Here is a 125073-nt window from a genome sequence, read left to right on the forward strand (position 1 = left end):
CTACCTCAGCCTCCAGAGCCACTGGGACTATAGGCATGGACCACTCTTCCCGGCCCATGTATTGTTTTGATACATGTAAAAATTTTAAAAGTTTAAATCAAGGTAAACATATCCACCTCCTCAAAACATTTATTATTTCTTTATAGTGAAAATATCCAGAACCAAGGACGATTTTTTAAAAAACTTGCTCCATTCCAAAACGTCCACAGTTCCTTGAAGCACAGACTCCTTCCTAGTTGCAGACTGTGGCTGTCCTAGAGCTAGTTTCTCTCTGGGACTCTTCCCTAACAGTCCCCAAATCAGCACTGAGAGCCAGAGGAAGGGAAAGAGTGGGAAAAGGTGTCCCATCTAGTTTTTTTTTTTTTAATTTTTTAAAATTTATTTTTATTGTAAACAAATGGGATACATGTTGTTTCTCTGTTTGTACATGAAGTAGAGGCATACCATTTGTGTAATCATACATTTACATAGGGTAATGGTGTTTGATTCATTTTGTTATTTTTTCCTTCCCCCCCACTCCTCCCAACCCTCTTTTCCCTCTATACAGTCCCTCCTTCCTCCATTTTTGCCCCCTCCCACCCCCATTATGTGTCATCATCTGCTTATCAGCGAGATCATTTGTCCTTTGGTTTTTGAGATTGGCTTATCTCACTTAGCATGATATTCTCCAATTTCATCCATTTGCCTGCAAATGCCATAATTTAATTATTTTTTATGGCTTAAAATCAGCATACTATAGAGATGCAGCCACAACAATGTCCCATCTAGTTTTGCCTTACCTCTGGCTATGGCAAGGTTGGATTAAGGCACCATGCACCCCTCTTCCTGACATCTATGAGAAGGTGGGAGCTGCTATGGACCAAATGATTTTACCCCACAAATTTCATAGGTTGAAAGCCTAATCCCTGATGGAATGATTTCAACATGGAGCCTTTGGAAGTAATTAGGTCATAGGGGTGGGGCCCTCACCATGAGGTTGGTGCCTGTTTTAGTCAGCTCTTTCACTGCTGTGGACTAAAAGGATCTGACCAGCACAATTGTAGAGAAGGATGGTTTTAGTTGAGGGGTCACAGATTCAGAGGTCTTAGTCCATACAAGGCCAGCTTCATTCCTCAGGACTCTAGGTGAGGCTGAACATCATGGCAGGGGAGTGTGGCAGAGGGAAGCGGCTCACCTCATGGTGATCAGGAAGGACAGAGAGTCCACTCACCAGATACAAATATATACCCAAAGCCACAACCCCATACCAACCACCTCCAGTCACACCCTACCACTTCAGTTACCACTCAGTTAATCACTATCAGGGGATTAAATCACTGATTGGGTTAAGACGCTTACAACCCAATCATTTCTCCTCTGAAACTTCTTGCATTGTCTCACACATGAGCTTTTGGGGGACACCTCACATCACAACCATAACAGTGCCCTTTTAAGAAAATTAAGTACGCTTGCTTCCCCTTTCCTCTCTCTGTCCCCTTGCCATGGGAGCATACAACCAGAAGAGTGGTGTCTGCAAACCAAGAAGAGGGTCCTCTCACCAGACATTGGATCAGCCAGCACCTGGCTCTTGGACTTCCCAGCCTCCAGAACTGCAAGAAATGTTTGTCATTTAAGGCAGCCAGTCTGTGGCATATTTGTTACCAAAGCCAGAGCTGACTAAGACAGGAGCCAAGGAAGTCTCAACAGTCAGTAAATGATGATGTCCCTTCTCAGAATATCAGAGAGGAATCCGGAGACACAGGTTGAAATGAAGCCCATCTACAACATGGCTTCTGCCATTGCATACATCTATCCAAGAGAGGAATGATAGCAGAAATGAGCATCTGCCATGGGAGTCCCGTGATGGCTGAGGAGCCTGGGTGAAGAGCATAGTGAATACTGGGCAAAGGTAGCAGCCTTCAGAGTGGGAATGAAGAAGGAAGCGACTCCCCACCAACATGGAGACCCAGCAGCCAGCGCGTGATTTTTGTGCTTATTCCCAAGTAAAAGGCAACAAGCCTGAGGAGGCTTCCAGCACCTCCCAGCGGAGCCGCAGAGCCTGAGCAGAGAAAGAGTCAGAAGGTGGGGACAGCTGGGGTGGGAGTGGCCGCGGCAGCAGGGTGGCAGCAGTCAGGTTGCGGGAGAGGCACGGTGGCAGTCGCGCCCACGCACGCGCAGTGCCCTTTGTGTGGGGAGCAGTTCTGGGACCGAGATGATGCAGGGGGAGTTTTAGGCAGCATAATGATTTGTTGCTCCCGAACCACACAGTTGTCAGTGACGGCAGTGTTGTTGTTGTGGCTTAGCTCTTGGCAGTGCCGCGCCTTCTGCGCGGTGCTCACTGGCTCTGCGCAGAGGTTCCCAGTAGCTCTCCCACCAGCCCCTCTGCACAGCCTCCCCAGCTCCCGGCTCCGGCCTGCCTCCTGATGAATCTCCTCTCCCTCCTCCCTGTCCCAGGGAGTGCGCAGCTAGGGAGGGGGCAGGCGAGATGCTAAGGTACTAATTGTATTAATGAAAATGGCAAACACACATCCTTTCCATCTGGCTGCACAAAAGCAGAGGCTGTTGGGGATGCAATTACCCACTACAGGAGAGAGTCAAATATTTGTCAGGTTTAGCAATAAAATTAATATTCCCAATTACTAGAGCCTCGCTAATGAGATGAATACAAATTGCCTTTCCTAGTTGGAAGAGGAAGAACCTGTCGCATAAAACCCAAAGTGCCATTTTTCACTAAGCCCAGGAATCTCTGCCACTAAAACAGGCATTTCATGTGTTTGAGGATTCAGGGTAGTGAAGCTAGAGATGATATTTTGATTGTCAGTGACACACACCCCAACATAACAAATTGGGGGTGTGGGAGGGAGTACCTCCATCTGGAACCTGTGGCCCCTAGGACTCTAGGGAGCCCTGGACAAGGCACATAAGATGGCCAAGGACCCCACGCACCCTAGGCCACCAATCACTCTTTCCAGTCCATCTGTGCAGCCTTCCAGGTGTTCTACAGCCGGTGGTAGTAGCCCACTTACGGTCAGATATTTTTGCAATTTCCGACATTTTTTTCCTTTGTGAAATTTGTATATAGCAAAAACTGGGTTTGCTTTGGGCAGAGCATATGCTTCATATTTATTGGAATAAGTTTTCTAGTTCCTTAGCATTCTGTTCACTGATATTCCGTATGTTAAAAATATCTCTGCTTTTTTCCCCTGATACTCAGTAGTAGGCAGCCACAGTTTTCCTCTATAGTTTTTCTGGGTAGAAACCAGAACATACACTCCCCACATCCTGGGGGAGTTTTCTATACCTTTGCAGAGCTTGACCTGATTTCCCACCCATGAAGAGAAATACAATTTTCTTACTCTCCACCAGTTTCACAGATGATGATATCAGATAGCCTGATTCCAGGGAGCAAAAGACCCTTATTTTAGAAAGGAAATGGTAAGACCAAACACTTCATTTCTCATTAAGAAGTCTAGAATTTTGATTCCTCTTGTGCATCTATAATGTGTTCAGTGTAAGATGCAAAAAGAAAATGATCTAAACACTGGAGAGTCTGGGGCTCCAGGAGATGGCAAATGAGTTCTGCAGGTACACTCTTCCGAGGTGTGGGCTATAATTTCCTTGAGACCTCACACGCTGAGCCCACAGTTATGATGCCTTTGGGATTTTCCAGAGGTCCAATGTAGAGGCCATCTCTCCTGCGGAGCCCCCAAACACACAAGGACCTGCCATTTCAGCAGTGGAACGTTGATATTTACAACAATTCCAGCAAGAAGAAAACAACAATTAAACTGGCACAATCTACATTTGAGAAACAGAATTTGGAGTTGAAATAGTAGAATCAATTCCCAAACTCATGTGTGTGCCCACATGTGAAAGAGAGATAGACAGAGATTGGGGTGGATGTTCGCAACTAAGGAAAAAACAAATGCCTTGGAAGAGACTTCAACTGAACATGCTCTTCATCTGTGCTGCGGGAAGATTGGGATAGAGAGAGGAGTTGCCAAGGCCAACACTGATTACCCACTTCACTGGCCCCCACAGCCCTTCAGAGATCTTTTGGAAATAACACACACACACACACACACACACACACACACACACACACCAATCCATTCACAGGATTTCTTGCAGCCTTGTCTTGACTGAGTCGGGGCGCTGTCCAGGGTCTGAGCTACAGGTCATGCCTTTGTAGACTCACTAGCACATCAGGAACCTACCCTGGGCCTCCTGATCTATCTTCTTAGGCCTGCCCTCAAAGAGATCTTATATGTGAACCAGACTTAGGAATTCAATATGTATTTCAGATATTCTTTTATCAACTGGTTATCTATAATTTAAAATGCCTTTTCTCATATAAACAACACTCAACAAACATCTATTGACTTCTTACTATACCAGGTATTGGGGCTATGACAGTGAAAAATAGACACAGAGGTGACATTCCTAGATCAACCCATGAAATCCTATTAAATCAATAATAAAGGCAAATTTTTGTGTGTGGGAGAATTGCATTCTGAGCTCCATCTTGGGCTACCTGGAAAATAGCATTCCCTGACTTGGCAATAGCAGTGAAAATTCCCACCTGGTCCCTGAGCAACTGCAACCACAAGTAAAAAGTGTAGAAACCAATATTTGTTTAGTACCTACTATATGTCTGGCTGTGCTAGCATTTCACATACATCTAGGCAATAGACACAATTGCTCTCATTTTACAGATAAAGAATCCAATACTCAGCAGCAAAGCTGCCTAAAGTCATAAAGTTCCTAAGCTAGAAACTGAGCTCAGGCAGCAAATACCAAAGCCCTTATTCCTCTTGCTATCCATCAACTGACTGCCTCTGTTGGGACTTTGTCCAGAAAGGGTGGCACAGCATGGAAAGACTGGGACTGAGGACATTCTTAAGTGCTCTGGGGTACCATGGGGTCATGGGGAAGTGAAGCATGTAGATATATGTATATAGATCACACATAAGCCATTGGTTCTGAAATCAAACTCTGAGTACATCAGTTTTCCTGATGTGATGTGTTGCTGTCATCCACCCTGCTTACTACCCTGGAATCCTTAGGAGGAGCCATGTACTCAAGTCACCAATACTCGGCTGAAGCTAAGAACCCTTTTCTTCCCTGCGTTTTCTAGGGAGATGCTGTAGGAGTCTTGCCGGAGGAAGCCAGAGTGTGAGTAATGAAAGAGTTGCTTATGTAATAGAGATACACGCCGTCTAGGGCGCATGGACTTTTCTGGGATCCAGGGAGTTGGATCTTTTCCAGATTCTCTTCCAAGTTCAACCACATTTAGTTCTGTCATCTTGAGTAAGTCACTTTCTCCAATTCCCTGCTGTGTAAACTTGACACTGTGATATTCCTCCCCTTTCCCATGAAAAGACCCCCAAGGAGCGCCTGCGCATAACAACAAGCAGGGGCCACGTGACAATCGTTTCTACCCACAGCCAATGCCTCTGTCACTTTCAGGTGTTCAATTTTGCATGGCACCCTATGCGGGCTGTGGTTCCCATTTGTCTCTCAAATGTCTTCAGTTTTATTGGAAGTGCCTAAGATGACTGTTCTCTGCACCACCACCACCCCGCAAGGCCCAGCAAGGTTATCATGGCTTCTAATTATCTAGCTGTGAGCAGAGGAGGAATGTCAGCAGCTTCTACTTAAAATGAAGTGTCTCTGCCTGGATACCTGTTTTCCAATTCCACCTCCACCACTAATTAGGTTTGTGTCCTTGGAAATTCACTTACCTCTCTTGACCTCAGTTTCTTTGTAATAAGGGGATTGAACCAGAAGTCTCTGAGAGTCTTTGTAGCCTCCTGCTCTTGTTTCCCTCACCTAGGAATCTGAGCCATGGTCTACCATCTTTCATTTCATAACCTTAGGATGACAAAGCTTTAGTATTGAAATGGACACACAGAAACATTCATACAGATGCAGGCCCTACCCAGCCTTGCACCAAGTTAGTGCAAGACACCCTTTAGTGGTTCTCTGCAAGGTACCACCCAGCTTTTGTAGTCAGGTTATCTCAAACTGCTCTCTCCTCTCCCTCTCACTGCTGCACCTTCTCCTGGCAGGAGGTCCTCTGCCCAGTTCAACTCATAGAGGGTTTCTTCTGCACAGCAAAAGCTGTTCACTAGCCAGTCCCTCTCAGAAGCTGTAAAGGCCCACTGGAAAGGGAGACTGATTTCTCACCCCAGCCACCCATGTTCAGTCTCAGGACAGTTCTGCTCTGCTCCACACGCCCTGCGTGGGTTGGCTCCTGTTGCTAGGAGAACCTGACCATTTGCATTTCCTGCTGTTTTTATTTTAGATTAGCCGCCGCACTGCTGCAGGAACACAGAGTATTTTAAGAGAGACAGAAAGGGAAAGGGTGAAGGAAGAACCTAACATGAGTCCTCCTTCCCTGTGAGCCTTCTTAACCTCAGGCTGAAGTATCATTCTAGACCCTCTCCCCAGCCAGGCCTCTCACCTCTGCTTCCATGAGTAGCACATCTCCTGGTCCTGACACTCCTGACACATTCGCAAGCACTCCCAAGCCACACAGAGGCACAACAGCAATCTTCTTCCAGGAAAGTCAGACAAAGGTCAAGCTTGAAAATCAACCTAATGCATACACAGTACTAGTTTCCCCTGTTTTAAAAAAAAAAAATAGAAATACTTCTAGATCCCATGTGGATGATCTAACCCCAAAACACCTGATGTCCAAAGGTGACTCCTGCTTTCTTCTTTTTCTTTATTCAGTCTTTCCCAGGCACTGTCCTAAAGGTGAACGGGTGACATTTTTACAAGTCCTTATACAATAAGTGCTACCTTCCTAGATTCCCCTCTGTTGTATTAATCTCTCCCTCCCCTGCTCGAATGATCCCTGAACCTTCTCACATTTACCTTTTCGTCAGATCAGTAATCTAATCTTCTGTCTCCTGCACTAGACAGTGATCTCCTAGAAGCCAGTGTCTAAGTCACTTCTAGTGTTAACTCCCTATTTCTCTCTAGAGTATCTTGCCCAAAGTAGATGCTCATTAACACTTTAAATTTACCCATTCCCATCAAACACATATTGAGCCCAACTAAGAGTTGTAGGCCATAAGTGATCCTAAAACCTACTCTATCACTAGAGAACCCTCAACCCTGTGGAAGAAGACACAGATAGTTTTAAACAATATGGTAAGTATTGCAATGAAGATACATACAGAGGATCACAGAATCACAAGAAGGTTCCTGGGGTAGGCCAAGGAGTAGAAAAGATGGGCAAGAGAAATCAGTACTAGTTTCATGGAACAGACTCTTTAAGAAGGACTGAGAGTCCATCATGGGATGTCTATTCCAACCAGATAGAATAGTTTGAGCCAAGGCACAAAGACCTAAGAAAAACTGACTGAATTGAATGTTGCCCGCCCCCCCCCCCCCACAACACACACACTGGGGTCCTAACCAGATAAACTGACTAGTTCACCCCTCCATGCCTACACCCAGTGCCCTTCCTCATTTGCATTGTTCTTGAAGAAGGAAAAAAAATGTCTTCCCTCTTCTTGGCCACCTGTTCTAAGAGGCGGTAGAGAATAAAGTGCTGCCAGAAAGAAGATGATTATCAGAGACCAAAGCTGTTCCTAGATACATACTGCAAAGCCCCCTATAGGGCCTTGTTCCTCAATGCAACAAACAACCTGTCCCTAGTGAGAGGCTAACCCTGCCAGGCTCATTTAGGACCAACTTCTGAAGACCAACTATGAGCTTAGGAGTGACTAATGCAACCCAAACCCAAAGCTACTCTTCTTCCTTCTGTCAGCTTTATCTGGGAGGTGGGTATGGGAAGCCTCCCAATATCTCCCTCCCTCATATCAGAGGTTCTTTGTCTTGAGACAAAGACTACAACAGAAATTCCTAGTCTCTACCATTCTTTCCTCATTTTTCTAGTTGACAAAAACAGTGGTTTATATGGAACTACAACATGGCCAGCTAAAATAGCATATTTCCTAATCTCTCTTGCAAGTAAATAAGGACAAAAAGAAGGAAATTAATTTCTGGGGAAATTCATTATAGGGAGACTTATTTGCCTGCCCCCATCTTTTTCCTGCTTTTTGCCTAGAATGTATCTCAGTTAAGGCTCTAGCAGTCATCTTGAACCACAAAGTGACTTCAATAACGGGTACCATATGCTGAGGATGATCCTATGGCTCATACCAGCCCTGATAAAAACCCCCAACTCTCTTCCCCAAAACTAGTTATGTACACACAGTTTTACAAAAATTTCCAGGGTTTGATGAGTCCTAAAACTAGTTTTCAGACTCCAGTTTAAAAATCCTGCCTTATGCCAGGCACAGTAGCACAAGCCTGTAATCCCAGTGGCTCAGAAGGTTGAGGCAGGAGGGCTGCAAGTTCAAAGCCAGCCTCAGTAGTTTAGTGAAGCCCTAAGTAACTTAACAAACCCTATCTCAAAATAAAAAAACAAAAAGGGTTGGGGATGTGGCTCAGTGGTTAACATGCCCCTGGGTTTAATCCCTGATACCAAAAAATAAAAAATAATTTTTTAACTAAAAAAAAAAACCTTGTCTTACCCTGGAACACACAGGTAAACTGGGTATATTCTAGACTTTGTCAAGGCAGTCTCTGAGATGCAAAAAGACCTCATCAGCTGTTCCTGGGACTCTGGTGTACAGTGAGCGGAGACATGTTTTCAAATATTGGCCATCTATATTATTTATTTAATTTCTGTTGCTTTGTATGTTGTGTTTAAATCAAAAGAGCTTTCCAGCCAAATAAAACTAAAAAGAATCCTGCCTTAGGGAAGTGAGGGGAGCCGGCACAACTCCAATTTCTTACAGTGGAGGGGAACCTAGGATTGTGCTATGACCTTGTCCTCTGTGACCTGCCAAGCCCTGGCCTTCCCTTTTGAATGCCAGAACCCATACCCTCCCTATCTGGCTCCTCTTAATAGTTCTGATGTGGGGCTGCCACCACCTCCCATCTCTCTTCCATTTCTTCCCACTCCCCAGGTATTCTCCCTGGGCTGCCAATCCCACTCCAAAGTCACTTTATACCTGCAAGGAAATTAGCATTTATGTTGGGACAGAAAGTGACACTGCTCAGTTCTCACTGTCATTCTGCTCTTAATTAATATTTAACCTCAGAGAGATTGTGTAGCAGACGGAAGTGGCTGATGGGAGAACAAAGCCTGGCTGGCTCTCCTTTTCAACACTGCCTCCCCCACTTCCAGCTCCTTTCCCTGCACACAGGGACCCTGAAGGACCCAAAGGCCCTGGGGGTTCAGGGGATGGGGAGGAATGGCAGGGGGTGCCCCTGACGACCCTTGACTGTACATTATGGATTTGCTCCCTTCAACCTCTTGTCAAGAGAACCCTTCTGCCACAAAAAGAGACCAGTTGGGGCCTGGAACCTGATTCCCAGTGCCCAGAGCTAGACCTAGGCCTGGCATGCCAGGAAGGATGAAGAGACAGGCAAGGGGGGAAGACAAGCAATGCAAATGTGCCCCTCAACAGATTATATTTAATGCACTATTTTTAGTTGCCTTCAATCCCTCGGGGCTGTCAGGGCGGTTGCAGCCCCACTCCCCCGGGAGAGGAAATGACAGGCATTATTACCCAGCCCAGGAACACTGGTGCAGTGCGTGGTGGGTGGGGGAGGTGCTGCCTTGCCAGCTCCAAAATTTGGGAACTTAACTTCCAACGGGAAATCGAGGACACGGAGAGAGATACAGCCGCAGGACCTCCTCCTCCGTTCACAGCCAGCCAGCCAGATCAGCCCCACGTTTGTGTCCACTGGGTCCAGACCAGGAGTGTGGGAGTCTCCTCAGTCCCCAAGTTGTCTCGAAAAGTAGGTTATACAACATCCTTCACTGCCAAGTTCTTCCTGCTCTCTAATCTTAGCCCTGCCTCCGGTCTAAGCCCGTTTCCCCTTGCTCTGCATGCAGAGGCAAAGGAGGACAGCTGGCCATCATCCCCGGGCATGAGCCCTTCTTTGTCTTGAAGAAAATGATTCAGTTTCCTCTCAGCCCTCTCTTCTCCCTCCTGAGTCATCCCAGTGCCTTTAACCTTTCCACATACATCATGTTTTTTAGCTCCTCTCCTTGTCACTTTCCTAACCCAGCTCTGAATATATCCCCCAAGTTCCTCCAGGGAACCCTGAAAGGATGCCAGACTCTTCTCCAGGGAGCACCTGAGCATCAGTTTGAATAGAGAAACTTATTATCCACCGTCTTGTAGAGGTTTGCCAATTTTCTTGGTTAACTCACCTCTCCCTGAGAAGAAGCTCCTTCCGGGCTGCATTCTGCCTTCCACCCCTGTGATGACCTCCCTCATCCTCTGAATCCAACGAAGTACGAGGCTTGTTAGACGTGCCACATCACTTTTCATGGTCAAACTGAGGTGCATACAGGAAAGTTTTTTGGCAAGTACTTATAATTTACCTTGTAAATTATGCAATGGCATCCAAATTAGAATTTCTTATTATTTCAGTACATACCAGACCTTTGGAGAATGCTTTGTAAACCATATAAAACACAGCAATATATTACATTCATTCCTTCAATAAATATTTATCGAGCTTCTACCATATGTCAGGCACTATGCTAGATATTGGGATGTCAAAATGCAAGGCAAAATCCTGGTTCTGCAGACATTAACAGCCTGGTGAGGAAAATAAGATGTAACAATGACTAGGCAGTGTAATAACTGCTAATAAGGCCCACGCCAAGTACTAGGGTACACAGGAAAGGAGATAACAGGGCACAGTTCTATTCTCTAATGATTCCACCTTTTTAGAAGTTGTTGTGGAATGTTTTTGACTATCAGAATACCTTTCTAGGCTTGGCCCAACCCTCCCTGATTCTCTCCAGTCCTAGAGTGTTTGTCAGAACATGGGTGCTATCGTTCGGATCTTGCATGCCCTCCAAAAGCCCAAGTGTTAAAGGCTTGGTCCACAGCCTATGGTGCTATTGGGAAGTGGTGGAATCTTTTAAGAGGAGAGGCCTAGTGGAAGGAAGTTAAGTTACTGGAGCTGTGTCCTTGGAGGGGGTTTTAGAGTCCTGGCCCCTTCCTATCTCTCTACTACCTGGTCACCACAGGTGGAAAGACTTGCTCTATCACATGTTCCTGCCATGATTTATTGTGTCACCACAGGTCCAAAGCAATAGGGTCAAGTAAGCATGAACTAGAACCTTTGAAACTAAGCCAAAATGAACCTACTCTCCTTCTAAGTTGATTATTTCAGGTATTTTGTCATAGTGACGGAAAACTGACTAACACAATGGGCAAATGCTTAGAGCCCTTTTGTAACATTTGTATATGGATACATAAAGAAGGAAATGGTCTCTTTTTCTTTTGAGAGTTTGGGCTGTCAGACACCTTTTTTTTTTCATACCATGCAGAGGACCTATCTGAAGGTACATCTAGCACAGAGAGCCTCTGAAGAAAGCCCTGCTGAAAGATGGGGAGGAAAAAACATCATTCTAAGCACCAGGTCCAGGCACATCAGCCCAGTGAAGTGGCCTAAGAAATCCTCATTTTTGTTTAAGTTAGTTACCCTAGAAGGAAGCAGGATCCTAAAAGAGTCCTCAGTGTCAAAATGCCCTTTCCTAGAGGAGGGTAGAGGGGCTGAAGGTGCCTAATGTACAAACTTGGAGCATTCTGTCTTAATGGCTTTATGTCAGTAAGATACATATATGGAGAAATTCATCAAGGTAGAAGTAGCTGTATATGGAGCAGCTTTGGAATTAGGTTCAGTTGAGTGAAATTCCAGTTTTGCTGCCTACCAGTTATGTGACCTTGTTCAAGTATTTACCTCTCTGTTTCCCCACAAGTCCCTTCCTATAAATAGTATTTGTTCCATCGAATTACTGTGCACATGACTTGATGTGATGTACTAAGATGAACATAGCATTCTTTAGTAAGCCCAGTCCACAGTGTCCCCTTCTTTTGTGGACACGTTCTTCTCTCATTCCAACCATATGGTTTTGGAGGCCCCACCAGCCATAGAATCCAATTGGCCGTGTGGTTGTGCCACGTTAGGTCAATTATAATACTTCATCCCCCTAACCTGGAGGATGGGTGCAGGATGGACAAGAGGCCCAAGTGGGCCTCCCCTGGGAATGCTTAAATTGTTGGGGTTGAAGAACTATATTTTCTCTTTGGTACTAAGACTATACTGGTTTAAATTCAGAGCTTTCTGTAGCCATAGTCCCAACATTACAGAGATGGCAGCATTGCACAAAAGGAAGCAGAGACGAGACAAAAACAAGAGAGTCTGTAGACTTTGCATTCCTGGATCTGGTTGTTCCTGGAGCTCCACCTCTGCCCTCTCAGTGAATCAATGCCTATGCTAATGTGAGTTGGGCTTCTATCCCTTCCAACCAAAAGAGTCTTGATGAATGCAGCATGGAATCCACTTAGTATAAAACAGATGGCACATAATAAATGCTCATAATAAATATTTGGCACAGAAAGTGCTCCAAGGAAAATGGTTTGAGACCTTTCAGACTTATAGAATCTTCGCTTTAAGATACAAAAGTCTGTGTGTGTGTGTGTGTGTGTGTGTGTGTGTGTGTGTGTGTGTATGCACTCACTTTTTTTTTTTTTTTTTTTTTTTTTTGTGGTGCTGGGGATTTGAACCCAGGGCCTTGTGCTTGTGAGGCAAGCACTCTATCAACTGAGCTCTATCCCCAACCCTGTACTCACTTATAATAATAGTGTACAATAAAAAGAAGAGGAAGGGAAGTGCCCTCCCATTGCTCCAGAGGTTTCTGCATATTGCTGTAAGAAATTCCATCTAGTAGTGAAAAGTAATACCCATTTGAAAGGAGATAAGCCAAGATTACAGTCTAATGGGTAGAGTCTTTGTACTAATGGTACCTAGTTAATTCTTCAGAATATCAGAATAGCTAGATTGTTGAGTATACCAAGTACTGTCTGCAGGAATGGTGGAGGAGAAAGTTTAACCCTGAGGAGCTCTAAAAGTTGGACAAAAAAAGGGACTCTGAATGAACATCCATCAGACTCCTTCCAGTGCTAACTTTGGATGACTTTGACTAGGTTTATGTTAATGTCTTCTGCCTGTCAGGCCAAACCAGTGGCCAGCTGAGTACACGAAGCCCAGCTTGCCACTAACACTTCTAAGAAATTAAGATCCTACTGCCTTTTTTATTCTTGGCAGTGCTGCAAATTGAACCCAGGGCCTTGCCTATGCTAGGTAGGTACTCTACCACTGAGCTAAATCCCCAGCCTTCATCTATCACTTTTAAAAAACTAGTACAGATCATCCATTTGGTTAGAAATAAAATGCCTAAACCCATCCAATTCTCATCCTTCTCTTAAAGGAATTTCCCTTAATTGCCAGTAACTCTAACTACATCAAGTCCATACTCCAGGCATGGGACAAATGAGAAAGGTAGATATGATTGAAATGGAAAGAGAGATCAGGCTTAGAGTGTGGACTTTAGGAACTGAGTGGTCACTTCGAATCCTACAATACTTCCTCGATCAAGCAAAGCCAAACTAGAGGAACTAATTAGGAAATGAAGGTTACCTGGGATTACATAAACTCCTAGCTCAGTTACTAACTATCCCTACTTAGAATTTTCAGGGTCCGTCATCAGTCTCTAGAAACCACTTGCACACTTGATCTCCATCTTATCAAAATGATAGGTACATTGATCTGATACAGTCTAGCATCTCATATTATTACAACATATTAGGAATCCATTCAATGTAAATCTTACAGAAAGCCCAAATGGCAGTGGCTTAAATATATAGGGTTGGAGTTTTTTCCTCATGACTTCAGCATGTTGATGTTTTGTCTCATGGTCACAAGATTGCTGATGCAGTTCCAGACTTCTGATCTGTATTCAAAAAAAAAAAAAAAAAAAAAAAAAAGGAAGGTATCAGCTTCATCTGGCCCTTCCTATCTGGAAAGCAATAACTTCCCCAGAATATTTTTCAATAGAACTCTGTTTGCATGTCATCAGCCATATCTGGATCTTGTGATCAGCTCTAGCTGTGATAAAAGGTGAGAAAGTGGAAACAGGCTCACACCACGAAATAGTATCACTTAGGGCTCCATAACTGCCCCAACAAAATTATAGCTGAGTTAATCATCAAGAAAAGGGAACACATGGGTACTGACTAGGTAAGCAACTGTGTCTGCATGATGGTTTCCTTGAGGTCTACTAATACCTAGAAATTATCCCAAACGTGGGACTTTCCTGTTGGTCATGATCTGACATGTTAGACACATGCAAAGTGCAAGGTAGCACGGCTCCACCAGCCTGTTTCCAGCGGAACACGATGGGTTATCTGTTCTCTAAGGATGAATTTCTTTCTCTTTTGAGGTTCATTTACCATAATAGAGTTGCATCTACAACACAGACCTTTGACTCTCTGGAAATGTTTCACTAAGTTAAAGGAAGGAAATAAGAAAATGGGACTAGACAAAGAATAACATTAAACTAGGTAAACTGGTTCAGACATGGCTCCTTTATGGTTTCCAGGCCCTGTCATGTTCTCCCTGCTAGGCTGCTCCCATGAAGAAGCACCCCAGCATGGACCTATTCTAGGTCTAGGACCTGACCTATACCTAGGTCTCTAGATCTCACCTCCTCAGAATGGAAGCCTGAGACCAGATTTCAGACATAAAAAGTTGCCTCCCTAAGTAAGGTCTACAATCTGAAGTTTTCCTTGAAAAAATACCTGGGTCTCTAACAGAATAATGGCCCACTGCAAATGAGGTCATGCCTGATCACTGCAATATGCATTTTTCTTCACCCCTTGATTCTTCATGACATATTCATTCATTTTCCCCACTCATTCATAATTCAAAAAAATTGTTCTTTCAGTGATTCAAAAAAATTTATCCACTATGTCCCAGTGTACGAAGGCTATAGTGATTTAAAAAAAAAAAAAACAGTTCTTATCTCTTTCCTTAATTTTTCATACATTTTATCTTTTTCTAGCTCTATTATGGTATAATTAACAAAATTATATATATACAAGGTACACAATGTGGTGATTTGATATATGTATACACTGTGAAATCATTACCACAATTGAATTAACATGTTCATCTCCACACATAGTTACCTTTTTTTGGTGTCTATGTGGTAAGCCCATTTAAGATCTACTCTCTCGCAAAAATTACCACTCTGTATACTGGATCCCCAGAATCTCATCTCTTTACCAACAGAACTTACAGTCTAATAATCATATGCTTTAAAAAGAAGTATTAAGCAGTCATTCTAGCTCAGAGGTAGGTACTTAAATAATAATAGGGAAATCATAACAAATACAGATTAAATACCCTGAGTGATGACTTGAGAATTATTGATGTGGATGATGGACACAATGGAGTTAATTATCTAGTATTTTTATTTACGTTTGCATGTGTTTAAGTTTTTCTAAAATTAAAAAAATTATAAGTATTAATATAAGATGATAAATGGTAGATATCAAGTGAATGGTATAGCCATGGACCACTCTAAGCTTCAAGTATCAGTACAAAGCATGGGGCTGGGATACTAACCACATACACACACCCTAAGAGATGATCATTCTGGATGATTTTAAGACAGCTCTACCTCCTGGATAAGAAATTTCCCCCTCTATCCTGAGGTAGACAACAACGGGGAAAAAAGAGCTGAGAGTGTAGCTCAGTGGTAGAGCACTTTCCTAGAATGTGAGAAGTTCTGGGTTCTATTCCCAGCTTCGAAGATTACACACACACACACACACACACACACACACACACACACACCTCTACTTTTTTTCATCAGACTATAAGAACTAAGAGTAGAGATTATGTCTGTTTGCTGACCATGTGGCCCATGGAGTGGAGTACAAATGTTAGGAGTATTTTAAAGGGGAAAGAGAATTCCAAGTCAGAACTTCAGTGTTTCACTCCTCCTTCTGCAATGCATTAGAAATCTAACACCAGTCAATAACAGGTCACAGGACCTCTTTCAGTCTCAGTTTCCTCCTCAGAAAGAAAGGGTTACATCCCCACACTGTCTTTAAGACCACCACTTTAAATAACAGATGTTAAAACACTTTGGAAAGCACTATTCAAATGTCATGTAGTGACTGGGGATGTAGCTCAGTGGGAGGACACTTGCTGGGTTCAACTCCCAGCACTGGAAAGAAAAAATCCCCAATGTAACCTAATACTCACTCAATTCTGTTGGTTCTATCCTCCATCTTACCAAGAAAAGAACAGTCTTCCCTCTGTATTCCTGGGGGACTGGTTCCATGACCTCTACAGTTACCAAAATCTGCAGATGCAGGCTGGGGAGATAGCTCAGTTGGTAGAGTGCTTGCCTTGCAAGCACAAGACCCTGGGTTCGGTCCCCAGCACCGCAAAAAAAACAAACAAACAAAAAAAAAAAACCTGCAGATGCTCAAGTCCATTATATAAAATGGCATGACATTTGCCTATAACCTACGCACATCCTCCTGTATATTTTAATTCATCTCTAGCTTACTTTTAATATTTAATTCAATGTAAATTCCATGTAAATAGTTGTTATACTGTATTATGGAATAATGACAAGAAAAAACCTGTACCTGTTCAGTACAAATTTTTTTTCTCTGAATGTTCTTAACCTGCAGTTGGTTTAATCTACAAATGCAGAAGCCAAACTGTGACTATGTAGACCAATTGTCTATCAAGCCTTCTAGATCATGCCCCTAGCAGCACTCTCCTCCCAACAGAAGTTTGAGAAATATTCACTCTTTTTCATAATACTGCCAACATAGCAATGCTGATGATGATTGACAACACTATTGATGAAGATGATGTAATTGTTGCCTAATACTCAGCAAACCTGATTTTTAAGCTATGCCCTTTCTTCCTCTCTCCTTTCTGACAGTGGGGCGATGGTGCAAAGAGCCCTCCAGTCTGGCAGAGGCCTCTTTAAAAATGTACTCGGGCTCCTCCTCTGCCAACCAGGTTGCTAAAAATACTACTACAGCAAAAGCTGAAATATTTGCAGAGAAAACTGAATTTCCTGCTACCCCCACTCCCTCTACTAAATGGGTAAAATCCTGACCTAAGAAGCCCCCAGTCAGCTCCACCAAAGGCACAAGCCTCCTACATTCCCACCCCCTTCTTATTATGGAGTCCCTCTGTGGGCTTGAGCTGGGATGTTATGTTCGGAAAGTGCCCACTCCAAAGAAAGGAAACCACGAGTAAGTATTGGCAAATAGATTGTCACGTGCCTTGGCTTTTCTGTCTGCTTACTAGGACCAGCCCTCTCCAAATCCCCCTCCATCTGTCCCAAGGATCTGTATTGGACCACAGAAGCTTTGCAGTAATCCATCTTTTATTCTCTCTTTTGTCTGCATCTCCTCTTCTGCCTGCCTTGGCTTCTATTCTTTACCCTTCTACCTCCACACTCCCTACTGGTTCCAGCCCACGGCACTTACATGCCCCAGCTCCCTTCCTAACCCGGCCCTTCTGGAGCTTATCTCCTTTCCAGGCCTGCAACCCTTTTTCTTCAGTGATTGTGGGGGCTGGCAAATGTAGAGAAGAGTTTTCAAAATTGGAAGGGTCAAGAAGGACTAGAGTCCGTCCAAGTCCTGCTGGCTAATAGGTAATACTCTGAAGATGGTCTGTGACACTCAGGATCCAGGCCAGGTAGGCTAACCCACAGAACTTTAGCTGGCATCACTTTGCCAAAGAGAAGAACCCTGGAGAGCCAGACTCAGGGATCCCACACTGTATCCGTCTGGTCCCTCTTCCTAGCTCATCTATTTTTGAATCACAGCCTCTGAGACCCACAGCTCACCTTGCTGACAAAGTTCTGCCACCTAGTCCAAGAGAGGGACTTCTCACCAAGTTTAGTGTTCACTCTGGCTCTGAGGCAGTTAGTGGTCCAATCTGAGAAGTAAGTGGATGTCATTGTGTGCATCTCTGTGGATGCACGGATAGTGTGTGCATCTCCTCCTTTGGGTCTCTATCTCTGTCATTTGCTTCTGAGTATTTGAATTTTTTGAGTATATGTCTTCTTGTTCTGGTCTCTGCCTTCCTCTCTGTCTGTCTTCTCACCTCAGAGGTTGCCCATCCCCCAGGGCGAGCACTGTGGCCAGTTCTGCGTAGGCGCCTCAAGTAGGCTGTTGCTGAAATGGTCGTTTTGCGGATGGAACTAATAGTTGCCGTATCTGTTCTCCTATGGGTCCACCAGTGTTCAGACATTCTCGCCCCACACAAAGGTGTCTTTCTGGAAGACGGAAGGAATATGCTGCCTGTGTGGGAGTTTGGGGGGAGGGGAGTGTTGTAGAGATACCCCCTTTCAGCTCTGACCAGCAGGAAGAAGGGCCCAGAGGCAGCACAGCCTGCAGAGGGATGTTGCCTAGCAACTTGGGAGACTTTACTGCAAACTCACCAAATCCTGAATTCCTTGGCTCTAATTTGGGAAGGGAAAAGCACAGAGTCCAGGCCTCATATCCTCTCTGTTCCTCAACTTCCTCTTTCCCTCTCCCCTCTGGATTTTGGAACTGAAGTCCACGGGAAATTGGCATAACTTAAAGCTCCAGATGTGCTCATCATTTAGACAAATGTCTGCATTCCCAGGACATCCTGCCATTTGGTGGAGGTGGGGGATGAAGGATATGCCAGAGACAGATTGGGGAACAGATTTTCAGTTACAGGGGTGGGTGGGTCCCAAACATGCTGGGAGAGACACCCCTACACCCCAAGCCCTGGAATTCCAGCCAGCCTCCTGCTCAGCTTAGAGCCCCAAGCTGGTTAACTCTGTCCCCATCCTAAGTGGACACTCATTTTCCCTTTGGTAAAGAGAACATCCAGCCCAAACATTTGGGTGGGAAGGAAGCCTGTAAGAGTCATGCTGTGACTGGCCAATGACTATGGATTTATCAGAACATTGTTTCAGGGTCTCCTGCCCCACTCAGAGACACAGTGCATTTCCCCCTTCTCTGCTGAGCAGCAGTCATCCTTTTATCCTTCCCTCCTTTGGGACCTTAACTGAGAAAGACTTTCTAGTTTTCTCAGAGATGGTCCATCTTACCCACACAACATGTCACACTGCCAGCTCCAGTACCCTGACAAGCTTGGTAAGGTAGGTTACCATGTAAGCGGCAAGCTGTCCCTGGGAAATGCTGCTTCCATATCTCTCCTCAGCCTCACCAACTGCCCATAGCCTTCCTCATTATGGACCCAAAGGGTCAATAATTTCTGAAAATTCTGTATACTACTGGGTTTAGGGTATTTTTCTTCTTCCCAGAGCCAAGATGAGAGTAGTTAAGTTTTGTCTTATTTTGAGACTGTGGATCAAAAGGCAGAGTCTGGTATGAGGAGTAAAAAGGAAGTGAAATATGTTTCTTCCAATTCATACAAAATAGGTGCTGCATATAGATGATTTTGTTTGATGCAGAGCAGACAGATAACTGATGGTGAATGGATATAGAGATAATATATATTTAATCTGGACGTCTTGAGTAGGGTGATTGTTATGTGTGTGTATGCACAGTGCCAACATCCAAAACATAGGATGTCTGCATATACTTTACATCTGCACAGGTGTGTGTACAAGGTCTGTGTAGTTGTTTTTGCTGGTTGTGTTTATAGTCTGTCTGTTGGAAAAAAGGCATATTTTAGCGAGCCTGGGAGAATATCATATTTGGACATGTGGGGCTTGTGAACTTTTGTGTTGATGTTTGCTCATCACCAGGTTGTGCATCAACAACTTTTCATTCCATAGCAGGCGTGATGATGGGACTTTTTTGCCACACGTCTTTGGGATCTTTTCTTTGCGGACTGAGGAGGAGGGAAGTTAGAAGGAGCCATATTTGGGACTCTAGCTAGGTTGTGGAAGTGTAGGGTGGTGGGTGGGGGTTTGTGGTTTTCTATCTATGGACAGGAAGGCGTGATGTGCCCAGATGTGTGTCTGTGCTCTGAATGTCGGGAGCCTCCTTCTGCATATTCCGGCAAACATTTGCCTGGCAGTTCGAGGTTCAGCAAGCAAGGGGATTGCGTTTGGGAGGGTGGGGTGTGTAGGAGGAATGGATGGAAGTGAGTAGGCGGAGGGGTAGGGGAAGGAGCCGGTGCGAGGCGGAGACAACCAAGAGCGCACAGACAGAGGGAGTGGTCCTCCTTCCAGTTCTCCCCGCCCACCCTGCCGAAGGCGTCTCCTGATTGGCTTCCCGACCGCAGGGCTCAGGTTACATTCGCGAGCGGAGCTGAGCGCGGGAGACCGGACCTGAGAGGAGAGCTGCTGGTTCTGCGCGGGTCCGCCGGCCCCGGATAGCCCAAGAACTGCCACCCAACATCACACAGACCCCACCCACGCCCTGCGCCAGGCTCCACCCCAGCCAAGGACCCCCAACACTAGCATGGACTGCTGCACGGTAAGTCAGAGGGCCTGTGGAACCGACACTCGTCTTGGTCTGGGGCAAGGAGAGCTCAAGAACCCCCTGCAGGGTGAGTGAAGGCTGGGAGTGGGTGCGGAAGACCTAGGAGCAATAAAGGGTACCTGCTGAGACGTGGGTGATGGGTGGTGGAAGGCGCCCGCCTGTCTCGAAAGCCCTAGGAAAAAAATGCTCCCCAACTAGTGGGGGCGTCTGAGCGCCCATCCGCCAAGCAGTCTAGGTTGGACTAAGAGCTGGGCAGGGCTTTGCAGCAGGGAAACTGCAGGTTAGACGAGAGAAGGAACTTCCTCCAGTGAGATGCTGGAAACCGTCTCCTAGGTAAGCTGCCGCGACTCTTCTCCTCTGGCATTTGTCCCCTATACCATGTAATATCCCACTGCCACTGTCGTCGGTGGGCGGACAGGCTAATCTTCCTGACCCTCGGAAGATCATCTAAGCCCCGGTAAAATGTAGATGGAGGTAATCGATCCATACTGGTCTTAGTAGTGAGGATGGGCAGCAAAGAGCCTAGTCAGTGTTGTTCTGGAGAGGAGTTGGCCCGGCCCCCAACGCCTTCTCATTCTGGAGGGGGCTGGGTGAAGTGACCGAGAGAGAGCCCTGCTGGCTAGGGAAGGAAGCGTCTGCAATTTGTCAGCGCCCACACGGAGACCAGGATGCTGCAAGTGCCTAACATAAAAGTAGATTGCTGTTAAGGTGACCCTGTATGCAAGCTCCTGGCACAGGACCTGACTCCTGGCTCACTAGGGGAGTATAGTGATCATATCTATAAAAATTTTAGTCCCTACATATAGAGAAAGACTACTCCAAAGTCCTTGCATTCTCTCCATCAGTCGACTTTGCCCTCTCCCCATCCCATGGTGTACAAAAGGGGAGGGGAGTGAGCTTTGGAAAGAAAGGATACCCCAGTTCTGTAAGAGGTGAGACTTTGAAATGTCTGGATATCAACAGACTGAAAGAACTTAGAGGCAAGTCAATAGTTGTGATTTTAACTCTTATTAGTATCAATAATACCTGCCAGTTTGTGATTGCTCAACATACACCTTACATTTTATATTTAATCATCACAACTCTGTGAGGTAGGTATTATCTCACAGATGTGCAAATTGAGGCTTGAAGAAATTATTTTCCCAAGGAGGTAGCACTCCTGAGTGTAGAGGCAGGATTCAAGCAGAGGCTTGTTTCATTCAAATAGCTATACTTTAACCTCTTCTCCAAATATATTGTCTTTTTCTCATTATAAAAGCAATATGTGCATAATAGTAAATGTAAAGACCAGAGAAAGTATAAAAAGAAACATGTCAATCACATACAGTCCTGTCTTCTGGAGAACACTGATCACATCTTTTTCCCTTTGCTTGTTATTCTCCAGGGGCTTATTTATTTATGTATTTATGTATTTATTGTGCTGGGGTTTGAACCCAGGGCCTTGTTCATGCTAAGTATGCCTTTCCCACTGAACTCCCTCCCCAGATCAAGAAACAATTTTTGGTTGTGAAAGGAGAAATGGAGGTTTCTGGGACCCACTTAGAAAGAACCCCTCACCTGCAGTGTTTTATAAAGTAAATAAATGGTGGATTCAGAGATATGAATCAGTGGGGGAAGGGAATTGCTGAACACGAAGGAATAAGATGAGAAAATCCAAATGATGGGGAAAGGAAAGCAGGAGGCATGGTCAGTGGAAAGAACACAGAATCTCAGCAGTCAGAGAAGGAATGTAACCTGTCACCTCCTGTGTCTTCAGGAGTAATGAGGGAGGGGTATGGAGCCTACCTGAAGGCCCTGGTCAGCCCTGGATGGTGCTTGTGAGTGCCCAGGAAGCCATTTGTGCAGGGCAAATAGCTAGCTAGATTACAGATGATGGGTTTTGATAGATAACAGCTAAGGGACGAGGACACAGTGTTGCATTCAGTGTCTCCTTAAAAAGGAAAGGATACCCACCCAAAAAATATGGAGGTGGCAGATACACTGATCCCAGTGGCCCAGGCCCTAGGGCACCTCTTCCAATGCATCCTGTATACAGGAAACTTGCTTTTCTTTGTCTTAGGTTTTCAGGGCCAAAGGAATGAGCAAGAGCGGGCACCATTCTTGGACTGTGCAGGACAACAGGAAGAGGGAAAGGGGATGCTGAGGTGGACGGTTAGGGAAGGACAGGAGGTCTGGGCTCAATGCTAGGAGGGGCTGGGACATGTACAGAGAATAATGTGCCTCTTCATCTTTCATTCTGGGACTCCTCCATGAGCACTTTGCCTGGTCTTTAGGAAGCATCTAGACCAGTTTTGTTCCTTCTTTCTTCTTGGTCATGAGGCTTAGACAAAAAACAGGAAAAGGGAAACCAATCTGCTTTTTCTTTTTCTTTTTTTCTTTGAGACTTTTTTTTTTTTTTAACAGCTACTGATCCTAGTGTTCCAGTTGCTGACTAACATAGCCACACATATATGACTTTCCTGCATTCATTTACTATGAAAAGCAAAGGAACACGTTTTGGATCCTATTCCTTTCCGTTGCTTAGTCTAGTTAACCTGGTCCAGCAATTCTTAAAATGATTGCCTGCTCTGAAGCAACAGAGGCTACCAAATCAGATCATTACATTGTTTGTCAACTGTGCAACCTTAAGGAAGTTATAAAACATCTCTGAGACTGTTGCCAGACTTCCAAAATGGGGACTGAATAAGGTAAAATGTGCAGCGTTGAGCACAGGGCCTGACACATAATAAGTAGCAAGCAGAAATAATTCTTAAAGTTATTAGGATTTGGGAGCTGAAGGAGACTTTATTCATCCAGGCCAAGATTTAGTTGTGGCTGAAAAGAAAATGAGGTTCCTAGAGGGAAAATGATGTGCCCAGTGGGACTAGAATTTATGACTCCACCTTACCATCTCCTCCTAAGTATCACCCAGTTGATACAGAGCTGTCAGGCACACATCATCATTCTGGGCTTTGGAAGGCACCAGCTCACTGCGATCAGTGAGCCCTTTCCCCAATTCCTTCTACTCTCCCCGCAGATTTGTGAACAGATCTGGAACAGGCCACCAAGAAGCTGGCTCTATCCTGAGAATTCAGCTGGAGGGAGAGGGAGCTGATTCTGGGGAGGAGCTGTGCTGGGGGTGGCTTTGCCTGTTGTTCCAGGTTTCCATTCTGGATCCAGTTGAGGTGGGTGGTGACAGCAGGTGGGGGTCTTAGGAGTTTAGGGCCTAGACACCCTTCCTCCGCTCAACCCGCTGCACCTCCATGACTGCCAAGACCCAAGAGCAGAGTGGGCTGGAATTTTTTTTTTTTTTTGAACAGTTGTTGCCCCCTTTTGAAAAGAAATCTCACTGTTCCCTGAGAATATTCTAAGAAAGACTTGAACTCTGAGACTCAAAGAACCCAAGGGAGTTGTTTTAGATTTTATGTGAAGAAAAAAATAAAAGGTCAGGGAGAGATTGAGACTTGGGAAAGATAAAAAAAGTGTTTTAGGCCCCTCCACACCATACCAGCCTTCTGGTAACTCCTTGAAATTGTGTTTATATCAATCAATTGTAAACATCTTCAGCACAAATTGAAGAATCATGAAAGCCCAGAAAATGAGGACAACCTGGGAAAGCCTGGCAAGGGCATCTAGAATTTAAACCTGTACTCCTGGGCCAACAGGGTTGGGACAGTGATCACTCAAGCCTTGTTTACCCTACCCACTTCTAAGACTGGATAACCGATGGCCAGAAGAGGGCAGGAGTAGAACTGAATTACCCATTTCTGTGTGAGACCGTGGTCAGTTGTGTCTGAGAAGAAAAAAAAAACAGTAAAAGCAATGAACATCCTCAGACATATTCCTAGAAGCCACGGGGCCAAAACAAAGGAGCAATGCTCTTCTAACTTCATAGTAACCATTGCCATCCCAGTCCACACTGATGCTATAAGTCATGTTAAGTCAGAAAGGGGCTACATGCTGAGACCTTCTCTATTCCAGCCTGACCTCTGAAATCAATTCCCTAATTCTTTCTACTGTCAGCTAGGTCAGGCCATGAGAGAAATGGAAACCTACTTTGGGGATGGGATGGTCTGATTACAGTTATGCATTCCATAATGATGGTAACATGTTCTGAGAAATGTGTCACTGGACATTGCTCAAACAACACAGAGTATACTTACACCTTAAACCAATGAAGATAACTATGATGTGATTAAGTGATATAATCTTATGGTACCATAAGATTATAAATGAGATCTGTCATTGACTAAAACATTGTGTGTTGGGCTGGGGCTGTAGCTCAGTGGTAGAGCGCTTGCCTTGCATGTGTGAGGCACTGGGTTCGATCCTCAGCACCACATTAAAAAAAAAAAAAAAGAAAAAAACTAGTAAATAAACATTATGTGGCTCGTATTTGTATTAGTAGGGTGAACTTTGTGAAATTGTTATATGACTACTTTTGCCCTACAGAAGCAATTATTTTGCATCAGTGTAAGATTATATAAAACAATCATAATACATAGCCACCATTTCTTGAGCAACTAGTCTGTGCCAGTAACTTTATACATATCATGCTATTTATTCTTCCCCATAACCCATAGAGGTGGATATTATTATCCTGGTTTTTCAGTTGAGGGATCTAAGATAAGAAAAGATTAGATAATTTGCCCAAGATGACACAGTTACAGCAAGTGGTGGAGCTGTGGTTTGCTTTCCGGGCTGCATCTGATTATCCTACGAAGTAGGGATAAAAAATAACACTCTAGACCCTGATATACAAAGGTTTGAATTTTCAGTCCATTGATAACTCTCTGTACAACACCAGATAGGTTTGTTTGTTTGTTTTGCCGGGTAGGTTTTTAAACCAAACATCGGTTTTATCATAGTAAACTGGGGCAATAAGTCATAGCTTTATTTTTGAAGACTAAATAAAATAATGCCTGTATTATTGCACCTGGAACAAGGTAAATGCTTAAATGGTTGGTAGCTATTGTCCTAATTCCTTTCTTCCCATGAGCACATTAAGGAAAGGCCTTCTTGCTCCTGCTGATCTTTTCTTTGTCTTCTTTTGAAGTGATGCTTTTGTCTGTCCCTTCTTCTGAGCCTATCTTCTCCAGTGTTGTGAGGTCAACCTGGGGAACAGTGGGGAAGTGAAGAGTCCATGGGAAAACAGTTTCTGGGCCTCTAACCCCCTATGAGAGGTGCAGGGAGGCTGACTCACTGAGCGGTGACCCCATCCTCTCCCTAATTCCAGCTGAGCTCTGGTACAGTTCTACTCAGGCAAAGGCAGTCTTGCTGAATCTTCTACACCCAATCCCCAGAAAATCCTAGACTGGGAAGGGGCCCTTCCAAACTGGAAGCACCTGTTGAAAGCAGAGGGATTGGTGGCCACATCCAGGAATGCTTGGTGCTATTTACTTTGCTCCTCCAAACCCGCGATCCACTCAATTCTGCTAGCTCCCCTAAGTTGGCCAGAGGGAAATGGGCCCTTGGCTCCCTCCAGGCTTCTGGATTTCTTGTATCCCATCCCACCGTGTGCTTCTTTCCTGAGGTGAGTGCACAACTGTGTCCACATAGCCCTGAACCTTCCTCTTTGTGTTGCCCAGGAACACACACACACACACACACACCAGTGTGGCTTCCTTCTCTACATCTGGTACCCCAGTCGTCCTCGTCTCAATCCCCTGAGGCTCTAGTCCTAACCCACCCTCACTGGGTCTCCGCCCTGATCCACCGGTAAGAACCCCTTCCCCGTCCCTCCCCCAGGAGAGTGCCTGCTCCAAGCCGGACGATGACATTCTAGACATCCCACTGGACGATCCTGGTGCCAACGCGGCCGCTGCCAAAATCCAGGCGAGTTTCCGGGGCCACATGGCGCGGAAGAAGATAAAGAGTGGAGAGCACGGCCGGAAGGGCCCAGGCCCTGGGGGACCCGGCGGAGCTGGGGGCGCCCGGGGAGGCGCGGGCGGCGGTCCCAGCGGAGACTAGGCCAGGTGAGGCTGGCTGGAGGGGCGCTACGAGTTGGAGGTTCCTCTTTCCCAACGCTCCGGGGAAGGAGCGAGGGAAGACTAAGGGCGTGCTAAAGGTAGAGAAAGGTGTGGAAGGAGCTGGGGTGGGGGGTGGGCTAGAAATCCGAGAGGTGAGGTGGGTGGGAGGAAGCTGAAGGTGCTGAGATTTCCGAAAACTCACCTGTTCCTCCCTCTCCACCCTGCCTTCTGCCCCGCCCTGAACTGAAGAAGAACTGAACATTTTAGAAGGTAACAAATACGACCTGAAGCGGCGGGGGCTGGGGGACTGCTAAGTGGTAGAAAAGGACCAATTTCCCAACACTTCCTCTGTCCGCCTCACTCACTTCCAGCCGGGGAACATGCACCCTGCACCTGCAGGTTTTCCGACACACCGAGACGCCTGAGGCTGCGACAGGGTCACACCTGGATCTACACAGACACGCAGACACCCTTATGTGACTGTACAAGCCCGACCAAGGGCCATAAACACATCGAGGCTCACTCACGGGGCTCGTTTCAGTTCAGGGACTCAGGGTGGGGGGTTCTGGGTGACTAGAGCCCCCTGACACTCACGGTCCTGGTACCCTTGTTCAGAAAGGTATAAGGGACGGGGAAAGGAAATACCAAGAAATGGCAGGTTCTTCTCTTTCCCCAGTTCCCAAGAAGAGATGGATGCCGCGTCCCCTTCGCAGTGACGAGACTTCCCTACCGTGTTTGTGATCCCCTCCTCCCCACCAGCCTGCCAGCTTCTGGAGCCCCCCTGCGTCCCAGAGACTCTCTTCCAGGCAGGCTTCGTCGCGGAGTCGCCAAGTCCGTGCCCTTTTAGTTAGCCCTCCAGTCTAGCGTGGTCCTCATTCGCCCTTCCTTCCCGCCCTATCCCCAAACCCCGCACTCCCAAATTTTCCTCCTTTTGCTTCTCGCCCACCTCTCCCCGCACCCAGCATGCAGCTCTGCCTCCGCAGCCTCTGTGCGCTCCCCTGCGCGCACTGCGGAGGGCGCCCTAAGCGTCGCCCAAGTACACTCAATTTAAAAAAAAAGAAAGAAAGAAAGAAAAAAGTCCTTTGGTTCTGTGCGCAGCGACAGGGGGCGCCCTGCGACTCTGTGCTATTCCCGCCCCAGCCTAGCCTCAGAACTTTAAATCTGGGACAAGAGGAAAGGGGAAAAGTGTTTACATGGTTTCGGATGCCGCTTGCTCCGATCGGAAGGGAAGCCCCTATCCCGCACCTGCCTGTCATTTTACCTTCCTTCTCCCCAGCGCACCCGAGAGCAGTCTCTCCAGCTCTCCTGTTTATGCAAACGCCGAGCGCCTGGAGGCTCGGTAGGAGGAGTCTTCCGCGGCCCCGCCCCTGCCCCTTCCGGCTTCGGCCCCGCAGGGCTCCTGGGGCTATGGCCGCAAGGTTTTTAATCTCGGTGTGTGCATGTGACCGTTCTGGGTTGGAATGTGAACAATAAAGAGGAATGTCCAAGTGTTCAGAGGGTTCCGGGAGGGGAGGGAGTTTGGGGCACAAGGCCACCTCTTGGAGCCTGAACAAATCTCATTTGATCAAACTAAAAAGCAGACGGGGAGTGAGGTGGAGAAACACTTAAGATTGAAATCTGCCCTTTGACATAACCAAACTTCCTGCTTACAGCATCATCTCTGGGATTTAAAGCCCAGTTCTTCCCTTACTGGCAATACTCTTTGAGCCGCCTAGATAAATTCACCAGAAAGAGACAATATGGTACCCAAAGATTTTAATTATTGATATTCCTCCTCACCATCCTCAGGGATCAGAAGTCAGACAACCATAGGGAGCTTGGACTTCGTGGTCGTCATAGTACTGGTAGATGGGGACCTTTCCAGGAGCCCTTTGCTAGAATCCACCTTCATAGAAGATTGCTCAAAAATCCCAGGAGCCATGGCATCCTCCCTGGTGGATGTAGGTAAATTCTTACTGAAGCTAGAAGCAACCTCCAGATAAATGCAGTCTTCTAACTCAGGGACTTTTACCTTTTACTGTGCCTGAGACTCATCTGTGGAACTTTGGTTAAAATGAAAATTCCAGAGCCTGTCTCCTTGTCTCCCCCAACACACACACACACACACACACTGGGGGCGGGCGAATGAATTTTGCTATAAGGGGCGGAAAGTGGCCTGAAACTGAATGTTTAACAAGTTTCTGGTGATATCTGTTTTGGTAGCCTGAGGACCACTCTTAAAGAAATTTTGCTCTGATTCCTGTTCTGGTCCAGTAAAGTGGATGACAGAGGCAGCTTTGGCCTCCTTTCCTGATTGCCCCACCCAGAATTAAACTCAGCTGAGTGATCAGGATTTATTTATATATATATATATACACACACATAAACACACATGCATACACACACATATAAATGCCTTAAAAACAGAAGGGTAAACATTTTTTAAATTTGAGAAGGTTTCAGGCTGTCCTGCAACCTGAGTCATCCATGTCCCAACTTGTGAACTAACTCCTTCACCCTGTACACATTGTTCACACACACACACAGCTATGCATAGGTTATACTGCATCTGCCACCACCAAATACCAGGGATGAGCAGTAATCCGGCCTCCCCCCCAACCCCAGCCCTTCTAACAATATCAGAGTGTGAGGACTAAGGGTTCCACTTCCAACCCAAACCCTTTTCTCCCTCTCTGCACCACCTTCTGGCCCTCCTGCTCACCGAAGTTCACTACCCACATATGACTCCTTGGGCTTCTTCTTCCTCTCTTTCTGGAATCTGATCAAACAGAATGCAGCAACTGACAGAAGCAACACACCCAGGAGCACCCCAATCAGAGTTCCAGCCACTCGACCTTTGGAGGAGTCTAAGAAGACATAAGTCCCTCAGAGGTGCAGAACTTCCTTGGCCCATCCTCAGACCACTTCATGAAGCCTCCCCAATCCAAGCCTTTCAGTCTGGCCTTTGCTGAGCATCTCCTACCAGTCACAGAGAGGGTCAGCTCACAGGATGCACTGCCCATCTGGTTGGTGGCCACACAGCGGTAGGTGCCCGCGGAGGTCAGGGAGAGATTGCTGAGAATGAGCTGGCCAGATACCTCATCTAGAGGATGAAAAGGAAGTGCGCCACCTCATTCAACTTGGTGAGCATCTACTATAAGGAAAGCTCAGTTCATTTCATTCTTACAATAGTCCTGCAAGAGAGGAACTAACCTCATACTATTGGTGGGAAAACTGACTCAGAAAGTAAATGATTTGACATGCACTAGAGAGCAATTCCAAAGCCACTTCAACTATGGGCCCTTTCCACCTTTTTAGGTTTAGGAAAACTGCACAAACATGAAGGTGAAGAAATTGGGGTGGGGTGCTTACTGACTAAGGTCAAGTTCTCAGCTGGAGGTAAAAAGGATCGATTGCTAAAAACTGTATCCTCTGGAGTGGCTCTAAACTGACCCAAGTGTTTTTCTAAACTCTTGCTTTAGAAGGCAGAACAACACACATCAAAAGTGATCTGGGGGGAAGATCTGAATTGATAAAGGGGTCTGTAGGGGCTGGGGCAATTAGGAGAGCTCTGGCAACTAGAGGAAGCTGAGAAGCTAAGGCTTTTAAGTATATGGCTCCTCCAAAGAAACCAGCTAAAATGATTCAAGCCAATCCATTCCACTCTACTTCAGTTTTTTCTCTAGGAAGTTTGGAATGACTCATAACCCTTAAGAAAACCTCCCAAAAGTGGAAAAGTAGGAATCCTAAGAATGCCCCCTGCCCTCTACTCTCTTTCAGAACATCAGTAGGAAATTTAGGTTGAGAAATACTCCCAGGAATGCAACCACAGACTGCAGAAGACAGACAAAAAGAGAACAATAGAAGGACGAGACAGGGAAAAGGTATAGTGGTTTGTCTCACACCCAGTAGTCATAAAACTGCTAATGTGAGTACATAGGATCTAGAGACTATATTTGCCCAGCTCTCCAGTTCCCTCTTTCCGAGTCTCTGGGCCCTTACCTTGAACCATGCTGCCAGGAGAAGGTGGAGGAGAAGATCCAACGTGTACCCAGTTGTACACTGGCTTCGGAGCTCCCTCAGAAGAGCTGCATCTCAGCATAGTAGAGCCCCCCACAAAAGTTGGCCCACTCTGAGTGCATAAGGGGCTACTGGGGGGAACTGCAAAAATCACAGAAGTACCTCAGCAATCTTCTAACCTCACACCAACTAAGTGCTACATTTCCTGATTTAATACCCCTGCCAAATAGTGGTCCATTTCTCTCCACACGCCACTATATCCCCAGGAAGTGATTTCTACTATTGGAAATTGTGAGTATTTTAAAGGTCTTCCTCATGTTGAGCCAAAATCCCATGTTCATATAATATCCACCCTTTGATTCCAGTTCCTTTGTGCCCACAAAGAGAAATTAAAATCTCTGCTACACATGACAGTCCTTCAGTCATGAATTTATAGCAGGCACACAAAATATCTCCTAGGTCTTATCTTTTCCATTTAAACATCTCTTGCCTCTAGTAGTTTCTTCTGGTTGCTCACCTCTGAGCAGGCTGTGATTTGGGGTGAGATGGAAGCTCAGAACACAAAGTAGTGCTCAGTGATAGGGGCCTTCTTCCTTTCATGGCCACCCTCCTTCTCTGTCACTGACCATTGGGAGGGACAGAATCCAAATCTGAGCTACTAGTGGGAAGTTCCTGGCTAATGGAACTGGTAGGGCTATGACTCAGATCCCATATAAGGGAAGGGCTTTCTCTCTCAAACCCTTTGTTCTGAGGCCCTAAGGGAGGAGACATTGTGGAGTGTGGAGTTGAGTATAACTATATAGATTAGAAGTCTTCAGAAGGGGGATTTTTTTTTTTAAAGGTCCCCAGTGTAGTTGTGTCCTTCAACCAGAAATCAAGATATGGGGAGAGTTAACAGCGTCTATGCACACTTTCAGGGTACATGGGTGGTTCATGAGTCCCCAGTCAGTCTTACCCAGCACAGTAAGGTTGATTAATCCCAACCCATTGGTGTAGAAATCTGGTGGATTGTTAACGTGACAGAGATAGGTTCCAGTATCTGAGGGGCGAACATCAGTCAATCTCAGGGTGGCCACCCCTCCTGTGGGGGGGTTCTGAAGTAGGCTGGCCCGTTCCGCCTTAGAACCAGTGGGATACAGATGGCCATTGGTGAAGTATAGGATCTGAGAAGAGGCAGAAGACGTAGATATGTTCCCCTCTCTGCCTGGCACTCATTCTACAGTGCTTCCACATGGAAGGGGGAATAAGTCCCCTCACTTGCACTAATGGAAGAGGTTGATACTCTGTAGCCTGAACTATGAAGGGGCAGCATAGTATCTTATCAACCATCAACATCTCAGCATCAATGGGACTTCACTAACAGGGGGTTTTAATATAGGAACCATGGGAGAGGAAAGGATAATATAGGGTCATACAGACTGAGATCTACCAAGAGCCCACTCACCTTTTCATCCAAGCAATTCTGATCCCCTCTACACCCCCACCCCAGATCCGCATTCTTCCTGACCAACCCCAAGAGGTCACAGTGGCTTTCAGCTCACAGGATGGGCCGCAGAAATGGGTTTCCCAGCCTGCACAAAGCTCCACTCCAGGGCGAAGTTGACTCCCACAGATGTGCTGTAACTGCAGCTCAGCTCAGCAGTCTGGCCCACCGGCGTGCTCAGGGGCTCTGCAGGTACCTTCACCTCCACAGCTAGCCCCGGGGCTGAGGGCGTAGAGGGAGGGCAGAACCATCATCCCGGTGATCTGGAGGGTCTGGCCCCCATCTCAGTGTCTACATCAAGTGCTAGGAGCTCTCTCCCCACCGTGCAACCCATTCTTCTCAAGCCAATCTGTCCTTCCTTCTTGAAACCTGATGTTTCCGGGAGGCAAGGACCCACAGCCGCGTCGGATTTTTGTGGGTAAAAGGGCTGAGACTGGGCTAGGTATGAGGATGTGTTGGCGGAAGAAAGAAAACAACAACCCTGGGATGGTAAAGCCTTCTGTGGCGGTGAGGCTGAGCCGGGCCGCCAGCCCCAGCCGGCCCGCCCCTCTCCTCCGCCCTGGCCGCCCTCAATGCCCTTTCCCTGCCTAGAGCAACCAGCTCCGGCCTGTGCTGCCAGCAGCAGCCCCAGCCCACCCCGCGGGGACTGAGCAGTCCAGAAAAGCCAGGGAAGTTAGGCCCCCACCCCCATCTCTCCCTGTGGCTTCTCCTCACCACTCAGGCACACAAAGCCCAGCAGAGCCCTGTAGAGGAAAGGTCTTGCAGGGAGCCTGGTCACTTCCACCTCCAGCTGTCCTGCCATTTGTTGGTCTGTCGGGGTGTCTGGGTCTGAAGAAGGGAAGGGAGTGCCCAAAGGGTAGCCTCCTCGTGCGTGCTGGGCAGGAGCGGGACTGGCTATCTCAGAGCAAACAAGGGGAGAGGCCGGTACCTTCAGGTAAGGAAACGCTCCTCCCTCCTCCAGGCCCAACTCTGAAATCGCTGTAGCCCTGCTTCCTTTTTCCTTCTTCTTCCCCCCAGTTTCTGAAGCTGTCAGATCCTGGGAAAAGAGCTGGGCTTTGGGTAGGTACCCTGAGGGCCAGAGCTCAGAAATGGAGCTCTGCAGGGAAAGAGTGTCTTTGGAGGAAGAGGAGGCACTCTAACACAGGGACTTAGCAAACACTTCACCAACATGGGTTCTTCCAGTGAGCACGTACCTCTGGGTTTAGACCCTTTCTGGCCCCTTTGGAGTTTCTTGTTCCTCCAAAATCCTTCTGTTCACCACTTGCTGGAGTAGGAGTCTCCATAAAACCACACCCACCTCTCCATTCCCAGAGTCCCTCCATTGTACAGACAGAGAAACTGAGACCCAGAGGTCCTCACCCTTGTTAGGAAAGAACATGGCAGAATTTCAACATGTTTCTATACCACATTCTATACTCAGCTCTCCCTCAGTAACAAAAGGGAATGCTGCACCATAGGCAGGAAGGTGTGTTTGTTAAGGATCCAATTGTGTGGGAGAAGGAAGCACAAAGGAGGTTCCCCTCCCCTGCCCCAGAGAGGAAGAGGAGGGAAAGCAAATGTACACCCAAGCCAGGACCACCAAAACTCCAGCAGAAAGTGCACCCATCAGTTTCATTCCCTCGCTGCTCAGACTGGGTTAGAGAATTTGGGTGCTTTCTCTTTACATATGACAGCAAAAGACTGTTCTAAACACACTAGAAGGAATATCTGGAACCAGTAAACTCAGGTTGTGTGGAGACGCTTTCTGGTTACACGGCCTGGTTAGGGTCCACTTTGCTTTCTCTTGAAACTCAACTTCTGAGAATTCCCAATTGGAAAAAGGATATGTGATCCTTATTTCATACAAACACGGTGTATATTTATTGAAATTTGCAAAATAAAAACAAAAACACACATTTCAAGTTAGTTTTTAAAATGTCTTTCATATTCCCTGTCCCAAAAAATCCAACCAAGACAGCACAACAGGTTATAGCCATGTAGGGAGCTGGAGAGGCAGCAAGGGATGGCATTTGACAGGGGTGGGCTACAAATCATCAGACTAGGGCTTCTTTGACTGGCAGTCTCCTCCTCCAGGGCCCTTGGAGGGTAGCCAATCTCAGCAGCATTCAGCTTGCTTCATAGGAAGAAGTGGGGGTAGGGTGGAGTTTCCCCCAATCCCATTCCAGGTTCACTTCCTCTTTTTTTTTTTTTTTTTTTTTTTCCTTTGACCTCCTTGACATTTGGGTCTTCCTGAGACCCAGTTTTCCTATAGTTAAGAGAGGTAGGAGCAGAGGACTGGACATCTGAAGTGTGGCTACCTTCCCAAGACTCAGGCCTCTGTTAGTACTAAGGGTGACCCTTATAGGAAAGAGAGATACCAGATTGTTTAGTCTTGAGTGACTGGGCCATCACACCAGAGACCCAGCCTGATTCTGGGCAGGTGCCACCATGGGCATAGCACCCATGTGGCTCAGGGTAGAGGAAGAAACCCCACCAGGGGTGAGGGATACTGGCTGAGGGTGGGCCCCCTCTGTCCTGGGCAGTCTCGGTGAAGATAGGGCCTGGCTGGAGAGACTGGGCGTAGGGGTCATTGCACCAGGCCTGGGAGAGGCATGGGATGATCGGAGGGCTCGTGCTGAGGTAACAGAGGAAAGAGTCCCATTCTTAGAGATTGTGTCTGAGCTTTTGGGCCAGGGCAAAGTCCGGGGAGCAGTGGCATCCTCCCTAGTCATCAAAGAAATAATAAGATATCAGAAGCAGAAAGGAAAAGAAGGGGAGCGTTTCTGTTATGTTTTGTCTTTTTATCTCTACAAATGTAGACTTCAACCCTCTTTTCCCTCTCCCATAAAATCTGCCCCCCCCCCTTTTATACAAATAGACTCAAACTTTGTGAGGGAAGTTAGAAGAGCCCCCATCCCTGCAGAGATCAGGGACACTTACTTGATATCATTGGCCAGCTCCTCCGGGGCCTTGCCCCGGCGTTGGTACAAGAGGACCAGCCCAGCAAGCAGCACCAGTCCAACCAGGCTGCCCACAACCGCTCCAGCAATCACAGCAGCCCTGGGTCCTGGAAAAGCCTTGGTGTCAGAAGGAAACACTCATCTGTCCCCTACCCTTCAATTTTACTACCCCACTGCCACCACGCACATTCTTTTTTCCTCTTAGGAGAGAAGGCACTGTCAAGCAGAAAATGGCGGGCCAGTCACTGCACAAACATGTGCACAAACCTTTGATCAGGGTAAGCTTCCTGTCCTGGTCCAATGAAAGGCCTCAGCTAACAGACTTTCTCCCACTTGCAAACCCACTCCCACCATTGACTACTCTTCTTAACCACACTTACCCCTCACTGACCTGTGCTCACTTCCAGAGTAACATTGCACTGGGCGCTGCCCAAAAGATTGCGGGCTTTGCAGACATAGACTCCAGACATGGAAGTGGAAAGGTTGGTGAGGCTTAAAGACCCACGGATGTCATCTGTAGATACAATTTTGCTATCAGTTCAGGGACTTTTTTTTTTTTTCCCCATGTGAAAAAGAAACAAAAAGTCCTGCCCTTTCTCTGCAATGTCCTCTTTGACTCTGGGAGTCTTATCTGTTCCCTGATGGAGGGGAAAGGTGTGACAGCTCCCAGTTGCGGACCAGCTAGTTCAATATCCCTCTCAAATTCTGCTCCTCAGTGCCCCCAACTGATACCTGAAAGGAAGTGATTCACAGAAAAACCCAAACACCGTTTTTACTTTTATTTCTGAAAAGCAATGTGATGAAAGAAAAAGAAGGCTATAAACTAGAAAACCTAGGAACCAGAATAGGCCATGTGGCCTTAAGCAAGTTACTTGAAATCCCCGGGTCCCCATTTCTTCATCTGTAAAATGGGGGTAATATGACCTAGCTGGTGGTGTTGAAAGGATTGTATGAACTGGTTATTATACTAATATTTAGTGACTGCTTATTCTGTGACAAAACTTCTCTAAGTTTTTTACATATACTAACTTACGAAAGTTTCACAACAAACTTATGAGGCAAGCACTACTTAAAAAAAGAAAAAGGCCAGGTTCAGTGGCAAATACCTAGAATTCCAGTGGTTCCAGGGACTGAGGCAAGAGGATTACAAGTTCAAAGCCAGCCCCAGCAACTTAGCAAGACCCTGTCTTTAAATGAAATATTTAAAAAGGGGTTGGAGATATGGCTCTGGATTCAATCCCTGGTACAAAAAAAAAAAAAAAAAAAAAAAAAAGGTTTTTATTATAAAAATAGTCAAGTGAGACTGGAGGTATAGCTCTGTGGTAGAGTACATGCTTAGCATATGTAAAACTGTGGGTTTACTCTCCAGTGTTAAAAAAAAAAATACCCACATACACAATCAAGAAGGTCAAATGAAAAGTAGCAAGAGGGGTAAAATGAGCCAGGTTTAGAAATTAAGTGTGATTCTGTCTGAAAATTAAAAAATAAAAAAATAAGGGTTGCCAGTCTGGAGTTGTAGCTCAGTAGTAGAGTGCTTGCCTAACATACATGTAAGGCCCTGGGTTCTATCCTCCGCACTGAAGAAAGAAAGAGAGAAAAGAAAAGAAAAGCAGGGGCGTTATCAAAATCTACATATCTGTCACCCAGATCAAACAGTTGCTAATATACTACCATACTTATTTTATTCCTCTTTCTCTAAGAAGTTTCTTTTTTGCATTAACATACCTTTTATTTCAATTCAAGAAACAGGAGAGGATCCCAAATTCCAAGCAATTCCCAGTACACAAATTGAAATTTGGAAACATTAAACAAATTGAAGGATTTCCCAAGAGTCACTTGCCAAACCTAAAGAAGTCACTGTTCCTAAACTGTGAGGGAATTGCAGACTATGTTTCTCTAAGAAATTTTAAGTACTTCAGTACACACCTTCAAAAAAATAAGAACATTGTCCCACATAACCACAATACTATTGTCACACTTAAGCAATTAATAATAATTCTCTAAAACCATCTAATACTTCATATAAAAAATGTTACAATTGTCCCTAAAAGATTTTCTATAGCTGGTGTGTTCAAATCAGGGCTACTAATATCCCATTTTACAAGTGAAGAAATAGAAGCACAGAGTTGCATGTGAAAGCACTGGCAGGCCATGTTTTTTTTGTTTTGTTTTGTTTTTATTTTTTGTTTTTTTCCTTTTAACCACTGCACCACATCCCCAACCCTTTTTTGTATTTTATTTAGAGGGCCTTGCTGAATTGATGAGGCTGGCTTTGAACTTGTGATCCTTCTGCCTCAGTCTCTAGAGCTCCTGGGATTACAGGTCATCTTTCCCACCTCCTCTCCTCCTCCCCTTTCCCCTCCTTCTCCTCCTCCCCCTGCCCAGTCCTTTGCAGCATTGCCTCCCCTTTTCACACCAGTCCCCTCTCACCTTTTCCCTTCCCCAGTCATAGTCTCAGTTGTTAAGAAATTCCCTCACCTAAAGCTGGTGCAAAGAAAATCTGGGGGGAAGGGGGTAGCCGCTCCCACTGATATTCAGCAGCAGGCTTACTCCTTGGGGACTGGCAGCTCAGGGTCACATTGGTCCCCACATGGGGCACACCCAGGAGGCGGCAGGATGGAGGAGCTGGAGGAACTGGGGAAGGAGACACAGGTTAAAGCCCACAGCCAAGGGAGCCAGGGATCCTTCCCACCCCATGCCCTTCTGTCACTCCATTGGCCCTACCCCCAAACCTTATACTCAGCCACTTGGGAGAGAGACCCCCTCAACCTCCCTGTGGAGTGGGAGGGATCTGGAAGTGTGTGCTTCTCACTCACCCAGTACTTTGAGCTCTAAGGTCTTGCTGCTGTGGCCTTTGCTTTTGCCTTGGTTGTCTTGCACATTCACAGAACAGCGGTAGGAGCCAGAGTCTTTCTCCTGGAGGCCCTCCAGCCTCAGGGACACATTCCGGGAGGGCATGGAGTAGACCAGGGATGCTCTAGGTTTGCTTGACAAGACCCCATTGATGTAGGCCAACACCTAGGGGCAGTTCACTTCCCGTTGTTATTCCATGATGCATGTGCCCATGGGTCAGTCAGTTCCCCTTCCCCAAACTGGCCTTCACAGGCAGCTCCCCCGCACCCATCCTTCTGAGCTGTACCAACCCCTGTCCACCCATCTCTCTAGCCCCTCTCTCACTGCACCAGGGTCCTTGGGCAGAACAGACCTTATTCCCCCATGTGTTATGTCTTTATCTCCTACTTGGTGTGTTTAGAAAGGTGGCAGAAAGGGAGAAGGGGGGAATAATGTAATAGAGAGTTTGTATAAGGAAACTTAGATTACAGAGTAGATCCAGGTTTTGTAGGGCCTGAAACTTATACAGTTGGAGGGGGGCATCTTTAAGAAAAAAATTTTGTTGTTCTTGTTTTGGTACCAGGGATTGAACCCAAAGGCACTTAACCACTGATCCACATCACCAGTCATTTTAATTTTTTATTTTGAGACACAGTCTCACTAAGTTGATGAGGTTTGGCTTTGAACTTGCAGTACTATTGCCTCAAACTCTGAAACTGCTGGGATTATAGACATGTGCCACAAACCCCAGGCTAAAACTATCTTTAACAAAATAAAACAAGGTCAAATGATTTCTTTAAACATATTTTTCCAGGACTTTGGAAGGCATTCCTGTAAATGGGGGGGCCTTGAAATCTGTTTCATTGTCTTTTGGGTAAACCTGCCTCTGAGTGTAAGTCTTGCATTAAGAAGGAAAAAAGTGAGGATGTGGGAGGAGACTGCCTTTCGCCTCTCCAGGTATAAAGAGGAGTGGGGCAGAGGGTATTTATTTGGGAAGAGAATTTTCCAAAGTATACAGAATGGGAACACAGAAATATGATCAACTTTTAAATAAGCTTCCCCTTCCTCAGTCTCTGCTCCCCTGCTCTACCTCCACCATAACAAAGTAAAATGTATCTGCTATCACAGTGTTTGGGTGCTGGGTGTCTGGGAGAAATTTAGGGAAATGGAAGCCTTTGGGGGCATCTTTAAGATGGAAAAAAAAAAAAAAACCACCACTGAAATTTGTTAGGACACATGCTTCCCCCACCCCCAAATTCCTTCCTCAGCATCCATTCCCTGCCACTCCTCCCAGTCCCCAGATCTTCCCTAGATCAGCAGTTGGGCGCTGCTGGGATGCTTTCCCCCTCACCTGGTTTAAATCCTTCCCTTCTTGTTCCAAGAACCACATCACAACGGGCTCTTCCCATGGTTGGACGGATACCTCGCCTTGAAGAGTGTACCACGCTGGGAGCACCACTTCCGTTCCCTCTGCCACCTGCAGCTTAGTGAGGCCCGGGGGCACGTGCAGCTCCAGCTGGGCTCTGGAGGGGGACGCTGGAGACAGATGGAGGAAGAGTGAGTGCTTAGGACTAGCTCCCTGCTCAGACGGCGGACCCTGCCCCCACGCTGAGGGTAAGGAGGCCTTGCGAATCCGAAGGACTGAATCCATCTCGTCTCTCCACTGGAGGAAGCCTAGAGGAGTACCCAGGACCTCCGACTCAGCGTCCTGCTTCTCCTCACCCATAGTCCGTGGGTTTGTGGTAGGATGGAGACATATTTCTACGAGTTTGTGAATACCCAGAGGCACAAATTCTGAGCACTAGTAAGAGGGATCGAGGATAAGATATCAGGATGGGGGCAGATCTAATTTTGATTCACACCCCAAGTTGTACACCCGCTCCCCCAATTTCCTTGGGCGAGAGACAGGAATAGTGGGGACACTAGTCTGGAACAGCGGGTCTCCTCACTCCTCAACCCATTGGGCAGAGGGGGTTGGGAGGCCGCCGGGTTACTATTAACGCCGCGGTTCCTTCTGAACCTTGGGTTTCGGGACATCGGTTCAGCGCCCACGCCTAACCCAGTGACTACCGTACTCCAGGGCCTCCCGCTCAGTCCCAAGGAGTCTTCCCTAAGAAAACAAGAGAACTGGGTCACAGAAGGCTCTCAAGTGCCCTTTTGGGATCCCGGGGCTCCGGTCGAGTTCTATTGGGTCTCTAGGAATTACAGGTAGGGCGAAGGACAGTCTTCTGACAAGCATTCAAAGCTTCCCCAAAGCATGTGCACAGCATTCAGGGGATGGACTGGGGTGTCTTTTTCACTTACTGGGCTGTCACTTGTAACATGGTGTACAGACACTTGTTCTTTTGCCTTTCAGAGTGGCTATGAAACAGCCGGCCGAGTGCTAAGCCCTTTCTGGGATGAATAATTTTGGACTAGTACCTGGCCAAACCTGAGGACGCTGGAGGTCCTGGTCCTGGACTCTGCTCTTCCCTAGCCACAGCACTCTGCACCGGAGTAGGAGACGCCATCTCCGTGAGGTGAGCTGGTGACCAACCCGCGGGCAGGGGCGGCAGACAGGCCCAGTTCTGTGCCCTTGTAGACAGGACTGAAGTGAAGTCCTCCAACGGCCCGAGAACAGATCCCGGATCCCGCCAGGATGCGCGCCACCCCCACGGCTTCCCTGCTGCACGTCTTTACAGAACCCCCACTCTATTCCTTCGCAGCACCCCCCTTCCTATTTCCTGGCGGGTTCCTGCGGGCTGGGCAGGAAACTTGTGCCCGGTGATAAGGCAGAAGACAATGAAGGGGGGGCCTGTTGGACCGGAGGCACTACAGGAGAAAACAACCCCCGCCTCAAGGAGCTCGACGCCCCACGGGGACCTGGCCCGCCGGTCATTCAGCCGCGGCCGGGGCAGCCCAGGAACCATGGTGGCCACTCTTCCCGACCTTTTTGCAGCACTCGCCGAATAGCCAGAAATGGTTCCTGCCCAGAAACTTGCCTAGGTCCAGGAGAGGTGCGAGCTTCCTTCGCCCCTGGTGCCCCTGAGACCTCCTCCCGGTCCCGCATTTATAATTGCATTTTGCAGAAAGGTAGAGCGAGGTTACAATACACAATGGACACAGTAGAATTCGGACAAATGCTTCCTGTCCTACACCCTTGATCAGAAACCAGGAGCAGGAGAGAGTCACTGGCTTCTCTGCCCCCTGTCCTGGGTGTCTGCTACCCTTTTGGTCCTGAGAGGGAAATGGGGAATGATTGGGTCCCAGTGAAAGGCATTGGAACAGCCCAAGAAAGGGACCTCTCTGGCCGCCTCAGACCAGAATAAGAAAGCAGGCGACGGCCTATGGAGAGTGAAATGGGCCGGCTCCCCAGGGCTACTATTTTTAGTTTCCTTCATTCTCTGAGAAACTCCCCCCACGGACTTCTCACGCCCCAAGGGCAGCAGCGCTGAGCTGAGGAGCGCGTGGAGCCTCAGGGCCTTGTTGAGTGGGGGCTGAGGAGCAGAGTAGTGCCTGCCCCATGCTCCCAGGATCAGAGCCCATTTAACCCTTAAGAGGGCCGCAAGAGCTGGGCAAGGCACAGGGCAACTGGTAGGAGCCTCAAAGCCTTCAGCATGATAAACTGAGGTTCAAAACTAGGATAGATGAGCTGCAGATGGTCCCCAGGATGCCCAGTCTGCAAATATGGATTTTCCTCCCATGCTCCCATGCTTCCCAGAAGGAAGGGGGTTAGGGAAATTGAGAGTGAATGCAGAAAGGAAAGAGGAACTGAGGTTGAAGTTAGGAGGGCAGAGCTGAGGAAGGTAAGGAATTTTAGATCAGGAGGGCAGAAAATCCACCAGGTTTTGGTATGGCTAGGGTGCTATTACAAGACCCATCTGTCTAGGGACCCTGATACTTCATGCCCCAACACCGCTGGCACACACGGCAGGCTTAAAGGGAGGCACAGACAGGAAGGAGCTAGGAGGTCCCCATCATTGGGGTGGAATTTCATTCTACATGCTTCTAGGCCTTATTTGCCCTGGCATCCTCCTGAAATGAGTTAAAGTTGATGCTGCCACCCTTGTGATTCTTGAAAGGTGACAGCAAAAAAGTCTGAGAGGCAGTAAGTGAAATAACTTACAATGGGCTTAGTTCCTCCTGGGTACTTCTCTTCCCAGGTGTAGCACTGGGCCACTTTAGCTCTTGTTTGAAGCTAGTGCTGCTGGAGGCTTTCAACTTCAGCACTTGATTCAAGAGTTTACCTTCCTCTCTGTCACCCTCCTATTTTCCTTGTCCCTTTGGGTCTGGGAAACCATAGGGGTGGTAGACCTGGAGGAGAGTCACAGTTCTCCCAGCATTTGAACCCTTCTCCATTTCCTGTGTCCAAATGACCTCACGGACGTGCCTTTGGGGCACCTCCCTTGATTTCCAGGGCAGGAAACCAGAGGGGACAAGAGGGAGGAACTGGGCTGGGGAATTGATGTGAAGTACGTGTGTCAAGCCTGGGGCCAGGGCATTCCCCTAGCTATCTTTTGAGTCAGCTGTGTGTGTGTGTGTGGTGGGGGGGGGGGTGTCAGAGGGGGACTGGAGTTAAGTCCTTAAGCTCTTTAGTCAGTGTCTCATCTAGCGCCTCAGCTCATCCAGCTCTGCTGAGTTAGAGTGGAAAGTGGAAGAGGGAATGATTCCAATAACTCATCCCAGAGATATCCCAGTCTTGTCTGGAGATGCCCTTATCTGGAGATGCCCTTATCATGCCTGGAGATGCTCCCCTAACAAAACACACACCACACCCAAAACTGGGAGTTGTCCCTGCCTTATGGGGACAGAAAACAGCACCAGCCAGTGATGCTCTAGCCTGAGGGTGGGGGACAATGGAAGGAGGGCAAGAGTCTGAAGTTGGAGTCCTGTCAAACCTGGTTCCTCCTCAGTGCCCAAAGTCCTCCCACAGGGTCGTATTCATCCTATATGTCATCCCAACTCCCCTCTTGGTCCCGAGTTCAACTCACCGAGAGTACTTAGCCCTAGGAACAAAAATCGCAGCAAGGGGGTCGCAGGGGGCCCGGGTAGAAAAACCATGGCCCTCCTTGGACCGAATCAGGGGCGCCAGTTCCAGGATACACCGTCGGACAGGTGCCGAAGCTGTGCGACAAGCCAACAAGCTGGAGCGTGTGCAGGAGCTAGGCCACTGACACCAAAGGCAGTCAGCCCAAGTCTGCTTGTGTGCCGGTGGTGGGGTGGGGACCAACGGCGACAGGGGGCGGGGCATTTAAGGGGGCGGAGAGGTCGTCGTCCTCGTCCTCTCGGGCGGGGCCGCCGGTGACCCGCCGCCAGGGGTGGGGGCGGGGTGGAGGGGGGGGACGCGTCCAGCGCTCAGACTGCGGGATCGGCCTCCGCCCGGGCAAGTCGCAGGCTGGAGTTGGGTAAGTCGTGGTACCCACGGGCCCGTTCGGAGAGGACAGTCCTGAACGATTATTTTGGGTCATACTCTCCTCCTTGGCTGGTGCGGGGTAGGAAGGGTGACTATGAAAGGAGTGAATTTGGGGCACTATCTGAAGTCCAGGAGCCACCCACATCCTGAAAATGTAAAAGCCCTGGGGCTTCAGCTCGAATAACCCGCTTCAACCTTGGGGGTGTCTAAGCTGGAGGAGGGACGAAGCGCGTTCCCCCAAAGCCCTGGGACTGAAGTGTTAAGAGGCAGGAAGGGGCTAGCACTCGGAACCCACACTGCTGCCGGATCCAAACGCTTTTCCAGAGTCAGCCATCCCAGCCAGCAGGAACGGTGAGTCACACCCACTGGCACCCACCTGGCACGCTCCCAGTAGCCTGGGGCTGTCTGGGTGTAAGGCCTGCACCGCACCGTAAGGAGCCAGAGCCTGCGAGTCGACGCGGGGCTGTCTTTGTGGGCAGGAGAAGAGCGACTCTCTGTAGTTCGCAAAGACCCCCCCCCCCAAAACCCACCGCCTGTGCCTCACACCCCAAGCAGAGAAGACTGGTCCAAGGTATCCACAGGAGCTGGGCAGGAAACTGAGGAAACTACGAGTGTTGTTCCCAGCTCCTCAACCCTAGAAGAAACCGCTTATAGGTCTTATTTATAGGTCTTGTGCTGACTGAGGAGCAAAGGGCGGCTGCAGGAAGGTAGGACAAAATTTTCCGTTTCTTCTTTATCCCCCCTTATCTTAGCTGCCTCCCACCCCTGCAGTGAACGGCTCAGGCCTACTCTGATCCTTTAATTCCCAGGACTAGATCTTGTTCGCTGTGAATTTAATTTAACCGCCCCCACCATCATCCCCCCCCCACCATTCAGTCAAAAAGCATCTTTGCGCCCTCTGCTGGCCGCCGCTTCCTCACACCAGGGCATGCACCTGTTATTGTTTCCCGGCCCAGCATTTCAAAAAAAAAAAAAAAAAAAAAGCTACAAACACTGGAACTGAGCTCAAGTCACTGAGCAAAGGAATCACGGAGGGCAGAAGGCATAACCACGGATTTCTGGTGCTGCCCCCTCTTTTATCTTTTATTCCCAGACAACTCTGGGACTAAAAGGTCTACTGAATTCTCTACTCCACACAGTTCTGTCATTTTAACCCACACTGTGCAAGGTCTTTTACTACATAATGTCCTATTGACCCTCTCTGTAGCTTCTTCCTTGTGTGACCTGCCTGGCTCCTCTTCAAATACCTGCTGTGCAGTGGTTTTGAGAAATGCCTATGCAAACACTAAACTGCTCATGCCATCTCTGGAATCTAACAGTTGGCAGCTCAATGGCTACAAAGGCAACAGGAATAGGCAACAGGAGAGTTTCACATGCTTATGCAGGGACCTACCAACTGCAGGGACTGACAAAAGATGGGGGTGGGGCCCTTCGTTTGGTTTTCTTATTCTATCACAGAGATTTTTCTCAGCTTTAGCATACTTTGCAAAGCATCTCTTGTAAACTGCCCTCCTTTGTTTCCAGACCAAGATTATACCACTCAACAAATAAGTAACTCCTTCCAAAAAAGGTAATACAAAGTCTTGGCTGTAACTCTGAAATGCCAAAGCACCTGATCACACGTGTGCTATTAAGTACTACTTAAGATATGGTCTTAATATTCACTCCATGTTAGCTATTCCTTCAGAATTCAGATTTCAAAGAGCTTGCTATGTGGGAAGTAAAGCAGGAACCAAGGATCAGTAAATGTCTCCCTGAAGGAGTAGTCTCTTCAGGGTTTTTACACCAAAGAATTTTCCTGTTTCCTATTCCAACCACTTCTTTCTTCTGACCCTGAGGGAATCAAGTAGTAGAAGGTAGCAGAGCAGTTCCATTACTTGCTTCAAGTTTTTGCCAAGATGTACTTTAGGGTGGACATTGCATTCTGCCCTGGTGTAAAACGAGAATGCTGGCACACAGTATCTGTGCACGACCAGGGAGCTGCTTGCATACAAATGTGTGCAAAAGCTGAATCTAGTTTCATATGTTCTTTCCAATCACACTTTGTCTCAGATCTCCAAAGAATTTTGAGTCTTATATTTGACTATAGCATCTTCATCCTCCTTGAATCAGTTAATATGGCTTAGCTACATCCCCAGCTGTTTTTATTTTTTTGAGACAGGGTCTTGCTAAGTTGTCCAGGCTGACCTCAAAATTTGGTCCTCCTGCCTCTACCTCCTGAGTGGCTGGGAGGCAAGCACCATCACTGCCTGCTTTTTTTTTTTTTTCTTTACAATGCTCAGTTATCTGACAACCTGCTTTCTTCTATTCTAGGCAGTTCTGGCCAAAGACATTGGATACTCTGTATCAGCAAGCTACTTTCTGGCGGCAAGCCTCCGTTTCCCAATGCTTAGCTTTGTCCTCTTTGCACTACCTCCACCCTGACCCATCTCAAGCCAAGTGGAACTCATACTGGATCTGGTCTTTGCCATCTACTCTATGTTGAACAATGCATAGCAATGCTCCAATCTCAGTAATGTTCAGTAGTCTAACACATCTTCACTATATGTTCCTGAAATATTCTGTCCCAGCTAAGTACCTAACAGCAATGGCAAGTAGGATGCAGAAAAAAAAAAATGCATGAAGTATTAATGTTAATTTGGGGATTGGTCATGTGGGGATGCCATGTGGTGCTCCTGATACTAATGCTTTTTTTCTACAGAGCTTAGCACTGAATACTTTGAGATTATTGCTATAAGGTAGACTAAGTCCAAGTCCCAAAGAGCAAACTCATGAGAATTTCTTAAGGCTCCTATCTACATACTCTGCCCAGAGAGAACAGGTGCTACACTCACACATTCTCAGGATATTTATACTCTCCCTGAATTGGCACCTATTTTTAGCAGCTTACATCAGAAAACAGCCAACTCAATAAGCCCAGATTCAAATAACATAAAGCAAAGCTATCCCATTGATTATAAGCTCACTAATCATTAGAAAAATAAATAAGCATGAGGAATCAGAATCAGAATGAGGGATCAGAATGAGAAAATCACTGATTTGAGACTATTCAGGTTATGAGAAAAGAAAGTTTTAAATAAAATGTAATTTTATCTTCAATGGTATAGGAAAACAGGAAGAATCACATCTTACCTGCAGCCCATTTAAAGTACAGCATGAGAGATGTTGAAGAATCAAAGATAAACAACCAATCCAATGAGGTCCTGCCATGAGACCAAAGTGATCCTTGACTACTCTACTAGTAAGCTCTTGTTAGCTAAGAGTACTAACCTCTAAGAGGAGTGGTAGCTGACCCACTGGAAATCTTGAAAAGATCTAAACATGATAGTCATCTTCATAATAGACTGACACCTTACAATTTCTTCTCCTATGGATCACTTTTTAGGGTTTTTTTTGTTTTTTTTTTTTTTATTTCTACTGGGATCCTCCCTTCCCTCTTTTAGACACAGTAAGATGATATCAATTTACCACTCTGTACTCCTTGGGAGGCTTTCCCCTGATTACTGAATATAAATGATGAAGAATGCAAAGTCTATTACAAATTTATGTTCCTAAGGTCAGATAGAACATCCTAGACATTTTTTTTAAAAAAATACAAAATGACATGTCCAATGACCTTTGGTACTCTGACAAGAAATAATGACAGTGGTCAATGGGGAGACATTAAATGAACACTGCTAGTGGATCCTGCTCTGTTTGTTCTGTTCATTATTAGCAGTAAAGCCAGAGCAGTCCCCACTGTAAGTTCGGTCACACTCTAGTACAAAAAGTGCAACTAGTATGCCAAGAGGCCAGGAATTACTTTAATTTTTTTATAAAAAAAAGTTTAAATGGCAACACAACCGTAAAGTTGGTACATCACAGAAACAAAGATCTTTGCAGGCAACACTGATCGGAAATAGCAAAACACTTGGCTGGTGAAAAAAATGAAACTCTAAATTATATACAATAGTAGCTAAAGGTGATATTGAAAAACAGTCTTATTTACTGTGACTCAAGATTTAACTTGCCATTATCTATTGCTTATTTATTCAGGGTTGTAAATAATACTTATATAGAGACATAGAGATGTGTAAAAATGAAACATTGTGAAAAAAATACAATTTTTCAATTTCATATGAAACTCAAAGTATAAGTTTTGTCCAATATGGAATGTACCTACATCTGTTTACATTAGGGCTCTAAAATCCATTTAAAAATTTTTTGTTTTTAAAAAAGAAACAACTGACCCGCCATGCAAGTTCACTATCTTGCTTGCTCAAAATGAGCATTTTTGGGTGGGGTCTGTTTTTTTCTGCCCAATGTCTACTATGATTCCTTAGAAGTTACACTGGCCCAATCCTGGAAAGAGTTCCCATGAAGAGTCTCTGATGGCAGCATCTGGATGAGGGGCAGTCTAGATAACAGGAAGTGAGTAGAGAAGGAGGTAAGAGCCCAAATCCTTATGAAGGATGACATTCAGTTGTTAAATTTTAAGGGATATCCAATGGCTTTTTCCAGGCACTCAACTAAAGAGCCAGCGGAAAGAAAATCCCTCTCTACTTCTACAAATTTGATATAGATGGATTTGGGGGAAACTCCGGGATCCACAATACAGTTCTGAGACAAAAATCCATTAATACCAACCCAATCTTTGCTGAAGGTTTTGGTATTTGCTTGGAAATGTAAAAATAAGCATTGCTGTAGAGTCCTGACCTCAGCAATACCGAGGTAGCAATAGATAATTCGAGTGGGTTCTATTTCCACCTGTAACGAGGCTTGTGCTGAAAGGGTTTCCAGGTCAACCCGGCCCTCTTTTCCTGGATCCAGGGAGTGTCGCTCCATGTGGGGTGAGAGGGGCCTCTCGATACATTCTTCATAGCCAATGGCATAAAGGCCTGGGCTTTTAGGAATGCCTCCTGGCAATAAATATTGAACAACATTCCCACCAGTTGGTTTGGAGTGAGCAATGGGTATCCAGTCAATTTCCATGTGTAGCTCTAGGCACCTAGCTTCACTAATAGTGATCTCTAAAAATTTGTAGTAAACATTTTTCCAGTTCATTTTTTGTACTCGGGTCATAATGATTCGTCCCTCAGGCTTCTCAGAGTTGAAGTATTCCCGAAGTCGCTTGCCAAGGGGCACCTGGGAGCTGATCTCAGCATAATGGTAACGGATATCCTCTTTCCAACGGGTATTATAACCAATTCCGAAAATGGCCAGTTTATTAGAAAGATGAAGCCTTGAAAAGTCTGTCCAGCTCTGAAATAGTTCCCATTTCAACTGTACTGATTCCAAAATCTGTACAATATTTTGCATGATGTCTCGCTTCCTAGAAAGAGAAAGAAAAGTCAAATTCCTCAGGTGTCCAGAACATCACTGTTGAATAGAACTTTCTGTGATGATGGACATGTTCTATATCTGTGCTGTCCTATATGGTAGCTTCTAGAACTTAAGATGTGGTTAATGCAAAAGAGGTATTACATTTTTATTATATTTAATTTAAAATCACATTTATATAGACACATGTGATTAGTGACTACCATGTTGGATAATCACAGTATTGAAATGTAAAAAAAGACCCATTAGAAGTTTCTATAAATTAACAATAAAATGCTTTCCATTTACTTTCTAAAGTCTTGCTATAGTAAAAATTAATAAATATTAATACTTACAGACCCTAGGATTTAAAAAATCCATGGGTCATGATTTTTTTAAAGCGACTGTATAACGCCTATGATGGCCTTCAGATCTAAGTGCTAAAAGAAGGTGAAGGATGCTCTATCCACAAAAGCATCCAGAGTCATTTAAAATAATTAACAACTTAATTTCTAACTTAGAAATTCTGCAAGTTCAATATTTTTGGCCCATGTATGTGAACTGTAGGAAAACAAAATTGTTTATGACTAACCTGATACAAAACTAAAACATTTTTTGTAACAATTAAAAGAACTGCCTAGTTAACACATTAAAATCTGAGAATTCAGATGGAAAAAGTTCACTTAGGCTTATGTTTTAAGAGAGAAAGAGTTAAGAAAATGAACTGATACTGTTCTAGAAAACCCTTTATAGAGGCAAAAATACAGAAGAATTTCAATTTTGACATGTATAGTTAACAGAGTAAGACAGAAAACGCCAGTAAATTCTTGTTTCACAGGCTACTTAATCATATAATTTGTTAACTGATATTTCTTACAATTATACAAACACATAAATATAATGTTTGTTTCTAATAACTTCAATATTGGAAGACAGGTCTATTAGATATAATTTGGTACCAAACTATCATACTCTATATCAGTGACAGATTTAAATACAAAAACACTGAAATGTCATATTCACAATCAAACAGAGGCATGAAAAGTGGATTTATTATCAACTTCTTAGAAGGAGGCTATGTAAGAAGACAAAGTCTTGAGACTTTCCTATTAAATTCTCATGCCTTCCAGGGGAAGAACTTTGAGAACATTCTGGGGAAGCTTCAGATAGCTACTGCCTGTCCCCTGGACTTTCTTTGCAAGATGACAAAGAGCTAATATTCTGTTATCAGCTGCTTCTTGGGACTAAGACTGTCCTGAATTTACTCTCCATCCTTTAGTTTGTCTTGAAAGCTTCTCAAGCATCAGGGTGGCCATCTAGATGAAATCACTACATTCCTGGGAAGTCTACCTCTTCTCAGGGACATGAAGGCACTTGACTATTTTTATAGTATTTGACTGTAGTGCTTATAGGGTTAAGATATTTGTGTGTGGGTCAACACTTTAAAGGGAAACTTTCTTTCATAGCTCCCACTTTTCCTTGTCCTCTTGAAATGACTTATTTTAATCTCAAGACAAGACTCCACTAAGGAATGGGGATGGGGTGCCAAGATGTTTTTGTACATTTTGCTCACAGATGTACCTCAATGCCTGACGTTCAGTAGGCAAAATGTGTTGAACAAATGACATTAGGGGACGTTTCATGAATGAAGGATGATGTATTATACTTCAGGTATTATCAGCTAGTTCAGCTAATCCCACATATACCTAGAGAGAACAAAACTCCATTGCTCAATTATAGTTATTTTATTCAGCACTGTCATAGCCCTACATTACTAATGCTATAGTCAGACACTGCAAAGAACAGTTCTGAGGAAACTATTGCACTGGGAAATAATGGCCCAATAGAAAGCTCTTCAGAATCTCCCCTCGCCCCAACTAAGCTGAACCCAGAGAAAGGGCAGCACAGGCTAGAGATTTCCACAGCTTGTCAGTTTCCTGCCCTGCTAACCTGAGCCAAGCTGATCTGAGCACAAGGCTCATATCAATCTCAAAGAGAGAGCATGCCATGAAAATTAGACCCCGTTATTTAAACAGTTCCTGGAAAATGTGTTACATTTAAGTTACAACCACCAGAAAAGTTCATGGTTTGAAGTTGGTGATACCAATTCTGTGAAGTTTGAGTCTATACCTAGTTACATCAACTTCTTTTAGAGAAGAAAGATTTGAAGATATGGACTCCCAATAAGAAATGGTTTTAAATGTACGGATTTGCATCATATACTTTTTGAGTACCAGAATAATGGTTATGATTTTAGGAAACACGTCTGATCCATGAATGCTCGCCCTCTCCCCAGACCTAAAATCAGATGACACTGGGAATTCTTTGATTCCAAAGAAATACTCTGAAAAAGAAATGAGTTTCTGCAAAAGGGTAATGATGGTGATGGTGGTAATGGTGATAATGGTGGTTTGTTATGAAACTGTTTTTATTGTACTGTTTGTTATCCAGCAGTCCTTTTTATCTTGCCTCTTGTCTTTTTCTCTACTAGTCTCAAATATGAAGAGTACAATGTGTGGAATGAAACACAAGAACAAGTGGGTACTACACAAACTTCAGTGTTACCAGGTGGAAAATGAATGATGTTTCTTACTCACCCCCTAAATTTAACATATACTCTTCAATAGATTTAATCAGAAATCTACTTAAAGCTATTAAGAAAGAACTATGAGCTGGGTGCAGTGGCATATATCTATGATCCAGCAGCTCGGAGGCTGAGGCCCTAAGCAACTCAGTGAGACCCTGTCTCAAAATAAAATACATAAAGGACTGGGGATGTGGCTCAGAGGTGAGGTGCCCCTGGATTCAATCCCCAGTACCAAAAAAAAAAGAGAGGCTGGGGACATAGCTCAGTACTACAGCATTTACCTAGCATGTGTGAAGTCCTGGGTTTGATCCCCAGGTGAAGAAGGGGAAGAACAATAACAACAATCACTACCACCCAAAAACATAACAGATGATGCTAAACTCTTGGGGGAAAGAACAATAATTAGAACCAGTAGGGGACCCTGTCCCCAGACTTTTTCAGTCCTTCTTTCAATAACTACTTTCTTTTCCAAATGTATAATCATCTAAGAGTTTGCTTTTTGATTCCTAAGTTGAATTGCTATAAGGAATTTAACTGTCACTTTGGCCTTCCTACCATTTTACCTAACGCAAAATAAACCCCAGTCCTTGAGTATCTAGATAGATATCCACATCCACACATAGGAAAATATTGTCTTATCTATTTTCAAGTAACACATTTATTCCTTCTTGTGGTATATGAAATTGTCAACATTTCAGTTCACCACTGGAAAACTGAAGCTAAGCTGAGAAAGGATAGGCCAGACATAGTACGGTGTGGCTATAACTTCCAGAGCAATTCCTTTCCGACCTTCTCCAAGGTCATTAAACCTAGGCAGACATACTATAAGGAAAGGTGAAGCAGTTACTTACTGTGCTTCTTCAGAAGACTCTTGTTTTATTTTTAATGTTCTCTTTGTGACAGGTATTTCATCTGAAATGTAAAGAGTTAAAACAAATTATATTTTCTAATTTTATCTATATACATTTATGTAGTTCATTCCATACTTTTCAATACCAGGCCTTAATACTGGTGTCCAACACTGTTCAAAGCCAGCTTTATAAATATAACTCTTATATAATGAGATGCATACATTTATATGCAAGATCAGAAACCAGCTCTACAAGTATAAAATTCTTCAAGGTCACCAGTGGATTTCTAGCTAGGAGCTTAAAGCTTAATTTCACTGCAAACATGATTTTAAAAGTATAAGAACGAAAATAATTCTGTTCTATTTAGATTTTCTATGTGGGTTTTACAGAGCAATTATTCCCCCAATATCAGGATCAGCGTATTCTGCATGACCACCCCCCACAAAGGTTTGGGTGACTTAACTCTGTTGCACAACCCATGTTATGAGATGCCAAAGTAATTTAGACCTTATTATTTTTGTAAAATTAAGAGGCAGTGATCACTCAGCATCTGTCCTGCTTGTTCTTCTTATCTTTAAGTCCCTTATATACTATTAGTCTTAGAGTTTCATAGTTTCTTTCTTCTCTCTTCCAATTTTTGAGAATATTGAGATTGTTTAAAAACAGCACTTATAAGAAATATATTAAGTTAATCCTTTTTCTTTTGAATTAGCATTTCTCTACCATCAGGAATTCTGTCAAAACAGGGCCTACAGACTTTTACCTTAAGTTAGAGAAATACATTTTTACTGCCAATTCTACATATACTTCCTTGGGGTTGCCTCAGTACCTTACTGGGGAAGATTTACTTAAAAGTGAAAGCTCATTATACAACCTGTTCTTTAATGTGCAATGGCTATAGCAGAAAACTGATGAGTACTTCCAAAATATGAAAATAAAAATTGGAGCACTTAATGCTAATGAAACAACAAAAATGACACATGTACTCTTAATTAGGTCACACAAATTTAGATTTGATGGCCAGGAATTGCAGCTTTCATTTTGAATGCCTTTACTGTATATAAATCATTTCAGCTATTGTTGGTACAGGATACTTCAGGAGGTTTGAAGGAGAATCATCACTGACATGGCTAAGATATCAATTGTTTTTAGTATAAGCCAAGGCTTTCACTTATTTTTTGTTCAGACTAAAGTCTGGGAGGGGTCTTTCCCAAATCACAGACAGAAAAGAAAAAGTATTTGGAATGAAGAAGGAAAAGATAGATTCACTTATAACACTTGGGACAAGAGACAATACTCTTAGCATCTTAGAACTAGAATGTTAGAAGGTCCAGTGTATTTAAAATTACATAGGATTCTATTTGTCACTGAGTCTCCTTGTGTGGCTCAGCATTAGGAATTCTGTCTTTGGAATCAGGGTGGCCCACAAATCACCAAAGCACTTGTTGGCAACTGAAACCAAAACCAAGGATGCTTAGTTGCCCCAAATAAACTAGTGACATGCTCTGTGCTGACCATGGAAACAGTATGACATCACAGATCACAATAAGTAGCAGTACACATGCCAGGTAGATAAATACACACATGAGTATCATATATTTTGGCTTTCTTACCCAATTCCTGATCTGTTGGATAGCCATGGAGATCCTGACTGTGGTTTCCCCAGTCCTCCTGTGAATAGTCCTCCATTGTGCTGCCATCTGACTCCAGCTCCTGGTACAAGCCACTACTGTTAATAAGTACAGGCTGGCAGGGCTGAGCATCCCATCCTCCCTGACCAAACACCTGTTCCAACTGTTCAAATGTGTAACTGCTCTTTCTTTTCCCAACACCATGTTCTTTCACCCGACTGTAACACCTGCGAAGGGTCTAAGACACAAAGTCTTTTGTTATTCCTTTAAAGCTGTACTTCCTCTTCCATGTACGGACCACAGATATTAATTACTATTAGACAGACACAGACAGACAAACAGAGACACATTGTTACAGGAATGCTAGATTTCAAATTCATTATTATATTAGAAAAAATACTAATTTAGCATTTATTCAAACATGTTATAATTCAAACAATTATTTTGCAATTAATTATCCATTAAACAACAAGAAACATTACAACATTATTGCATGTACCCCATACACAAATTTTATACCCCCTCCCCCATTTAAAAAGAATAAGGGGGGGAAAAAAACAAGAAATACCAGCCAGCCAATAGGATGCACACCTGCCACAGAAGAGAGAGAGAGCTGCTATGGTGCCCAGAATTTGGAAAAAGTGAGGGAAGGAGGACAGAGAGAAGAATTTCCCAAAGCAAAGAATACCTTTCTTATTCTTAAGAAGGAATACAGGGTAAAAACAACTGCCTAAATAAATAAGCTAATAAAACATTATTTACATAATCTATATTCCTTATTAACTCACTAGTCTTTGTGGAAGCTGCTAAAATTTCAAACAGAAGTCAAATCAACAGTGCCACAAGTTCACAGTTTCAGACATCAATGATGAAGAACACTAATACCTACACCTAAAACTAGACAATTTACTAGTCTACCAACTGAAACAGCTAGCTAAACAAACCAATGAACAAAGCCAATAGTTTCTTTTCTGGGTGGAGGGCAAGGTAGGAGGTTTATTTCATTTCTTTTTCTGCTACATGCCACACAGCAAATAAATATCATTATGCAAGTCCACAGATAAAACCTGGATAATTTCATTATCTTGTACAATCCTTCAATCCTTTTTTTCATGGTCTTTATTTTTAATGCATATTTCTGATGATTAGCCCAGTTTCCTGAGTTTAATGGTACATCCTGTGCTATCTTATGACATTGCAAAAGATAAATCATGGACTTAGTCCCACCTTCCAAATTTTCTCACATTCAGGCTCTATTCCACCTCTGCTTCTCTCTGTCCTTCTAATCTTCCTTCTACTATACTGGGTTTCACTCAACTGTACAGAACCAGTTCACTTCTGACTTAATTTATAGGCATTAGCAACATTATAAATTTCTTCCAAAGGTGAGATTACTTTCCACAAGCCAATGTGTATCACCTATCCTCACCAAACTAAAACGACTCCTGATAATCTTTATAGAGCTGCTGTGAAAGTTCATTATCTTTACATTACAGTTGACAATCTACAAATATGCTGTCAGTTTTTAAATCTGTCTCTTGAAGCCAGAAATCCAGATAGGCAAAAGGTATAATGAAAGCATGACACATATGATGAGCTTCCTAGACATTAACAGAACAATAAATAGAGTCGCCCGCAGTAAAGCCAGCCAGCCTACCCCCTGCACAAACACCTGTCCCATTCTCTCTTTCTTTAGATTCCTTTTGGTGCCTCAAATGATGCCTTAGAGAAGAGAGGTTTCCAATGATACACTCTTTTTAAAAACATTTCTTCTTTCTTTCATAAAGGATAGTCACAACCAAGACAAAACTTAGAGAAACAAACCAGAAACATGGGAAACTTGGGAAATATATGTCATGGGCAAACCATTTACAATATAAATGCTGTAGCAGATTTCTTTTTACTTTCTACATGTTCTCCTTTCCTAGCACTCTGTGCCCTCCCTGCAGGGATTGGAATTTGAATTGCAAACAACCCCTGTCAATTTATTTTTATCTCACAATGTCTAGTTTCTGCCTCCAAGAACACCCCAACCACTCTTCAACTCCTCCAAGGACCGTAAATGGAGAGTCCCAACACTGTCCCTTCACCCTTTCAAGGCCATAAATGGAGATGGAAACCATGCCACTGCTCACTACTTACTGGTTGCCTGAAAAAAGCATTCAGGACACAAAATGGTTCAGTTAGCTCTGTCAGAAGTCTGTAAGAGCTGGTCTAGAAGTCAAGAAGTAAAACTAATGCTCCTTTGAAGAAAAGTCCCACATTTAATAGCAAGTGACAGAGGCATAAACAAAGCCACCAATATTTGATAATATGTATGGTGGGAAACCACAGAAAAGACTCTTACTCTTTAAAACCACCAAGTTTAGCTTAAAATTTTGCCTAGCTTATGTAATTGTGAATAATGAAATCAACAATATCTAATCATTATAGATATTGAAGAAGAGTCAGGTGATATATTTTCTATTTCATTAAAAAAGACTAAGATCTTGCCACCTTTTACTTGTAGTGTACATATGTAATACACTTTTATAGGGCAATATGCTGATATGTAAAGTATCTATCAGGTACCTGCAGGAAAGATGTTTGGTAACTTCTAAATCCATGTGATAGTATATTCAAAAGATTTCCAAATTGATTTTAACTCTCTCAAGACATAAAATACACATAAGCAGTAACTTCTGAGTTCAATAATGACCACAAATCCAAGGAGAGGCCATTTAAATAGGACACACTGACTAAGATAGGAAAAGGGGAAAAAAAAGGGAAAAACTCAAACATTGGCTTGCTGCTACCAGAAACAAGCACTGGGATTTAGTTAAACTTGAAAGAGCTTAGAAATTGATAAAAAGACAAATAGAGACCTTCCATTTCTTATTACCCATAGTAAATCAGAAAAGGTTACATATTCCACACTCTAAATGATTAACCAAAGCACATAATTAAAAGACTGAGTACCTGTATCAATATTCCTAAATAAACTAACTTCAAAACCTACTCTAAACCTGAGATTAAAACAATGCTTCAGAATCTAGGAAAAAAAAAAAAAAAAGAAGTCTCATATCTCCCATTCCAGACAGCTACCAAATTCAACAAAAACCTCAAACTGGCTTTCTTGGAAAAATCACAACCTATTCAACACAAAAACCTCACTTCCCTTTCTTCTTCCTTTACCTTACCCATCCTAGACATTTATAATAAGTAAAGCTCTAACTGCTGTTTCAAAATTAAGATCTCAGGGCAAAGAATTTGCTTAGATGTATTTAAGACTAAACTATTCACAATTTAAAATAATGAATTTTCTTAATGTTAGAAATCTCCCCAGTAAATTGATATTATGTTTTGTCTCCTCCCTGGAGGAAGAACTGTGAGATAATACTATCCATCTTGAATGAAGGCACAGGGATAGAGGTCAGGAGGAGTCAAGAAAGTCTGGATAGAAGAACTCATCAGGGGGTAAAACCAGAGAAGTTCCTGGTTATTGGCTTGGGAAGAAACACCAGGTGGATGCTTACTAAATCCATTACCAAGTGCCAAGTCCTTAGCACTACGAAAGGAAAAGAACCAGAGAAAAAGATTTGGAAGATGTCCCATTACCAAAGCAGGGAGAAAAATAAGGTGGCTGACAACTGATCATTTAGAGGACAGAGTGAAAGTTTGCCAAAGTTTAAGATTAGAGTCAAAGGAAATGAGAGAATAGAAAGATGACATTCATTGTAGATGAATGTATGGGGAGTCTATGGGGGAGGGGCAGGTAAACAAAGGCAGGAGTTTTAGATTGGCAGGATTGGGGGTTTAACGGCAGCAATGCAGAGAAAGACCCAGGGTTACAGTACACGTAACATTAAATACAGTGCACAATGCAGCTATCTTGCCAAAGTAAGTAAATCCAGTATTGGGTTGTATAAGCAGAGGAATCACATGTAAGCTATGAAGGTGGCTCTTCCTCTCTATTCAGCACCGGTGAGGCCACAGCTGGAGCACAGCATTCAGTTCTGGGCATCGAACCAGCTACAAGAGAGGGAAATTGTAGAGTTCAGAAAAGGGCAAATAAAATAATGAAAGGCTTGGAAAATAAGATCTATATAAGGGCCAGTGGTTTCATCAAAGCCCATCATTATTAAGCTACTTTGGGAGTGAGATTAAAGTTTCTTTTGCTTCAATGTCCTCCAGTTCCTCCTCCAACTTTCAGAAAATGGGAAGAATTAAGTTCTTCCCTGGTACAGCAAAGTAGGAAGCAAACAAAATAAATCATAAAGGCATAGGCCAACCAATTCCACTATAGGCTCAATCATTTTCTCAAAATTTGCCCCCACAAAACCACTGTTCAACCAGAACCGACTGAAGTGGAACAGCATATAATGAGGAGGAATAGAAATAAGGCATAAAACTACATATATATATATACATATATATATATATATATATATATGTATATATATACATATATATACACACACACTCGTGTGTGTGTGTGTGTGTGTGTGTGTTGTTTAGAAAACATTGGCTTGATCAGTCTAAGATGTCAGATGAAAAATAAAGTCAATTTGAAGGGAGGACAGCTTAGTTATAATAGCAGGAAACCATGTTATAAGAAAAAATAAGCAGTGAAATAGATTTTCAAATGTAGTTGTCAAACTGGCCATACTAGAAATACATGGCATTGTCATTTTAACCCTCTTCCAACTAAACATGATAAATCTGCAATTCTGTTCACCCAAATGATTAAATAAAGAATATACTTATTCACAAGCAAAGACTTTTTTTTTTTAAATCACACATTATAGTCCACAAGAGATGGAGAAATTACATTGGGGTCGGGAAAACTTCAGTGATTGGTTTTCTTATAGAAATGTCAAAAACAATACTTCAAATTAAGGCAAATGGGTATTTTGAAGCAACAAAAGTCTTTGTGAAATAGATCTATTTTTTCTTCCTTTAAATTAAGATTATTGCTATTGCAATGATTACTAGTTGCTCTTATAAGGCAACAAAACAACACTTTATTTTAATATTTTAAAGATAGACTAAAATTTCTTCAACTATATACTTTGTTACTGTGAGCATAAAAGTAGGAAAGAAAAAAACCTAAATAGCAGATATAAATCAGTAAACATGTTTCTGCACACAGTAAGAGGAATGTTAAGAATATAGTATAAATTCCTACACACAAACATATATATACATATATCTTTTTTGGTGGTGGCGGTGGTTATCAGGGATTGAACTCAGAGGCACTCAACTACTGAGCCACATTCCCCAGCCCAATTTTTTATTTTATTTAGAGACAGGGGTCTCACTGAGTTGCTTAGCACCTCACTGTTGCTGAGGTTGGCTTTGAACACTTGGATCCTTCTGACTCAGCCCCTTATACATATCTTTTGATAGAGAATTGTAACTAATGATTATAAAGTTACGTAAGGCAAAATCTGTGGGAACTACAGAATTTTACTACCTAATTTATTATGTTTTCTCTACATTAATATGTAAATGACTTGCCAATTGCCTAAAAATTTTAAAACCAACCAAAAGAAAAAACTCAACAAAACCAAAAAGGAAAATACAGCATACCTGTTTTACATTCCCCCAGTCCTTAGCACTATACAGCAAGTTTTGGCAAGTAAAAAATCCTTTTCATTATTCAATCTTTTGCTTTTTCTCTCCAGTACAGAGGTACTTAACCTTTTTAGATCATGGATTACCTTCTCAGAAAAAAGTGTACATATACAAACGATTTCATACAATTTCAAGGGGTACATGGACTCACTGAAGAGTCCACACAAGAACCTCAGCTTAAAAATCTCTGCTCTACACCATGTTGGTTTTGTTTCCATAAAAGAATGTAGCACATATTAGAAACCCTAAAATAAGGTAGATTTAATTTGTATCATAGGCATTACAAGAGATTCTAAAGATCAGCACAACTAGTTTAAGTCAATTAACCAGTTTGCTTAGTATTCTACTCATTTAGATAAAGGATATTGATATTTATTTCCTGTAAGAGGTAAAATAGCCAAATTGCCATTTCTCTCTGTCTGTTTTTTTCTGTTTTTTGGTTTTGTTTTGTTTTGTGGTGCTGGAGATAAAATCCAGGACTTTGTATATATTAGGTAAGTGCTCTACTACTGAGATATATCTCCAGCCTCTCATTTTTTAAAGCAACCTGGCCCCAAACTCCAAGGCTCAAGAGAGTCTCATGCCTTGACCTCTGAAGTAGCCGGGAATATAGATATAAAATAGCACAATCAACTTTCCCCCTTTTCTTTTCTCTCTCTCTTTCTCTCTCTCTCTCTCCAGGGGATTGAACCCAGGAGGACTTTATGATGGAGTTACATCCCCAACGCTTTTATTTATTTTTATTTTGAGATAGCATCTTCCTAAGTTGCTTACAGCCTCGCCAATTGCTGAGGCTGATTCAAACTTGAGGTCCTCTTGTCTTAGCTTTTAGGGTTGCTGGGATTACAAGTGTGTGCACCACACTGGCCTCCCTGTTTCTTGAAGAAAATAATTTCTATCAGTAAAAAGCATATAGGAATCTCTTACCACTTCACAATATACCACTTTTTCCCTACCTACCAGGCAAAAAATTTTTTTCTGACATGGTAAGCAATATTTTGAAAATTCATTTATTATGCTGAATATCTGCTCCAATTATGTCACACAGTACTTGATCATTCATTATCTGATTGACTTATCAATATAGACGCTAGAAAAACTAGTTAAGGTAACAACTTAAAATGGGGAAATTCATCCATCCAGAAACAAGCATAGGAAAAAGTCTTGACTACCTTCCTTAGCAGTCACTGCACTAAGCTCTCACATATTCCAATTTCAACACCACTTGATGACTGAAGGGTCTTTCAGGCAATGTCTACACTAATCCTGTCATAATGGAATCACAGTCTTATCTATTACCCCACTAAAATTGTTTCTATCATGGTCATCAATGTCTTCTTAATTACTAAGAAGAATGGGTTTCATACTCTGTCCTTAACTCATTTGCTCTCTCTGTAGCTCCCGACAACCTTTATCCCCTATCCCTACCTCTGCCCCTACACTTTACTTTTACTTTATAAAACTTCTGTAGTACTTAAACTCATCTATAGAGGATGGGTGAAACTCCAAGGCTTAATTGCAAACCAGGCTCCAATGAAGTTTTGAATAGAAAAGAACCTTAAAGATAAACCTAGTCCAACTTCTTTATTCCGCAAAGGAGGAACCAAGGTAAGTACCCCTTCAAAGAGGATTTAGCATATTGAAAACTACCAAAAGCTACTCACAAAATTTTGATGTTGCCGAAGCAAGCAAGCTAGATCATAAGCTGTGTGATAGGAATTTTGTCTGCATTGCTTGTCTCTATCTCCCTTGGGACTAGAAAAATACCTATCGCATAGGATTAATATATTTATTAAACAAATTAATTAAACTAATTTTAAAGTAAATCACTAGCCAGATGAAATTTCCTTAGCAAAGTAAATCAGGAAATCCATTGTTTAACCATAATAGGTAATCCAAAATTAGATAGGGCTCCTGGAACCTTTTCAAAAAAGCAGGAGCAAAAAAGGGTATAAAACATAAATACAACTATCATGAGCAAAGCGAATTAATTTTTTTGTAACAATGGATGATTAATTGCAGTGGGCTGTTTTTAAAAACCCCTTCTTGTTATAGTTTTCTTTGGGAAGGGAGGCCAGTTATCTGCCAAAGGAAGCTCTGCAGTCCAGTCCAAATTTTGTTATTTCTTACCCCTTACAAATAAAACAAATATTTGAGAATATAAAGTGGTTCTATCAAAGATAAAGACTCAGTTATGCTTCCTGGATTTCAATAGGGTCAAACAGAAGAATGACCACCACAAACAAAGAGATCTTACCTCTCTGGAGCCTCAGGCTTTGTGGGGAAGGAACTGTCCAGGATTGAATCCTATCAGCTTGTACTTCATTCTGAATCTGGCTATGAAAGACTCACTCACTCTTTGTATATAACTGGCCAGGGCTGTCTTCATGAGGAGAGATTCTTGCAGAGAATACATAATTCAGGAAATTTTGATTCTCAGTGAATATAAAGTCCTAAATTCTCTAGGATTCTTCATGCTAGCAGCTGAGGGTGTCTCTTGCCCATTCAGATTATGAAGAGAAAAACACCTTGGAGGAGGACAATACTAATTGTCAAAAACAAACATCATCCAGAGCTCATGGAACTAAATGCATGTGATTGTAATGCTTTTAACCCTACACTTGACATACTTCACATGAATACTCACGCAATTATCTCAGATTAACAGCAACACTATAAAATCCATACCTAGTACATATGCTTACATGTACAGAATTCTCTGGAATACAAGGACCCTTCTACACATAAAATCCTACGTGTTTCTCCATTCAGAACAAGAGAGGTAAAAAAGTTAAGGTATAAACGCTTATTCTACATATAAGCAACAATAGGTAGATAAGAGTAACCAAAGATGGGCAGGTAACACTATTTGTCTAGAACTTCCTCCTCACCTGAAAGGAAAAAAAGTCAGTTTGGTAAAGAACTGACTTGGATTAAAGATCATTTTTATTTGGCTTCCTACATCACCTCCAAAGTTGCTATGTCAGCATCTTTTCTCAATCTTTCTCTCATTGCTTCATATCTTGGGCACCAACTCCACATGTTCAGACATTAAAAATAGAATCATCTTATTAGGAATGTGATATCTAAAATATACATTCAAGAGAATTCTCTCAAATATTTCTGTCAGATCAGGGACAAAGCATTCCTCTTTAAAGGTCTCCTATATAATCCCTTTAAATAATTGTTTCACAACCATGTCTAAAATTAGGTACCCACAACACAAATAAGACAAAAATAAAACAGAAATCTCACAGTTTTATTTTTATCATTTGAACATTGTATGGCTTCCTAAATACAAAGTTGGCCTTCTAATCATTAGATCACTGTTTAAGGGGAAACTGTCAAAAGCAGGTTTTTTCCCCTGAAATTATAAGCCACTTTGTTTCATCTGTTGACCATGTGATTATCTCAGTTTGTAGTTATTTTCTTAATAAAAACCACCACATATTAGGCAAAGATAGCCTGTAACATAAAATTTTCCAGTAGCAAATTTTAAGCATTTATGGAAAAAGAATCTTAACATCCAAATAAACTCATGTAAAAATGAAGGTTATTAGAAATCCTCCATCAGACATCAGGGTAAGAACATTAAATCAAGATTCAGTCAGTTGGCTAAAGATGTAAAAACTAATTTATTTTCATTTATACAGTATAAACCACATTCCATAGATGCCTGAAAAGAATGTGTCCTCTTTAATAAAAAATTTGAAAGTAAGCAAGTTTTAAGTTTATTATAAACATCTATCCTTGGGCAACTTGAATTTTATTAGGAAATTGGTAGAAAGAAATTCAAGCAATCATAACACTTTTTATAGCCCATTTGGTAGAATTTTTATATTTTATTCTTAGCTTTATGAGGACTACTAAGAGAAATGGCCAATTGGGGGAAAAAAACAACTCTATAACTTCTATAAAAATCAAACATGTTGCTGGGTGCAGTGGTGCACACCTGTAATCCCAGCAGCTGGGGAGGCTGAGGTAGGAGGATCACAAGTTCAAAGCCAGCCTCAGCAACTTAGCAAGGCCCTAAGCAACTCAGTGAGACCCTGTCTCTAAATAAAATACAAAAAAGGACTGGGGATGTGGTTCAGTGGTTAAGTGCTCCTGGGTTCAATCCCCAGTACTGGGGGAAAAAAAATCAAATATTTTCCTTATGTGGCTTAATGTGCCACATAACAAATGTAAACCATTACAACCATTTCCTGAGTGCCTATAACATGCAGAGATTTACGCTAAACAGTGTGCATTTATCACTCCTACTTAAAATAATGTAAAAATATCCCAGGAAACAGACTCAGAGACTGTGTGCAGGTTTACTGGATGGGGCTCTAGGGAACCACACTTGAGAGAGAGACTGAGAAACAGAGCTGAGCAGAGAAAGTGTGAAGTGTGACACAGATGTAACAGAGGCCTAACCCCAAAGTGAGGCCTGGAACTCAGGTGCCCCTTCAGAGCAGTCCTAAATTGAGCCAAAAAGGCTGGACCTTTGTATTTCAGTGCCGACCAGTAACTGGATCTAGGCTGCCACTAGAGAGGCGGCCTCACCTTGGACCAAACAGCTCCCTTAGGCAAAAAGAAATTGCTTGGAGGAATTCAACCAGAAGCCACTAGTAGTCAGGGCCCCAGAAAGCTGCAGGAGACTAGGAGACTAGTGTTTCATCCCTGGCGGAGAGATCTGGGCACCACAACACATATATAGAGAAATATATGGTACATCCCTGTTTTAAAGTCTACAAACCTAAGACAGAAAGGTAAGAGCTTACCCAAAGTCACTTTAATGTAAATTTATCTTAGATTTCAAAACAGGGACCTAGTATGCCTATCTTCAGGAAATACCGAAAATTCCCAAAAGTCTCTGTATTTACTTTTGTGCCATAGTTGCTGAAGTCATGATTCATCTTACTAATGAGCTGAAGTAAACATATTTACCTTGGTTACTGTTGTATACCCTGCATTCTGATTTATTTTCTGATTCTATTTTTAACTTTCTCAATATGCAGTTACAATTTTGTATATATATTCCAGTTATGTGCCACTTAACAGCTAAGATAGGTTCTGAAAAATACATCACTAGGTGATGTTGTCATTGTGTGAAAACCACAGTGAACTTACATAAACCTGATTGCTAAGTCACGTGGTCTCTTGATTCAATCAAGAGGCAGGAAACATGAGATGGATGAAGCTCCTACTGCCACAACATAATATACTATTTTACAGTTACCTTTTTTGGGGGGGCAAGGACTGGGGATCGAACTCAGAGGTACTCAACCACTGTGTCACGTCCCTAGCACTATTTTGTATTTTATTTAGAGACAAGGTCTCACTAGCTTGGTGCCTCACTTTTGCAGAGACAGGCTTTGAACTGGGGATCCTCCTGCCTCAGCCTCCCAACCTGCTGGGATTACAGGCATGCACTTCGCCTGGCTACAGTTAACTTTTAAAGTATTAGGAATACAGTTTAAAATAATGATAAATAGTATAGTAAATATACAAATCGGTAACATAGTTGTTTATTACCAAGTAACATATACTGTCATGATAGCATGTGTTACATTTTATACAACTAGCCACACAGTGGGTGTATGTATACCAGTATTACCACAAACATATTGAGTGATGCTTTGTCTTAGGATAGATATCAGAACAGCTACAATGCTATGACTAAGAGACAGGAAATCTTCAGCTTCATTATACTCTCTTGGGACTACCTTGCATTTATAGTCCATTATTGACCAACATGTTCTTATGCAGAGGATGACTTGTATACATAACAAAACAATCTATCTCATCCCCATCATCTATCTCTAAGAAGATAAATTCCGAAACCATCTGAACATTAGGCAAACAATGATACACACAAGGTAATGGACACATTCCATAGCCTCCTTTGGTAAGCCTCATATCTACCTGCTTTTACAGTAAAAAATGTAAGTCTACTTCGTGAATGTTTCTCCTGCTCTAATTCAAATTTGCTCCCTTTAAGAGGAGTTGGTAGCCCAACTAATAAATATAAATAATATCATTTATATACATCAAGGAATGACTAAATAAATTGCCTTCAATAAAGCCTTTACTTATATTTCCACACGTTTTAAGTTCTTAAAAGACTTACAAATCAAAGTTTCTCCTGTAATCTTAGGAAACCATGAATCCTGTGTTTTTTTTTTTTTTTTTTTTTTTTTTTAGTTGTAGATGGACACAAAATCTTTATTTTATTTTTATATGGTGCTGAGGATTGAACCCAGTGTCTCACACATGCAAGGCAAGCACTCCTCCACTGAGCCACAGTCCCAGTCATTTTAAGTTTGCATTTTTGTTTCAATGATAAGAATATTTATAAGCATGATGGTGTCCATTCAGGTGTTACAATATTTTGGTATGACATTTATGATCACAAAGTTGCCAAAAACATTACTTCAATTGTCAAAACTTAATAAAAGTAGGCTGATGACTCATAAGGAGGTAATGTTACCAGTTGGTTACAAGTATGGGTTCTGAAATAAAATTGCTTAGTCTAGTGTCACCACCTGCTAGCTTTGTGACATTAGACAAATTAATATCTCTAAGCCTTAATTTCTCCACCTATGAGATGGAGTTAATATCAATATTTCATCATATATTTGATGTAAGCACTAAATGATAAAAGAGTATTTAAAATGAAATTTGCTAAATGCTTGCACTAATTGAATGTTAGCGATCATTATAAGTATTACAAAAATGATAGTCACACTGAACCAAGGAAGTCTTCTGAATAATGTTAGTTCAAGTACAGAAAAGTAGTAGTACCAAAATGCTGTACCACAAGGCACATGGGGGAATAACAAGGAAGAATCATACTCTAAAGAACTTTATGTAGCAGTCAGTATGAGACATGTGAGGAAAAAGAAGGTAAATTTTAGCTAACCCACAACATCCAAAGTATTACAGGAATGCTAAGTTGATTTTTTTCATTTGTCCTTTTATTAGTGCTTAAAGTTTTAAAAAATTGTTTTTGATAACATTTGAGTTCTATAGGCAAAAGACTTTATGCCTAGATGTAGGTTTGTAAATACTAAGTAACATAGTTATATAAACATTTTATTGCCCACGCATTATTCTAGTTTCAGAAATATCTGAATATATCATCACTTCTCTGGCTTTTTGTGTTTTTTATAGATCAAAGCCAATCAGCTAATCATTTTCAACAGTTTTTAGTCTTGGTATGAATAATACACTGACATACAATAATAATACACTGACATACAAACCAAGGAAAGAAAGAACCTTAACTATGCATCCAGGGAATAAAGGTTCACTTACTGAGTAACCAGTCCACAAGAAGCAGGAGGCAGGGCCGGGTTGTAGCGTAATGGTGAGCACGTGCCTAGCACAAGTGAGGCACTAGGTTCGATGCTCAGCACATTTAAAACAAAACAAAACAAAATAACCCATAAAAAATAAAGGTTACATTCTTTAAGAAGAAAAAAAAAAAAAAAGAAGAAGCAGGAGACAGGTAAAACTCAGTATGAACAGAAATAAGGAATATGAATGACTCACATATTTTCTTGTTGACAGAATGAAAAAGTATGTGGAACTCTCATTATTTAAAATACATGTATTGGAATTAAAACCAGATTTATCATTACTACTTTTTGGGGGATTGGTGCTGGAGAATGGACCCAAGGGCCTAACCCATTATAGGCAAGTGCTCTCTACAGAGCTGTATCCCCAGTTCTTTTTTTTTTTTTATTTTTTAAATTCTGGGACAAGGTCTTCTTAAGTTGCCCAAGCTGGCCTGAAACTTGCTATCCTCCTGCCTCAGCCTTCCCAGTATCTGGGATTAAAGACATGCACTACCACACCTGGTACCACTACCACTTCTTGAAAAATAACAAAACATTTTATGAACATGATTGTGCCATAGTGAAGAAATAAAAAATTTTTCCCTTCATTTTTTTCCTCTTAATTTAGTAGTATGTTAGTTATATAAAAACGTAATTATAATATACTGTTCTAAAACTGGCATAACTCTGAGCTTTTAAATCCCAACTATTCACCACATTTCCTAATTTGTATAAGAGAAGGAATTATCTGGTTTGGCATAAGACTGTACCTTCTGGACCCATCACAGTGCCTGGCTGAAGAGGACGTGCTTGAGTATTAATCACTGAATGAATAATAAACTAATGTTTACTGGTGTTTACTCTGATGTTTACTGGTGCAAACCTCAATGACAGGTAGATAGAGACAAAGCAAAAAATAAATAAAACCATGTATATCTTTCTTAAAGCAAAAACAAATGAATTTCTATTTCTTATGCACAATGAAAGTATAGAGCTCAAACTTTCCAAGGCCATTAAGACTTTATCAAAGAATATCTGAGTTTTTGTTTTGATTGAGTTAATTGCTCTGAATTACACTGTGAAAATTGTTTTTTTGTTTTGTTTTTTAACCAGAATGTGAGTTCTAGTGAAGGCAGAGGATTGTCAGTTTTGTTCCCTGATGTATTTCCCAGCACCTACATCAATACCTGGCATGTGGAAGGACCTCAACAAATTTTGAGTACTGAATAAACAAACAGACTGCATCTAGGCAATTGAGATACTAAATATAAGGTTAAAGTACTTTTTGATCTATCATATGCTTCTCTCTAAATCATAATAAGCCAGATGGTTCCATATGAAGTATTTACAAATTAAAAAATAATAAAAGCAGTTTTTGGTAGATATGAGCTTTTATTATGGTTTCATTAATATCCATTACAAAAATAATTGTTTTTTTTTAAATAAATGAAGTAATCTATAGATAGTAGAGAAACAGCACTTTTATGTTTCAAAATCCAATCTATTACAACAAAATAGTCTAACAAAGGCTGAGAAAGTGCAACTAGAAAAAAATCTAAGTAAACAACTTCCACACTACTCTATCAATTTATATGGAATGATATACTATTTGGTAGCTCAAAATATGTAAATTCGTGAATGCAGCCAAGAACATGCTGCCTATAAAAATAAAATGATGGCTGCTATTCCTAAAGTACCTGAGAGTAAACACAGGTTTGTTTTTTACTAAGGAGTAACAATGTATCCTACTAAGTGAAAAGATAACACTCACTTGATTAGTGCCATGAATAGAAGTATTTTCATTGGTTTTCAAGGATTCAAGTACAAAGAGGTGAGATTTATACAGATTTAAATATTAAATATATGCCTTTTCCCAAATACAGACATTCTTTAATTACTTACTTAGAAGAATAGGGGAAATGACTTGGCACAGATTATGAATTACTGATAAAATACGACATATGCATAAGAGGCACAGCTTCATTAAGCATTCATTATTTTAAACACAAGTTTCTACAACAGTAAGTAGGTAGAACAGAACATAGAGCAACAGAAATAAAAATCAAACTATCTAATTACCACTGCAATCCTAACAATCATTTATAATCTAAAGCACTTTACAGTACTTGTCTGTTATTTCTGGAACAAGATTTTTCCCCCATTTTCTTTCTTTTTTAAACATTACATACATACAACTTTCCAATAAGGAAAAATTGATATTCCATCTTAACCTAGTAATAGGAGCGTACTTTGGGGTGCCTGTATAATTAACATTTGAAATATTAGATGTGAATTTTAGTTCTGAATCCCTAGTAATGTTAAGAGGGGGAAAAAAAAAATAAAAAAAGAAGTCAGGATAATAAGAAGACTGGGGAACTGACCAGAACCCATAAGGTTATGGAAAAAGCATCCTAGAGGCGACCCAGAAAGGACTGTTCTAATACGGTGTTCTAGTTTTTATCTCTCTGGGTTCTAGACGTGAAGCCAAACACTTGCACTATGAAGAACCATAAGGAGTCCTGCATAAGCTAGCAGAGAAGTAGACAGCTAACTGGGTCCAGGTTAACACCTAGCAAACTGTCCCTTAAAATTTCCCCATTCTTCAAATAGCCCCCTGAGTTAGACATGCATGAAACCTGTCCTCCTATTCAGCTTTACTGCCATTTCTTTCACCTCTCTTCTAGCTCATTGCAAGACACCTCTTTGTGTATTACTGCTTCCATCTTCAACATTACAGCCAGTGACTGCTATAAAATTGAAGACTAACCAAGTCATTACCTGGCCAAAAATTCTTTGATGATTAGGATAAAGTCCAAACTCCCTAGCACATCAACAGACCTCTTGTTTCTCTAGTATTATTCTTGTTACTGCTCAATTGCTTCCCTTCAACATTCACCCACAAACCTGAGGCTGCAGTTATCCAGAACCACACAGCATAAAGCATATCACAGATATTATCTGGGGGACCAGTTGTTGTATCACTGTTTCTAAAGTCTGAGAACTGTAAACCTAAAAAGAATACAATGAATGAAAAAAAATCTTGATATCACCTCAGTATCCTCTAGTCTTATTTAATCTATTGTAGATTATGGTCCATCAGTGGCCTAAGAAATCAATTTTAGTGAATTATAACCATCTTTCTGAATACTCCAAATGGGAGATGATAAAGACACAACACATGGGGGCATAAGGTCTGTTCTGCCAAAGGACCCTGGTGCAGTGAGAGAGGGGCTGGGGAGATGGGTGGACAGGGGTTGGTACTGCTCAGAAGTATGGATGTGGGAGAGCAGCCTGTGAAGGCCAGTTTGGGAAAGGGGAACTGACTGACCCATGGGCACATGCATCATGGAATAACAACGGGAAGTGAACTGCCCTAAGTGTTGGCCTACATCAATGGGGTCTTGTCAAGCAAACCTAGAGCATCCCTGGTCTACTCCATGCCCTCCCGGAATGTGTCCCTGAGGCTGGAGGGCCTCCAGGAGAAAGACTCTGGCTCCTACCGCTGTTCTGTGAATGTACAAGACAACCAAGGCAAAAGCAAAGGCCACAGCAGCAAGACCTTAGAGCTCAAAGTACTGGGTGAGTGAGAAGCACACACTTCCAGATCCCTCCCACTCCACAGGGAGGTTGAGGGGGTCTCTCTCCCAAGTGGCTGAGTATAAGGTTTGGGGGCAGGGCCAATGGAGTGACAGAAGGGCATGGGGTGGGGAGGATCCCTGGCTCCCTTGGCTGTGGGCTTTAACCTGTGTCTCCTTCCCCAGTTCCTCCAGCTCCTCCATCCTGCCGCCTCCTGGGTGTGCCCCATGTGGGGACCAATGTGACCCTGAGCTGCCAGTCCCCAAGGAGTAAGCCTGCTGCTGAATATCAGTGGGAGCGGCTACCCCCTTCCCCCCAGATTTTCTTTGCACCAGCTTTAGGTGAGGGAATTTCTTAACAACTGAGACTATGACTGGGGAAGGGAAAAGGTGAGAGGTGCCCTGGGGACTGGTGTGAAAAGGGGAGGCAATGCTGCAAAGGACTGGGCAGGGGGAGGAGGAGGAGGGGAAAGGAGAGGAGGAGAGGAGGTGAGAAAGATGGCCTACCAGGTACAGGTGCTTTCAGGTACTGTACACTGTTACTAAAGAGGCTCTGGAGCTAGACTGCCTGCTTTCAAACAGAATAGAACCTACCAGCATGTATTGCAAGTAGGTTAAGTATAGTATCATTATGTGGATTAAATAAATTAATAGTTGTAGAACACTTAGAACAGTACATAGCACATAGTTAAATGGGGTGTTAGCTATAATCACTATTTTTTCCTGAAATCTATTTCAGTTATATATACACATTATATTATGTGAGTATAGGCCCCAGGATAAAAAAAAGAAAGAAATTGGGCCGGGTACGGTGGTGCACACCTATTAATCCCAGCTGCTCAGGAGGCTGAGGCAGGCGGATCACAAGTTCAAAGCCAGCTCCAGCAACTTAGCAAGGCCCTAAGCAACTCAGGGAGACACTGTTTCTAACCTCCTCCCACCAAAAAAAAAAAAAAAAAAAAAAAAAAAGTAAAAATTGGTGGTTAAATGCCCCTGGGTTCAATCCCCTGTCCAAACAAACAAACACACACACACTTCTTATGGGCTGTGGTTGAAAAAAGATACAGCACTTAGGTTTTTCTTTGTAGTATATAAATTAAGGAATGAGATATATAATGAATATTTGCACAACTGCAGTTCAACATTATAAAAAATGTGTTACTCATCAAAACATTACCTAGGGGGCTGGGGAGATAGCTCAGTTGGTAGAGTGCTTGCCTTATAAGCACAAGGCCCTGGGTTCGATCCCCAGCACCCAAAAAAAAAAAAAAAACAACAAAAACATTACCTAGAACTGGTATGACCACTAGGTCACCCCAGAACTATCAGTTTCCCCCTTCTACATGGTTCTTTACGAACCCATCATTTATCACTTCTTAAACCACATCTTCACCATATGCTGTGAATTATAGCAAATTGTTCTTCAATTAAAAGGCTTGGTTTTATATATATATATATATATATATTTTTTTTTTTTTTTTAAATTGGAGATGGGCACAGTACCTTCATTTTATTTATTTATCTTTATGTGGTGCTGAGGATAGAACCCAGGGCCTTACATGTGCTAGTCAAGCACTATATCACTAAGCCACAACCCCAGCCCAAAAGGCATGGTTTTTAAATAGCTAATCACTTAAAAAATTTTTGAACATGATTTCATGATTTATAGTTTGCACTGTTCTAGATTATGTTGCCTCTGAGTTCTACCCTACTGCCTTCTGCCCACCCTTAAGCAGCACATCAACAAGAGCTTAACACCAACACCAACAGGAAACACAAGACCTGTTCACAATAAGGCAAATGATTCTTTTCTTTAATAAGGTAGACAACTTGAAGGTAAATAGTTCACTGCTGTATTTCTAAACCATGACAAGAGGCACTCCAATATCTGTAGGTGTACAATGAAAAACTAAAGCTGTTATTTCAGACATTATTTTTAAAAAATCCTATGATGAATCTATCAATTGAGTCTGATCAAAGGGAATGGGTGAGATATCCAAATTCACCTCCCCAAGACACCTGGACATTAGGCAAGAGTAAAGTTCTATACCTTTCCCTTTTACTTTCCTATTTCACTCTGGGCTTTCTAAGGGTAGAGAAATTCAAGGGCCCAGTCCCACTGTGTAGGCCAAGAAAGATAACAAAAAGATGTCTAAAGTTATCATCTTTAACTGGGATAGCCATCTGCCTCCTCTACTGATTGTTCAAGGTACCTTAAAACCTTAGAAATTCCTGTCATATGTACATACATACTTTAGGTATAAAGCTTGGCCCCTGAATTTCGAATGAACAAAGCAATATAGCTTACTGACACTGTTTCTCTAAAATGTAACTAGAATATTTCCTAATCACCAATGTTTTCAATATACATTTGATAAAACCTACCAATAAGAATTTTATGGGTTGGGGTTGTGGCTCAGTGGTAGAGTGCTTGCCTAGCACATATGAGGCATTGGGTTTGATCCTCAGTACCACATAAAAAAATAAATACAGATATCCTATTCATTTACAACTGAAAATACTTAAAAACAAAACAATTTTATGTGAATTTTTCAGATTCAGAATACATTATGCATACATTTACAGTCATCTTCATCTCATTCATCTCCAACAGGTTTAATATTTTCTATATCCTATTAACTTCCTATAAACTTGAAACACATGATGAAAAATTTGAATGTCTAGACTGAAAATGCTGGAGAGCATACACTCTTTTGGGATGTGTAAAACACCATTACTTCAAAACTGCTCTGGCCAAGACAATACACAAGTGGCTATTTAAATTAAAATTAATTACAATTAAATAAAGTTAAAATTCAATTTCACAGTTACACTGGCTATATTTCAAGTGCTCAACTGTCACCTGTGGCGAGTGGCTACCATAATGGACAATTGAGACACAGAACACTTCCATTTACCATACAAAGTTCTACTGGACAGCAGTGTCCTAGGGAACTAAGAACATGCACTGCTTGCCTCAGCCAATTGAGGTTATAATACTTTTATTCCTTATATTAAAAGCTCCACCTCCTACTATGGTGAGTCATTTTTCTTGATTTACATCAAGGTTCCTACTACTCAGGGGTGAAGTGACAGAAAGGGCAAGAAGGAACTATGAACTTCCTCTACTGGTCTGAGTATGTGTTGAAGAGAATTCTTTCACAAAATAAAGACTACCTTAATACCATAATGACTTTTTGTCATCCAAAATTCAATATGGTAGCTACTAGCTATAGGTGACTATTTAAAATTTTAAATTAAACTGAAAAAAAAAATTCAGTTCATCAGGCACACTACCTACATTTCAAGGGCCCAATAGCCGCATGCGACTGGTGGCTATCACATTAAAATGAGATAAACAATAAAGAACATTTCCAGTATCACAGAAAGTTTTACTGAACAGCACTGTCTATACTACATGATTTCTAAATTCTTTTTTTCCTTTCAATTATCATTTTAATGAAATATTCAAAGTATCTAACTCTACTCTTCGCTAGATTTCCAAAAATGCCAGGAAGTAGAATCCTATTCCTTCAGTTTTCGAGTGGGCTTGTTATCTCTCTTACTTCCCAAACTGAAAGCTATTAAATATAAGTGCATGGCTGGCAGTCCAAGATGGTCTTTTCTTTTAAAATACATATCAGGCCTCAGATTCACAAGCAGACAAGCAAACTGCAGAAATTTTCAAGTGGCAGTGCAAAGGAAACAACAGAGGCTGTCCACGTAAAAAAATGACAGGAAAAAGACCTGTCTTTCTTACAAACTATGTGAGTGGCTTACCACGTTTCTTAGAAATCTTTCAGTGATAATACAGAAGGAAAGTCTTGTCTGAAAACAACAAAGAATCCTCAGCGATGGGCAGTGTATTAAAGTGCTTATACAGGTATCTTTTGGCTCTAATTTATCTCTGCCCTATTGGTTCTCTCAAACAAAAACAAGGCCTGATAGCCAAAATGAAAGACCAAATATACTATTACTGTGATTTGTGTGCTTAAGTGCAAAATTAGTTCCAACTGTAATGATAATTACTGATGAATAAATCTAGGCAATGCCTCTAAAAAATTAATCAATTTGTTTGCTAGTCGTAAAACTCCTTACCACTTCTAAATTTAAAGAGAGCTCAGTGGTAGAACACATGCCTAGCACGCATAAGGCCCTGGGTTCCATCTCAGCAAAAGACACACACCCACACACACACAAGTCCAACCAGTACTGATCAGGCAAGGCAAGCTTTTTAGGTTGCATACAATCACTTTGTATTTAATCTTGAGGCTAGAAATACACATCTGTTTCATAAACATAAAGCCAACTCTCAGGAGAAAGAGTTTTGGAGAACACCCAAAAATATGGGACTTGAGAATGAGTTTTGTGGTGCATCACATTAACTGACTAAAGTGTGGATGTGGCATCTGGCTCAGAAGTGAATGCTTGCACGATTCCAAGTCCAGAAAGAACTTTCAACTACTAGAGTATGGATGGTGATGAGACTGCTTCCCCCTTTAAAGTCATTACATTTAGAGTCAGCTTTAGTCATATGACATTTAATCAAGTATTGCCCTGCATACCACCCCTTGTGTTGTTTTATTTCACTTTTTAACTCTTTGATGTGTGTACACAAGTTTCAGCTGGACCACAGGTCCTTTGACTACATGTAGGTATTAAATGTTAACAGTTCTTTTATTCACCTAGTAGACAGCCCTGCACATAACAAGCACTCAAATATTTGGTGAATGGACATATGAAGAAAAGGTCTGTAGAAAAGGGAAAAAATTAGGCGAAGATTAGACAAAAAAAACCTCGAGATTTATTTATCTGACACCAAAATTTGGCTGGAATTGTTAGCAATTTTCTTCTGGCAAACAAAAAAAAGGAATAAAACTTCGGAATAAACAATCTGTACAGCAGGGCAGTTTTAAGCATATACATTTTATCAAAAAAAAAAAAAAAAGAACAAATATCAATAAACATGACAGACATCAAAATGAAACTCTGTAGCACTAAACATATGTTTACATCTGATTTTCTTTTCTTTTTTTGTACTGGGGATTGAGCCCACTATGCTTTACACTGAACTACATCCTCAGTCCCTTTTTTTTTTTTTTTTTTTTTTACTTTGAGACAGGGTCTTGGGCTGGGGATATAGCTCAGTTGGTAGAGTGCTTGCCTCCCAAGCACAAGGCCCTGGGTTCAATCCCCAGCACCGCAAAAAAAAAAAAAAAGAGAGAGAGAGAGAGAGACAGGGTCTTGCTAAATTGCTGAGGCTGGTCTCAAACTTGGGATCCTCCTTGCCTAAGTCACCCTATATCTGACTTCCAATAAAAATCTTGTGTGCTTAGAAACAGTCCCTTGAATAGTATTAAAAAGTAAAACTTTAGTATCAAATAGAACTTTAGTATCAAAATCCAAGTTAGTAATTCAATTTTAACACTTATAATTTTAATACTTTCATTGTTTAGATAAGAGATTTAGTCCAGAGAAGTGATATGCCTTAAGATTATTCAGGAAGGTGGTCAGGGCAGGGGTTGGCATAGGACTCAAAACTTTCTGATGCCTTCATAGGGGGATGAAGGGTGCTACATCACATATTAAAACTATTCAAATGGAAAAACTGGTTACTATTCATCAATTTCTTTCAAACTTGGAAAAAATTATTTACTGACTTTTCATAATAGAATTTTTTACAAAGAATTTCAAATATTACACCGGAAATGTAAATGATTCACATGGTATTCCTCCTCCCTGTGAACTTCTGATGTTGAGGGTTTTTTTTGTTATTTTGCAGAGCTAAGGACTGAACCAAGAGCCTTGTGCATGTAAGCACATGCTCTTCCACCTCTAAGTTCCATCACTAGCCCTGAGTTCACATTTAAATGAGCTTCTGGACAAGAAGTTCCTAATTTCTGAACTACTTTGTTTCTATTTTGTAAAATCAAAGCAAAAAGTATTTCTGAATTTCTTTTAGCAGTTATCATCAAAACAATAGAGTGAAAAGGATTTCTTCATTACTTGTTCCAAATTGGCATTTCTGAAACAGGGATCTAAGGATTTGCTTTCTGTCTTAGAATTTAAGGTTGTATTTTTATCTTCATGAGCACAATCTGTGTTACTTGGACATCTACCTCATAACTGGTTAAGGCTATGACTTCAAGTGACCACATTTGCTTCTAGGCTAAGATCCCTAAAAGGAAAGAGCTTAGTTTCTAATGTGGTATTTTTCAAACTTGGTTCCAAAGTTCTGTTTTTTAGTTAAAGTTTCAGTAACACTGCTATAGACTTAAGATTTCCAAAATTCTGGATTTCATTTAATGAATATAATAAGCATTCAGTGCCTACTATATGCTAACACAGCAAAAAAGCTTATAATTCAATATTGTTAACAAAGAAGTCTGGGTTCCTTGATTGAAATCATTTAAAGAGTAAAGCATGTCTAAAAACAAAAGTTGTCTGCTCTCCTTGTTAATGGCTATTGTGGATCAGAGAAATCAGCATCATCTGCATAGTCTCAAAATATTCTAAGGGTTTGAAGTCAACTTGGTCTTACCTGTCTGGAGACAGGTAAACTGATCCTCTTAAAAATTCTTCAGAGGCTCAATCTCCTTTCTTTGCTTTAGGTTTCCTTCTCATAACTGGACAATGAAGCAATCCAACTAGATATTCCCTGGTTGTTTGAGAAACAATTTTATGGAGAGATTTATATTCAGTGAAGTTTTGATAGAGCACAATTTTCCCCTTTCATTGGGAAATTTCTAGGAATAAAAATCAATCAAACTAAAATAGTTACAAATACCTAAGGTACATTTCTGAACTCAAGAAAATTTCATGGATAGATGCTATCCAGGGCAGTGCTAAAATTCTCCCCCAAATTGAACCTTAATGACCTCTAACAGAACAGTTTTTTTACTATTAGCTATAACTTTAATAACATACTTGTATACTAAAAGAGAGGATGTAAAAGAAGACCAAAGGAATGTTATCAAATAAACTAAACAACAGCTGCTAGGTTTGAAATAGCTTAGTTTCTGAACCAAATATTCTATGTAACAGTCCCCAAGTGAACACTACCACACCTAACACCTTGAGAACTTGGCACAATCCTCCTCCTTTAATCATGATTGTTCTCACTGAGTTTTATGATTGTTCTTCAGTGTGACTTTCTTACTAGTTATGACTCTTAGTGGTTTTTAAACCTTCCCCCAAGGAGTTCCCAGAAAAAGTGCCAGCCCTACCAGAAAAGAAGTACACAGTTACTATGACTAAGTACTGAAACTATTTTCAGTAAAAACTGGGAGAATACAACCCAAAACTTTTAGCAGACTCTATGAAGAGGGAAAGAGTTTACTAAAATACAACTCCTTGTCAATAATACAAATACCTAGATAAAAGTCAGAAACAGCAAAATGATAAGCAAGCTGGTGGTAAAATTTCTAGCCCACATTAAGCCTCTGCTTTTAAGTATGCAAGGATGGCCAGATGCACATTAAAGAGTTTAACTTGCCACCACATCCGGCAGTAACTAAAACAAGGAAAACTGACTTTCAAGAAGGGGCTTGGTCAGAAACAGCAGGGCCTCAAGCCAACCTTACTCTGGAGGCACCGACAATCCAAATTCCAGAACAACTCTCAGCCACACTAACTTTCAAGGAGCGCACTACCTCCACGATAACAATACACAACTTGGCTACGATCAAGCCTTTCCAATTCTCCACAGCATTTCATGTCTTACTCTTTCTTCGCACCTCAATTTAGAAGTAAAGCGAATGACACAAAGGCTAGTCGTCTCAAGGCGCTTTTTGTATGGCTCCCCACCGCTACTAACAGAAAATTCCTTAACTGGGGACCCAACGGCCCCCACTTCTGCCTGTCCTCAATGCTGCCCCAGCTGGTAAGCCTCTGCCTGGGAGCCCCTCCGCCAGAACAAAGCGAGAGGCCCCGGCGGTGGGGGAGAGAAGTGCCAGCGGCACGGGAACTGCCGCACCGCGCACAATGAGAAACTACCAACTTCAGAGCGCAGGAACATCCTCAATTGGCAAGAAAAAGGGGCGGCGGCAGACACGCCCAACTTCAAACTCAGGAAACCTACGGGCTGGCGGCCATCTGGAAAAAAGCCCCCTTCCCAGGGAGAGAAGAAAAAGGCGGAGGAGATGCGGATCGCCCACCGGGCCCCGGAGGGGAGCCCTGCACTCAGACCGGCCCCCGCCCCCGAGGCCCGCTTCCCCGCCTTCTCTCTGCCTCTGGTTCGCTGCCCCAGGCCGGGCGGCCGGTTACCTTGATGCGCTCCCGGCACTGGGACGGGGTCCGCTCGTAGCCCAGCTCGGCCAGGGCCCGGGACACGCGCTCGTACATGGCTGGCCCGGGGGCCTTGCTGCCGAACACCGTGCCGGCTCCCTCCAGCTGCTGGTACCGCGCCTCCACCAGCCGCTCGTTGCCCCACACTGCGATGAGCGCGTTCGTCTCGGCCGGCGTCCACGACATGCCCCGGCAGGCGGCGGCGGCGGCTGCCGCAGCCCCGCCACCACCGCCACCAGGGGAGAAGGAGACCGAGGACGAGGCGGCGCTGCGGCCCCCCAGCCCCAGCCCGAGACCCCCGGACGCCGTTGCCCCCGAGCCCGCCGCACTGCCTGGCCCGAGCGGGGAAGCACCCCGAGGCGTGGAAGGGTCGGACAACGATGGATTTCCGTCGCTCAGACCACCAGGAGAGGCTGGGGACAGCACCTCCATCTTCGGAATTTTTAGCGGCGAGTTGGCGGGCAGCTCCGAGCCACAGGGCGCAGCCATCTTCCAAGAGGCCGCCGCTGCACCGTCCGGAAGTGACGCGCTCGCGCATCCGGCCACCGCGGTCTCCAGGGCTGCCCTCAGGCCTGGCTCGCCGGTAGGCGGGCGGCTGCAAGCCTCTGCTGTCAAGGATGCGGCGGCCGGGCGGAGGTCATCCCTTGCCCCGGGTCTTTCTCCGCGAGCCCTTGCGCGTCGCCCGCTCCTCTCCCGGAGTGAGGGGCGGGGTCGGGGCGCGCCGAAGCCCCGAACTGAGGAGAAGGGTGGGGGCATGAGGGCGCTGGAGTGAGGAACAGATTGGAGCCTTCCCACTTCCTCTCCAATCTCAGCCTCCGGGAGGAGGGGTGAGGCCCGCGAGGGGGCCCCGAGTTAAGGAGGAATTGACCATTTCGGTCGCTCGCGCTCTCCTACCTCCCTCCGCTTTGCCTCTCTTCCCCCTACGCTCGCCTCCAGGTGCAGAGTCTGACGTCCAAGGTGGACCCACTCGGGGACCCACTCCGGAACCCCACGAGGCGTATATCGGGGAAAGCGCAAAGGCTGCGGGGACAGCAGTTCTGGACGGGGCTTTGAAAAGCAGATGTGGATTGGGATAGAGTTTGTACCCTGTAGCTTTTCAAGCCCATTATATGAAAAACAGCAACTCTTTAATTCCAGTTTTAATCTGCTGTTCTCCAGTTAATCTGGATAGGTGTGACCAGTTACAGAATAATTAGATGTTTTTATTGCGTTTGTACGGTGTGTATGTAACGCGAATATGTAAGAACTCCTGATCCCAGCAGAAAAGTTACTTTCCAATACCATTCACCATTTTCCAGGATTTGGAAGTTTCATAGTTTTCCCAGTTTTTCATACTCTCAAGTGTAATGTTAAAAAAGGAGACTGTCAGTTATGACAGCTCTTGTGACCTGCGGTCATATATTAGTGGACATTTCTTAAAGTGCTGGAACATAGTGAACAACAGTGCATACATAGCTGTGAAGTATTACATATTCTTCAAATCTGAAAATCTTAATTATCTTGGATCGTTCACTTTAAAACCTCAATGTTTTGTTTTTTTAAAAAAATAGTTTTAAAATAGACTTGTAACTGAGGAGCTGACCAAGGAATAAGAATAAACTAGGCAGTGTACTTTTGAATAACAAGTATATGTTCAGTTTAAAATAAATAAATGCTGAGGTCAGTCACATTTTTAACCCTGGGAATCACAGAGAAAATAACTATAGTCATTGAAAAGACAAAGGATTAGTCAATAGGGATGAAGTAAAAGAGGAGGTAATTTGCCATATTTAAATACTACCATAGTTTGTAAATTAATTCTAGGAAAAGCCCAAGAAAATTTCAGAATTTATTCTGTGGTAATCAGCTTTACTTACTTTGACCAAAATACCTCAAAAGAACAACTTAGAGGAGGTAACATTTATTTTGGTTCACCATTCTAGTAGTTTAGTTCATGGCGGGCAGACTTCCATTTCTCTGGGCCCAAGGTGAGACAACATCATGGCAGAGGGGAGTGGTGGAGGAGCCCCGGCTCCACTGGAGGTGACCAGAAACTAGGATGGTATGATTAGGTTATAGCCCTCACATTCTAGTCATTTCCAGTCATTTCACTTCTGAACATTCTTACATTAAACACAGGTTCTTGGGGGGGGGGGGGACAACTCATCTCCAAATCATAACACTTTCCCCTTCGTTTTTTTCTAACAGCAAGGTATTATCTAACACCTTGGTTAAGAACATGATTCTAGAATCAAAATGGGGGGCTTCAAATTCCATATTTGTGACCTCAGGCAAGCTCTTAATTGACTTCTCAATTTGTTTTCTTCATCTATAAAATGAGGATAATTGTCCCGGCCCGCGGGACATCAACACGGGACCGCAAACCTGAGAGAGAAGGAATGAAGGGACAAGAGACGCAGGGAGAGGCAGCAAGACAGGAATTCTGATCAAGCTGCAAATTTTATTGTTCACACAGGGGTATTTATACTGAGGGAAGGAGGGGTGTGACAAGGTGCAGGCTGGTTGGCTGTGTTCTTCTGCTGGGTTCCTGATAGGGTGCAAATTCGCGCCGGCCGGGAGGTGAGGTTCGCGCCGCCGGGAAGGTGAAGTTTGCGCCGGCGGGAAGGGAGGGGCGCTGCTGCTTATTGTAAAGATCAGAATGTTCTCAGAATAAGAACTTCTTGGTCCCTGACATTTCCCCCTTTCTTATATAAAATTATTGACCATTTTTCGATAGCCATATTTTAAGGGGGTGATAGAGGCTATGCGCTGAGGCGGGGGCGCGGCTTGCCCGAACAGGTACAGAGCTGGAGTGACAATCCCTCGGGAACTGCGCCTGTCTTAGGTTGTCCGTGGCAGAGCAGCATCCTTACCCGTCATTGGATAATGAGGCTCTAGCCCTCATTTCCTGTCTTAGGTTGGTATGAGCTCTCACGAATCTTACCCGTCATTGGCTGTCCAGTTCAGCTCACAGGGGTGATGGTCTTTTAAGATCATCATCACGATCCATCATCTCCAGTCGATGGTAATGAACCTGAATAGGTTTCGCCTGTATAGCCTCAATTTGAGCTTTAAGAAAAGCCATGATCTTGTTGAATATCAAAGGACCTATAGATACAATAAGCAGCAAGCAAAGGAGGGGACCTAAGAAGGGAAGAAGATAGGGAAGGAGTCCACTGAATCCAGTCCATAGTGGATTATCAGCCAGTGCTTGTCGGCGTTTTTCTGAGTCTTCCTGCAGCTGTTTGATCTTGTCCTTAACAATTCCTGACTTGTTGGCATAGAAACAGCATTTTTCCTGCAAAGACAGACAAATGCCTCCCTGTTCGGCAGTTAGAAGGTCTAAACCTCTCCTATTTTGTAGGACCACTTCTGCTAAGGAATCCACCTGATCTTGAAGATCTTGTATGGTGCTTGAGAGTATCTGTACATCAGAAATCAATTGTCTGGATAATTTTGTATATTGAGTAAGAGAGACCCCCAAACCAGCAGTACCTGAGGCCACTGCTGTAGAGGTTGTGCAAGAACAGGGTCTGTCATTCAGGGGATTTTTCGCATAGATTGTTAGCTGCATCTATAAGAGAGGAAGATTCATCCTCAGGGGGAAGGTTTCCGTCCCTGGGTTGTGGTAAATCATTGACCTGTTTGACCAGGCGTTCTGGTAACCATCTTGGGGCTGCTTGTTCTTGATCTAAAATACAAGCTGAGCCTCGTCCCCAAATGAGGACGGGATCTGGGCCTTTCCATTTATTTGTTAAAGGATCGCGCCACATAACAGATGGGCGAGCAGAATTAGAAGAGGGATGCCAATGTCTGTCTGCGGTCGAATGTCCTTCATTGTCTAGGGTAAGAAAGTTAAGAGCAAATAATGCATGATTAAGGCGATCCCTGGGAGTGGTAAATGCAAGGGAAGAGGCCTTAAGGCGGGTAAGCCAGGTTTTTAAGGTGAGGTGTGCACGTTCCACAATGCCTTGACCTTGAGGGTTATATGGAATTCCAGTAGTATGAGAGATTTGAAGAGTGGCACAAAACTGTTTGAACTTGGTACTGGTATATGCAGGGCCATTATCTGTCTTAATATGTGCTGGCTTTCCCATTATGGAAAAGGCTGAGACAAGATGAGAAATGACATCCTTGGTAGCTTCTCCGCAATGCGGTGATGCAAAAATAAAGCCACTAAAGGTATCTATGGAAACATGTATGTACTTTGTTTTCCCAAATTCAGGAAAGTGAGTAACATCCATCTGCCAAATCTGATGGGCAGTAATCCTCGAGGGTTAACACCCAGATGTTGAATAGGAAGGGAGACAACGCAAGCAGGACACGCTTTTACAATTTCCCTTGCTTGTTGCCTGGTAATTTTACAAAGTAGCCGAAGGCTCTGAGAATTTAAGTGGTGAAGTTTGTGTAAATCTGTGGCCTCTCGGATGGATCCAATAAGAACTGGGAAAAGGGACCGAGTGGCTGCATCAGCCTGAGCATTACCCCGTGATAGGGGACCGGGAAGATCAGAATGTGCTCTAATGTGTCCTAAGAAAAATGGATGTTTTCTAGCCTGAATTAGTCGTTGAAGCTGGTTAAACAAAAAGGCTGCGTTGGAGGAAGCCTTAATGGCGGGTGAAATCTCCAATAGGGGCACAGAATGGGCAATGTAAGCACTGTCTGTATAAATATTAATAGGTTTATCAAAAAATGTCATAAAGACTTGTGTTATAGCAAACAATTCTACAAGCTGTGCTGATGGATAGGCAGTGTCAAAGGTGGTGGGCTGATTATCAACAACAAAGGCTGCACGGCCATTGCTGGAGCCATCTGTAAAAACAGTAAGGGCTTGTGGAATAGGAGCCTTCCGAGTAACCCGAGGAAAAATAAATGGATGTAACTGAGCAAAATGCAAAAGGGGGTCATTGGGAAGGTGGTTATCGATTATTCCCAAAAAGCCTGATAGAGCAATACCCCATTCATCCCTCGTCTGTAGCAAAAATTGGGTTTGATCCTTAGTGTATGGAATCAGAATGCTATCAGGGTCTTTGCCAAAATGTTGTCGAGAAAGCAAGCGACCTTTAATAATGATAGAAGCTACCTGAGCAGGATAGACAGCAATAACTTTAGAGAATGTGGCGGGCAAATGAACCCAAAGCAAGGGGCAACCTTTATTTTTAAAATATGGATCCCGCTGCCAGAATAGTCCCGTGGGTGTATGAGGGGTGTGTAATATAACCAAAACCAAAGGAAGGTTATAAGATATTTGTGTAACAAATTGTTGAGCAATGGCTTCTGTGACTTGAATTAATGCTTGCTGTGCCTCGGGAGTAAGCTCTCGAGGAGAAGAAGGGTCAGAATCTCCCCTTAAAATATCATTAAGAGGCAAAAGCACATAGGTGGGCAGTTTTAAATATGGTCTTAGCCATTGGATATCCCCTAGTAGTTTTTGGAAATCGTTAAGAGTGTGGAGATGGTCCACACGCAATTGTATATTAGGGATTTGAATTTGATTAGTTTGAAGTTTGAGGCCCAAGTAGGTGTAGGGGTCCTGTGTTTGAACCTTATCAGGGGCTATCTGAAGCCCCAAGGCAGTAAGGGCTTTATAGAGATCCAAATAACAATTATTAAGATCATAGGTATTAGGTGCAGCAATTAACAAATCATCCATATAATGTAATATATAAACTTGTGGCCACCGCTCTCTCACAGGGTCTACTGCTTGAGCAACATATTTTTGGCAAAGACTAGGGCTGTTAGCCATACCCTGGGGAAGGACCTTCCATTGAAATCTTTGCATAGGGCCCTGAAAATTGATGCGGGGGAGGCTGAAAGCAAAATAGGGTCTGTCCTCAGGATGTAAAGGAATAGTAAAAAAGCAATCTTTTAAGTCGATGACCATTTTATAATAGTCCCTAGGAATAGCTACCGGTGTAGGGATGCCTGGCTGTAGTGCCCCCATCGGGCGCATAACCTTATTGATAGCGCGCAAATCCTGTAAAAGGCGCCATTTGCCTGATTTCTTCTTAATAACAAAAATAGGAGTATTCCAGGGTGAGGTTGAGGGTTCCACATGGCCGGCTGTCAACTGTTCCTGTACTAACATGGAGGCAGCCTCTAATTTTTCTTGGGTAAGGGGCCACTGATCCACCCACACAGGAGTTTGAGTTTCCCAAATAATTTTGTCTGCATGGGGTACAGGAGGGTCAGGGACCGACACTAAAAATCCACATACCCAAGTCCAAATTTGTCTGTTTTTTGTATGGGCTGTACAGGCTCAACCTGTCCTTGTCCTAGCCTCCCAAGGCCTGTACCAGGGATAAAGCCCATACGAAGCATTTGATGAGTGACTAAAGAGTCGGGACTAGCAAGAATAACTTTCATTTGGCTTAGAATGTCTCGTCCCCAAAGGTTGACAGGGAGATCAGGAACAACAAAGGGGGTAACGGTTCCTTTATTCCCTGTGTTATCTTTTGTGTCAGTCCAATTAAGCACCCTGGAGCTAACTAAGGGGTTTCTTGATTGCCCTATTCCTTTAAGGTCAGTTAGTGATGAGGTAAGGGGCCATTCTGATGGCCAATATTTTTGAGAAATAACTGTGGCATCCGCACCAGTATCTAGGATCCCTCGGAATTTCTTTCCTTCAATAAATAAGGTAAGAGTGGGTCTTTTGTGGGAGATAGGTTGGACCCAATACACATCAGAGGAACCTAAGGAGGCTGTGTTTCCTGGTGAATTTCCTGAATTGAGGGGAAGGAGTATTAATTGTGCAATTTTTGTTCCTGCAGGGATGGCAGCTACTCCGTTAACAGCTGTGGCCAGTATTTTAATTTCTCCAGTGTAATCATCATCAATAATGCCAGGGAAGACCTGAACACCTTGTAAGGTGGTAGGAGCTCTCCCAAGAATAAGAGCACACATATGAGGTGGAGGGGGGCCTACAACCCCAGTGGGTATTATTTGAGGTCCTTGCATAGAGTCTAATATTGTATCGGTGGAGGCGCAGAGGTCCAATCCTGCGCTGCCTGGGGTAGCATGTTGGAGGGAGGTGATTGTGGAGAAGGACAGGGAGCCTGGATTGGGTTGGGAGTCTGAGAGGGAACAAACCTTATTGCCCCTGGGTTTGCTCTGGGGGTGGTCGGGGCCAGGGGCTGGCCCCGAGAGGAGTTTCCCGAGAAGTTAGAGGGAATAGGCTGTCCAAGGGCATTGGTCTTGGATCTACACTCCTTGGCCCAGTGGCGACCTTTACCACATTTAGGGCAAAGGGTGAGCGGAGGTGGTTTGCATTGCCTGCTCCCCAATCTTTACAAGTTTTAAAGTACCACTGTCAAAGGGTGAACTTTTAAGAATCTCATTAATTAAATTCCAATAAGAAAAGACAGTGACGGGCACCTTTTGAGGACCAAAAGTCTCATAATAATCTTTGAGGCAGTCTCCTACTCTGAGCCACCTTTTACCATCAATCGATCCCTCGAGGGGAAACCAAGGACACAAATCCTCTATGTATGAAAGAATAATCTTAAATCCTTTTCTTAACACGCGCTCCCCGAGTCTTGAGGGCCTCATCGAGACCCGTCAGAAACAAATCATGTGACGAGACTGCTTGTCCCATGGTACGTCACTTACCTTGCGCTGACCTCACTCTCCTCCTGGATCTGACTCCCGGTTGCGTCTACCAGGGCGATCCCGAATCCTGCTTGGCCAAGTCTTCCCCGGAGGGCAGCGTTCCGCTTCTCAAAGTTTCCAATCGACCACGTTGGGCGCCAACTGTCCCGGCCCGCGGGACATCAACACGGGACCGCAAACCTGAGAGAGAAGGAATGAAGGGACAAGAGACGCAGGGAGAGGCAGCAAGACAGGAATTCTGATCAAGCTGCAAATTTTTATTGTTCACACAGGGGTATTTATACTGAGGGAAGGAGGGGTGTGACAAGGTGCAGGCTGGTTGGCTGTGTTCTTCTGCTGGGTTCCTGATAGGGTGCAAATTCGCGCCGGCCGGGAGGTGAGGTTCGCGCCGCCGGGAAGGTGAAGTTTGCGCCGGCGGGAAGGGAGGGGCGCTGCTGCTTATTGTAAAGATCAGAATGTTCTCAGAATAAGAACTTCTTGGTCCCTGACAGATAATCTCATGACATTGTTGAAAAATGAGATAATACAAGTAAAGTTCTTAGAACAGTGAATGCCTGACTCACAATACATTATATGAGGGCTCTTGAATCTCACTCATTTATAAAAGCAAAATTCAGTCTCATTCAGCCTGAAACTAAAAAATTTAATGTCATAGGTATTTGATATGTATCAAAGGAAAGGTCATGCCTAACTCATATCCCAAACCACAGATTCCAAAGAGTTTTAAAATCAAATGTTCTTTCTCTCTCTCTCTCCCCTCTCTTTTACTACCTCAGGTCTAAGATAAATCCTCCTTTACTGTCTGATTTTGGATGATTCTCAAATCACCTCTGACTCATTCAGGAAGGCATCCTAGATAAAGTAGATTGACTGAAAGTTTCCCACAAACTTCTGTGTTTAGCCATTATTTTTATATTACTTTTCCCCTTTCCCCATTCCCATACCCATCAGTCTACCTACTGAGAAAAATTTGTGTCAAAAATAAAATTTACACCAGGCATAGTGGCACATGCCTGTAATCCCAGTGACTCCAGAGGATTGAAAGTTCAAAGCCAATCTCAGCAACAGCGAGGTGCTAAGCGACTCAGTGAGACCCTGTTTCTAAATAAAATACAAAAAAGGGCTGGGGATGTGACTCAGTGATTGAGTGCCCCTGAATTCAATCTGTTATGGGGTGCAACTTAAGAACAGACCAATCACCACTGAGAAGTCCAAATTTGAGAGTCTTCATTAAATCGGCCCGCAGACTGTCTCACACAATGCCCCAAAAAATGGCTACTGGGAGAACAGCCCCAACCACAGGGTTGTAGGGGTTCTTATACCAAAAATCACATCAATCATAAGTGTTTGTTGCTATGATTCAAAATTACAAACTAATATCAGGAGATCATCAACAGAGGGGGAAGTGGGTCAAAATCACCCTTACCTAAGTACAAACTAAAGAATGGTTGCTAACATCCACATGATTACCATTTACATGGTACATTGGTTAAGAGCAATAGAGGTCAAAAGAGAGCAATTTTTACTACATAGGAGTTGCCATTGTATATTATTAAACATGTCACGCTAAGTAACTGATGATGGGTACAGAGGTGGGGTGTTCCCATGGGAGAAGCTTATTTCCTACATAACATGGAGTCTCAGCAAAATGGAGTCTGTTTAGTCATTTCCCTTAGAGTCTGGCCTAGAACATTCTCATGGAGTCAGATCTGTCAGCCCATCACAAATCCCTGGTACCCAAAAATAAAATTTCCAAACCCAGAGCTGTGTAATCCCAGCAGCTAGGGAGATTGAGGCAGGAGGATCACAGGTTCAAAGCCAGCTTTAACAACTTAGTGAGGCCCTAAGCTGAAACTCAGTGAGACCCTGTCTCTAAATAAAATACAAAAAGGGCTGGAGATATGCCTCAATGGTTAAGTATCCCTGAGTTCAATCCTCAGTACCAAAATAAATAAAATTTTCAGCTGGGCATGGTGGTACATGCCTGTAATCCCAGTGGCTTGTGAGGCAGAGGAAGGAGAATCACAAGTTCAAAGCCAGCCTCAGCAACTTATTGAGGCCCTGGGCAACTTAGTGAGACCATGTCTTGGTCTGGGGATGTGGCAAAGTGGTTAAGCACCCCTGGGTTAAATTCCTAGTGCCAAAAAATAAAATTTAAAAACTAAGAAAATAATGCATTACATAGAAACTGCTGTACAGTTTTTAGGAAATCATAATCATGTGTAATACTGGTTTACCATGGCTGAGCTTGTATTTTGAGATGCTATGTGAGGTGCTCAAGACTTCATATTTCAATTCTGAATTTTAACATATTTTCAAGTTCTAGGCACTGAGGTGAACTACCAATAAGATCTGTATACTAAAAATACCAAAGACTTCCTAGTTAAGTCAGAATTTATGAGCTGCCTACTGTGTTTGAAATAATGTGCTACACCTTTAATTGTAGGTCCAAATGATGGTCATAAATAGATAAAAGTCTATTTGGGAGGTAATATATGATTTACCTCAAAATAATGTGCAATACATGCTAATCTACATGTAAGCTGTCAACTCCCCTTAATTATGTCATCCCTAATCCCCTCGTTTCCTCAATAATCTGTGTCAAGTGTTCATTTTCCTGACTTTTTAATAAAGCCCTCCCTGAAGCAGTTGGACAGAAATCTTCCATCTAATACCCAGTCATACAACCTGGCATTTCTCATTACAGTCATTCCTAGATACTCATGGGGCGGGGGTTGATTCTAAGTCCTGCCGGACACTCAAGTCCCTTATATAAAATGTAGTATTTGCATATAACCTATGAACATTCTCCCATACACTTACTTTAAATTGTCTTTAAATTACTTAACAGCTAATATAATGTAAATGCTATGCAAATAGCTTTAATACTATATTATGGGAAAACGACAGGAAATAGTTTTCATAAAATATTTTTGATCTGGGCTTGGTCAAATCTACAGATGTGGAAGCCACCAATATGGAAAGCTATCTGTAATATTTTGTTTTTAAAATGTTAATTCTATTACATACTTTATCACTGTTTTATGAATCAGTGTGTTGTTTGCTTTGTGGTCTTTTGTTCCCTTCACATTCCAGATCAAGTCCTCTGACATATTGCCTTAAATGTTACCATATTTCAACCTTAGTCCAATCCTATATCATGTTTCTACAGAACAATTAGTCTTCCTGCTTGTATATTTGCCTACCTATGCTGTACCAATAGTAAACCTGGTTTTTATAAAGCATTTTTCCTCTGAAAGACAGCATGCATATATTAAAAGAACATAAAACATACGTATATATACCGAGTGTGGTGGTGCAGGCCTGTAATCCCAGCTATTTGGAAGGCTGAGGCAGGAAAATTGCAAGTTCAAGGCCACAGTTGGCAACTTAGACCCTTTCTCAAAATAAAATAAAGGGCTGGGGGTTCTAGCTCAGTGGCAGAGTGCTTGCCTAATGTGTGCACAGCTCTGAGTTTGATTACTGGCACTAAAAATAAGAATATAACCAAACCTCTAGAAGCTCTGCTCCCCCAGCTCTTCCCATTATTAATTGCTATTTCCTTTATAAAGATAACCACTATCCTCACTTGTCTTTATAGTTTTATCATTTTATTTTGCACCACTAAATACTTCAATTTTCCCTGATTTTGAATTTCTTATAAGGGAAATTGTATGTGTCCTAAATCAAGATCTATATATGCCTTATAGGGCTTTAGTTTATTTTTTTATTGCCGTAAATTAGTCTAATAAGTATATCTCATTTTATTTATTCATCTACTGTTGAATTATAAGCTGTTTCAAATTTGGAATATTATGAATAATGCTGCTATGAACACTCTTGTACATACATGTCTCTCAGTTCATATGTGCAAGTATTTCCATAGAGTATGTGCCTGCCTACCTGCCTGCCTTCTTTCCATGTGGATACCTAATTATTCCAACTCTATTTACTGAAAAAACTATGATTGGCCTCGCTCTTTTGTAAAGTCATCTTTTAAAAAAATTGGGAGTAGGGCAAGATGGACTTGACATTAAAAAAGTCCATCTTTTTATGTATCTGGATATGCATGGGTGTATCTGGGTTCTCCTATTATATTGGTCTGTGTATTCATTTTTCTATTTGACTTCCTTATAGAAATATCACACTGCCTTAATTACTGTGAAACCATGAGCCAAATAAACTTTTCTTCCTCTAAAATTGTTCTTGTCAGGTCTTTTGGTCAGAGCAGCCAAAAAGCTGACTAAAACACTGGTTTTATAATTTTATGTCAAATAAAGCAAATCCCTTTTACTCTTGCTTTTCCTGCTTCAAAATTTGCTTGCTATTATTGATTCTTTACGTTCCCTTTTTTTTTGGTAGTAGTGCTGGGGATTGAAACCAGGACCTTGTGCATGTGAGGCAAGCACGCTACTAACTGAGTCTCATATACATTTTAGAATTAGTTTTTCAAATTCTACAGAAAAAGCTGAGGGCATTTTGATTGATATTGCATTGCATCTGTGTACCTAATTGAAAACTAACATTTCTATAATAATCAGCCTTATAATCCTTGAAAATAATAGAACCCTTCATTTATTTAGTGTTTAGTTTCTCTCAATAAAGTTTTATAGCTGGATGCGGTGGTGCACACCTATATTTCCAGTGACACAGGAGGCTGAGCCAAGAGGAACATGAATTCAAAGTCAGCCTCAGCAACTTAGTGAGGCCCTAAGCAACTCACTGAGACCCTGTCTCTAAATAAAATATGAAAAGGGATTGGCAATGTGGCTCAGTGGTTAAGCACATGGGCTCAATCCCTGGTACCAAATAAAGTTTCATAATTTCCTACATAAAAGTCTTACACATTTTTTGACTGGATTTAGTCCTAGGTAGTTGGTTTTATTTTTTTAATGCTCTTGTAAATTCTATCATTTCAAATATTTTATTTTCTAATTGTTTTGCTGATAAAAGTAAAATACACTTGATTCTTGTATGTCGACTTTGTGTCTCAATCTTGACAAAGTGGTCTTTTAAAATTGTAAATCATTGCTCATCATTCCCTTGTTAAAAATTCACCAATGGTTTTCCTTTGGAATAATATAATCCAAACTCTTTGCCATGACTAAAACATGTGCTTATATTATTTAACACTCTTCCAAGGAATTGAGTCTCTGTTCTCTCCCCTCTTGACTTCGGTGAGTCTTTTAACTACCTTGATAAATCAAATGTGAGGGAAGGATGCTAGTGACACTCAACACTGGATTTGAAAAGGCCAGTTTCTCTTGAGACACTTTCACCAAGAATCTCCATCTACCTTGTAAGAAGTTCGACTACTCTGAGTTCACCTGGAGATACCACAAAGAAAAAATGTTCACCGAAGAGCCAGAAATGTTTCCATTTTCAATTGCTTGTCTACCTACTCCAAACTCCTACATGTGAAAGAAGAAACTTTGAGGTGGAGTGTGGAAGGAAGACCACCAGAAAGACAAGATATGCAAAGAAACAAAACCCCAGAGACCTGCAAACAATCTCCCCTCAACTCAGCAATTCAACTGAGTATTTATCAGCATATTTGTGTAACAAAACATCCAAAGGCTGGAGAAAATTGTTCTGAAAGTCTCAAAGGGAAGAAAACTCAACAATCATATAGGCCATGAATAATTCTTCTTCCCACTCCCTAAACAGGAAAACCTCATAAATGGTGGGGTATTAGGTAGAGTATTCCAAAGGGTTTTGCCCTAGAAGTAGACTCACACATACATGGTCAACTGATTTTCAACAAAGTGGCAAAGGCATTTATTGCAGAAAATGTAATCTTTTCAACAAATGGTGTTGAAACAATTGGATATCTATCTGAAAAAACAAAACAAACAACAACAACAAAAACAACAAAATCTGTCCTTTGTAGTATATACAAAAATTGACTCAGATAGGTACTAGAACTAAATGTAAACTAATTGTAAACTAAATACAAAACCTAAAACTATAAAATATCTCAAAGAAAAAAATAGATCTAATCTTTCTGGCCTTAAGATATTTCATTTTCTAAAAAATATTTTTTTAGTTGTCGATGGACCTTTAATTAATTAATTTATTTATATGTGGTGCTGAGGTTCGAACCCAGCATGTGTCACACATGCCAGGTAATGGCTCTACCACTGAGCCACAACACCAGCCACTTAAGATATTTTAGATCTGAAACCAAAAGCATAATCAGCAGAAGGAAAAAAATTGACAAATTGAATTTCATTAGAATTAAGAATTTCTGCTTTTTTAAAAACACTGTTAAGAGAATGAAGAGATAAGCCACAAACATAGGGGAAAATATTTTTAAATTACATATCCAGTAAATTACCCAAACTATGCACAGCAATTTCAAAATTCAATAATAATAATTTTATTTTTTAAATGGACAGAAGATTTTAATAGACATTTTACTCAAGAGGATATACTAATGGTAACTAAGCACATGAAATGATAATATTATTGATTATCATAAAAGTGAAAATTAAAACCAAAATGAGATGCTGCATACCTATTACAATATCCAAAATGGTTGAATCATTTTATACCATCAGCAGTGTGTAAGGTATAGGGTCACCCTCTTACTTTTCCCAACATGGCGTTGGTCAGTCTTCTCTTCTGGATTCTACCTCCCATTGCTGTTCTCGTGGGGCCAGGCCTCACCCAATCAGTATTCAACACCTCCACCTGAAACCCGCAGCAAGGAGACTCCCCCTATCAGCCCTCACCTGGTTTCGTGCCCCAACCAATCAGCCCACACCCCGCTCTATATAAACACACTCCTTTCTCAATAAAGCAGAACTACTCTGGCACTTAGCTTTGACCCATGTCTCTGTGTGAAATTCTTTCATAAGGGTTCCAATTGCTCCAAATCCTAGACTAATCATACCAGCCACTTAATCATTTTGGAAGATAATTTGTCAGGTTCTTAAAGAAATTAAACATAAGCTGGATGTGTGGGTGCATGCCTATAATCCCAACTAAGGGAGACTGAGGTAGAAGAATCACGAGTTCAAATTCAACCTCAGCAACTCAAACTAAAATACAAAACAGGGTTGGGGATGTGGCTCAGTGGCTAAATGCCCAGGTTCAATCCCCAGTACAAAAAAAAAAAAAAAAAAAAGTTAAACATACACCTACCATATGCCCCAATCATATAGGTGTTTCCTCAAGAGAAATAAAAATATATGTCAAGGGGAGCTGGTGGGGGAAAGGAAAGATAATGGAATGAGATAAACATCATTACCCTATGTACACGTATGATTACACACATGGTGTGACTCTACATTGTGTACAACCAGAGAAATGAAAAGTTGTACCCCATTTATGTACAATGAATCAAAAATAAAATAAAATAAGAAAATATATGCTCATTCACAGATGCACATGCAACATTACTTGTAATAGTAAAAAACTGGAAACAATCCCCATGTCCATCAGCAAATGAATAGACAAGTTGTGATTTGTCTCTACAACAGACAACAATATGTGCAACAATGATGAATCACAACATAAAGTATGCCAAGTCAAAGAAAGAAGTCTCTGCCTCCCTAAAGATTATTCATTGCACAATTCAATTTCTATAAAATTCTAGAAAAGCCATATTAATCTATGATGACCAAAAAGTAGTTGCCTAGAAATTGTGGGAGAACCGAGGGGTCGAAATCAGAAGGGAGAGATTACAAAGATGCACAAGGAATTGTGGGGTGATGGATATCTTTTCTTAATTGTGGTGATGGTTTCACAGGTATATTAATATGTTAGAAATTATCAAAGTTTACACTTTTAATATTTTCAGTTCATTGAACATCAATCATATCTCAATAAACTTGCTATTAAAAAAGTAGTTCCAGGCAAATAGTAGGTACGCAATGTTAATTGACTGTTGACTTTCATGGACTCTGATAGCTTTGAAGTTAGAAACTGATTCTTCTATATCTGTTTATATAATACCTAACAAAGTACTATGTTAGAATAGGTGCTCAATAATGCTATTTTATGGATATTATGTTACATTGTGAATACTTAACACATATCCATTAGATTCAAGTCATTTAGGGGGCACAAATTTTTTTTCTGACACAAAGTTTTTGATTAGCAATCAAAGAAATACAAATTAAAGTAATGAAATGCTATTTTAACTTTTCAATTTACAAATAATTCTAAATGATAGTATAAGCGTGAATTCTCTTTATATTCAGAAGAAAAAAGCTATTTCCATTTCTAAAGCATTTTACAACACCTATTTGATGAGAGATTGGGGAAATAGGTATCCTAGGTTGCTAGTAAACTGAAATTCTCTAAAGAACAATTTTAAAATAAAAAGCTTCAAAAACATAAGAGCTCCTTGATCCAGATATTCCCTTTTGTATATTAAGAAAATAAGATCACATACAAAGATTTAATTACGAACCATATAATCCTATAAGAAAAATTAGAAGAAGGCAGTCTGAAAGAAAGACTAAAAGAAGGCTGTATTCTATCTAATTGTTCTATCTAAATGTTCTGGAAAAGAAGGTAAAACTACAGAAGTTTAAAAAAAAAAAAGTGTTTGTTGCCATGAGAGGGATGAATAGGTGGAGCATGGGGGATTTTTAGGGTTGTAAAACTCTTCTGTATGATACTGTAATTGTAGACACCATGACATTATACATTTATCAAAACCCATACAACTACATAGCACAGAGACAGAGAGTGAACCCTTGGGCTGGGATATAGCTCAGTTGGTAGAGTGCCTGCCCTGCAAGCACAAGGCCCTGGGTTCAATCTCCAGCACCCCCCCCACACACACACAAAAAATATGGTCTTTAGTTGATTTTATCAATATTGGTTTATCAATAGTAATACCAAAGAACCATATCAGGGGAAACTTGGGGAGAGGGAGCTCTAGTACTTTCTGCTCAATTTTTTGGTAAATTCAAAATGCTCTAAGAAATAAAGCCTATTTTTTCTTCTTCTTCTTCTTCTTCTTCTTCTTCTTCTTCTTCTTCTTCTTCTTCTTCTTCTTCTCTCTCTCTCTCTCTCTCTCTTTCTTTTTCTCTCTCTCTCTTCCCCCACCCTTTCCTTTCCCCTTTATTTATGGCACCAGAAATTGAACTATTGAACTTTTAGCTCTTATATTTGGGTCTATAATTTATTTTGAGTTAATATTTGTGGTGTAAGGGGCTGGGGATATAGCTCAGCTGGTAAGTGCTTGCCTCACAAGCACAAGGCCTCTGGGTTCAGTCCCCAGCACGATTAAAAAAAAAAAAAAAAGTGGTGTAAGGATCCAATTTATTTTTCTCCTCCTCCTCCTTCTTTTTGGTTCTGGATTGTTTACCCAGCACTATTCATGGAAAGATTATTCTTTTTCAATTGAAATGTCTTTGCCCCCTTGTCAAATATCAATAGACTGCAAATGTGACGGTTTATTTCTAGATTCTCAATTCTAGTCCCCCAATTTTTATGTCTATTCCTATGCTAGTACCACATGGTCTTCATTACCATAGCGTTGTAGTAAATTTTGAAATTGAGAAGAGTGAATCCTCCAATTTTGTTCTTTTCCAGGACTGTTTTGGCTATTCTGGGTCCCTTAAATTTCCATGTAAATTTTAGCACTGACTTATTAGTTTGTACAAAAAGAAAGTCAGCTAGGATTTTGATAGGGATTGCATTGAATCCATAGATGAACTTGTTGGTGGGACGAATTGCCATGTGCTGTGGTTTCAATGTATGTGTTCCCTCAAATTCAAATGTTAGAACCCAAGATCCTGCTTAATAATATTAAGAAATTGGACCTGAGTGGTGAGGGCTCCACCCTTATGAATGAGTTTGATATCATGGAAGAGCTGGAAAAAAAAAAAAAAAAAAAAAAAAAAAAAGCTAAATCCTTTTCCCTTCCTTTCCCTTTCTGTGTGAAGACTCTGCAACAGCAGGATAAACCTTGAAAGCAGAGAGTAGCCCTCACCAGATACCTCATCTACTGGCACTTTGATCTTGGATTTCTCAGTTTCTCAAACTGTAAAGAATACATTTTTTTTTTCTTTTAAATTACCCAGTCTGTGGCATTTCATGAAAGGACCAAGATACCATCTTAACAAAATTAAGTTTTCCAGTCAATGAACACAGAATAGTGCTTCATGTATTGAAGTGGGTTCAGTGTACCCCCTTCCACTTCTATGGGTTTTAGAGTATAAATTTTGCACTTTGTTTGTTAAATATATTCCTAAGTAGCCGGGCACAGTGGCACACACCTGTAATCCCAGAGGCTTGGGAGACTGAGGCAGGAAGATTGCAAGTTCAAAGACAGCCTTAGCAACTTAGTGAGGCTGTAAGCAACTCAGCAAGACCCTGTATCTAAATAAAATATAAAAAAGGGCTTCAGAAGTGGCTCAGTGGTTAAGAGCACCTCTGGGTTCAATCCCCAGTACCAACAAACAAACAAAAATTCCTAAGTAGTTTATTCTTTTTGATGGTACTGTAAATGTATTTTGTTTTATTCAATTCCTTTTCAGATTGTTTAAGTGTATAGAACTACATTGACATATATAATTGGTCTTGTACTCTGTAACCTTCTGAAACTCGTTTATTCTACTTTTTAGTGAATTCCTTTTGATTTTCTATATTCAAGATCATCTCATCTAAGAAATAGTTTTTTACCTCTTTCTTTCCAATCTGATGCCCATAACTTCATTTTTTTGCTTGAATTCTCTGTTTAGAACCTTCAATATAATGTTGAATAGAGATGGCAAGAGGAGATATCCTTGTCTTATTTTTTTTTTTTTTTTTTTTTTGGCGGTACTGGGAGTCCAACTCAGGGCCTTGTGCTTGCGAGGCAAGCACTCTACCAGCTGAGCTATCTCCCCAGCCCCTTGTCTTATTTCTAACCTTAGGAAGAAGGCATTCAGCATTTTGCATTAAGAATGTCAAGGATTGGCAGTGTAGATCAGTGGTAGAGTGCTTGTGTTGTCTAGTATTCAGAAGGTCCTTGGTTCTATCCCTAGCACTGCACAAAAAAGAAAAAGATTTCGGCTGTGAGTTGTGTTTGGTTTTTTTTTTTTTTTCTTTTTTTGGTTTTTGTACTGAGATTCAACCCCCAAGAGTACTTTACCACTGAACTACATCCTAACCCTTTTTATTTTTTATTTTGAGGCAGAGTCTCACCAAGTTGCTTGGGGCCTCACTGAATTACTGAGGCTATCCTCAAACTTTTAATCCTCTTGCTTCACACTTCCAAACTGCTGAGATTACAGGTGTTTGCCACCATACCCAACTTTTTATTTATTTTTTAAAACAGAGTCTCACTGAGTTGCTTAGACCCTCACTAAGTTGTTGAGATTGGCTTCGAACCAGCAATCCTCCTACCAAAACCTCCTGAGTTGCTAGGTATACACCATCGTGCCTGAAAGAAACTTCTTATTATGCATAGTTTGTTGAATATTTTTAACCTGAAGGGATAGTAGAGTGTTGAATTTCATCCAATACTTATCTTCCTCCATCCAGATGGTCATGTGATTTATGTCCTTTATTGACATAGTAAATTTTATTCAAATGGCATTCAGACACTAAACCAACCTTACATTTTGGCAATAAATCCTACTTGGTCAAAACATACAATCCTTTTGTATGTTGCTGAATTTAGTTTGTATTACAGTTTGGATATGAGGTGTCTCCTAAAACCTCACATATGAGACAATGCAAGACGGTTCAGAGGAGAAATAATTGGGTTGCGAGAGTCTTCACCGAATTCGTGAATTAACCCCCTGGTGAATGAAGGCAGGTAGTGTGTGGCTGGAGAAGGTGGGCATTGGTGGGCATGGCTTTGGGGTGTATATTTTATATCTGGAGAGTGGATTCTCTTTGCTTCCTTTCACCGTGTGAGCTGCTTCCCTTTGCCACATGTTTCTACCATAATGTTCAGTCTCACCTTGAGCCCTGAGGAATGGAATCTGCTGTCTGTGGATTGAGACCTCTGAAACCATGAGCCCCCAAATAAACTCTTCCTCCTCTACAATTGTGCTGGACAGTTGTTTCAGTCACAACAGCGAAAAAGCTGACTAAAACAGCTTGCTAGTATTTTGGGTCCCTTTGCAGGAGTAGTTTTGAGAACAGTCTTTGAGGCCTATTCTGACCCTAGGAAGGCTGTTCTTGGTAGTACTTAACCCTGGTTTTCCCTGGTAAACTATCTAGCCTATAATCCTGTAACAGTGGTTCACTTTATGCTTTGACTATATCCCTTGTTGCTCTGAAACTTCTCTCCCTGACCTCCTCCCTGACCTTCTCCTCCCTGATCTTTTCCTCTCTGACCTCTCCTTCCTAATCTTAGGAAACAGGATTTCTTTGAATCACCTCTTTTAAAAAAAACCCTGTTCCCCACGATGGGGAGAATCATAGACTCTGACAGGAGTCCCCTGTGTTTCCTCTTTGTTAGCAAAGCAATAAAACTTCTTTTTTCTTTTTCCTCAAAAACCTTGTCTTTGTTATTAGATTGGCATCAGGATGAGGACTGAGCTTTCTGTGACAGTGCTACAATTTAGCTTATTGTTATCATGGAACTACCAGCCTCTTTCTAATTGCTTACCATCAACATCTCCATTGTTTTCAAAAGCTTGAACTTGCCCATGTTTCTTTTCAAATCAAGTCTGTTCCCTTGGGAAAAGCTTTGACACTCTTCTTATAGCAAAATCTCCCTGGGTAAACACTGTATCAATGCTTCAGAGTAGAGGGTAGGGACAGTGACCCACTTGTTTTGGAGTAAGGGGAGCAGATTATGGCTTAAGTGCCAGAGGCGCTCCCTGTTAGTACCGAGATTTAGTAGATTTTCTTAAAGAAATGTTTCTTCATTTGCTGCATGTCCTTAGGACAATTTCCAAGAACTTTAAAATGTTGCTATTATTTTAAAAATAATTTTCCCAAGTTATTATTGTTTTATAGAGCAAAGAGACTGCAAAACCCCTCACACTGTCATTCTAGAAATGATCCTCTTTCTTCTTCCCTTTTTAAATTGTTTGTTCTATTTAGTTATACACGACAGCAGAATGCATTTGGATTCATTGCACACAAATAGAGTACAACTATTCATTTCTCTGGTTGTACATGATATAGAGTCACACCATTCATGTAATTGTACATGTACATAGGGTAATGATGTCCGTCTCATTCTACCATCTTTCCTTCCCACCCACTCACTCACCTCCCCTCATTTCCCTCTACACAATCCAATGTTCCTCCATTCTTCTCTTACCACCCCCGCCCATTATGTATCAGCATCCACTTATCACAGAAAACATTCAGCCTTTGGTTTTTTGGGATTAACTTATTTCACTTAGCATGATATTTTCCAGTTCCATCCATTTACCTACAAATGCCATAATTTTATTCTTCTTTATGGCCGAGTAATATTCCATTGTGTATATATTCTTCAGTTTCTTTATCCATTCATTTATTGAAGGGTGTCTAATTTGGTTCCACAATCTAGCAATTGTGAATTGAGCTGCTACAAACATTGATGTGGTTGCATCACTGTATTATGCTGATTTTAAGTCCTTTGGGTATAAACTGAGGAGTGGGATAGCTCAGTCAAATGGTGGATCCATTCCAAGTATCCTGAGGAGTCCCCATAGTGCTTTCCAAAGTGGTTGCACCAATCTGCAGTTCCAACAATGTATGAGTGCACCTTTTTCCCCACATCCTCACCAACAGTTATTGTTGCTTGTTTTCTTGATAATTGTCATTCTGATGGAAATGAGATGAAATCTTAGAGCTGTTTTGCATTTCTCTAATTGCAAGAGATGATGAATATTTTTTCATGTTTGTTGATCAATTAAATTTCTTCTTTTGTGAAGTGTCTGTTTAGTTCCTTAGCCCATTTATTGATTGGTAATTTGTTTTTTGGTGTTAAGGTTTTTTGAGTTCTTTATGTATCTTGGAGATTAGTGTTCTATCTGAGGTTCTTGTGGTAAAGATTTTCTTACCATTCTGTAGACTTCACATTATTGATTGTTTCCTTTGCTGAAAAGAAACTTTTTAGTTTGAATCCATCTCATTTATTGATTCTTAATTTTACTTATTGTACTTTAGGAGTATTCTCAAGGAAGTGAGGTCCTAAGCTGACATGATGAAGATTTGGATCTACTTTTTCTTCTATCAGGCACAGGGTCTCTGTTCTAGCGCCTAAGTCTTTGATCCACTTAGAGTTGAGTTTTGTACAGGGTGAGAAATAGGAGTTTAATTTCATTTTGTTACATATGGATTTCCAGTTTTCCCAGCACCATTTGTTAAATAGGCTATCTTTTCTCCAATATATGTTTTTGGTACCTTTGTTCTAGTATGAGATAACTATATTTATGTGGGTTTGTCTCTGTGTCTTCTATTTTGTACCATTGGTCTATGTGTCTATTTTAGTGCCAATACCATCCCATTTTTGTTACTATTGCTCTGTAGTATAGTTTCAGGTCTGGTAATGTGATGCCTCCTGCTTCACTCTTCTTGCTAAGGATTGCCTTGGCTATTCTGGGTCTCTTATTTTTCCAAGTGAATTTCACAATTGATTTTTCTATTCGTATGAAAAATGTCATTGGAATTTTAATAGGAATTGCATTGAATCTGTATAACTCTTTTGGTAGTATGGTCATTTTGACAATATTAATTCTGCCTATCCAAGAGCATGGGAGATCTTTCCATCTTCTAAGGTCTTTTCAATTTCTTTCTTTAGTGTTCCATAGTTTTCATTGTAGAGGTCTTTCACCTCTTTTTGTTAGATTGATTCCCAAGTTTTTTTTTTTTTTAGGATATTGTGAATGGGGTAGTTTTCCTAATTTCTCTTGCAGTGGATTCATCATATATGTATAGGAATGTATTTGATTTATGGGTATTGATTTTGTATCCTGCTACTTTGCTGAATTCATTTATGAGTTTTAGAAGTTTTCTGGTGGAATTTTTTGGATCTTCTAAATATAGAATCATGCTGTCACCAAATAGTGATTGTTTGAGTTCTTCTTTTCCCATTCATATCCCTTTAATTTCTTTCATCTGTCTGATTGCTCTGTCTAGAGTTTCAAGGATGATATAGAAGTGGTGAAAGAGGGCATCCCTGTCTTGTTCCAGTTCTTAGAAGGAATGCTTTCAGTTTTGCTCCATTTAGAATGATGTTGGCCTTAGGCTTAGCATAGATAGCTTTTACAATGTTGAGGTATGTTCCTACTATTCCTAGTCTTTCTACTGTTTTGAACATGAAGAGGTGTTGTATTTTGTCAAGTGCTTTCTCTGTGTCTATTGAGATAATCATATGATTCTTGTCTTTAAGCCTATTGATGTGATGTGTTACATTTATTGATTTCTGTATGTTGAACTAACCTTGCGTTCCAGGAATGAACTCCACTTGATTGTGGCATGCTATCTTTTTAATATGTTTTTATATGTGAGTTGCCAGAATTTTATTGAGAATTTTTGCACCTATGTTCTTAAGGGTTATTAGTCTGAAGTTTTCTTTCCTTGATGTGTCTTCATCTGGTTTAGAATCAGGGTGATACTAGCCTTCTAGAATGAGTTTGGAAGGGTTCCCTCTTTTCTATTTCATGGAATAATTTGAGGAATATTGGTGTTAATTCTTCTTTGAAGGTCTTGTAGAACTCAGCTGAGAATCCATCTGGTCCTGGGTTTTTCTTGGTTGGTGGGTTTTTGATGGCATCTTCTATTTCATTGCTTGAAATTATTGTTTGAATTGTGTATGTCTTCCTGCATCAGTTTGGGTAGATTATATGTCTCTAGAAATTTGTTAATGTCTTCAAGTTTTTCTATTTTATTTGAGTATAAATTTTCAAAATAGTTTCTAATTACCTTCTGCATTTCAGTAGTATCCATCATAATATTTCCTTTTTCATCACAAGTTTTGGTCATTTTAATTTTCTATCTCTCTTTGTTAGTGTGGCTAAGGGTTTATCAATTTTATTTAATTTTTCAAAGAACAAACTTTTTGCTTTTTCAGTTTTTTTTAATTGTTTCTTTTGTTTCAGTATCATTGATTGCAGCTCTGATTTTAATTATTTCCTTTTTTCTGTTTCTTTAGGTGTTGATATGTTCTTTTTCTAGGGCATTGAGATGTAATGTTAGGTCATTTATTTGTTGACTTTTTATTCTTTTAATGTATGAACTTGATGCAATGAACTTTCTTCTTAGCACTGCCTTCTTAACATCCCAAAGATTTTGATATGTTGTATCAGTGTTCTCATTTACCTGTAAGTATTTTTTATTACCTCCTTGATTTATTTCTTCTTTTATCCTTTCACCATTCAGTAGCATGCTACTTAGTCTCCAGCTGTTGGAGTAGCTTCTATTTTTAATTTTATCATTGATTTCTAGTTTCATTCTGTTATGATCTGGTAGAATGCAGGGTAGTATTTTTATTTTTCTGTATTTGCTGAGAGTTGCTTTGTGGCATAACATATGGTCTATTTTAGAGAAGTATCCATGTACTGCTGAGAAGAAAGTACATTTGCTCAATGATGACTGAAATACTCTTTAGATGTCTAGTAAGTCATTGATTGCATTGTTTAATTCTTTAGTTTCTTTGTTTAGTTTTTGTTTGGAAGATCTATCTAGTGGTGAGAGCAGTGTGTTAAAGTCACCCAGTATTATTGTGTTGTGGTCTGTTTGATTCTTAAAATTTAGAAGGGTTTGTTTGATGTATGTAGATGCTCCATTGTTTGGGGCAAATATATTTATGATTATTATGCCTTGTTGGTGTATGATTCCCTTAAGCAGTCTTAAATGTTCTTCTTTATTCCTTCTAACTTTGGTTTGAAGTCCACTTTGTCTGATATGAGGATGGAAACCCCTGCTTGTTTGCACAGTCTTTGTGAGTACCTTCAGTCTGTGGAATGTATTTTCCTAGGAGGTGAGTCTCTTGAAGACAGCAAATTGTTGGGTCTTTTTTAAAAATTCAATCTGCCAGTCTATATCTTTTGATTGATGAGTTTAGGCCATTAACATTCAGGATTATTATTGAGATATAATTTGTATTCCTGGTCATTTTGGTTTACTTTTGGTTTTTAACTTGTCTTAGTTTTTCCTTTGATTGACCTTTCCTTTAGTGTAGTTCCTCTCTTTGCAGGTTTTCTTTTTTTTTTTTCATTTCCTCCTCAGGGAATATTTCGCTAAGAATGTTCTGTAGTGCAGGCTTTCTAGTTGTGAATTCTTTTAACTTTTGTTTACCATGGAAGGTTTTTATTTCATCATCACATCTGAAGCTTAATTTTGCTGGATATAAAATTCTTGGTTGACATCCATTTTCTTCCAGTGCTCCATATATGTTATTCCAGGACCTCCTGGGGTTGAGGGTCTGGGTTGAGAAATCAACTGAAATCTGAATTGGTTTCCCCCTATATGTAATTTGATTTTTTTTCTCTTGCAACCTTTAAAATTCCATCCTTATTTTATATGGTAGTCATTCTCATTATAATGTGCCTTGGTGTGGGTCTGCTGTAATTTTGTACATTTGGGGTCCTGTAAGCCTGTTGTAGTCGATTTTTCATTTCATTCTTTAGATTTGGGAAGTTTTCTAATATTATGTCATTGAAAAGATTGTGCATTCCTTTTGTTTGTATCTCCAAGCCTTCATCTATTCCAGTAAATCTTAAATTTGGTCTTTTCATCTTATCCCATATTTCTTGAAAGTTCTGTTCATGGTTTCTTATCATCTTCTCTGAGTGGTCAACTTTATTTTCAAAAGTATATATTTTTCCTTCATTATCTGAGGTTCTGTATTCCAAGTGGTCTAGTCTGTTAGTGATACTTCCCATTGAATTTTTAATTTGGTTTATTGTTACCTTCATTTCAAGAATTTCTGCTCGATTCCTTTTTATAATTTCTGCCTCTTTATTGAAGTGATCTTTCATTTCCTTTATTTTCTCTCCAATATCATTCTTTATTTTGAAGATCAATCTAACTCTATTTTCTAAACATATTTTCTGACATTTCTTCTACTGTGTTGTCTATGGATTCTATTGTTGGAACATCTTGGTTTCTTTGAGGCACTTTGTTCCCTTGTTTTTTCATGTTGTTTGTGTGTCTTCTCATCTAGCAGTATGGAGCTGAGGCAGTACAGATTCTACCCTGTAATCTTTTATTGTCCCTGAAGATTTCCAGTACCTCGCTCTTAGGGGGAGACCAATATTAACAGCACCCAATGCAAATGATATACCACCTTAAACTAAATGGTTCCTATTAAGGCACAATGGACGGAAATGAAGTGTTCAATTATTGTCTACATATAAACAGTAAGTTTGTGAAAAGGGTTTACCATTTCAAATGGTGGACAATGAGGGAACAGAAGTAGTGTAAAATGTGATGTTTATGAGGGAAAAGGAGAGAAGATAGAGGTAAAAATTTATAGTAAGAGGGAGGGAGGAATTAATAGAGGTTGGCTGTTAGTATGAGAGAAGTGAAAAAGAGAATCCAGGGAGACAGGTAGGTGAGAGAGAAAAATCTGTTCAGATTTAAAAAAAAAAAAAAAAAAACTAAAAATAGGGGCTGGGGAGATAGCTCAGTCGGTAGAGTGCTTGCCTTGTAAGCACAAGGCCCTTGGTTCAATCTCCAGCACCAAAAAAAAAAAAAAAAAAAACTAAAAATATAAAAATATACCACAAAACTGTCATATACTATTTAGACATCCCATTCCTCAATAAATTGATGTATGAAAAATATTTGGATTCAAAGATGGTAGAAGTGTGAGAAAGGGCAAAATAAGAATAAAAAGGAGAAAAGTCTCAATGTAAAATTGAATGATTGCTTTCATTGGCTTTCAAAAATTTTCTCAGCTTCCCTTCTCTGCCCATAGGTGGGGTTGCCTGAAGTTTGCTGTTAGCTCCAGTCCAGTGGGTGTCAGACCTGTTAGATGGGTGAACTGATAGCATGATGTCCTCACACCCCCTTACACACTTCCCACCTGTTGTAGCTGACCCCTTTCATCCCTGGGCACTTCAGGACTCAGAACTGAAGAGAGTCTGGTTTTCTCCAGTTTCTCCAACCTGTGCTCCCCCCAAGGAACTGCCCATAGTCTCCAGCTTCCACAGGCTTGCCAGACCCAGAATGGCCCATGCTATGTGTAACCAAACCTGCAGTTACTGTGACAATGAACTTCCAGGTAGCAGCAGGCAGAAGGAGCAGGTGATCTGCTGGCAGTCTGAGAGTGGTCTGCAGGCTAAAGGCAGAGAATCAACTGGTGGATGTTGGGCAGTGGGTGATGGACAGGCAAGAGGCAGGTAAACAGCAAATGGCAGATGATAGGTGGCAGGCAGTGAGTGAACCACACCCAAAAGGTAGGAAATATGCTGGCAGAGGGTTAGGGATCATGGTGGACAAATGGGGAAAACAGCAGTGGATCAGTGGGCAGTGAAGACAGCCTCACAGAGAAATGGTATTTCCTCTGTTTGAATCCTTAGTTACAGAGCAACAAGGAATGCAGCCTCCCTCTAGTCCACCATCTTGGAAGGGCCTCTCTCCCTTTTAAACAAAACTTCTTAAAGGTATTATTCATTCTTCATGCTCAATTTCTGTATCCACTCCACCCTCAAATTCTTGAGTGGACAACTCCAGTCAGAGTTTGGCTCTCCCTGAACCTAATGAAACTACTCTGTCTAAGTTACCAGTGCTTGCACGATGCTCAATTCAATAGTCAAAATCTGTCAGCAATATTTGATGAAGTTGACCTCATCTTCCTCCTTGGGATGCTTTCAGGACATTCCACTCTCCTGCTCCTAGTCTTCCTGCTACCACATTGATTTTTTAATTCTTAGCCTCTTTTGCAGTGCCTTAGATTCAGTCCTTACATCTCTTCTTTTTATCTGCACTTCCTTGGTGATCCCATCCAGTTTCATGATCTTCACTAACCACCATATGCTATTGGCTTTCAAATGCAAACCTCCAGGCCAGGTCTCTCTTCCCAATCACACACTCATGTAATCCACTGCCTACTTGGCATCTCCACATTGTTGCCAATGGGCTTCTCCAACTATATGGACAAAACAGTCATTGATCTTTCCCTTCACACCTGTTCCTTCCAGTCTTCTCCATTAATCCAGCTGCTCAGGCTAACAACCATAGGGCTGGCATTGATTCTTCCTCTCTCTGTGTCCAAACCATCAGCAAATCCCATTGTCTTTACCTTCAAAATTTATTCAAAATTTGACTTCTCACAGTCTCCAGTGCTGTTCCACATTACCATTACCTCTTGTCTAGATTATTTTAAGAGCTTCCTACGTGGCCTTGCTGCTTCTGCCCCTCCCCCTAGTCTGCTCTCAACAAAACAGACTAGTTATCTTTTTGATCTCATCTCCTATTACTACCTCCCTTACTTTAGCCACTCTGACCTCCTTGTTGCTGTCTTCAATATCTAAAGCACACATACTCCTCAGACTTTTTGCTCTTGCTATACTCTCTGCCTGGAATACCCTTTCCCTGAATAGCTGCATAGTCCAGTCCTTCATGTGGACTTCTGTCAAATATATCTTCCTCTCTGGCCTGAAATTCTGTAATTAGAGAATCATTCCCATGAACTTCATAGAAATTTCTTTTCAAAATCAAATATACCTGGGAGGGATAGCATACTAATACTTTATCAGACTTCAGGGTCTGGGGTTATTGCTCAGTGGTAGAACACATTCTTAGCAAGTCTAAGGCCTTAGGTTCAATCTCCCAGCCAGCCCTATAAAAATACATAAATCTTTATGAGAAATCAATACTCTAGCATTAAGAGTTTATTTATTATTTTTCATGCAGATAGCTAGTGAGAATAGAGCACGAATAGCAATCTGGTAAATTTTGAGTGGTGCTCCAACCAGTAAGAATTAGCCATGAAATACATGAGTGGAAGACTCTGGGCAGCCAGTGAACAAAATACATGTGGACACAGGGTTCGTTGTGTTATTCAAAATCTCAGGAAAGAAAGATGGGAAGAAGAAAGACAAGAACATTACAGTCTGCCCTTCTAAGATACTAAATACCACCACATTAACATGGGAAAGACAAAAGGAACCTGGGAGATACATGCCTCCAATCCTTTGAGGGGGAAAAATATACCTAAGCAATTAAATGAAATTTATCAAAAGTGCTGGGTGTAGCGGGACACACCAGTAATCCTTAGCTACTTAGGAGGCTGAGGCAAGAGGATCATGTGTTCAAAGCCAGCCTGAGCAATTTAGTAAAGCCCTGTCTCAAAATAAAAAATTTTAAAAGGGCTGAGAATGCAGCTCTGTGGTAGAGCATCCCTGGGTTCAGTCCTTAGTATTGGGAAATAAATTGTCAAAAGTACATGAAATTGGCTAACAAATTATGAAGGGCAAATGTCAGTTCCAATTTTTCTGCTACTGTATGACAAGAATACTTTTAAAGTTAGGATCAAAAACAGAAAACTGTGGTTTTCTGTGTAGTAACTTAGCTTCGCCCAAAGAGGTCTGACTTTTGTCCATGTTTTGTGGAACTTCCCTCTAAACCCTTGAAATTTCCCAAAAGATAGGAGAAGGAACTCAATCTGACTTCAGGAAAGGAGGGTGGCTGGATATCAAGTTCAATATAAGGGTAATAACTCAATCAATTGTGCCTCCTTAATGAAGCCTCTGTATGAAGCCTGGACATAAAAATTAGGGTGAGCTCCTTGAATTTGCAATACTCTGGTGACACATTCCCCAGAATACAATAGACTGCCACATGTGTCACTTCTTTAAACTAATTCTAATTTGTATTGTTTCATTATGATAAACCTAAGCTGTCAGTCCAAGTTCTGAAAGTTGTTCTAGAAAAATTTTGAGCCTGAAGATGATCTATGGGAACCCTGTAATGTATAGCCAGCTCATATAAAGTGAGTGAACTTTGCATATAATAAGTAATAGTGGACATATTTTATTTATTTCATTTAAGAACCATCATGTTCTCTTTATATTGACAGTGATTCTCAGGGGAAGAGAGAATTTATTGATCTCATTGAAACCAAAATTGAATTATTTAAGGGAAATTTTGGTTCAGACTCAAGACACCTGTCCCAGAATTGGTATTGAAATATATATGTATTACAGGAGTCCTAGGTCATAGGCCTGCCTCTGGGGGTTCCAACAAACCAGGTCTGGCCGCATACCCCAAAATCCAAACAGAAAAGGTGATGATGAAAGGCTAGAAAAGAACTTTAATCAAAACGGTCATATTGGGAAGGCAAAGTGATATTTAGCATCTCAGCCCTGTCTTCAGGGTGCTGATAGAAGCTTTAGATTTGAGTAGAGGAGAAATTGAGGTATGCATAATGAAGTGGTCTTGGCCCAACCTTGGTCTTAGCTGTTCATTCTCTCAGTTCTGGTCTGAAGAAGGGGGTAATTTCCATTTTTTACTCAGGGTGTGTATCTATCAGACCTGAGATCCTGGAAGGAGAGGATGACTGAGACTTCTAGGCACCACGCCAGGGGGCTGATGCTATACAAACAGACAAATATCCCTGCAAATCTTATCTCAGTCTTGAAGGGGTTAGGTAAATTTAGGGGTAATAAACCTTGTATTAACTTACTTTTAGATGAACACTCTTAAATGATTAGCATGCCTGCTTGCAGAGTTGAGCAGGGACATGATTCAAAATTTAAGGTAATAAAGTAGACAGATACAAAACCAAGTCGGAGATACCAAATTTTATCTTGGGTTTGGTTACCCATTGGGCACCTGTAGGCCTAAATGCTTTTTAGCAAAAGCAGCCTCTCTAAATTTCTGTTAGTACAATTTTTTTTTTTTTTTTTTCATGGATTGAACCCAGGGCCTGATACATGCTAGGCAAACATTTTACCACTGAGCCAAATCTCGAACCTCCAGTCCTTTAAATTTTTATTTTGAGACAGGATCTCAGTTAGTTGCCTAGGCTGGCCTCCAACTTGCAATCCTCCTACCTTGGCCTCCTGAGTAGCTGGGATTACTGGTGTGCACCACCACATCCAGTTACATGTGAGTATTTGAATATATAGAAAGAGGACAAGTCAATGAACCAAACTTAGGAATAACTAGGAAATAGGAAACTTAGGAATAACTAGCTTCAAGAAAAGAAAAGGTAGGAGTTCAAGGACACCAAGATAGCAGAGACAGTGTATGAGAAAGAATGCTGCTGGAAGACAAGACAGAGAAGTGAGTCATGTCCCTGTTTTCCAAAAGTCCCATTACTATGACAACTCCCGCCACTGAGAACTTATCACCATGACAACTCTCACCACAGGTTCAATATTTTTAAATGATCAATGGGGGTAAATGGGTTTTATTCTCATTAGGTTTTCTAAAGTAACCAGTGGGGGGAAAATTGGAGAATATTCTAACCAGGTATTATAAGGTAACCAGTGAGAGCGAGAGGGGTAGGGTCTTCAATCCAGTCCATGTAGGGAAGAGAATGCGTCTGAGCTCAGCATATAAAACACTAATTTCCAGGCACTGGCGATGAGCTTCTCTCTCTCCCTCAGTCCACTCAGCTCTACCTTATGGAGTGCTGTTTCCCCCTTTGCCTTCAATAAATCTGTACTTTGCCAGTTACTTCTGTGTGTCTTGCTCGATTCTTTGTTCAGGACACCAAGGTCCTGGACCACAAATCGACACCCTAACAATAACAAAAATGCTCTTAGTTAAACAAAATATGGCGGGGCATGTTGGCACACGCCTGTAATCCTAGTGGCTCTGGAGGCTGACAAGTTTAAACCAATCTGAGCAACTTAGCAAGGTGACATCCTGTCTCAAAATAAAACATAAAAAGGGCTGGGGATGTGTATCAGTGGCTAAGCAGCCCTGGGTTCAACCCCCAGTACCAAAACAAAAACAAAATAAAACACACACACACACACACACACACACACACACACACACAACCTACAAGAAGATGCAAACTACAGATTGGCAGAGGAAAACATTTAGGATAACAGAGGATGTTGAGAAGACCCAGGGAAACTTCATCTGGCATCCTTACATATTTGATAGAACCTCTGTGAAGAATGATGTGGCAATATCTCACAAAATCACAGAATTGCAATACTTAGTTGCATTGGACTGAGAAAGTTCACTTTTAGGAATTTATTCTACAGATGTATCCAGGGATGTCTGGTGCAAATTGGAAAAGCACAATCACAGTATTTTACAACTCCTTCCATTAAGAGTGTAAGGAGCCTCGCAAGCACAAGGCCCTGAGTTCGATCTCCAGTACCGCAAAAAAAAAAAAATAAAGAGTGTAAGGAAAGAAGTGAATAAAGGAACTAAAGAGAGAGGAGAGGCAGCTCAACAGTAATGCAGGTTTATTCAACAGCAACAGGTTTATTTGGACAAACCAGCAGAGGCGAGCCAAGTGAATTCTGAGACCTGTCTTCTACTCACAGACTGGAGTATATATAGAGGCATGAAGAGTGGGGGAATTTTTTTGGTTAGACCATTGCAAGGAGGAGGTTGTCAGGGAAGGACCCTTTTGGTTCTCACATCTATTCTTTGAGTTGGTCACTGTCCCATGTCAAACCAGATATTTTCAGGATTCCAGTTCCAGATAGCAATTTCCTTTCTTTGTATAATGATGAAGTATTGGTTGGGGTGTCTTTGCATAATGAAGGGGTGTTGTCTGGGTTTTAAGGTCAGGCTGTCAGAGTGACCATGAGGTGACTCTTATTCTAAGATGGGGGATATATTTCAAAATGGCAATGCCTGTGTCAATTTCTGGAAAGGGTTGAGTCAATTTCTCCACACCTTGAATCTGGAATGGCCCTGCAACTTGCTTTGACCTTTAAAATGTGGCTGATGTGATGTTGTTCTTGAGCCTAAACTCAAGAAGCTGGTAGCTTCCTCTCTCATTGTCTTGGAATTCTGTCCTTACAAGTAAGTAGTTAGAGCTGGAGAAACACAGAGTCTATAAGTGAAGGCTGGAGGCATGGTGCGCCAACAACCGCTGGAGCCTGGAAGATAGTGAGAAAATAGTGCTTGAGGATGGAGGATTCGCATTGTGCAGTCATGGAATGATTGGCAAGATATTGTCTGTGGAAACTCAAAAGGTAGACAATGTACCTAACAAAGTTTTTAAATTTTGATTAAGGAAATCTCCAAGAAAAATGTTGAAAGTACCATTTGCCTTTGTGTACCTGTGTAGGATAACTATTCCGTTTAGAAGCAGAATTTAGAAGATGTACAAAAGCCCAAGATTTTCTGATTTGGAAATATAATTGTCTCTTATCTCCAAATTCCTGGGTAGTAAAAACTTCTCAAAGTTAAAGGATTTTGAGGACAAAAATCAAGTCAGATGCATGGATATAAGCACCCTTATTTAAACCTGGATTATTTAAGGTGATGCCAACTGTGCACAGTGATACAAACTGCAATCCCAATTACTCAGGAGGCTAAGTGAGGCAGGAAGATTACAGGTTCAAGAACAGCCTGGGCAACCTAAAAAGACCTTGTTGGGAAAAAAAAAAAAAGAGGAAGGAAGAAAGAAAGGAAAGATATAAAAGATGTGTGTTAAATAAAATTATAGGAGGTCATTGTTTGGGATTAAATGTCTACACTAGGGCCCAACAGGCCAGGCTAAAAACCAAAAAGGCATCACTCATGCATGGTAAAGTAACTTCTCACCTAAACGAGACTAAGTTGTGAGCTGGGGTTTTAGCTCAGTGGTAGAATGCTTGCCTAGCACCTGTGAGGCACTGGATTCAATCCTCAGTACCACATAAAAATAAATAAATGAAATAAATGAATTGTGTCCATCTATGACTTAAAAAAAAAAAAAAAAACAAAACTAAGTTGTGCTGTAACTTGCCAAGAAATCAGGAGAGAGATAACAGTCAAATTTCCCAAACAGGCCAGTGTCAACTGGCATGATCATAAAGTTTCCTGGTTTGCTGGCTTTCTTTCCCTTCCTTTTCTTTCCTTTCTCTCTCTCTCTCTCTCTCTCTCTCTCTCTCTCTCTCTCTATCTCTATCTCTATCTCTATCTCTCTCTCTCTTCCTATGGTGCTGGAGACCAAATATAAGTGTGCTCTACTGTTGAACTATATATCCCCAGCCCTTTTTATTTTACATTTTGAGATAGGGTCTTGCTAAATTGCTGAGGCCTGCCCTGCCCTGGATTTGTAATCCTGTCTCAGCTTGCCAAATTGCTGGGATTACAGGCATGCACCAATTCCCAGTTGAGTTGTTGTTACTCTTCTGGAGTTGGGGATCAAATTCAAGAATGGTGTACATACTAAGTAAATACTTACTTACTACTGAGTTATACCCTCAGCCGACACAGAATTTGAGGACAAGTTGTATCTTGCTGCTGCTACCACCAAGAGGTATGGTACTGCTAGGCCTCTTTGAATTTTGAGGATATCTTATACCACATTGAGATATACTACTCCTGTCTATGCATTGGGTGACTTAGAAGTCTGCCAGTTTGAAGAAGACCCAGAACAAAAATTGACTCTGCAGCAGAATCTGACTGCAGTTGAAGTGACCTTGCTGCATGAGCCACATGACAGCATCCCATAAGGTCAGAGGTATTTGTTGTAGATGTGAATACCTTGTGATGTCTTTTGCAAGCTCTATTATGGAGACTGCAATATAGACCCCTAGGTTCTGTTACAAGACCATGCTTGCAACAGTTAATGCTCTAAGTTAGGAAGCAGATCTTAAAAAGACATGACAGATGGAGAGTTTAGTAGATAAATATCCCTTAGGTAGGATAACTCTGAGATACCTTCAGAGTTCCCTAAAGGGATTAAACTCCAGATGCTCACCTTTAGAGGCCTTCTTCCTTTTTCTCATGCTTCTATTTCCCTACTTGTGGGGCTGAGGAGATAGCTCAGTTGGTAGAGTGCTTGCCTTGTAAGCACAAGGCCCTGGGTTCGATCCCTAGCACCCAAAAAAAAAAAGGAAACTATTTCCCTACTTGTGATCCTCTTCTCCAGGTAAATGCATAGAGCAAGGCATGTGGGAACGAGCATGAAGCTTCCATGCCCTCTCTGGGAACCCAGCCTTTACATGCACAGTTATCTGGAAGCTCCCAAACTCTGGAAGCTTCATTAAGTAGATGTGACTGATTACATCATTGGCTAATGGTAAACCTTCAGCCCCTCTCTATCTTCCAGAGGTTGGAATGTGGGACTGAAACTCCCAATCCTCCAATCATGCTTAGACTTTTTTCAGTGATCAGCCTCCGTCCTGAGGCTACCTATGGCTCGCCAGACACAGTCACCTCAATATACAAACACTGATCATCCCCGGAGATTCCAAAGATTTTAGGAAGTTTATGAAAGGAAAAGGGATGCCAAATAAATATTTCACATTTCATATTTTTAAAAAATTTTTTAAATTGTCAATGAACCTTTATTTTATTTATTTATATGCGGTGCTGAGAATCAAACCCAGTGCCTCACACATGCTAGGCAAGTGCTTTACCAGCCCTGCACATTTATTTAAAAAATTTTATTGTAAATTGACAATTTATAATTATATATACTTAAGGGGTACAAAGTGATTTTATGATTTGTTTTCCAAAAATTTACTGATGCATTATTAATTATACGTAATAGTTGGATTCATTGTGATATATTCATTCATACCTGCACATAACATAATTTGGTGAATCTAATTCTTCAGTACTTCCCCTTTTCCTTTACTACTCCTTCCCTCTATTCCTCTTCTTCTACTTGACAGGTCTCCTTTCTATTTTTATGAGATCCTTTTTCTTCCCTTTTTTCTTTCTAGCTTCCAGATATGAGAAAAAAACATAACCTTTGATACTCCAAGTCTGGCTTATTTCACTTAACATGATATTCTCCAGTTCCATCCACTTTCCTGCAAATGACATAATTTCATTCTTCTTTATGGCTTAGAAAAACTCCATTGTGTATATATACACCACATTTTGTTTTCCATTCATCTGATGACAGACATCTAAGTTGTTCCATGATTTGGCTATTATGAATTTTCTTGTTATAAATATGGGTATGCACATATCCCTATATTATACTGACTTTAAATATTTAGGATAAATACCAAGGAGTGTTACAGCTTGGGCATATGGTGGTTCCATTCTTATTCTTTTGAGGAACCTCCATAGTAATCTCCATAGTGGTTGTACTAATTTACATTTCCACCAATGGTGTATAAGTGTTCCTTTTTCCCTGCATCCTTGCCAGAATTTATTATTATTTTTATTCTTGATGATTGCCATCTAACTGGAGTGAGATGAAATCAACATAGTTTTGATTTGCATTTCCCTCTTGGCTAAAGATATATGTACATATTTTTTTGGTCACGGGTGAAGATCTGATTGAAATAGCGAAAGTAGCAGAGATGAAGTAGGCTTCTATTCTCACAGAAGAGGTTTGAGGCTGGTGGGTACTAAAAGTTTCCATTCACTGCTGCTTTGTGGTAGGTGAAGAGTTATGGAAAATAATATTCCTACAAGACAGTTCCCCAAGAAAAAGGGAGGGATGGTGTGGCTTGGGAGGAGGGAGGGGGAATTGACTAAACATTGAACCTCTCCCAGTGCACCTTTTCCTGATAACAATAGGCCCTAAAGGAAAGGGCAGACACTGACCTTGACCTTCCCCCATGGCAAATCAGTCCTATACGGAAGCACAGCAAATAACAATGGGCAAGATTTGAGTACGCATCCCTCAGGGTCTGGTTTTAACCTGTACAACTAGCCCCAGACGTCAAAACTGCACGTGCTCGGTTTCCAATGATTACATCATCCTCATTGTACTCTATAAAACCAAAATCCCCTCTGTAACTGACAGCCATTTTCGCATCGGGAAATTGAACCCCCAAAGCACCAAGTTGGAGAATGAATAAAGGTTTCTCTGAATCTGTTGAGGTCTGCTTCCCCTCCTTTTGCACTTGCAGTAGGCTAAGCATTTTACAAGCATTGTTTTACTTAAGCCTCACTTTACAGGTGAGTTTAGGCTTATCTCAGAGAGGTAACTTATTTACCACAATTCATATCATTAGTACGTGATGGAGCTCAGTTTTGGCTCCAGGACAACTATCTGGATCAAATTCATACAATTTTCCTCAGGTCAGACACTGTAGTACTGTCATTGACAGAAAATGTATGCCAATTTTATTTTATTTTTTTGAGACAGGATCTGTTTTTTAAAAAAATTTTTTTAGTTGTAGTTGGACACAATACTTTTATTTTATTTATTTATTTTTATGTGGTGCTGAGGATAGAACCCAAAGCCTCACATGTGCTAGGTGAGAGCTCTACCACTGAGCCACAACCCCAGCCCTGAGTCAGGGTCTTAATGTCTATGTTGCTGAGGCTGGCCTCAAACTTGTGATTTTCTTGCCTCATTCTCCTGAGTAGCTAGAATTATCAGAGTGAGACACCATACCTGCCTGGCTTGTATTCTTCTTTTAAAGCAGAATAAAGGAGTCTGCCCATCTCTGTTCTTTTTCTCTCCTCCTCCCTTAAGAAAATAGTTCCCTATTTTCTTTTCTTTTCTTTTCTTTCTTTTTTTTTTTTTTTTTTTTTTTTTTTTTTTTTTTTTGCAGTACTGGGGATGGAACTCAGGGCCTTGTGCTTGTGAGGCAAGCACTCTACCAGCTGAGCTATCTCCCCAGCCCTAGTTCCCTATTGTCTAATCGAGTGTGGTGGCAAAAAACTGTAATCCTATCTATCTAGATTTTTTTTTTTTTTTTTTTTTTGGTATTGTGGATTGAACCCAGGGCACTTAACCACTAAGCCACACTACGATTTTTTTTTTTTTAATTTTGAGACAGGGTCTTCCTAAGTTACTCAGAGTCTTGCTAAATTGCTGAGGCTGGCTTTGAACTTGCAATCCTCTTGCCCCAGTTTCCAGAGCTTCTGGGATTACAGGCATGTCCCACCATGCCCTGTGTCTGTAATCCCATAGTTTAGGGAGGCTGAGGCAGGAGGACGGCAAGTTGTAGACCAACCTCAACAATTTAGCCATAGCCTCAAGCAATTTAGTGAGACTCTGTCCCAACATAATAAATAAAAAGGACTAGGAATGTAGATCAGTGGGAAAAATACCCTGGGTTCAATCCCTACTACCAAAACAAAAATAAGTAAATAAAAAATAAAAAGAAAGTAGGAAACACAATAGAAAGGCTTGGATTGGACAGTGGTTATAGAGAAGATTTGGGACTAGAAACATGGGACAGGGATGGAAATGGTGGAGATTTCACTACAACTGGGAATCCTTAAGAAGACCCCACAATAGCCAAGATGTGCAAGAAATGGAGGACGATTTCTATCCCCATGCCTTAAGTAGGTAATAAAAATTCCTAGTAAATAAGTGTTTGAAAGAAGACACAACAACTGTGTTTATATATATATGCTAATAAAGGTTGTTAAAGTTAGCAGTGGGAAAAAACAATAAACAAACTTATGAAATCTCCTTATGTTTATAAATCAATTTCAAAGACCAAATGTTGGTTTGAATGAGTCTGTTTTCACATTAATTAAAAATTGTGAGCTTTTTAAAGCCTAGTTTCCTGGTATGAAAGATATGAGGGTATGACAGTCTATAACTGTTATAATGTGAACATGGTTTAATTTAATGATGGTCATTAATGGCCGGTAGCCAGGGCACAACTTTTTAGGTAAACATTTAACTTTGAAGCATTAGTAGAAGATGACTCACCAACTTTTAAAACTCTTCTTCCCTTATTTACACAAAATACCATAAGGTCTCTAGCCTATAAATCCCACAGTCAGACACACATATATATAAATTCACATATATTATTTGCAGTAAGTGGTGGTTTACATAAGGGTTTCTGAGTTCAAAGGTGATTGTTGGTTTTGCATCTCAAATTATTTCCTGCCAACCCAGCAACTAAAGAAAATTCCTTTGGAAAAAAAGTTTCCAAGCGTGACCTGGTAATTATTTTAATGGGTTTTCAATGAAGGGTGAAGTGCCAAACTATGTAGCCTGCAGGCGTGCCATAAATATATTTAGACTGACTCTGTTAACAACCCACATAGAAAAATATCCAAATAAGTACTATCTCAATCTTATTATACTCTCTCATATGCTCAGTTAGCATATCTATAAATATTTAAGGTGTACAAGAGGGTGGCTGCAATGAAAGTGAATTGCCCAAAGAGAGAAAAACCCTGGGATGGAAGTTTTAGTCTGATTTTCAGTGTGTATCTGAGATCTGTCTACCCCAAAATGGGGATGAGACCTAAAGCTGATTAGTTGAGAGAAAAAATAACCTCTCAGGTTAAAGGGTAATGTCACACCTATGCTAAAGGACCTGATATTTTTTATGGTATAGACAATTTTGTTTTCTATGTATAGATCTGCTTTTACCTTGTCACGGTGGTAGATACTACTGCATTCCCAGTATTTGTTGTAACGCACACAATTGAGTCAAGAAAGGTGAATAAACCAGAAATCTACACCTGTTCTTCTCTCAAACATTCGCTGAATCTGCCTGTAAAAGATAAATTTTTGCTGTGTGTGTGTGTGTGTGTGTGTGTGAAGCTCTTGCTATAGTTACTACATGATTTAGGTGTTTGTTATATACTTAGTGTCATCTGAGGTTCAAGATCATTTAAAGGGTAAAGGAGATCATCTACATGTCCATCAAGCAGCGAATTAGAATTTAGTAAGAAAGCCCTTTCGTGGATTCTAGAGTTAGAATAAGGATTTCAGTTTGAGGGAATTTCAATATAGGCAGCAAAACAAAGAACTCTTGTGGTTGGAAATAAGAAGGTGTCTGCCAGACAGGGACCGGCAAAGGAAACCAACCCACGAGCTTATAGAATTGTGTAGGGCTTGAAAGTACATGAAAGAGAATACAAAAATAAAGAGAAAGTGGAGGCAGACCTCAATGGACCAGCGATGCTTTATTAAGAAACAGAGGGGTACATTTCTGAGGGGAAAATGTTGGTAGGCCACAGCGAGGGTCTGGGTTTTATAGGGTTTTAGCAGGACCAGGTCATGGGGAGGAGTTGCTTAGTTTTTGGCAGGCTCATTTAGGGCAGGGCAGGAGGACGGGTAAGGGAACAATCGTAGATAAGGGAAGTTTGCTGGGGCCTTTTGTCCATATCCTTCAGAGCTGCCACATGTTTATGTGGCACCAGAAATTTCTGGTTTGCAAGTTAAATTCCTTGCATTTTTCTTAGCTAAGTAGCTCGTTTTCTTACATTTATAGGAGCATATCCCTTTTCAGAAGGAAAAACTAGAAAGTTTCTCACTGATGAGGAAACTTAATGGATCATGTGAGTGTCTTGACAGCAGTTTCAAAGATATTTTCGAAATATATGCTTTTTTTCTTCAATTCCCAATTCAGCTAAGTAGGAAAATAGCCCTTTGGCCCTGGCTCTGATTTGAAAAAGTACAATTTAGGCCAGGCTTCAAGTCTAGGGATAATTCTCATCAGTGGGGTAAGGTCTGCCACCTGGTGGTAAGACATAAAATGCCACTTGCTTTCTCAGCTAATTTATTTCCTTAAAAAAAAAAAAAAAAAAAAACTCAGTTTAGCAAACCCATTCTCAGTCTTTTGCTTGGCAGCAGACAAAGGCTCCTAACAGATGGTAATAACTCTGGCATCTAGAGGAGAATTGTTAAACTAATATCTCAACCATCTTAAATCTCCTTTGCAGTATTTTAGAACTGCTGGAAGAAACAAAGGTGAGGAGGAGACTAGTAGGTGTGAGTTTTCTCTGAAGGGTAAATAAAGCATTAATTCATTCATTTGCACACACTTATTGAGTCATTGCTGTGCACTAAAACTTGTGCTAATTAATTTGCAAACAGAAATGTGTAAGGCAACACCCATGCTCCTTTAATGAGAAAGAGGTGGTTGGATGACCAAATTAGGCTAGGAAAATAAATTAGGGCAGTTCTTTCTTCCCTTTGAAAGGCTGAGATCACTGAATCACTCTGAGTCCATTAGGGGGAGTGCTAAATCTCCAGAAAAGAATTGTGCAGGAGCACATGGGCACATACAAGTACACACTGGCTAATTCTGCAATATGCTTACAATTCTGGGAATTTAGCCTATCCATCCCTCTCAGAGAGTGAACAAAGTCCCATTTCCTAGGGAGCTTCACCTTTCAGTAACTAAACTTCTATAGCATTAAGTACTTCAACTCCTTCCTCTGACCAGCCCTGACTTTCCCTTTACATTTAGGCTGTGCTTTCACAGTGTGGTCCCCAATATTAGCATTATCAATACTCGGACACTTAGAAATGCAAATTGTCTGGCCCTACCCCAGAACAAATGAAAGAGAAACTCTGCAGGTTTAAAGCCTCCAGGTGATTTTGACACATACTAATGTTTGAGATGCACTAGACTAAGAAAACCATAAGAACAGGGAATTTAGGAGTGGGAGATAAAAAGGGAGGGGCAATGGAACCTACAAGTCAATCTAGTTACCTCTACAGAGTGTTAGCAAAAGGAGAGGAACATCTACAAAGGGAGAAGGACAGAGTCATTGCAGAGATTTTTGCCAACTCAATTTGGCAATCATTTTTATGATTACTAATCCCCAAATCAGCCCTTTCTGGTACCAAGATCTTCGTGGGGGAGGCATGGACTTGTCTTCATTTTGCATTACTCTGGAGAGGGATCGTTGCAGTACTCAAAGCAAGTAAGATAAACTGGGGTTATGTCCACACTACTATGCTCAATGCTCAGTTCCAACTCTGTCCACTCCTTCCAGATCCAAGGAAGACTCATCTCACCTCCCTGTTAGTGTGGTATAGTGGAAAGCCCCCACTTCACATACTCACTGGGACGATCTCGCACATGCACCTTTGTGGTTGGTGTACCTGGATTGAGAACTAGATCCATCAAACTGCTAGAGACACTGCACCCATCTCCCTCCTGTTAGGTGGAGATAATGCTACTTCCTAAATAGAAATGCTATTTAAATGTACAGTATTACAATACATATAGCACAGTAACTATTATTCCTTAGTTGTTTTATTTATTTTTTCGGTCACACTCCCCCATGTAATCCTGGTTTGCCTGTGCCTCCCTACCCTGCATTTCTAGCACAAAATGGGCTCTCAATGAACAATATGGAATAACTGAAGCATGCTTCTGCTGTCTTCCATATTTCTCTCTAGCTGCTGCCAAAAAGTGCCAGCTCAGGGCCAGGGTGGCCGCTTTGTCACAGTTTCAACTAAACAAACCACTCTTTTTCGGTGGAAAGTCAAAAGCGAATTCAGACATCTTTCCGCCCTCGGTTCCTTTTCCCCACACGTGGGCACACAAAAAGTGGGGGGCAGAAGTGGGGAATGCGTGTAAGAGACAGGCTCCGTATGTCCAAAGTCCCAGGTCACTTCGACCTGAAATCTGTCTAACTCAGCTGCTGACTAGAAGAGGGGCCTGAGCGGGGGGTAGAGCCCTCCCCCACCTCCCGGAGCTGGGTGACTGACTGTCAGGCCGCATCTGCTCCAAATTTATAGCTCCTCTTCGGGTCGCCGCCGGCCTCTCCACGGCCTCTTTACCAAGTGCAGCCCCAGCTGAGACCCCTCCCGCGGGGAAGGAAAGGACACACCCGCGCGGGCCCCGGGCCGGGGGCGGGGAGCAGGTGTGAAGCGGGGGTCGCTGCCGCGCGTGCGGTCACCCTCCATCGCACCGCGGAGACCCGGCTTCACCCCCGTGTGCACACAATGGCGTGGGGGCCAGGCGGAGGGCGGCTCATTACCCCGACCCGTGGGGGAGCGGCTGATGGAGGAGGTGGGACCCGGAGAGGGCCGGCAGCATAATCACTGGCGCAGACACCTGGGCCGGAGCGCGGGAGGCTGGAGGAGAGAGGCCAGCACCGCAGTCCAATCCGCCGCCAAGACCCACCCTTGCCAAACCCTCGAAGCCCTAGCCAACGCGGGCTCCCCAGGCGGGACAGGAGGAGGGTCCAGGGAACAATACGAGGCCGGGATTCAGGGAAGGGACCGTTGTGACCCCGGAGCCCTGTGGCTGCTGGCGCGCCCGGCGGCCGCTGGCTGCCTATTGTGTGTCTCCCCCTCCGCGGCCTCCTCGCGCTCAGCCGCCCCACCCTCGGCTCCCTCGGCCTCCACCCGTCGCGCTCCGCCCGTGTGACTCGTTCTCAGAGCTGGCCCCCTCTTTATTAAATGAGCAGCCAGCGCCGCAGACGCGTGCCAGGGGAAGGGCCGTTCACTGCGGAGGGAGGAGGGGATGCAATGAGAGGAGATGCTCAGAATTAGCACAGTGCCAGTCTCCAAACTGTACCTTTCACATGCCTTTGGATGAGGGAACTTTCAGTTGCTTATCTCTTCCGTCTTAATTGCTCTGTCCTCGCCAGACTGACCACCTCTTTTCTAACCCGAACTGCCCTAGGGGTGAGTCCCGCCATTCATCCATCCATTCATCCATCCATCCATTCATTCATTCATTTATTATTTCTCGGCAGTAGATCTCTTTGGGTCTGGATGGCTGAGATTAAGGATGAGAGGTCCGGCCAAATGCAATGTCTACCTCTAACTTTGAGGTGAGAGAATTAATTGGTAGCGGGGTGTGGACAGGGAACTCAGGGACAGGCACAAAGTTGTGACAGCTCCTAACATCTGGCTCCAAGCTCTGTTCTTTCTGTCTCAGGGAATTCGCGCTGGTCTGCAGCGCTTCCGCTTTGTTTAATACTCCTCTCTTCCTTACTATCACCTTCCCTGGGAGATGGACATCTGTGAGAAAGGACATAAAAAGGGACCAGAAAAAGGATTGGGAAATTAAAGTCTAGTAATATTGGGTTTGCTGTGTGGGTAAATGTGGAGTTGGATCAAAGTCCAGGAGTCATCAGATTCAGAGGCCACACTCTCGCAGTCCTTGGACCAAATCTAGGGCACAGACACATTTTGGTCCATGAAATATTTTAAAACATTCTCTCATGGATAATACCATATTGTGGATGATAAAAATATGTAAAATTAGAATAATATGAACTCCCATGTACCCAGCTTCAGCCCTTACGCATCCCCAAACAAGATCTCTTCATCTATTTTCACTCTCCCCTCATGATTTTGGAGCAAATCTCAGAAATCATAAAATTTCTTCTACAAATACTTCAATATAGTCCTAAAAGGGAAGGAATCTTTTAAATAACAATAATACAATTACCACACCTACTATAACAATTCTTTATCATCAAATATACAGTAATGTTTTAACTTCCCCAGCTGTCTTATTTTCTTCATTATTGTTCAAATTAGGATTCAGATGAATCTTTACAGTGCATCATTGTCTCTTTTAATCTGATGTTACCCTCAATCTTTGTTTTTTTCCCCTTCTTGCAATTCATTTGTTGAAGAAACTAGTCATTTGTCCTATAGAATTTTCCATAGTCTGGATTTTGTTGATGTATCCCCATGGTGTCATTTAACATGTTCTTCTGCTCCTATTATTTCCTGTAAATTGGTTTTTAGATACAGAGGCTGGATCAATTAATGCTTGATCTTTTTTTCAAGATTACTTCAGAGGCAATATTGCCTAATTTTATCAGGAATAATGTCTGCTTGTCTGTTGTGTTGTCATATTAACATCCAGTAAGGATCATGGTTTAGATCCATATTTCATTGGGGATTGCCAAATTGTGACATTTCTTTTCTATGATTTCCTCTTCATTTAAGAGCTGGTATATATCTATAAAGGAAATCTGTCAACAGCTATCTTGAGGTATATTTCTAATAGGAAAGGCAAGATAAATGCCTGATTCTTTTCCTTTACATATTATTTTTCAAATAATCGAGTTGATTATTTGGTATCCTCTAAAGTTGACCAATGAACTTTTAAAAAACACATATTTTTTTTTTTTTCCCAGCGTGGTGGCACATGCCTGTAATCCCAGCATCTGGGGAGGCTGAAACAGGAGGATCATGAGTTCAAAGCCAGTCTCAGCAAAAAGTGAGGCACTAAGCAACTCAATGAGACCCTGCCTTTAAATAAAATACAAAATAGGGCTAGGAATGTGGCTTAGTGGTCAAGTGCCCCTGAGTTCAATCCTTGGTACCAAAAATTAAAAAGAAATTAAAAATCACATTTTTTATGTCTGGGGATATAGTTCAGTGATAGAGTACTTGCCTGGCATGTGTGAGGTCCTAACTTTGATTTCTGACACTGAAAAAAATGTAAAAATATCATTATAAAATATATACTGTATATTTCAAACCAAGTATGTTTTGATTGCTTTGGTGTTTTAAAATTAGTCAATTTCATATTAAAAACACTAATCTCTGGCTTCTTTTATAGAAGATCTGGCAACTTTGAGCTCTCTTCCCAGAAAGACTAGAGCAGATTTTGCCTGAGGGATACTGTTCCTTCAGTGGGCATTTATTCTTGCCTTGATCTGCCCAAATCTTTGCTATCACCTCTCTGATCCCTGTAGGTGTGTGTTTGTAAGCCAGACTCAATTCAACTGTTTGATTTTATAAATGAGACAGCTAATGAAATAACTTACCTATCTGGTACTGGAAATCAAGTCTGGGTTGCCTACCAAGAGGAGAAAGCAAACAGGACAGTACTAGTTATCTCTGCCTCACCTTCAATTTGAGCTGAGTCAGAGACCTGGGTACACACACCTCAAGATAACCTTCCTCCTGATTCCCAAAACAAGATTTGCAGAGGAAATTTGGGATTGTTCCAAACTCTTCTCTCTCTCTCTCTTTTGCCTCCCACATCCAGTCAGTCACCTAGCCTGCTAATTAGCCTTTTTGCCTTCACTCTGTCCCCCTTCAATTCATCCTCCTCCCTTGCAAAGAAATTTTCCACAACATAAGTTTAATCATGTCACTTCAACTTTAAAACCCACCAGTAGTTCTTCACTGCCTTTGGGTTACATCTAAGTCAAACTTCTTAGCATGGCACATAGGGCCCCTGAAGATCTGGGCCTTACCATGGGTACCTTATACCTTATAGTGGCTCCTGTGGTGACCCTGTTCTGCCGTTCCACACAGTTCTGTCTATATTTTGACCTTTGTATTTGCTGTTTGTTTCTCTAAACACCCACTCCTTCACCAATTAACTCCCACTTCAAGATTCGATCTTAGAAAAACCTTGTTTGGCATGTCTTGGGCTGCATTTGTTATCCTACTTTGCACTTCTATAGCAGTACTGTGCTTACATTAAGAATGGCACCTGTACCCAGGACGGTGGTGCATGCCTGTAATTCCAGCAGCTCAGGAGACTCAGACAGGAAAATCCCGAGTTCAAAGCCAGCCTCAGCAACTTAGCGAGTCCCCAGGCAACTCAGTGAGACCCTGTCTCTAAATAAAATATTAAAAAGGGGTGAGGTTGTGGCCCAGTGGTAAAGCACCATGGGTTTAATCCCTGGTGTCCCCTGACCCCACCGCCCTGCAAAAAAAAAAAAAAAAAAAAAAAAAAAAAAAGAATGGTGCCTTGTTACTGGTTAGATTTTTGTTTGTTCCTTTGTTTTCTTTTGATATTTAAGTGTGGTTTGTTTTCACCTACCTCCCTCCCAGCTGGTGTGGAAGCTTCCTGAGACCTGACAAGGGCTGTCTGTATCTCCAACATCTGGACCCTGTCCCAGGAGCACACAGTAGGTGGGTTAGTAAGGATTCGGAGAGTAAATGAAATTAAGCAAAATAAAATAAAATAAAGGTTGGCGAAGTTTTTAGGAGAGGAATATCCCCCTTCCCTTGCAGAGGGGCAGTGCAAACCACTATTCCACAGTAGGCTCATGGAGCAGAAGCCCAGGAGACAGTAGGGTTTCTTGGGGCTGATTGAGCATCGCGGAACCCAGCCTGGCGTCTGCCGCTTTGAGTGGGTCACCACCCAAGGCCTGCCTGGACTCGGTCATCCGCGGACCAGCGTTTCTGCCTGTGCGTGTGTGTCTGTGCGTGTGCGCGCGCGCGCTGCACAGCGCGTTGCCAACCCCGCCTCCTCCCGCTGGGAGGATAATTAAAGCGCCAAACGGCAGAGCGGGCGGGCAGTGTTCCCGGGGGCGCATTTCATCGGGTCTGATTAATGAGGCCGGGGAGTTAATGAGGAGAAAGCTAAACGGAGGGAGCTGAGCAGCGGAAGCCCTCTCTGAGACCCCGGAGGGGGCCCTCCAAAGGCATCTCCCGCCCTCTTTTCCGTGGAGGCTTAGTCCAAGCCACATGGTGCCTCTGGTTCTACCGCTGCCTCAGGCCCAGGAAGAGGAGTGGCCTCCTGGTCACACTCGCCCCAGTGAAGTCAGGTCTCCTTCCTAACCCAGCTAATCAGAAAACAAAACCAAAAACAAACAAACACAAAAATCAAAACCCACCTGCCTTTGCTAGCCTTAGCACAACAAATGACCTCACCAGAGCGCCCCCTTCCTTTTCTCCTGGGGGACATTTGGCTGTGAGTTTCAGATCACTTACAGATTTCATTCCAGACCCGAATTAAGCCCTGCCATTGCCAACTCGGTAAACTTAGACAAGTTTCTA

At 42.0% G+C, this 125073-nt stretch overlaps 5 protein-coding genes and 1 non-coding gene across 14 annotated transcripts; 3 read left to right on the plus strand and 3 right to left on the minus strand.

Annotated features, from left to right (window-relative positions):
* Nucleotides 1-20148: 20148 nt before the first annotated feature.
* Nrgn (neurogranin) lies at nt 20149-27772 on the plus strand. 2 transcript variants are annotated; one of them, XM_047519033.1, is made up of 4 exons: nt 20149-20339; nt 26073-26299; nt 26543-26563; nt 26970-27772. In XM_047519033.1, exons 1-2 carry the CDS (start codon nt 20325-20327, stop codon nt 26292-26294), a joined length of 237 nt encoding a protein of 78 aa, XP_047374989.1. In that variant the 5' UTR covers nt 20149-20324; the 3' UTR covers nt 26295-26299; nt 26543-26563; nt 26970-27772. The 2 variants fall into 2 exon arrangements, with proteins under 2 accessions (XP_047374989.1, XP_047374987.1); XM_047519031.1 differs by having other exon boundaries at nt 20150-20339; nt 26546-26563.
* A 261-nt stretch (nt 27773-28033) lies between these two features.
* Vsig2 (V-set and immunoglobulin domain containing 2) lies at nt 28034-33372 on the minus strand. 2 transcript variants are annotated; one of them, XM_047519030.1, is made up of 8 exons: nt 32704-33372; nt 32490-32603; nt 31834-31997; nt 31248-31455; nt 30275-30433; nt 29256-29375; nt 28995-29139; nt 28034-28224 (listed from the first exon to the last, which is right to left on the minus strand). In XM_047519030.1, exons 2-8 carry the CDS (start codon nt 32575-32577, stop codon nt 28092-28094), a joined length of 1017 nt encoding a protein of 338 aa, XP_047374986.1. In that variant the 5' UTR covers nt 32578-32603; nt 32704-33372; the 3' UTR covers nt 28034-28091. The 2 variants fall into 2 exon arrangements, with proteins under 2 accessions (XP_047374986.1, XP_047374985.1); XM_047519029.1 differs by lacking the exon at nt 32704-33372 and having other exon boundaries at nt 32490-32681.
* A 289-nt stretch (nt 33373-33661) lies between these two features.
* Esam (endothelial cell adhesion molecule) lies at nt 33662-42725 on the minus strand. The gene is made up of 7 exons (XM_047519028.1): nt 42517-42725; nt 38898-39082; nt 37531-37732; nt 37193-37348; nt 35106-35228; nt 34695-34821; nt 33662-34478 (listed from the first exon to the last, which is right to left on the minus strand). Exons 1-7 carry the CDS (start codon nt 42584-42586, stop codon nt 34163-34165), a joined length of 1179 nt encoding a protein of 392 aa, XP_047374984.1. The 5' UTR covers nt 42587-42725; the 3' UTR covers nt 33662-34162.
* A 3994-nt stretch (nt 42726-46719) lies between these two features.
* Nucleotides 46720-78887, minus strand: Msantd2 (Myb/SANT DNA binding domain containing 2). 7 transcript variants are annotated; one of them, XM_047516873.1, is made up of 4 exons: nt 78087-78877; nt 53288-53387; nt 51675-51735; nt 46720-48249 (listed from the first exon to the last, which is right to left on the minus strand). In XM_047516873.1, the coding sequence occupies exons 1-4, from the start codon at nt 78861-78863 to the stop codon at nt 47397-47399; spliced, it is 1791 nt and encodes a 596-aa protein (XP_047372829.1). In that variant the 5' UTR covers nt 78864-78877; the 3' UTR covers nt 46720-47396. The 7 variants fall into 7 exon arrangements, 5 of the variants coding, with proteins under 5 accessions (XP_047372829.1, XP_047372828.1, XP_047372830.1 ...); XM_047516872.1 differs by having other exon boundaries at nt 53288-53543; nt 78087-78876; XM_047516874.1 differs by lacking the exon at nt 78087-78877 and adding an exon at nt 57227-57311.
* LOC124958622 (endothelial cell-selective adhesion molecule-like) lies at nt 69669-70282 on the plus strand. The gene is made up of 2 exons (XM_047516878.1): nt 69669-69825; nt 70008-70282. The coding sequence occupies exons 1-2, from the start codon at nt 69684-69686 to the stop codon at nt 70178-70180; spliced, it is 315 nt and encodes a 104-aa protein (XP_047372834.1). The 5' UTR covers nt 69669-69683; the 3' UTR covers nt 70181-70282.
* Nucleotides 74954-75027, plus strand: Trnag-ccc (transfer RNA glycine (anticodon CCC)). The gene has a single exon. It is a non-coding gene; the product is annotated as a tRNA-Gly (tRNA).
* Nucleotides 78888-125073: the final 46186 nt, after the last annotated feature.

Source organism: Sciurus carolinensis, chromosome 11 (assembly GCF_902686445.1).
Source record: "Sciurus carolinensis chromosome 11, mSciCar1.2, whole genome shotgun sequence".
Taxonomy (NCBI): domain Eukaryota; kingdom Metazoa; phylum Chordata; class Mammalia; order Rodentia; family Sciuridae; genus Sciurus; species Sciurus carolinensis.

Coding starts and splice junctions, on each gene's coding strand:
- Msantd2 (XM_047516872.1), bottom strand. CDS start 78,863: ATGCCCCCACCCTTCTCCTCAGTTCGGGGCTTCGGCGCGCCCCGACCC. Junction 51,736..53,287: donor TCCAACAGATCAGGAATTGG/GTAAGAAAGCCA, acceptor TTTACATTTCAG/ATGAAATACCTGTCACAAAG. Junction 48,250..51,674: donor GAGTCTTCTGAAGAAGCACA/GTAAGTAACTGC, acceptor TTCTCTTTCTAG/GAAGCGAGACATCATGCAAA.
- LOC124958622 (XM_047516878.1), top strand. CDS start 69,684: ATGCCCTCCCGGAATGTGTCCCTGAGGCTGGAGGGCCTCCAGGAGAAA. Junction 69,826..70,007: donor CTTAGAGCTCAAAGTACTGG/GTGAGTGAGAAG, acceptor CTCCTTCCCCAG/TTCCTCCAGCTCCTCCATCC.
- Vsig2 (XM_047519030.1), bottom strand. CDS start 32,577: ATGGCAGGACAGCTGGAGGTGGAAGTGACCAGGCTCCCTGCAAGACCT. Junction 31,998..32,489: donor GGGCTTTGTGTGCCTGAGTG/GTGAGGAGAAGC, acceptor CTACGCCCTCAG/CCCCGGGGCTAGCTGTGGAG. Junction 28,225..28,994: donor TATGTGGGTAGTGAACTTCG/GTGAGCAGGAGG, acceptor TACATCCACCAG/GGAGGATGCCATGGCTCCTG.
- Esam (XM_047519028.1), bottom strand. CDS start 42,586: ATGGTTTTTCTACCCGGGCCCCCTGCGACCCCCTTGCTGCGATTTTTG. Junction 35,229..37,192: donor TTTCTTTGCACCAGCTTTAG/GTGAGGGAATTT, acceptor TTGTATCTACAG/ATGACATCCGTGGGTCTTTA. Junction 34,822..35,105: donor TACTCTGGAAGTGAGCACAG/GTCAGTGAGGGG, acceptor AGGCTTTTCCAG/GACCCAGGGCTGCTGTGATT.